The sequence below is a fragment of the Macaca mulatta genome, chromosome 12, assembly GCF_049350105.2.
Source record: "Macaca mulatta isolate MMU2019108-1 chromosome 12, T2T-MMU8v2.0, whole genome shotgun sequence".
Classification (NCBI taxonomy): Eukaryota; Metazoa; Chordata; class Mammalia; order Primates; family Cercopithecidae; genus Macaca; species Macaca mulatta.
The window spans coordinates 70015438-70137333 of record NC_133417.1 but is presented as its reverse complement, the minus strand read 5'-3'; the positions used below and the strand labels follow the sequence as shown (position 1 = coordinate 70137333).

Here is a 121896-nt window from a genome sequence, read left to right as displayed (position 1 = left end):
CCTCAGCCTCCCAAGTAGCTGAGATTACAGGCACGTGCCACCATGCCTGGCTAATTTTTATATATTTAGTAGAGACGGTGTTTCACCATGTTGGCTAGGCTTGTCTCTAACTCCTGACCTCAGGTGATCTGCCCGCCTTGGCTTCCCAAAGTGCTATGATTACAGGTGTGAGCCACCATGCCTGGCCTTATAAAAGTATTTTATAGACATAATATAAATAACTGATTTGCATGACCTCATTTGAGATGAATTTCCACTGTTCCTGGTGTCATACACGTGCACCAAAATAATCCAAAGGTCTACACTCGCTAGGTTCACTGATGTATAGAATATTTTTCTACATTTAGATATTTCTTGCAAATATTTTACCAGAAAGCAACACAAAAATACTATCAGTGAGTATGTGTTACACTGTTCTCTAAGGAGTCAAATTACTCACCTTGGAAATAATTCATCCCAGGAAGAGAAAAGGTTTTCAAAAGACCAGAGCAGGCCACAAGGGAGCTTTTACAAAACTCCATACATAAAGGGTAATGTAAACTTAAAACCTAATTTTCCAATAGCAATTTTTATATCTTTTAATTTTAGTAGTTTATGTGTGAAACAATCACGTGAAACAACAAAATGATAAAATTTAGAAAAAATATTAGTAAAATGCAAATAACTGAATATGTAAAAGGATCCCATACATATTTATATGTAGTAGATAAGTTACATTTTTTTAGTGTGTTGGGAAATTTTAGCTCACATCAACTCTCTGCTGTCATCTTGGGGCACTTTCACGACTACCATGCTTCATACAGGTTTCCTTTCCTCCCCATGATAGAGGATAATGGGAATGTACTTTCTTTGGTTCAATTTTATGTGTGTCCGCCAGTAGATGGCGGTACCACTTTGAGTGCTATCCGCCTTTTTTTCTTTCTTTCTTTCTTTTTTTTTTTTCTCAAAGCTGTTTTCTGATATATGTTGGGTACCATAGAGTGAATCTCAGAACAGGAAGCGGAGGCATAAGCAGAGAGGATTCTGGAAAGGTCTCTTTGTTTTCTTGTCCACAGAGAAAGAAAGAAAAAAAGATTGTAATTAATTTGTAAACCTCTGTGGTCACAAAAAAAAAAAAAAAGCTGAACAGCTGCAGAGGAAGACACGTTATACCCTAACCATCTTGGATGCTGGGCTTTGTTATGCTGTAATTCATAAGGCTCTGTTTTATCAGGTAAGCTGACAAAACATTTCATTATCTGCACCATAGAATCTAGCTACCAGGTCATTTTTCTTACTTTAAAATCATCTTCATGCTGCTATTTTTAACCCAGTATTGTTTAAATGTAAATTACAGGAACCAAAGGCATCATTTGATGTGTAAACTGCTTACTATTTCTTTATCTTTCAAAGAAAACAGAGTCTGTCTGGAAATGGTGATTTATGGTGCATACTAGGCATCAATGGTCTTGTGTTTTTGTAGATGCTTATGATTTATTGTATTCAGAAAAAATATTTTTTATTATACTTAAAACTAGTCTAATGAGTTTCCTGTCTGTATGTCATCTATTTAAATGCCCAGTGTGTCCAGTATTTTTAAAACATTAATGTATAGTGAAATTGGAACTATCATTCTTGTGCTTTAGTCTTTTATTTAACAGCTTTAGAGAGGCCATGCATATAGGGAGTGATAACAATATAGAGGTGCTTGGCTTTGTGAAGCACACTATCATTTTTCTCTAAAATCTGTTTTCATAGAGAAAAGAACACCAATACTAACCATTTAAAAGAGGTTGAACCTTCGAAAAATAAAATAATCTCTATATGTTCCATAATATGCTACTTCTTTATCCTTTAATATATTCATTTTATATTAAATGTTTACCTTTTAATTTATTGATTTAAAGATTATTATATCTTCTTGATTAATTGTTCTATGAGCTTGATAGATTATTTTTTCTGTATGTATTTAATAACTGATTATTTTTATTAATTACCAGGAAGAACTACTGGAGCCATAAAACAATAATTTACTTTATCTATGATCCATATTTTCTGTAGTTGTATTTAGAATATTCTACATCATAACCATAAATGTTTCATTCAGTTCGCCACCACATAATTAGAATAAGAAATTATTGACAGAAATCTATAGGTATAAATTGAAAGATAAGTTTTAAAAATCATACATGGCTTTAAAATACACAACAGGTAGTGTAATGTGGCTTATGAGGACAAAGATAAAGGCATAAGTGCTTGTAGGAATTTGCATGGAAACATTTCATCACATTCACTCCAACTAGAGTGTACCGTATATTAAATGAAGACCTCTGATTTCAACAGGGCTTCCAGTCAGTACTGGCTAAAAGGGCTTCAAAAATAGAACTTGAGGCCTCCAAACTGTAATTTCTAATGATATGTTAAAAAATATTGATATCTTTCTTAACATTTTACATTGAGTAGCAATAATTGTCCCCCTGAAAACATTTCAAAAGAGTGATTGCCTAAGAGGAGAGTCCTGGGTCTTGTCTATTTCAGAGTAATTCCTACCATAGGATATAAAGAAAACTATTTTTTTTGGACAGTGTTCCCAGAAATGGCTGTTAATTAACTTGATTGTATTGTACACACCATGCTTCTCTACAGGTGACTAAATGTGAGTAACTTTGCTCTGTGCAAGCACCAGAGCTGGTCTTGATTGAACTGGTTTACATTTATGAATGAATGCTTAATTTTGTCCCCAAATGTTAACTTTTATTTTTCTTGGTATACTTGCAACAATCTCTTAGTTATTCATCTATACATGTGGTCACCATGTGAAAAGCAGATACACACAGAGTTCTTCACTTCACAAAATGCACTCTTTCAAAAATTTCGGAAATTAAACCTCTTTTGATTAAATGGTATATCAAACAAGTTTGAATAACTTACTCTTTAAAAGAATGTAGTGGTGATTGCATTTGTAAAGTTGAGAAAAATGCTATGATTTGAGTACTGAAGATAAAAAGGTTGAACCCTGAGCTGAAAGTCTTGGGATCTGGTTCAAGTTCTGCTACTAATGAGTTTTGTTGCCTCAGAAAAGACACTAAGGATCACTGAAGAGCATTTTCCTTGCCTATAAAGGAAGGAAATTAGAACCAAAGCTATATAAGAACACTTTGTTTTTAAAGTTTTCTGATCCTCATTTATTTGGATTTTTCTTCAGTTGGTTTCTCAGCTTAAGATACAACTTTGACTCTCACTGAGTTGTAAATTATGATTGATGTGCTAAACATGAAAGTGGGAAAATAGAGAAATAGGGGCATTTCTTGGCCAGTTCCTTCTGTGTTGGAAACTAGTAGGGAGCAATATGGAGAAGTGGTTAAGAGCAAGAGCTTGGCAGGTTACATTTTATGGCCACTATTACCTGACAAGTCATCTAAACTCTCTGAGCCTTTGTTATATCATCTATAAAACAGGAATAATAACGACTGTGTTGCAGGATTGTGTAACTAAAATAATGTCTGTTCAGTGCTTGGTATAGATCCTGGAACATGATTACGAACCTCCTTCCTCTCTCCCCCGCCAACCTAACTCACATCAAAAGGAACAGGATAAACATAAAGGCATAAATTTTCATCATTGTTATTATTGTTATCGTTAGTGCTGGTGATATAATACCTTCCACCACAACAGGAAGGATGGAATAAAACTGCCAAATAATTATGTACCTGAAAAGTGAATGATTCTCATCTTGGAAGGGTGCCATTTACAACAACAATTGTGTACCTATAATAATATCACTTAGTGTTAACATTCCAGGCAATTCCTGGAGAGTTTATACAACTCATAATACCTTCCATAAGACAGTTATTTATGCCCAATATGCTATCATGGACTTCAAAACTTTCTTCTTCTTATGAAAATAGAGGCAAAGGGCCTTATTTCACGTTCCCTTAAGAGGATATACCTGTTAGATGAAAAGTCTCTGTAAAGATTCACAAAGGGAATCTATGTTTCACCAAAACCACATTTAAATGCCAAGTAATTTCTACTAAGACCACCAGACAACAACCAAAATCTCAGGAAAGTCTTTGCTATGTGATCAACTCACAAACTCTCTAATGCTTCAGTTCTATTAACGGTACAATAAGATGTGGAAAGGCAAATTGTGCTTGATGAATGGTTGATGGACTGCAAAATCCCTGCTTTCCTCCAAAGGTTGTTTCTAAGTGTAGCTTCGTGCTCCTGACAGCTGTGTGCTACTGGGGTCTTCGGGAGCTAGAACTGGGATGACCTTTCAGCACCCCAGGCCTCCTAATCCTTCCCTTCAACCACCCTGAGCCTCTTTAAACTGACTCAAGTAACTGTGCTGTCAGTTTCATCTTCATGGCAGTCAAGATGACTTAACGGACTCTTGATTAGGTAGATCTGAGAGGGCTAAGAGCTTGGGAGCCTTAAAAATATGAGGGTAGTGTTTCTCCACAAGATAAATATGGTGCTTGGAATTTGTTGCTCATCTGTCTCTCAGTTCTAGGTCACTTCCAGCTCTTACGAGTTCTTATTTTTAAGGTTGAAGTTAACTAAAAGCATCCATAAGAATAAGCATTTAAAGATTTTTTTTTCACCAAGAAATGAACATGTGATTATATAGTGATATTTCTTTACATAGGTAGCTGTGAAGATTACTTTTTTCTCATTTTCAGTTATGTATAGAAACATGAACTCACTGAAGTTTGGGAATTCATGTTTCATTTGTCACCTAAAAATATATTATTCATTCACACCTTAATATTAATGGTTGTTTTACCAGTTTTCCAAAACTGTGAGGATTAATTACTAACCTACCAATGAAATATAATTACTTAACAATCTATTTTTGTATTTTTAGATTCTATTTTACATTTTCGATTAATTTTAATTCTAACTGCTCTCATTTTCAAAATTTCATGCTTACGTTTTACCTCATAAACAACTTTCCTGGCAAATCCATATAGAACCTGACATCTGAATTACTTCTTGAGGTAGATTGAACAATTCTAACTTGAGGTAGTTAGAAAATTTGGAAGAAAGAAAATCATATTCTTGCTTTATATTGCCAGTTCACACATGTATCTTTGATTGAGAAGCTACTTTTTTAGTTCAGCTTTACCTGAAAATATTTTTCACTCTAGGATGAAATTAACACATTCTTTGTTTATATTTTAATGGGAAATAACAAGTGCAGGCACCTATTTCGGAGCAGAATAGTGTTTCCTCTTAATAATACAGCAATAAATAAAATCTTGCTCTTTTGCTAAGCACAGACATACTTCGTTTTATTAACTTCCTGATAGGCACCAGCTCTTTGGATACCTAAAATTTGAATCTACATCAGACATATAATTTGTTAAAGTAGATGAATTCTTTAAAATTTATATGAATACCTACTTAACTGGATACCACAAGTTTCAATGTGCCAAGTATTTTTTTTTGGTTACTTTTTTAAATATCCTACTTCTTTCCTGTAAGGATTTGAAATGATAAAGGACATTGTGGAAATAATTTTAAAGAAAGTTTTACCCAAGATCTAGGATTGCCTGAGAGGAGAGCCCTGGGTCTTGTCTATTTCAGAATAATTCCTACATAGGATATAAAGAAAACTATAGGATATAAAGAATAATTCCTACATAGGATATAAAGAAAACTATAGGATATAAAGAATAATTCCTACATAGGATATAAAGAACAACTGAAAGGTAACTTACAAGCAAGTTTACAATATTAAAATACAGCACATATAAAAATATGCTGGGTGTAGTTGTATAAATGAATTTTCAGGAATTTTAGTTCAGAGAAAACTTATGAAATCTGGAGTTATTTCTGTAAGAATTGAATTAGGTTTTCATTTTTTTGGAGACTGCATATAGGGAGCCCTTCATGTGATTAAACTCTGTGCTGGAGCAAAGTTAGAGAAATGATGGTCCCTTAATTATTAAATAGTGGTTTAATATTGTTTTATTCAATGGGTGAATTCAAAGTCACTCTTTAAATAACTTTGACCATTTTCTGCCAAGAAGCTCCCTTTTGGGAATTTTAATCTCCTGATTTTCAGAATATACTTTATTCTTACTTTGGTTGTACAGAACATTTTGTCCTTTTGCTTTCCCAAGAAAGAGCTTGAACTGGAATAATTCACTAAATTCCAATTCATATTTCTAAGGAGTGACATTGCACTTCTGGTCTAGAGTCCAATATATTCTTGCATAAGATTTAATAGGACACATTTTGTAGGTTTAAGCCTCTATTTGAGGACTAGTCACCTGTTTGTCAGTTTCTCTGTCTCCTTGGTGTTTCTGCTTGTGACATTTATTTTTCACCATATAAGTTGTTTTCATTATGCCTAACTAAACATGTTCCGAAGTACTCTGAGCATTTTCATGGAAAATATATCATGGAACTTATATCATGGTTGGTCATGACCTTAAATAATAAATTCTAGAAGAAACGAACATAAATTCCTACATGGGCAAAGTAGGTAAGAGAAAGCAGTGAAGCCATTCCGGTTGGGCCTAAAGAACTAGAAAGTGCATGCATGCCCTTTTTAAAAATGGAAAACGCCTTCTCACTGCTAGGAGACTGTTACATCAAATGACTTCTCTGAAGAAGCTGAAAAATCCAAATTGTTAGTAAAGATTTCCCTCTGTTGTTAAACGGAGTCATCTATTTCAAAGTATTTATAATACCAGATAGATTCAATAAAACACATGTATAGGCAGGATCTTGCCAAGGAATTGCAAAGTTTCTTTTTCTCCTTTTGCCAATCAAACCAGTACTTTTGTCAGTGAGGGAAAACAAACCTCATGGAGAGGAAACCACTTGACCATATTTAGAAGCACAGCCACATTGGTACTCAGATCTCTTTTCTCCCAGTCTAGGCTCAGTCTGTTTCATTTCAAGTCCTTGAATCTATGCATTACCTTCTTGATTTCTAGTTTTCTTCCCAATATTAACATCACCACAATACTTAGCATCATTGATTTTTTTTTCTTTTTTTCTATTGCTATTTTCTGTTGCTAGTGATATCTTGTTTCTGCTATGCTATTTGTTGCAATATGTAATATTCCCACTTCCACTCTGTTCTTTAAACACTGTTGAAACTTGTTTTTAAAGTTTAAAATTTAGGACAAACACATTGTGATCCTTTACCTCTGAAAGGGAAAAATATTATTGATATGATATATACATGTCCTTGAGACCTGTATGGTCTCAAAATTCTAAAATGTTTTGTCTTTTGTCATAGCCAATAATAATTACATTTAAAATAAATACTTCCTTAATATCAGCTTTTTTACAATAGCCTTAGGTTCTATTATTGATCTTTTTATATTTATACCAAAAATTAATGTAAACTATTAAATTAGCATTGGAAAAAACAGGCAAAAATATAATTCACAATCATATTGTGTTCTCTTACACTGACATAAAGCCTGAATAGTATTGGATAAGAATACAAATCAAAGATATATACCTGGAATGAGAACTTCTTGGCCAGGAAATAGGAAGTAAAAGAAGAAAAAAGCAAAATGAGAGAAGCAAAAAACAGATTTATAGGCCCTCACCAATAAAAATGTCAGGAGAAAAAAAAAAAAAACACAGCTAAAGAGAAAGATATGTGCAAACATACTGAGAGAAAACAAAAAGAGGTAGAACATTATGAGCTGATTCAGAGAGTGGCCCACAGCTGTGGATGCACATTAGACTCACATGAGAAACTTTAAAAAAGAGCAATGCTTGGCTCCACCTTCAACCGATTCAGTCAGATTCTCTGAGGTGGAATCTGGGTATCAATATTTGTTTAAAAGCCCTGCAATTGTAGTTCAAATGTGTAGCCAGGTTTAAAAACCAATTGACTAGAGAAAGAGAAAAATAACCAAAGCCAATGAAAACTTGGCTAGGGAAGTGAATGATAGTTGACAAATGCTTTTCAAAATAATTTCAGAGTGCTATCCAGCGGGCATGTGTTAAGTAAAGATATTATGCAAATTCTTAAGGAAGCAACAAAAAATATGCTTTTGTCCATTTCTCCCTTAGTTGAACACACTGGCATTTATTGACGTGTTTAAATAATTTTACATTTGAAATTGTTAATTTATTATCCCAAGTATATTTGAAAGTTGATTCAGCTGCTGGTTATGGAATATTTTGCAAGCTAACCATGCAAACAATGTACACATTTGGAGCTGAGCATCCACAACTTCAGATTTGTGCAACCATAGATTCACTCACTGATTTATTTCTTACCTATAAATTGCTACCTGGAGAACTAAGTCTTGAAGAATCAAATAAGAGTAGGTCTGCTGAAAGATATTCTTTGAATCTCCAAATCATCAGTTGAAAGCAAAACACTTTGATTTTTAAATTTTTTAAACTGCAATTTAGGCAGATTTGGAGGAAAGACAGATTCTGTAAATGAACATATTTTTTAAAACCAAAATGCATTTTAAAAGATAGTTTTCAGAAAATGGTATATCTGCGAAAGAAGTGAATTAATCTAATAGTGGAGCGAAATTAATAATTAATTGCATTTCTTAAAAAGAATCTCATTCCTAAGATGAGTCAGCTTTTAAGGAGACATTTCCTGGGTTAACACCCCAGTTGCTGTTCCGGATTGGTTTCCCACAGCTGAGTAGGAGACATAGAGGACAATCCTCTACAGGTCCTTCAGAGAAGATTATATCCTAAAGTCTTTTCTCTAGAGGATCATCATTTAATATTAATAGTTAGCTATGTTTTCTTCACCCATCTCTAACATTCTGCCAAAGTGGTCAGTAAAATGATTCTCATTACAGAAAATGTCTGTTAAATCTCAAGATGAGAATATCCACATTTTGAGGCAGGTCGCTGGTGCTTCTGTGATAAACAGAAGAAATACAATATCATGTTCGAGGCCAGGGTTGTGATGGATGTGTGTGACACAGTGCTTGTGTCCTCCCACTGGGATTGGATCATTTACTTAAAAACAAAAAAACAAAAAAAAAAAACCAACCTTTATACACAAAGTTTTTGGGAAGTCTGCAATGAAAATATAAATAAGAAACCAATAAGCTATTGATAAGAATGAAAACCTGAACCAGGGAAGGAATGCTTTTATGAAGAAGGGTCACCTTAAATAACATGATCTGTGTAGAGGGTGAATAATTTATGGTTGACATAACCATTCCCCTCTACCAACAGATGACAATTGTAAGAACTAACTAGATTCTTTTGAGGAAACATTCCAACTCCTTATTCAGAAGCACTTTGTACATTTTGAAAAGGAAAGGGTAATGCATGAAGGTAAATGAAAAGTGGCAGAGTACATCCAAATCAAGATGCAGATTTTCATGCAAATAGACACTAGAGGTAAGATACACCATGAAAACAATAGTCAGCTCCCTCTTATGCATTTGTAAGGTATGGTTTTCTACTCAGTATCTTAAAATTATCCTGAGTCATTGTAAGACACCTTTCTTTTAAATATCCCATTAAATCTATAGTGGTGCCAGTTCAGAAAACACTTTATGAGATCAATTTAATCAGAAAATAATACACTTCCTCCTCTCCCCCAACAATCCATATCCCTCAAGAAAGCTAGATTTGGGAAGTTTCACACTTAACAAAATCGTTTCTATTTATTCTCTCAATTTATTTCTGAATAAAAATTTTGAAGACAGATATTTAAGACATTAAAAAAGGCACTTGATGTGGGAACTCAATACTTTCCGATCGACTTTTCTGTAAACCTAAAATTGTTCTAAAAAAATAAAGTCTGTTAATTTTTAAAGAGGAGTGGCACTTGAAGAATGAATGAACTCAATGTCTGATTTTGCACTGGCAATTTTATCAGGATCCTGAATCCTCCATGTCCTTGAGGGGACAGTTCAGGCACACGGCAGGGCATCTCTCCCTCCTGGCATCTTCCATCTCACCTCTTCTTAGGTTTTTCCTCAGGATTACTGCCCTCACTAGTCAGTTTCTTATTTATCAGATCCTCTATCCTCTGGAGGGTGAAGACAGACAGACCATGCTAGTCTTCAGCAGTTTGGTTGCTACAATCCCTGTTTAAAACAAAATTTTTTATCATATGTAATTTTCTCTTACCTGTGGCATTCTGGATCTCCTGTAGCCTCAAAAGAATTGAGCACTGAACAGCATCCCCTTCCTGTCCTTATGTGCAGAGACCTTTTACTCTGCATTCCCCACTGCAGTGAGTGGCATCATCCACACCTCAATCAGGGCAGTGCACACAGTCCTTTGCTCTATTTTGGTGCCAATGATGTGCTTAGAGGCTGAAGGAAAAACACAGATTCTCTGGGTCCTGAATTCAGATCCCAGGAAAGACTTTTTTTTTTTTTTTTTCATCTTTTCTTTATTTCAAAGGGCCCTTTCTGGGGGAGATGTGGCCAAGTGACTGGTCATATTTCACTGAAAACCAGACTTGAAGGTTTCTAGGTTTTTTGTTAACTACAATTTGTACGGAATTTATCAGTAGGAGATTTTTTATATTACCATTTCATGGAGATGTCATGTGTACAAAATTGAATATCTACAGTTAGAAAGGATTCAAGAGATAGTTCTTTTCAGCAGCTGATCTTCAAGTCATATTCTACTCAAGGCATTATATTATTTATTCATCAAGAAACAGTTTAAATTGGGGCTGGAGAGGACCTATGCAAGCATCTAGTTCACTAAAGTCTTCTAAAAATGAATATATCCTATAATAGATGTGACACACCTACCTCAGGAACATGATTTATAGAAGGTTTAGTGACCCACATTCAGGGTATAAGGGTATTGCTATACCCTCAGAAGTTTCTCTCAGAAGGGAGAAACATTTGGAGTAAGTCTAGTACAGAGTACCAAAGTCTGGACACTGAACTAGAGTTTTAGTGATAAAAGAGGTGCTACAAATTAACTGGTCAATTTCCCACCTCTCCCTTCTTTTTTACACATATAGACACTAAACATCTGAGATCGTGAGTGTTCAATATATCACACAAGTGATAGCAGAGACAAGTCTAGAATACAGGTTGTCTGATTTGCAACTCGTATATCTCTCCTTCTGCTTTCCTCTTTCTTATCTTTTCATTAAATCTCATTTCTAAGAAAGAAAGGGCAGGGCATGTTTTTCTAGTATATTGCATTATCTTCTGTGGCACCATCTTAGAGTCATCCACTCTGTAACACTATAACCGTGTATCTAAGGGGCCTGCTTAGTGAGGAAGTCCTCTTTATGTGATTGGATTTTTGCTGATGAAGAATCAAATGGCAGCTGAACTTCAGACACACCTAAATCATCCTGTGCTCCGGTGTGGTTTACCATTTGCACCCATCTGAAGCAGTGATTAAAACCTTTTTGCTCTGAGCTGGACAAATCCCAATCCTCTGTATTTTAAATCTCAACAGAGCACAGATAACATGTGGAGTAGTCAAAACTGCCATCTTAAAGTAATGTAAGTCATACCTCAAGTTCCCAGTTCTCAATTTTCCTCAGGTTGCCAAGTGAAAAAGGCAGTCGACTCTCAACACTCAGTTGTGAAAACAGTGCGCTGTCATTTTGATTACAGTCAGTAAACAGTCTGTGTTTGCCTGGAAAGAAGCTGCCTAAAGCACATGGTACCAGCAAGCAGTAGGAGACATGTGGCTGAGGGCAACATAGGGCTCTCTATTATGGCTGATGTTGAGGTAGGAAAAGGATCAAGGATTGTTCGGAGAATGCTGTTTGCTTTATATTTGTCATGTTGCCAGTGTACTTCAAAATAGAAAGCTTCCTGTAATTCTGTTATATTCCGATTTGCATGTGGTTTCTGCTCCTCTGCGCACACACACAGAGAATGTTCACTTATGAATAAAGTAGCTTTTTCACTATGGTGTTTCTTAGACCGAAAGACAAAAGCAGCAACCTGACTACATAAAATAGAAAAACTATTGATCCAGAGAGAGCCCCCTCCCCCTTGTAGGACATCTCAGAATAGGGGATTCTCCTTTTGCTTAATGCATGCATTTGTTCATGGGTTTGATCCCTTCGAGGAGAGTGATGGAATAGGGAACAAGTATATCTGAAAAAAGCACTGTGCATTAGAAATATAATGAGTCCCATGTATGTACTTTTAAATGTTCTAGATTCTAATATCAAAAAAGAGGAAACAATAAGATTACTTTTATTAATGATATATTTTATTTAAGATGATATGTCCTAAATATCATCATTTCGAAATTTGGCACCTACCCACATTTCAAATGCTCAGTTCCTCATGTGGTCAGTGGCTACCATATTGGACAGAATGTTTGTAAGATTTGTTTTGGGCAGTTGTATTCAACATATATCAAATAATGTCCTGCTTACTGTGGTGGGTAGCTAATACACCCTTATCCTCAAGGAATTTAATAATAAATGGAGAAGCAATAAGGCACATCTTCAATAACAACAGAAGATAGAATATATATAATTACTGTAAAAATTTTAGACAACATGTGTGTGCTCTGGGAGTTCAGAGGAAGGCAAAACGACTTCTGACTTGGAATTGGGGTATGATGAGCCTAGGAGTGCAAGTAGGATTTTAACAGGTGACAGTTGGTGGTCAATGATATTTCAGACAGCGTGAACATTTTTGAACGCCAGGTGTCAGAGGCTGGAGTCTTTTAGGGAATGAAAATATACAGAGTATGTAAGATGTAGCTGGAGAAGTTCATTGGTAAGATCATTGTAGAGAGGCTTTGACTAACTTTTCCAAAGAAAAAATTATAGAATTTGATGGCAACATTTACTAGTCATGTGACCTTGGGCAAGTTACTTGTTCCCTCTGAACCTTATTGTTTTCTTATCTAAAAAATACAAACAAAAATCATATTTATCTTACATATTTGTTGTGAATATTAAATGAAGTAATCAGTCCCTGATAAGTGACAAGTGCTTAATCCCTGTTCTCTGTTATCATTCTTACTTCTCTAAGATGTTTTGCAGTGGGAAATACTTTAGGAAAAGTATTCAGTCTTCAATTTGCTTTGTTTTAAAGAGAGTTTAGTAATCTTGGCATAGTTATGTAATTATATTTGAGGTAAAGAGGACTTTAATGTATGTATTTTGTTCTAGGTTAAATAAGGCTACATAATTAGTAAATATGGTGCCTACAGAGTTTGGCTTTGTTTTTCCTGCATTGAGTCTTTTTATGTTTTATCATCTTAATATCTATATAATATAAAACAAAGTTATCTGATTTACTTAATCAATACCCCATTAGTGGACAGTTTCATTTTTTCTAGACATTGCTATTATAAAATATGTTGCCATAGATAGAATATGTGAGTTTCTAAAGATTGGGCTGAATTTCCAAATAATACATCTAAAAAAAATTTATTAAATTTTTCAGAAACCAAAATTAAATAATTCATTGATTTTAAAAAAGTATTCATTGAGCACTACTATGTGGGTGTACTGTTCTAGACACATGAGATTCAATGGGGAAAATAGACCCCAAAAAGTCAAATATTCCAGCCCCTGTGTTGTTTCTGTGCTACCCAGGAGAGACATAAAATGAATAATAAACATTATAAGTAAGTTATATAGTACCTAACAAAATGATAAGTGACTTGGAAACATCAGAACAAGATAAGAGATTAGAGGAGAAGTGTGAGCAGTTCTCTTTAAAAAGGTAAACTTTTGGCCAAGACTTGCAGGAGATAAATGAGTTAGCCATTCAGCTTTCTAGAGGAAGAGCATACTGGAATGGGGGAATAGTCTGCGTGTGCTTCCAGGTACAGAAGACAGCTGGAAGCCAGTTTGGTTACAGAGAACTGAGGGAGGAAGAGAATAGAAGGAGGTGCCTTCCCCTAGATAACCAAAAGGTCAGACAGATTATAAGGCCTTTTAGGCAATTGCAAGGATTTGGGACTTTTTTTCTGGGTAGCTTCTGGGGGCTTCTGAGCAGAGGAATAAGATATGATTTGATTTTTATATTCTCAAATCACTCTGACTGGCGAGGTGAAAACAGGCTGTACGGGAGTCAGGCTGGCAGCAGGGAGACTGAAAGTGATTGCAGGCTTCTGTGTAATACTGCTGTAAATCATTTCAAGGTTCCAGGTGCAGGGAAATTACACCATAGGGCATCAAATGAATAAATAAATGAAACTGAAGAATCTATTACTGTCATCTTTAAGAAACCACAAAAATATAAGTGATATGCCCAGTATACATATTTCTTTTTTTTTTTTTACATACTTTAAGTTCTAGGGTACATGTGCACAACCTGCAGGTTTGTTACATATGTATACATGTGCCATGTTGGTGTACTACACCCATTAACTCGTCGTTTACCTTAGGTATATCTCCTAATGCTATCCCTCCTCCATCTCCCCACCCCATGACAGGCCCCGGTATGTCATGTTCCCCTTCCTGTGTCCAAGTAATCTCATTGTTCAGTTCCCAACTATAAGTGAGAACATGTAGTGTTTGGTTTTCTGTCCTTGCAATAGTTTGCTGAGGATGGTTTCCAGCTTCATCCATGTCCCTATAAAGGACATGAACTCATCCTTTTTTATGGCTGCATGTATTTCATGGTGTATATGTGCCACATTTTCTTAATCCAGTCTGTCACTGATGGACATTTGGGTTGGTTCCAAGTCTTTGCTATTGTGAATAGTGCCGCAGTAAACATACATGTGCATGTGTCTTTATAGCAGCATAATTTATAATCCTTTGGATATATACACAGTAATGGGATGGCTGAGTCAAATGGTATTTCTAGTTCTAGATCCTTGAGGAATCACCACACTGTCTTCCACAATGGTTGAACTAGTTTAGAGTCCCACCAACAGTGTAAAAGTGTTCCTATTTCTCCACATCCTCTCCAGCACCTGTTGTTTCCTGACTTTGTAATGATTGCCATTCTAACTGGTGTGAGATGGTATCTCATTGTGGTTTTGATTTGCATTTCTCTGATGGCCAGTGATGATGAGTATTTTTTCATGTGTCTTTTGGCTGCATAAATGTCTTCTTTTGAGAAGTGTCTGTTCATATCCTTCGACAACTTTTTGATGGGGTTGTTTTTTTCTTGTAAATTTGTTTGAGTTCTTTGTAGATTCTGGATATTAGCCCTTTGTCAGATGAGTAGATTGCAAAACTTTTCTCCCATTCTGTAGGTTGCCTGTTCACTCTGATGGTAGTTTCTTTTGCTGTGCAGAAGCTCTTTAGTTTAATTAGATCCCATATGTCAATCTTGGCTTTTGTTGCCATTGCTTTTGGTGTTTTAGACATGAAGTCCTTGCCCATGCCTATGTCCTGAATGGTATTGCCTAGGTTTTCTTTTAGGATTTTTATGGTTTTAGGTCTAACATTTAAGTCTCTAATCCATCTTGAATTAATTTTTGTATATGCAGTATACATGTTTCTAACCTTAAAAAAAACAAAAAAAAAACAAACAATGCAGCACACCAACATGGCACAAGTATACATATGTAACAAACCTGCACGTTATGCACATGTACCCTGGAACTTAAAGTATAATAATAATAAATAAATTTAAAAAATAAAAAAAATAAAAATAAAAATAAAAAAATAAAAAATAAAAAATAAAATACACTAATACGAAAAAAAAAATCCATAAAATTCTGGATTCTATAAGCTCGGTATTGTCAAAGTGTGGTTCCTGGGCTGGCAACATCAGCATTATCTGTGCATTTGTTAGAAATGCAAAATTGGGTCCCACCCATATATACCTGGGGTGGAGCCCAGAAATCTGTGTTTTAGCAAGATGTTAGCCTGGTGATTCTGATGCTAAATTTTGAGAACCACTGCTTTAAATTAGGTTGGTGAAACTAGATGGCCTGAAAGATTATTTTCAATGTTAGGATACAGTGCTTCCAAGTTCATTTCTTAATATTTATTTTTATTATAAAATTAAGTATAGTCCTTGAGAAAAAATGGTTTATAAGAAGTATAGAATCATGCTAAAGAATGAAAAAGTCTTAAATCACATAGAAGAATTTTATTTTTATTTATTATATCCCTCCTCTTTTAAAAAGTGATGCTAAGTTTTTTATATATATATAAATATAAAATATATATATATTTATATATATATATATAAAATCTGCATCTTTTACAAGTAGCACAGGTGGGGGGAATGGAGTCTCACTCTGTCACTGAGGCTGGAGTGCAGTGGCGTATTCTCAGCTCACTGCAACCTCTGCCTCCCAGGTTCAAAGATATATAAATATATCTTTGTGCAATAGGCATCTCAAGACAAGGAAAATGGAGAAAATGTATGTGATACATCTGTTAAGGACTGTATGCTAATGAATTTACTGTTTCAAAATGTACACTTAGCTCTGAGTCTCCCGAGCCCAACGTTTTTAAAGGAAGAAATGAATTTTATACAACACAAAGAAAGAAGTCTCAGACTTTAAGTTAACATGGACCACCATGAAGGTGGTCAAAGTTGCTACAAGGAGAATCTCTGGCGCTCCCTAAGAACTGAATAGACAATTTGGTTTCCTAGACAACATTCCAGTATTTCACCCTATGATATCTTGGTGATTTGCCCATTTGAAGTTACCTCTTTAATAGGGACCTGAAGTCTTAAAACCAAGTGAGCAGATCGTAATTGAGGCTGTTACCTCTTCACAGAGGTCGAAGAGCCAACCAGGTTCCCACCCAGATGGAAAGCTGTCCCTTCCTCATGGCAAAGCTTGTGAGTTCCTCCATGACCACCTTTGGATCTGCTTCTGTTCTTGCGCAAAATGCTGAATAGCCAGAATTTTACAGCCTGCTGCATGACACAGATGGTTGTAACCTGGAAAATTCTTAAGCAGGTATATCATGTCATCAGTATAAAGGAAGATAAAAACAATTGAAAGAAAATAAAGTTGCATTCATGGCCAGAAACAAAGGGTAAAGATGCAAAATGATGCTAAAAATAGTGGAGCCATAGTAAAACAAAAAATTTACAAACACTGGGAACTAGAAGATCTTAAAGGATAAATAAATGTTCAGGATAAACTAAAATAACCACAAAAGAGAATACAAACAAACTTACCTCTAGAATATTCAATTGTTGATATTAGCATAAGCATTAATAACAATACTAAGTAGAAACGGCTTAAGAAAAATAAAATTAAAGATTTAAATTGTCTAAGATTCCTCAACTGGTGACATCTAGCATTTTTAGGATAGTGTTTCTATCATGCTGTTTGAGCTATCACTTCCTTATTTGAAAACTGAAGGTTTTCCCCTAAATTACTAAAATGCTGAAATTTTATTAAGATAATTTCAAATGCAGGCTAACCATTTTGGGGGGATCTCCAGATCCAATCAATGTATTAGGTCATCTGAAAGCAAAGTTTCTGGACCATCTTATCTCATCACCTTCTAAATGAAATTCACTGAGTTTAACTAATTGCAGCCATCAGAGAAAGACTTTTTCGACTGAACCTTGTACGCATCTGTGCAAAATTAAACTTAAGATGTCTGCTGAGCGTGTTGCCTCATGTCCTTTATACTATATCCTAAAACTTTCCTCCCTTCAGTTCAGTTCTTGAAAAATGTTTGCTTTTTATACATAGCTTTTAGGAAATGTGTTTTTTTCCTAAAATAGAACAAAATTCATGTGATCCAATATGCTTCCATTTTTTGCTTAGTTACTGGGTACATTAGAGATAAACTCTAGGCTTGATTACCAAAAGCACTCAGATTGTATTCTTTACTCATTCCTTCAGAGCATCCTTTCTCAAATAATCGTCTATATATCGCTTGCACAAAACTGACTTGGAGAGTGTATTAAAAATGCAGATCCCTGTGCGCTACCTCAGATCTACTTTTTCAGAATCTCCAGAAATTGAATCCAGAAATCTGCATTTTTACAAGTAGCACAGATGATTCTTTTTTTTTTTTTTTTTTTTTGAGGGGAGAGGCGATGGAGTCTCGCTGTGTCACCCAGGCTGGAGTGCAGTGGTGTATTCTCAGCTCACTGCAACCTCCACCTCCCAGGTTCAAGCGATTCTCCTGCCTCAGCCTCCTGAGTCGCTGGGATTACAGGCGTTCACCACCACGCCCGGCTAATTTTTGTATTGTTAGTAGAGACGGGGTTTCACCATGTTGGTCAGGCTATCTCGAACTTGTGACCTTGTGATCTGCCCACCTCGGCCTCCCAAAGTGCTGGGATTACAGGCATGAGCCACCGCGCCCTGCCGCACAGGCGATTCTTACGCTCACTGAAGTTCAGAATTGCTTAGAGTCCAATTTTATATAATGGTTAATTTGTAAACCAGGGCTGCTTTTAAACATGAGTGACATGCAACTCTTATTAAGATATAATACAGTTTGAAGTATGTGGCCTAAATTGGAGGATGAATCCACATGAAGGAATCACTGCGATTTCCCATGGATACTTGGGATTAAAAACAAACAAACAAAAATTCTCTCTCCTGTTTGAAGCCAAGGCCATAAAATACATTTTCTCCAATCTGTAAATCAGTAATTTTCACAAGGATAGGAAAAAGAAAGATAATTCAAGCAAATCAGAAACTTCTGGGATGCTTTCTCAAACTCTACCCTCTGCTCCTCCTTACTCGCTCTTCAATATCCAGACTTCCCTACCTCAAGCCCCTCCACATCCCAGCAGAAAGCTCTCAAATGTTTTAAAAAGGTATTTAAATTGATGTTTTGGTTGTTTAACATACTTAACATCATGTTCATTATAGCTCAGGCTGAAGGTCAAAGTATTTAAAACTTAGTTACTTGTGTACTATGAAGACAAGGGAAATAACATTTATTAAGCTTAAGGCTGTGAAGTAGAGGGGACTAACATTTATTGAATGATTATAAATTTATGTAACAATCTATTGCTCAATTTCTGATGCGTGGTGCGTCTGATGGGTATTATCATTAGCATTTGTGTTATTGTTACCACTTACTGAGAGGTAAGAGAGGAGAGGCACAGGCCAGATCATAAAGGCACTTCCATACTTTGCTAAAGTGATTCTGAGTCACTGAGAACCACTGACAGATTTGAACAAGGGTAGGGTATGTGTTTTGAAACCATCACTCTGGTAACAGAATAGAGTAAAAAAAAGCGATGGCTTAGTAGAGAGTTCATCTGGAGACAAAGATTTTATAGACCTTGTATAAAATTGTAAAAGTGAGATTTAATGTTTTTTTTGTTACGGTAAGTGGTCAAGGGAAATTTACTGGTGAGAATTCATGACTAGTTTGGCTTATGAGCATTGTATAAATGAATTGCAGTAAATGTTGTTTTAAATGTTAATTACTGATTGTAGAATTATATATATTGCCCTTTGAAATAATTATTATTGGTTTAACTCTGCTAAGCCATTGCTGTTGGTTATAGCAGAAAGGAGTATGACATCTGGTTATTACATTTAGGTTAATATTTAGCATGCAGGCTTTTTACCTCAGCTTATCTAAAATATACTCTTAGAAGCTCTTGTCTTATTTTAGTAAGCCTATCAAACTGGGTTTTAGGTGGAGAGGAAAAGGAACTAGAAAATGACCTACAACACCAATGTGAACCACATGTTCCACTAGTCTACCTCTTTGGTGTTTGAGGTATTTGAGGAAAAGAAGCAAAGGGGAAGATGTAAGGAGGGAAGAGGAGAGAAGGAAGCAAGAGGGAAGAACAGAAGGATGCTCAGGAGTGCCAGCATGCCTTCAGAAAGAGTAAATGAATCAAGGCTGCCAAAGAAGGAGGAAGCGCCCCTGTCCCCACCCTAGGATCCTGGCAGTGGTTCCTGGTCCCATTCTTCCTAAGTCATGCTAGGGCATGCTTCTAACAGGGTTTAAGTATCCTGCTTTGCATCATCCCTGCTTTCTCGATCTAGGGCTATAAAAAAAAAGGAATAAAACCCAGACACAGAGCCAGAGCACCCCTATGCCAAATGTCAAAGATTATAGGCTAATTTCACCTGTATTCTCTTTCTACACAGATCATGGAGCAAGAAAGCTGAAGCCAAGCCACGTCAAGGTTTGTCAGGGATGAGATATCTGTCAAGGATTCATAGTAGAGTGGCTTACTGGGAAAGGAGCAAAGAATCTCTTCTAGGGATATTGTAAGAATAAATGAGATAATTCACAGAAGGGGCCTGGAGCTTTTCCGGGAAAAGGTGCTGTGACTAAGGTAACTACACAACTTCTGGGTATAAATTTGTTTTTGTGGAAAATAAAGTTTCTACATTTAACCAGAACAGCTGTATCAGGACCAAAAGAAGGCAGAAGGGGGTTTTCTTCCTTCCTCTACCAGTTTGTTCTTCCAATGAGGCAAATATATACAGGGAGACATAGCAGAGATGACATAGGGGATGGAACGATGCCAAAGGCTATTGATGTAAGAAAGAGAGATTAACTCAGTTTTTTATATATTTTTCTTTTAAAAGAGACATTCATCCTGTGTATTTAGTAAATTACTCTGGATTGTATTTACTTTAAATTTTATTATATTTATTTGGTAATTGGATCTACAGCTCACCTGACTGTATGGGGTAAAGGTCATCCAAATATGTGGTGAGTACTTGGTTGTGAGCTGGCTTCTCGATTGGTCAAGTTTTTGAACTGACCAAAGACTATTTATTTATTTGGTGTATCAGCTGCAACTAACTAGAAAAACTGTCTAAAACTGTCTTAGTCAAGAAAGACGTTTATTGAACAGAACAAGCAGTGCAGAGGTTGTTTGGGTCCACAAGCTGAGTGAACCGTCAAAGGCCCAGGGGTAAATATGTCTCTGTGACCTGCCACCCTCAGTGTGTCAGCTTTGCCCTCAGATTGGCATCTCTTCTGGTTTTAATTTGGTTGAAGTAGTGCCATGTATTCTATCCCAATAGAAAAGGGACCAGAGGACAGAAAATGCTATATTCTCTTTGTTCTCTTTCTTGGGAGTGAAGAAACTTTTTACAAACAACCGCTTGACTGAAGACCCCTCACCTTTCCTTGGCCAGAATTAGACCATATACCTTGTCTTTAAACAAAGATTAGCAAGGGGCTTGAAGGAAGCGTCTGGAATGGAATGAATACTGGGGAGTCAAACACACAGTTTACTTTGCAAGCATTTAAAAGAAACATTAAAAAGCTAATAAACCCAACGATGCTGATTTGTCCTTTAAAATGTTGACTTAATTTTTGTTACTAGTTAGCAGTTGTCTCTTCAAGCTAATAACTATCTGATAAGGATGAAGTCACAGAAAATATCAACCCTTAAAAATTAATTAGTTCCAGGATAATTATCTTGAAGATAGAGATGAACTCATGCTTTTTTTACTAAGCTATTTTTTTTCAGAGCCATGACATTGAGTCCGCGTACAGAAAAACAGAAATAGATCATCTTGTTAGTTAGCACATGTTGGCAATCATGTGTTTAGCTAATAGAAACGGAACAATAACATAAAGAGGGTCTAGATTTCATTTGTATTTGGCTATAACATGTGTTACCCTTGCTGTAGAGTTACTTTCTCAAAAGGTTTATTCAGACTAATAGTAATGCTGATTTCCTTGACAATACATTGAGAGCAAGAGGTACTTGACATAGAAGAAGGTAGCCTAGCCTTTTAATTTATCATTAAATAACTCCAAAGTGTGTAGCATACATGTGAATGTAGATGTGGGTTTTATATTTGTTATTAATTCATTCCTGTTTGCTTTATCTTCTATGTGGAAATAAAGATGAGGACTATATTGCTACACTTAGATGATGCCACTCATTCCTGACACAGGGCTTTATACATAGTAACCTCCCAGTAAGGTAGTGATTTATCCTAATTTTCTTTCAGCAAACACCAAGAATCTTCTCATTTTGCAGGCTTAAGTACCCAGGCTTTTTTTTTTTTTTAACTAGACAGGTTTAAATCTTGGCTCTTTGGCTTATCTAGCCTACCTGCACCTAAGTTTCTTGATCTTTAAAGTGGAAATAATAATAGTATCAACCTCATGAAATTGTAATAGTGATTAAATGGGCTAGCATGCATATATTGCATGACAGTGTCTGAGACATAGTAATCATTCAACAGAATTTTGTGTGTTATTGTTCAATCTTCACAGCCACCCGATTAAGGAGACACATCAACCAGGTATTATTTCAAAACTATTGAAATTATAGAAAATAGTATTTAATTCTGCCTTGGAATGTGTCCAGTGGTTATCATTATAATGTGCTGAGTGCTCTATGTATGCCTTTGATAAATCTTATGCTGTTGGGCGCATATGCTGCCTGAGAATATTGGTAACTACCAGACAATCATTAGCCTTAAGTGAAAATTTTACTGGGAAAATTAACTAATTTTCTTCAACAGTTAGGTAGTTAGTTGGTCAATCTGGTCTTTTACATTAGACCCTTACTAGAATAGTCTCTTGTAGATACCGAGAAAATACAGCATCCCTCCTCAGTAATGGACCCAGTCCTTCGCAGCAATTCACACTCTCCTTCTCAAAGACATGAAAATGCATTGCAGATTTTTTTAGTTCTGTCTCAAGTTATATGACACAGAGCAACTTTCCATCCATAAAGATGAAAAATTTACAGCCTTCTGACACAATCTTGTTTCCATGGAAACAGACCAGAACTAATCGATTTTGTCTGCAACATAATCATAAAAATCCCGACAGAGACAGGGAAAGAGAGACGCTACTGATACTACAGGTTGTGGACCAATACAATTTGCCAAACTGTCTGCTGCTCTGGAAAATTAGGCAAGGTGAGAACCCATAGGCCATGACTAATGGAAAAAAATTTTTTCCTTAGTAATGCCACAGCATATCCTAAATGTTTACAATGCCATTTTTCTAGATTCTGATTCATTAACAAATATTAGTTTTGTACTCATTGTATTGGCTGGCTTCAAGTACTTTCATAAGATTTTGTTAGCATCATAGTACACTGGCATGTGAAACCGGAAAACTGAAATGAACTAGTCAAATCTATTTTTCTGTAGTTATTTATATACAGCTTAGATCTTTTAGAGCAAATCATATAATAGTAAGATTCAAGACAAATACATCAACTATAATAGAAAAAGTCATAATTTGTGTTTGTCAGTAAACATTTTGAGGAGATTACTTAACTTCTTTGGGACTGTTCTTCATTTATTTTACAGGCAGAGAGTTGGACTAATTGTTAAATCCCAAGTAGGTGTTTTAATTAGCATCTTGGAAATTCCTCTTTGGCATCTAGGTAATTGTTCTAACTTCATTGCCTATCATCTTCTATGTTCCCATTACTTAAAAATTGGTAGCTGTGTGAGTCTTGTCTCTTCACTCATCACCCTTTCACCATTTTTCCCTAGGCAACGCCATGCATATTCTTAGCTTCAGCTTCAACCAGTGACTGTTCTTTTTTTTTTTTTTTTTTTGAGACAAGATCTTGTTTTGTAGCTTAGGCTGGAGTGCAGTGGCGAGATCATAGCTCACTGCAGCCTTGAATTCCTCGGCTCAAGCAATCCTCCTGCCTCAGCCTCTGAGGTGCTGGGATTACAGTCATGAGCCACCATGCCCAGACTCATCCAGTAACTTCTTAATCAACTTTACCCCAGCCCAGACAGCTTTCTGAGTCTCAAATCCATATTTTAATTGTATACCCAGATATCTCACAGCTATTTCAAACTGAACAGTTTCCAAACAGACTTTATTATCATGCCTTCAAACCTCCATTTCTCTATTGGGTTAATGTCAATTTGTGGCTTAAGCTGGAAACCTGGAAGTGAGCTTAACCCTATAACTTTAATTCAAATCTCCTATCAAATCAGTCACAAAATCTCATTGTTTTTCTGTCTTCTATACTTGTGCATTAAATACACTCCACTGGCTGTGGTTTTCCTCCCTAACTTATTGATGACCTACTATTAATGTATTCCAGGCACTGTGCTCACCTTTTAGGTGTGTTTTCTCATTTAAATGTTATATTAGCTCTATAAAGTATGAACTATGATTATCTCCATTGTACAGCTAGGGAAATTATAAAGAACAAAAAAGCTTCAGGAACACAGCAGCAGAGTCAGGCCTTGAATCCAGTTCTGATTGCCAAGTTCATGCCTTTTGGTACCAGAGTTATTGTCAGATCCTTTACTTCTCTTCTTTTGACTACTTAGTGGTGTCTAACTGCTTTCTTCTTGGGCAGTTGTTCTCAAAGTATAGATTTTAGACAACTGGGGATTCCTCGGGCCCTTTGTGTGGGAGCTTTGAGTTCTAAACTACTTTCATAATAATACCAAAATGGCATTTGTCTTTTTTCAGTTTTGGCACTCACACTGATAGAGCAATAGGCATGTGCTAAAACTGCTAATGCTTTAGCAGGATTCAGTGCAGTAGCATCAAACTATAGGCGTAGTCTGTGTTTTCTTCATTGCTCCACACTCTCAGTAAGAAAAATAATGCCAGTTCACATAATACATCTCTGATGAAGCAGTACATATTAATTTTGCTCAAGCACAGCCCTAAAAATCCCTATTTTTAACGTTCTGTATGATGAAATAGGAGGAATATATAAAGTATTTGACTGCAAACTGAAGTGCCATAGTTGTCTTTAGGAAAAGCACTTGTGTGATTGAGTCAGGAGCTGAATAGGCCACTTTTCTTTTTTTCATGGAACACCATTTTCACTTGAAAGAATAACTGACAAACTATGGTTATTCAGACTTGAGTATTTGGCACACGTTTTCTCAAAAATGAACAAAGGGAAGGCCTGTCACTTCAGGAAAAGCAAATAACAGCATTTGTTGTCAATGTTAAAACTGGAGCTTTCAAGAGGAAATTGGACTTGGGGAAAACTTTTACCTGCCACTGGGAGCTTGACAGCCTACCCATACATTACAACTTTTCTCATGACATTAGTGGTGATAGCAACAAATGTGATTTTTGGATATTATATAAGAAAATTTGCCTAAATTTGGAAGACGTTCATAACAACGTGCCATTTTCCAAATAATCCATGCATGATGACACAAAATCATGCATGATTACTTAAAAGACCTATTCAAAGGACAAGATAGATCAAAAGTTCATTGATATGACTTTTGGTTTCACACAACTAATTTAATAAGCTACCATTTGTAGAGTTTTGGTGTGATATTAAAGAAGGATATTCACAGTTACCTGGAAAGGCAATTAAAGCACTCCCTTTTCCAGCCACACAAATATGTGAAAATTTTCTTCTTATATTTCAATAAAACAACATATTCCATCAGACTGAACACAGAAGCATTCATGAAAATCTAAATGTATTCTCTTAAGTGACATAAACATATTTGACTAAATGTGAAACAAATTCATCCTCATTAAATTTTTTTCTGTTTTGAATAATACAGTTGTTTTCATTAACCATCTGTTGTCTGTATAAACATACAAGTGTTTGTTATTAGTTTAAAAGAATTTTTGCATTTTTTCATTTTAATTTTCAATATGGTAAGTATGGATAGCTAAGACTTCCCATAAACAAAAGCTCTTTGGGTTCACGGATAACTTTAAGAGTAGAAAGAAATCCTGAAGCCACAACATTTGAAAACGACTGCTCTAGGGTCACTCCCTGCCTGTCCACCCTCATACTGCCACCATCTTTCCAGTCTTCACGTTGATCATAACACTCCCTATCCATGGCATACTTTCATGTGTAGTACAGGGTCCTCAGTGGTCTATCCTGCCTAACTTTCGAGTTTTATGTCATACCACTCCCTTCCGTGCAGGGTGATGTCCACCCATAATGAATTTCATGTCGTTGCTCCCAAACTCCCCGCGCTCTTTCTTGTCTCTGCATCTGCACACATGCCGCCCCCACCCCGGCCTGCTCCGTGTGTCTCTACTAATGTGTCTCTATTAATGTGTCTTCCTACCAACCCCTTTCCAACCACCACCACCATAAGCCCCCAGTTGAATTCCAACTAGCCTGCAAAACCTACTCCAATATCACTTCCTCAGGGAAATTTCCCCAAATCTTACCTCTTTCTCCCTTCCCTGGGAAGAACAAATTGATACTTTTTATGAACCTCAGACAATCACCAGCTGTATATAACTGTATTATAATTATTTGTATAAAAATCTGCCTCCCACATTGGACTGTCAGCCCCGAGGAAGTGACCATGGGTTCCTGGTTCAAGCAGAGTACTGATTCATAGAATCCCTCCATAAATATTTTCCAAATAAATGATTTTGAGATCCCTTCCAGATTTGGAATTCTGCAGTTTATTCCTCATATAGGATATACTGAACCGTAATCTTTTTACTGGTTAACAAAGGGATGTATTTGCTTTATTCGCACACATTCACCCACAGGCTTTTTGGTTTTTAGTTAAAGAGATCATCTCCTAAGTTTTTTTCATATCTTTTTTGTCCTTGCAAAGATAGCTCTGAAGAAAATTTGATATATTAAATTTTATGTATTTTAATAAATTATAATGTGCATATAATCATTAATAATATATATATTCCACACCAAGGCATCAGTAAGAATTAATTTTTAAAGTCTGCTCTAATATGAATGTAAAATTATGTAAGAACTCTGTATAATAAGCTCACAGAGAACAAAAAAGGAGAACAAAAATAGTAAAAGAGAACTGCCAAAGAACTATGAGGGGTTTCTTAACCGCAAAATTGTCAGTGAAGTCATGAGAAACTCTAACTCACTAAATTCTTTAATTTCTCAGCCTACCCAAATATTGGGCAAACCCTAATTCCCTTGTAGGGGAAAAGCTGAGTCTGGAACTAGCCTGTCTTCCGAGGACTTAGAGACAACGGTATGGGAATTTCAACGAGACATTTTTACTTTCTTTTGATCAAGATTCAAATTCTTTATTTCAGCCTTTGATAAGTAAATAAGAAGGTAAAAGACTACTTATTTTAAAAAAATTTTTCATGATTTTGTGATGGCACCTTGTTCCATATCATCTCAGATAAATCAGAATAATTTGTGAAAGTTATTCAGTGATTTCCACATTAGATATTTTAAACCTAATTTTATTTCTAAAACAAAAACCAACCAAGAGACGACTCCAATTAAGTAAAATGTATGTATTAATATCAATTAGCTATTCCCATCTGGAAAAGGGCAGCCATCTCTGTGTTGAGGTGCCTCAATGATACTGAGGCTGAGACAGGTTAGATGATACAGGCATACCATTAGCGGCAGACTCAGTACTAACTCAGCTCTCCCATTCCAACCGCAGTGTGTTTTCCATTCGTTGTCAATAAAGACATCAAAATTAGTTGAAAACCAAATCTTCAAATCAACCTTTTTTTTTTTTTTTTTTCTCCTCTAAGAAAGCGACCATGTTTCATAGAATTTCCTTAAGACATGTTTGTCATGCTGTTTCATTTTCATTCAGCACTTGGGAAGAACCACAGCCATTCAATTCATGGCAGGTGATATCAGACAGATGGTTTACACATCTTTGGGTACTTAAGGCTTGCAGAAAATGCTCAAACTCTTTCTGCACTCCAAAGCATCAAAGCTGTGATTATTCCACACAGCTTAGAGTTGGATTGATTATGTGGCCGTCAAAATTGACATAAGATGTCTAAAAATGTTAGTTTTATTTTGTGCTGCCCCTCGTAAATTTAGAAAACACAAAATAAATGATCAACTGACTTTTGAGTGAAATCGAATTTTTCTCAAATCTTTCGATTCGTGTACTATACCACTTGATGGAGAAAACAAAAAGTGTGCTGCCCAACTATAAAACAGAAGTTCTGTTCAAAATTAATGGGGAAAAATGACATAACTTTTGACAGGCCTGATATTTTATTTTATAATTTATTTAGAATATACTTTCATAGTAGCAAAAATATATAATGACAATGTTATATCATTATATTATATCAAAAAAATATAATGACAATGTTATTTCAAAGAAAAAGACATATGGTACATTAAAAACACTTTTTGGGCCCGGCACATTGGCTCACCCCTGTAATCCTAGCACTTCGGGAGGCCGAGGTGGGCGGATGGCTTGAGCCCAAGAGTTTGAGATCAGCCTGGGGAAAATGGCGACTGAAACCTCATCTCTACAAAAGATACAAAAAATGATCCAGGCATGGTGGAGGGCACCTGTAGTCCTAGCTACTCAGGAGGCTGAGGTAGGAGGATCACCTAAGCCCGGGAGATCAAGGCTGCAGTGAGCCGTGATTGTGCCACTGCACTCCAGCCTGAGTGACACAGTGAGACACTGTCTCAAAAAAATCATAATAGTATAAAATAATAAGTAATTTTATAAAAACACTTTTTTTTGTCATTGGAACAGATCAAGGAACTAGTAATTAAGATATAAACTAAACACACACACACACACACACACACACACACACACACAAAATAACCCATATTGTTTTTCTTATGTTACTAAAAGATCCAGAGCATCTGATTGTAAGCTCAAGTACATGTAGTGAGCTGCCAAGAATTAGAGGGCCATTTAGGGATAAAATACTATGTAACCTAGAATAAATGTAGGGACAGAGGGGTATGGTAGGAATGGGGAAAATGTCACAGATAACTTTGATCATGACTTTGGTGTCATAGTGGTAGGTTCTTTTATAAGATGACTGATGTACTTATTTTATTTGGTATTGTCATTGTTTCTATATCTTTAGTTTTTAAATGTGGTTTTTGGCATAATGCAAAATAAAATAACTCATGTTTCAAAATTTATGTAGCTGATTTCTTGTGGTTTTGATAGTTCTATTATGTATCCTACAAATAGATTTTTGTTCCTTTCCCTGAGAAATTGAGCAGGGCCGCTCCATCGGTCGGCCTTCCCTTCTTTCTCAGCCAAGTGATCGGCATGTGTGAGTGTGCCCCTATACGCTGCACTTCTCAGTTCATTCCTTTAATTCCGTGGTCATAGTTGTGGTTCCAGTACAGCAAGAACTGTTTAAAGAGTGGTTTGAATTATGAGGATGCTTGAAACCCTAAAAGGGGAAAATGGCTAGGGAAACTGAAGATAATTTAATTATGATAATTTACAGTAATGTAGTGCTTACTAATTCCAAAAACTATTCTAGACACAACATAATTAACTCATTTATTCCTTATGATAACCCGGGAGATTGGCTTCCCTACTATCCTCATTTTATAGATGAAGTCAAGCAATAAGGCATTACTTTGTCCACGATCACACAGCTCATAAGCGACAGAGCCAGGGTTTAGAACAGACAGAGTCTAGCACCTGAGTCCATGCTTTTAACCACTATACTAAATGGAAGATTCAGGGAAAATGTTAAAATTGTCTTGGAATAATTGAAGGGCAGCAGATTGAAATAAGAAGTAAACATATTCTCCATTGTTTCAGAAGGAAACAGAGTCTGGCTTAATAAAAGAAAGGAAATGCTAAAGATAGATAGATTTTTCTGGAGGTAGTGGCTTCCATGTCCCTGCTGGTTGGTGATCAGATCTTTTCTGAAGCAGCAGTTGTCAATGATGGTAACAATGAGAACAGTGGTTGGGTTTGGCAAAACTTCGTTTTCTATCCTCATTTGTATGAGTCAGGGATGTATCACAATAATTGCATTGTTACCAGTACTTCTTTATTTGGGGAGCTACAAAGTTATGAAAAGGTGGGGGGTATTATGCAGAATAATTAAGCAATTTTATTGACAAACTTTACTGGCATTACTCTTTTGCTGAAAGTATACTATATTTTGGTGGAAAGGTATCAAAACAGAATTTTTTAATGCTCTTAAAAAATGGACAAAATTATATATACTTGAGATAAAATATAATGTTTATATGTATTATATATACTATACATTGTAGAATGGCTAAATCAAACTAATTAACATTAAGTACAGACTTTTGATAGATTTATAAACTTGGCTTATTGAGAATTAGGTTGAATGACAAAGTTTCCAAGTTCAAATGTGTAGTGTGGTGCTAAAAGCATGACTTAATGTTTATAGCTTTAACAATTACTAAAAAATGACATTTTAGTTGATTTTCTTATACCCAATTGCTTGCTTTCCTAACTCTCGGGCAATTTTTCTTTTATTGCAGGCAATTCATATGCAAGAAGCTACACGTAATTAAATGTGCAGGATGAAAAGATGGCACAGGCACTGTTGGTACCCCCGGGACCTGAAAGCTTCCGCCTTTTTACTAGAGAATCTCTTGCTGCTATCGAAAAACGTGCTGCAGAAGAGAAAGCCAAGAAACCCAAAAAGGAACAAGATAATGATGATGAGAACAAACCAAAGCCAAATAGTGACTTGGAAGCTGGAAAGAACCTTCCATTTATTTATGGAGACATTCCTCCAGAGATGGTGTCAGAGCCCCTGGAGGATCTGGACCCCTACTATATCAATAAGAAAGTGAGTATTGGTTTTAGACTTTCAATAAATCTTTAATTAAACTCTTAACTGTAATATACTTTTCTGGGCCTTATATACAGCATCATAATTTTTCTCCTGTTAAAGATTTTATAACACTCTTCACTGTCACTTATTTTTAGTACAATATAATAAAACAAACATTTATAAGAAACGAAGTCAAGAGTTGGTTACAGTGAGGATATATGAATAGATTAATGATTTCTATAATTTCACAGTAATTCAGATAGTTAAAATTAAAATTGATATCAGCAAGGTGAAATATCTGTTATGGCTGATATGTTCAAGCACAGGATAGTCTACAGAACAATACCGATGCAGAAAAGAATTATGAGCGTATGTTGTACTTAATTATTTTTTAGTTCATGATTGACTTGATGTACCTTCACAATAATTTGTATTCCAGAGGACAATAAATAATCTTCTGCTTAGCACCCTCCTATAGGCAGATAATACGTGAAGAAGCATGTTCACTCAGAGATTCCTTTTTCTCCCCAGTCACCTAGAATATGATTAGGATCTTCTCTTAACCTTATATAGTTTGTGGCATGCTAGATTCTGGATCACCTATACTGTTAAAACATCGCCCTGAAGAAAAAAATGTCAAAATTGGAAGACTAAAAAAAAGAACTTTCAAATTTTCTCCATCTATACATGGTTTAAATTAATAGTTATGACTGTGCTTTCCTAATGCTAAAATACATGCATAACTGTATCAGAATTAGTTGGTTTCTATAGTTAAACTAGCTGGGTGGTATCTTATAGAAAATATAAAAAATAGGTGGTACACTCCATTCTTTCTAATTGGATATTAAGGCATTTTATAACCACGATTTATATTTTACACTTATAAGCATAAAACTAGTTCAATGTAGAAACTAAAGATAAATTAATATCACCATGAGTTGATGACATAGATTATGGAAGATATTGAACACCTTTATTAGTCAAAGCACATCCTTTTGAAAGTTTATAATTTAACTTTATAAAATCAGTGATGGCTAAAGGAAATGACAACCATTCAGACATGGAATTAGTCCTGTTGTTCTAAGTAAGTACTTCTCAAACTTGCACATCCATACAGATTACCTCAAGATCTTTTAATTTGCAGATTCTGAATCCATAGGTCTGGAGCAGGGCCAGAGATCCTGAATTTCTTACCAATCATCAGGCTGTTACATGGCCATGCTTTGAATAGCAAGCTTTAATGTTTTATTTAAAGCCATAAAAGTACATGTAAATAGTTACACAGATTCTTCTTTTACCCTTTTTATAGCTAGTTTCATAAAAGGCGACATTTAACACATTCATGTACTTCTAAAAATAACTTATTTCAACAATTTACTATAGAATTGATAAAGAAAAATTTGAAATTTAGTTATGATTATTACAATAAGTCACCACCCCACCGCCCGCAAGAAATTGGAAAAAAAATATTATCCGGTGAAAACTGTTGCTCTGAAGGATATATTTGTAAAGATATCTTTAAGAGAGGAGGCATGATTCACTCTGCTATGATTAAAAATATTTGCTACTTAAAGAAAGGAAGTGTCCTTAAAAAAGTGAATCAATCAGCCTGGTAGGATTAAGGGGGAAACGAAAGGAGAACAATAGAGGCAAGCGTTAGTATTTTCCAAGGGAGACAGAACTTTAGTAGCAGCACTGAAAGCATTTTCTTCCCAAAGGCCAGGCCACCTCATTGTGCAGGGGCTACACTGAACTACCTAACACATGCTCTTAAACATTCCACATCATTCGATTAGGTCAGCTGTCTTGGGTTCCACACTCAGCAAGAAACCTTCTGATTCCAATTTGTTTTCCCCTAAATCTGCTTGAAGAAAAGAACGTGCTGGCTACATCCCTACAATTATCTCAGTCCATATGAAAGTAATGTATCTCATTGTAAATAAATAGATTGGAGGCCAGGCATAATGGCCCACACCTGTAATCCTAGGGCTTTGAGAGGCCAAGGCAGGAGGATTGCTTGAGGTCAGGAGTTCGAGGCTGCAGTGAGCTATGATTGTACCACTGCACTCTAGCCTGGGTGACAGATCAAGGTCCTGTCTAAATAAATAAATAAATAGGTTGGCATTCTTATTTTATATACCAGGTTTTCAAGTTTGGTTAATGTGAGTCTGCCACTAAAAAACAGAATTGTCCTCTGTTGTTGACAAAGTCAATTTTATTGCCTCCGTAGCTGAGAGCCAGACTTAGACCCTCATTTATTCAATGTGGCTGTGAACCATCTTGCGAGACATCTAGACAGTCTTTACTGTTGGCTGCACTGCTTTCGTTTATGAAGTATCCATAAAGATGAAGATTGAGGTGCTATTAAACAAGGAAGTAATTTGTCATTCTTAGCATAGAAGGAGTAATGGAAGAAGCTAATAGAAGAGGTTTTAGAATTTAAAAATATGTTATGAAGCTGTGTTAATTATATGGAAAAATACAGGTAAAAGGCATTTAAAAACTTTAAAGCATTATGTAACTCTTTGCCACCATTAATTAGTGATGCATTTTGAATACCTAATTTAATTAAATGAGTAACATCACAATGTATTTTAATGGCACTGAATTTGACCAGGGTACTATTAATAACAGTGACAGTGATAATCATAACTAACCTTTCTTGTGCTCATACTGTGTCAAACACTGCTGAGTGCTTTAACTCATTTACTATTTAGTGAACCAGTGAGGCAGGTCCTATTGTTAGCTTCAGTTTGTAAATGAGGAAGTGAAGCACAGAGAGGTGAAGTAACTTGCCCAAGACCACACTCCTTAAGTGGTGAATCCAGGATCTGAGCCCAGGCATTCGTCTCCAGAGCCAGAGCTCTTAACCACTAAGTGAAATGATATACTATGCTTATTAATATAATAAAATAAAAGAGAATATTAAAAAATTGGTTGCATCAGTTTTTGAGTTATCTGATTGATGTGGTCCTAATCATTGAGATGTAAATCTTATTCTTGCCACAAAGTAGTAAAACTTTTAGTAAACTTACAAGATATGCGTTTACCTGGGAAAAAGCAACAAGTAACATTCCAGAGTACAAAATAGCTGGTTTAACATACTTCCAGCTGTAGCAATGATGATCAGTATGATGTCAGTAGCAATAAGAAGTATTAATTTTTTAAGTCACATCATTACTTATCATCACTTGGAAACATACCTTTAGAATTGCTACAATTTATCCCTCCCCTATTCATCTGTCATTTTCTCAAGTAATTTTCAGTTTAGGTATATCTCTTCATAACATCAGAGCCCCATCATTTCAAACTTTTTCTTGCAATTCTTTCACTATACAGGACATTAGTATTTTACTCTGCATTTCTCAGAACTCAGGGTTCTCTTTGTGTCAGGTATTGTTCCCGAGAAATAAACTGGAATTGTAGTCTTAAGGCCTGCTCTGTTTTAGAACTTATACATTCAACGAAGATGCTCTTAGCATGTCAGCTTTAATTCCGCTAGTACTACAAAGGCTAATCTTGCAGGAGGAGCAAAGGGTTCCATGTTTAAAGGGATAATTTATGGCTGTTCACTCTGTTTTTGGAGATAGTTCAAAATGAAACCCTCTCCTAATGTTGCAAGCAGAAATTGCTTTTTCAGGGAAATTGTTTCAAAAGAGCATGAGTGCCTGCACGTTAAATTATGGTGAGCTTTTTCAAGTTACTGCTGTTGTTGAAAGCCTAAATGGATCTTGACTGTTCAACTTGTAATATTAAATAATCTAATCTTGTGACTCCAAGGCAACCCTTTAATGCTTCTGTGTTTCAGCAACAGTCTTTCCAAGGTCCACTGTCCCTTACACACAATCCTGCTGCTGGTAAAGAATAGTTTGCTTGCCCGCTTCATAAAACTATTCACATTTGTAGAGTGCATTTTCTGGAATATTGTTAGTTAAGTAATGGTTGGCTCTATGGTCTTAAATACAAAAGGGCAATGAACAGAGAAACTGTATAGTTTCTGAAAAAAAAAATGGTTAGTTAAATAATGGTTGGCTCAATGGTCTTAAATACAAAGGGATAATGAACAGAAAAACTGTTCAGTTTCTGGAAAATGGTTAGTTAAGTAATGGTTGGCACCATGGTCTTAAATACAAAAGAGCAATGAACAGAGAAATTGTTTTCCCTCCCCTTTATACTGACAATATAAATATTTTTGTCTACCTATTTAAACAAAGCACGTTGTCAGTGAACATAAATGTATGGCATATAGCTCCTCGTTAAAGGACAGAAACATATTATTAAGTAAATGGATATACAGAATAGAGGTCTTAAAGGTAAATAGTACCTTTAAGGTAAACCCACATTTTATTAAAACAAGTGTTTATTTGCAAACCAGGCTATTAAATACTGTGAAAAAAATGGAGAAAAAGTAGATTACAAGCTCTTTATGCTCAATGGTTTATAACAATTTCTAACCTAGTTCTCACTGGAATGAACAGTATGTGTAAATTGCTACTTGAGTATAATTACAAGCAACATGTAAAAGACTGCAAATTAATATACTAAGACTTACTGGTAAAGAGAAACAACTAGGGAGTGATCAGGAGGTAGTGTGATTTATTTGGAAAGACATGATTAAGGAGGTGATAGATAGCTGAGAAAATTCCCAGAGAGAAGGGATTTTCAACCTTGATTGCATGTTAGAATCGCCTCAGGAAATTTTTTTTTTTTTTTTTTTTTTTGAGACGGAGTCTCGCTCTGTCGCCCAGGCTGGAGTGGTTCAGTGGCCGGATCTCAGCTCACTGCAAGCTCCGCCTCCCAGGTTTGCGCCATTCTCCTGCCTCAGCCTCCTGAGTAGCTGGGACTACAGGCGCCCGCCACCTCGCCCGGCTATTTTTTTGTATTTTTTTAGTAGAGACGGGGTTTCACTGTGTTAGCCAGGATGGTCTCGATCTCCTGACCTCGTGATCCGCCCGTCTCGGCCTCCCAAAGTGCTGGGATTACAGGCTTGAGCCACCGCGCCCGGCCAGGAAATTTTTTAAAATACCCAAGTCTGCGCCCATCTCTCAGAAATTTTCATTCAATTGGCAATTTTAAAATCTCTACAGGACAGCCTAAAATTCGGGCAGGATTAAGAACCTCTGACATAATAGGGGGCCGTTGTAGGTGGAAGTATATTGTAAGGTGTGTTATGGAGACATTTACCTGAAATGAAGGGAGTTTGCATTAAATGACCTTTTAGTTGCCACCTTCTTCTAGGAGTCTATGACATTCATATTCAGAGCCATAGGGAGAGTTTCATTGGTTGTGAGTGAGGTTGACAACTGAATTGAATTGGCCATAGCAAAGATGACTCTAGTGGAAAAAAGTAAAAGATGATTCTATAGGAACATGGTAGGTAATCACTTGTAGCACAGCTAGTGCTAAGTGGATGATTGTAGCTCTCAGATCATAGAATTTTAATTGTGGAACGCCCTTTGAAATGGTGCGTTTCAGACTAAATTTCAATGCATCCTTCCCTCCTCAGTATTAGCTGAGAAGTTGATCACTTCTCACACATCTATAGTCAGCAAAACCAGGTTATTCAACCTGTTTGAACATTTTAAATCTACAGGGACAATCAGAAGCCATCATAAACTTTGAAGTTAAAAGATTTGATGTAATTAAAATATTTATAAAAGATTATTTTAGTAGCAATGTGTACAGAGTAATCTGAAAACTTACCAAAGCTGAAGACAGATGGTAAGCTTTAAATAGAATTGGAATCTGTAAAGCTACATTACAATTCCGTAAAAAAATTTGTGTAGAATTGTCAGTTAGTATCAGCAAGTTGGAATCTTAGAGACAGATTAGATAATAGTAAATAGTATCCTTATTTGTAACTATATGTTAATTTAAACATCTAACATGTTTGTAGTTATGATATATCAACTGGTTTAAACAAACAAGTTTGAACAAACAAATTCTATTTTGTAAAAAGTTCTTCATGTATGTAAGCTCTTTAAATAAGTCCATGTCTAATTTAGTAATTTCTTTCTCGTATTTTCTTTTTCAGACTTTTATAGTAATGAATAAAGGAAAGGCAATTTTCCGATTCAGTGCCACCTCTGCCTTGTATATTTTAACTCCACTAAACCCTGTTAGGAAAATTGCTATCAAGATTTTGGTACATTCATATCCTTTTAATGTGAATTGCCTAAATGCTATTTCTAATACTTGATTTTAAAGAAAATGGCATTTATATTTTTGAGTATTTGTAAAATTTCTTTGAGATTAATGGTAACATTGTTAGTTTAATTCATTTGTTTGCACTGGTTTTCCACTATTTATAACAAGAGTATTATAGAATGACTACAGCATTACAGAAGAAAATGTGTAACCAACCATGACAGTGAATGTGTAAATGAAATATATTATATAGTAGGAAAAAGAGCAAATCTCCTTACACCTTTATCAGCTTCAATGAGATCATGTATAACCATTGCTAAAGATTAGATTATGGTTAGTACTACTATTTGTATTACAAAGTGTTCAAACTTTATGCCTTCATTGTTTCTATATCTTAGCACCTGGATTTATCCTTCTTTCAGTCCTTCCTTCCTTCTCCCCTTCCTTCATTCTTCCTTTTTCCCTTCCATCTTATTCCCTTCTTTTTTTTCAGTAAATATTTATTAAACTCATACTACGTGCTCATGTACCTGGTTGAGAATATATATCAAAAAGTCGAACTTAAAACTATTTATAATGTTAGTCAAAAAGTATATGTAAAAGGGCAGAATAGGTGTGGATTTCAAGAAAATTCTCAAGTGATGATAAAATAGAATGGTGATTTTCTGAGGCAGTGTTCAAGAATGGGCATTTTGTACAGGCAGATTCAAAGCAGGCTTCTATATAAACTTAAAGACTGATTCACCTAGAGACAGGGCAAATGAGACGGATAACCTTTTGAGGTATGAATTCTCTCATTCTATGGCTTGATGTTGGAAAGTATTTATATTCTAAAATAAAAGATTTATCTCAAAATAATCATAAACTTTCTTACAGGGAAGTCGGGACTTAGAAACCAAGAGAACGTACTACAGCTAATTCTCAGAAGGGCATCAGAATAGTGCTGTCTGTTTAGGTATAATGTGAACTAGACACAGGAGTATAGCCAGGTGCTCTGCTGGGTTCCCCCACAATCTAAAGTATAAACAAAAAGCTAGAAAATAACATTACCTTATCAGGACAAAATTGGATCTCCCTCTTTTGTGCTATAAACCGTAAAGGAGTAAGTTACATCACTACACACCTACTATTTATGGTAGAATTCTCAATCAATGTAATCTTTGATTATACTGGGCTCTACATTCTCACAATTTTTACATTGCATTCGTTAACGTTTTATAAGTCAATGGTGATGAATGTATCTGAAGTACATCTTTTACACTTATGGCATACTATAAACTCACTAAGGGATGATGAGTTATTCTTCCAGGGCAATTTCACACAACTGATTGGAATGCAAAATAATTTGCATTTACTTCAAACAGAGATCATTTTTCTATTAAATTCAGTTTTGCGAGTATGTTATATAAAATGAAAAAGAGAGTGCACCAAGGACATATCACAGGCTTTGAAGTGTCTTATTATTTTATAATTGTTTTAAAACAAATAAGTAATATTAATTTCACAGTTTTTGCATTGATAAACTTTTTTGTGTGTTTTGGATCATTTATAAATGGCCATGGTAACCTACTAACATTTATTCCTTAACTATAATCTACTTTATTCAGCATGCTTATCATGTGCACTATTTTGACCAACTGCGTATTTATGACCTTGAGTAACCCTCCTGACTGGACAAAGAATGTAGAGTAAGTAGGAATAACTTATTGGAATGAGAAATGCACACTCAAATTCTCTAGCAGTCTCCTTGTGGGTATAGTCTGACTTATGGTTTCCATTTCTGTCTAAGAAAAAGTTATTTTCATAATATGAAAGAAGATAAGGGAAGTTCTTTGGGGGAGTTATTCTTCTTTGAGGTAAGTATTTTTCCAACAAACTCATGACAATATCTGTTAAAGAGAGGTTATAAATTAGTATACACTTTCTGGTAAACTAAATCAATCATCTAGCCTAAAATTAAGTCTCAATCATTGTTAATCATTTGAGATAAAATACTATGATCATTTGAGTAATTTGATAAATTAAATTATTTTATTCTAGTATGTAGTTATTATTGTTATATTCGAATAGAGTAGAATAGATTTAGGTTTTTAGCTCTAAATTAAGTAGATGTCTTAATTATACATCTAAGATGTCTAAACTATATTTAGATATGTAAGTTATTTATACACAACATGTGTGCTGAAACAGCTTAGATGTGTTTGTAAAAGAAAGAAAATGTCTTCCATAAAACTGTGCTCATAAAATAACAGGGCTTAGGGAAACATGACTGGGGGAGACTAAAACTTATGGAACTTTGTAACTAGAATACAACATAGAAACAATAATAATCCCAATAAAAAGACACTTGCCCAGTTGAGTCTCATCTGATGTTTGTACCTAAAATCAGAGCCATTGAGTTCTTTGCGGTCTCAGATCCTGAGCCTCATCCTTTCTCCCTTGAAATAGAGACTGGGGATATTTGTATGATTTCATCAAAATAAAATGCTTCATTCTGTATTTTCATACATGGAGAAAGTTCTAAGCACATTAATTGTTCAGGATGTTAAACCAGGCCCTTGCTACACTAAAAGAAAACGATTCTGTGGATTTTCTGTATTAGTATCAAGATCTTTTTATTATTATTATTGCAAGGGATTTTCCATTTAAGTGTGAGAAAAATATGCCCTTCATTGTTTCAAAACATCAGTATGCTGGGAAAAATTGTGCATGAACTAATACAATTTCTGCATCGTAACATTATTTCATTTTCTTATTTTTCAGTCACAGATGAGGTTATTTGCATCAAAGAAACATACTTTCTAGTGAAACAAAGTGGTTGGATTATATAGGCTATTTATATATAGTATAATACAATATTCAGGTATCTGACTGGTTAAGTAAAAATATAATATGTTCTTTTTATTGTCATATTTTTAAAAGCAATGTACAGAGACAAAATAGTGTAACAAATACTGCCGCTTTTAGTTCTGTTTTTTTTTTTTTTTTTTTTTTTTTTGATATGGAGTCTCGCTCTGCCGCCCAGGCTGGAGTGCAGTGGCCGGATCTCAGCTCACTGCAAGCTCTGCCTCCCGGGTTCACGCCATTCTCCTGCCTCAGCCTCCCGAGTAGGATGGTCTCGATCTCCTGACCTCGTGATCCGCCCGTCTCGGCCTCCCAAAGTGCTGGGATTACAGGCTTGAGCCACCGCGCCCGGCCTCGTTCTGTTTTTATAGATTTCTCTGAGGATTTACTGTACCACTCTAAACCATTATTTATCAGTAATTTAACATGCTATTTTTTAAAAACAAGTAGCTTGAAAATGCTCCCTCAGAATTATTGTAATAGAGAATCCAGCCCTTATATTGAGGAAGACCATTTAACTTAGAACTCTCATTTGCTATACATGATTTTGGAATTAACAAAATGGACAGTCCTATGTAAGACTATTCTGTAGGTGGTTTTCACAGCAGAAATTATTGAAGCATTTAAACATGTATCAATTTCATTTATTTGTATAACATTATTAAAGGATAGTTGAAGAAGGTAGTTGGAGTTTGTGACCAGCCTGGACAACATGGTGAAACCCCATCTCTACTCAAAATACAAAAAATGAGCCAGACGTGGTGGCACACACCTGTAGTCCCAGTTACTCAGGAGGCTGAGACAGGAGAATCACTTGAACCCAGGAGGTGGAGGTTGCAGTGAGCCAAGATCGCACCACTGCACTCCAGCCTGGATGACAGAGTGAGACTGTGTTTCAAAAAAAAAAAAAAGGCAATTGAATATATAGACATCTCTTTCTAAAGAAACAGTAATAACTTAGAGATGATTATACCCATTATGAAGGCAGTCTTAGCTTTAGAAAGTTTTTGATTTGCATCATTCAGCTGGAAAACTTTGCACAGGTTTTCTGATCAATTATCTTCAGTATTTGAAAGCAAGCCAGCAGGAAAACAGCAAAGTAGTAGTGGTTACTGCCCCAAACCCTAGGTTCAGTGAAAAAGAAGATAACTTAGTTCTGAGATGAAAACTGAAGTCACTGATAATTGACACAGTCCCTGTACAAAGATATGGCGTACACAAAATGACTTGAGAACCATATTATATAGTGAGGGGAGTGTTATGTAAGACAAGGCACTTCTATAGACTGCATTTTATTTAATTTCATTTATACTGAATTTTATTTAAATCAATATATCTAAAATATGAAAATTCAACAATTAAAATTAGCCAAATTTCAAGGTTCTAAGACACCAAAGTTACAGCAACAAAAACCTGTGACATAGGCAGAATTGAAGGCTTGATTATGAACCTAGTGTGGGCTTAGCCAAGAAAGATAAAGGTCCCCTGACTCCCACTTACCTGTGCAACCTAGTTACTAATAAGCATTTTTGAATACGTATTCTGTGTAGAACTCTGTCTCAGTAGGATCTAGCACTCTCTTCCATAGACAGCCATGAACACTTCCCATACATTCCAAATGTACCCACATATTTTCTTAATTTTCCAAAATCAAGAACAAAAGTAGGGACTTTAATCTTATTCCTAGTAACTCTATAGATAACAAAGAATTGCCTCAGCATAAACCACAGGGTACTAACCACTAATATAATAAACAGAATATACATATGCAGTGTTTCTAGGTCTTTAAAAGGCCAGCTATCTCTACAAACAGAAATATCATGGTGATTATGTGTGTTACACAATGATCCAAACTACAACACAGCAAACATAAGCTTGCTATTGTAAAATATATCTCTTCCAAATAGTCAGCTACTTCATAATAAGTAAAGATAGCAATTATTACTTATGAGATCAATTGAGTTTTGGGGGAGAAGAGGAAGGGAATGTACTTAAGAAAACTAGACTTGGAGATATCTGCATAAATTATCCTTGATATCTTTGTTCCTTCATATGAAAGAAATTTGTACAGAAAACATTTCAAAAATAATGACCCTAATGTTTTTCATATATAAAATACTGGTAGGCTGGAAACTCTAATGAATTTAATATGAGTAAATCAAATCTTTGTGGCTTGGGTGAAGTGCTGTGAAAAATAAACTTAAATTGTGCTTTTAAAGAACACAATGTTGAAAAACAAGTACTCTCAACTATTTTTGGGAAAAAATAGAAAACAGCAATAACTTATATTGTCAAGACTCAAAGAAAAGAGGGCCAGAAATACATGACATTAAACAGCAAATAGAAAAGTCTTCCACCATTTTGGAGGCTGAAAATTGAATTTCAGCAAGGTTTGAATGATTTAGCCCAATTGCATAGAGATAGTAGCTGATGCAAGGTTAGATTTAAGAATTTTGTTTATCCGTATATTTTGGTATTTGCGCAAACACACACATATAGAATACTGGTGAACCGAAACATTTCTTGTGATAATATATACACATACACACATACATATATCTATACAACACACTCATGCGCGTGCACACACACACACCCACACAGGGTGGGAGGGAGGAAGGGAAGGAGAGAGATAAATGGGGGGCAGTTTATAACTCTGCATGATTCTTACAAATTAAAAAAAGAAGTATATTTTCTCTAGTAGACATGTAAAATAGCCCTCAAAATGAGTCTACTCATTAAGAAATTTAAATAAAATATTTTATTATTTAAGTAACTAAATCCAAGCTATGTTGCCTCTAAAGTTGTACTGTCCAATGAGGAAGGCACTAACCACATGTGGCTATGGTACCTTGAAATTTGGCTAATCTTAATTGTTGAATTTTCATATTTTAGATATATTGGTTTAAATAAAATGCAGTATAAAAAATAAGTTTACTTACTTCTTCTCATCTTTTCACTTGCTACTAGGAATTTGAATATTACATTTGTGACTTGCATTACATTTCTATCAGACACTGCTGCACTAGAAGGTGAAACTCGATGATTATCCATAAGATACTTGAAACTATTATTCTAAAACCCAAATAGTTAAACGCAATTAGATTCTTAGAGAATATATTTTCTCTTCAGTTTAACTCTTTGCTCAGACTTGTAAGTCTAATTAAATGAATAGATTATTTGATAAATAGAAGTAAGGAACAATATATTAATGAATTGAAAAACCATGAAAGGATAGGATTTGCTATGATTGAAAACATTTAACAGTTCAAACAAAATTATTAATTTTGGCTTGGATGTTTTTTCTAGGTACACATTCACTGGAATCTATACCTTTGAGTCACTTATAAAAATCTTGGCAAGAGGGTTTTGCTTAGAAGATTTTACGTTTCTTCGTGATCCATGGAACTGGCTGGATTTCAGTGTCATTGTGATGGCGTGAGTAATTTTGAAAATTTGATAAATGCAAAGGAATGAAAATAGTCATAGCACAAACAAGGTTGTGTTATATATTAAATGTAGAGCTTTCTTGTTAGTCAAGTTAATTATATGGATTTGTATTTTAAGAATACATATTAGAATACATATTGCAATGTAAATATATCCAGCAAATGATCAATAAATAGGATTATCTTCATGTCATATAGTCTTTCTCTTCATAAAAATGTATTCATTGACTACAATTTAATAGCAACAACTGTACTTTGATTAGTTTTGCAAACAAATGTGTTCATATTAGTGAAAATTACATTGAAATAAAGCAACACAATTTTGTTTCTTAAAAGCAACTTTCAGCATATGGCACCCTGAGGCCTGTAACAACTCCATTTGTTAAACTCACAGGGCTCTATGTTCCAAACCCAGCATTAAGTCCTTATTTAGTATAAAATTTGCCAAAACTATCAGTAACTCTGATTTAATTCTGCAGGTATGTAACAGAATTTGTAAGCCTAGGCAATGTTTCAGCCCTTCGAACTTTCAGAGTCTTGAGAGCTCTGAAAACTATTTCTGTAATTCCAGGTAAGAAGAAGCTGGTGTAAGGTAGTAGGCCCCTTATATCTCCAACTTTTCTTGTGTGTTATTGTGTTTGTGTGTGAACTCCCCTATTACAGATATGTGACAGAGTTTGTGGACCTGGGCAATGTCTCAGCGTTGAGAACATTCAGAGTTCTCCGAGCATTGAAAACAATTTCAGTCATTCCAGGTGAGAGCTAGGTTAAACACCGAGGCTGACTTTAATTATTAAGTTTGAAATCAATTTATAATGATTTATAGCATTAGCCTTGTTGCTTATTATTATGGTTCATCTCATTCAATAATGCCAATTGATGTTTTGATGTCAGTTTAGCTCCTAAAATTTTATAAATTACATCTTATTTATAAAGTCAGCCTTTGAGTTTAACAGAAAATTGCATGAGATGTCTTCAAAAAATGCTAATTTTGGCCTCTTGCTCTCTCTCTCTCTTTTTCACTACCATGGCTTTACTAACTGATTTGGATTTTACCATTCACTGCAGATGTAGTTCAAAAATGGATCTCCTTTTACAAAGGAGAAAAGATTATTATTGAAGAGCATGCATATGGCATGAGACTTACGTTATCTTAAAATTCTTTTCTCCTCTAAATTACTACTGCTTGGAAGCTAGAGTAAAGAATGGATTGGTGGAAAATAGCTTCATGAAACACAAAATCTGAAATGAAAAATAACTCCAAGTTTTTTTGTACGTTTGTTGAGCATGTAAAACCACACAAACAAAACTTCCTGACTAGATATTTAAACCTTCATATTGAATTTCCAGCAAGCACACTGTTCATGCATAAAATCTGCTGTTCATCTATTTCCCAAATCATCAGGCTATCCATACAGCTTCGGTGTCTAAATAGTCAAGCAACCATTTATGGGGGAAAGAGAATGCGTGTGACTATTGAGAAATCATGGCTTCTGGCACTCTTCCTCAGGTGACCTGTAGTTCTCTCTCTTCAGGTTTAAAGACCATTGTGGGGGCCCTGATCCAGTCGGTGAAGAAGCTTTCTGACGTCATGATCCTGACTGTGTTCTGTCTGAGCGTGTTTGCTCTCATTGGGCTGCAGCTGTTCATGGGCAACCTGAGGAATAAATGTTTGCAGTGGCCCCCAAGCGATTCTGCTTTTGAAACCAACACCACTTCCTACTTTAATGGCACAATGGATTCAAATAGAACATTTGTTAATGTAACAATGAGCACATTTAACTGGAAGGATTACATTGGAGATGACAGTAAGAAGTATTGCCACATTATATTAACCTTAGTGTTGCTGAATGAGTTTTCAACTATAAATAGTTGAGACTGTGGGTGTACAGCCACCTTTAGTCTGAGATAGTCAAACTCTGATGTATTCCTAATGTGAATAGTATTAATATGAAATAAAATGTTTTTGGTTTTGTGTTAACAGGTCACTTTTATGTTTTGGATGGACAAAAAGACCCTTTACTCTGTGGAAATGGCTCAGATGCAGGGTAAGAAACGTAATATAGTTTTTAAGATACAGAACTGTTTGCGAAAAAAAAAGTAAGTAGGAAAACATCTACATGGTTATATGTGTAGCCTTACCATGTATATGATAAAGAGTGGTGCTGCCCACCTAGGAAGTGCCTTGTCTGCCTTACTGGATTGCCACTGGTCTAAACTCACAGCCATTAAAAGTCGCCCCTTTGTGAAGACTTTTCCCCAGAATTTCACAGTTAAGATGCTCTTAAACTGATGCTCCAATGTGTGAAGGCCCAGAGTCTGTCTTTGCTGTGCATCCATCAGAGCTGTTACGAAACACAGGAAGGAACACAAGATGGGTCCCTTTTTATTGGTGTACATATGTATCAATGGGATGAGTTTTGTTGTGACTGGAAAAGATCCAGACTATAATGTGGTCTTCAGGGTGCAAGCACACTTGGGGAAGTGCTTTGAAATATTTAGTATTCTTGAAAGAGCATAAATTTCTGTATACGAAGAAGCCAAGGGTGCATGTGTGCCAAAGGCATGTCCAAGTTTGAGTAGACATAATGAATAGTTATTTTAGGCCACATTTTACAATAAGAGATGTTGTAATATCTTAGTCATGCTGTTAGTCTCTACCCCTTAAATATTTTCCTAAGAGTATTGTAAGTTAATTTTAAATCAAAATAGGGAATTTTTTAAGAGCCGAGAGATAGCAATACTAAGTGACTCTTAGGACATGGAACTTAAATATATTTTGAGTCATCCTTTAAAAATGGAAACTGGTGTAGCCATAAAAATCTAAGAGAGTTAATGAAAATATATACAAGTCATATAAATAGAGCTTTGGGGAATATTTTTTTCTTGGCAGTTTTACTAACCTTTATTATGTGAATGTAGTGGGTAAGAGCATAGGTTCTACAGTTCATGTATACCTGGGTTCAAATCCTAACTCCACCATTTGTAAGCTCTTTGACCTTGGAAAAGTGCCCTAAGCACTCTGTACCTTAGTTACTCATTGATAAAATGGAGAGAGTAATATTCTGTCCCTTTAACAGTTGTGATGATTATTATGCAATACACATAAAGTATTTGAACTAGCACATAGCCAATTGTAAGAATTTATTGTATGTACCAGCCTAAGCAACAAAGCAAGACCCTACCTCTACAAAAAAAAAAAAAAAAAAAAAAAAGAAAAGAAGAAGAAAAGAAAAACCTAGCCAGGCATTGTCATGCACACGTGTAGTCCTAACTTCTCAGGGGGCTAAAGTAGGAGGATTGCTTGAGCCCAGGAATTCCAAGCCACTATGAGCTATGATCACGCCACTGCACTCCAGCCTAGGTGACAGGCTGTCTCTGAAAAACGGCCGGGAGCGGTGGCTCACACCTGTAATCCCAGCATTTTGCGAGGCAGAGGCAGGGGGATTACTTGAGGCCAGGAGATCTAGACCAGCCTGGCCAACATGGCAAAAACCTGTCTCTCCTACAAAACACAAAAATTAGCTGGGTGTGGTGGTGCACACCTGTAATCTCAGCTACTTTGGAGGATGAGGCAAAATAATCTCTTAAACGTGAAAGATGGAGGTAGCAGTGTGCTGAGATGGCACCACTGCACTCCAGCTTGGATGACAAAGTGAGACCCTGTCTCAAAAAAAATTTTTTTTAATAAATAAAAACAAAATAACACACTCTCTCTCTAAAAAAAAAAAAAGAATTTATTGCCTATTGACTATTATTTATGATGATGATGATTAACATAAAAGCCCAGACAAAATTTTGGATAAATTTGGTTAATGCATACTTTATTCCTATTAAACCATAATAATCTATTCCCTTTAATGAATACCTATTATGGCTTAAGTAATTCACATCAGCAGTCCCCAGCCTTTTTGGCACCAGGGACTATTTTGTGGAAGACAATTTTTCCACGGACCAAGGGTGGTGGTGGGGAACGATTTCAGGATGATTCAAGCATGTTACATTTATTGTGTACTTTATTTCTATTATTAGTATATTGTAATATATAATGAAATAATTCTACAACTCACCATAATGTAGAATCAGTGGGAGCCTGATCTCAAATGATTCACCTGCCTCGGCCTCCCGAAGTGCTGGGATTATAGGCATGAGCCACTGCGCCTGGCCATTGGTGATGAGTTTTAAATACAAAATCATTTTGTATTTAAGTGGCACATTCCATTAAAGAAATAAATGATTTGTATTTTATTAAAAGTAAAAGCCTCTGTTCTACAAAGACATTCTTAAGAGAATGAAAAGACAAACCACCAACTGGGAGACAATATTTGCAAAGCACATATCTAATATACAAAAAATGACTGGGGCCAGGTGCAGTAGCTCATGCCTGTAATTCAGCACTTTGGGAAGCTGAGGGGGGAGATCATTTGAGCCCAAGAGTTTGAGACTGGCCTGGGAAGCATAAGGAGTTTCTACAAAAAACAAAAAAATTAGCCAGGCATGGTATAGTGTACCTGTGGTACCAGCTACTCAGGAGGCTGAAGCAGAAGGATTACTTGAGCCTGGGAGGTCGAGGCTGCAGTGAGCCAGGATCAGACCACTGCACTAGAGCCTAGGCAACAGAATTGTACCCTGTCTCAAAACAAAACAAAACAAAACGATGAACCAGTGTCCAGAATATCTAAAGAACTCTTAAAACTCAACAATAAGAAAACAAATGACCCAATTTAAAACTGGCAAAAGATCTGAACAGATACCCTACACGAGTATATAGTACAGGTGGCTATTAAGGAGGTAAAAAGGCGCTCAACATTATTTGTCATTAGAAAATATTGCAAACTAAAACAAAAATGAGTTACCACTGTACATCTGTTAGAATAACTGAAAAATGTATCTGGCGATACCAATGTCTGATGAGGATGCAGAAGAACAGGAACTCTTGCTTATTGCGGATGGGAATGCAAAACTAGACAACCGCCTTGGAAGACAGTTTGGCAGTTTCTTACAAAATAAACATAGTCTTACCATATGATCCAACAGCTGCACTACTAGGTATTTAGCTGACCAATTTGAAAACGTATGTCTTCACAAAAAACCTGCATGTGAATATTTATAGCAGTTGTATTCATAATGACCCCAAACCAGAAGCAACCAAGATGTCCTTCAAGAGTTGTATAGATAAATAAATTGTTGCCGGGCGCGGTGGCTCAAGCCTGTAATCTCAGCACTTTGGGAGGCCGAGGCGGGCGGATCACAAGGTCAGGAGATCGAGACCACAGTGAAACCCCGTCTCTACTAAAAATACAAAAAATTAGCCGGGCGCGGTGGCGGGCGCCTGTAGTCCCAGCTACTCAGGAGGGTGAGGCAGGAGAATGGCGGGAACCCGGGAGGCGGAGCTTGCAGTGAGCCGAGATCGCGCCACTGCACTCCAGCCTGGGCAACAGCGTGAGACTCCGTCTCAAAAAAAAAAAAAAAAAAAAAAAAAAAAAGATAAATAAATTGTTATACCCATACAATAAAATATTATTTAGTAATTAAAAAGAAATGAGCTATCAAGATACAAACAGGTATTAATGAATGTTAAATGCATATTTCTAAGTGAGAAAAAGCCAATCTGAAAAAGCTACATACTGTATGATTTCAATTATCTGACTTTCTAGAAAACACAAAACAATAGAGATGATAAGAAAATAGTGCTTGCCAGGGGTTCATGGTGAGGAATTATCTAGGTAAAGCAAAGGGGATTTTTTTTAGGGTGAGAACCTGTTCTCTAAGATTCTATAATGGTGAATATGAAACATAATGCATTTGTTAAAACTCATAGACCTTTATAACACAAAGAGTGAATCTTAATGTATACAAATTAAAAGAAATCTTTTGTGAAGTTTGGGGATCCCAGGAAGAAATAGAGTATGTGACAAAAATATATAAATGTATTGCAAAATATGAAACAACCTCACTGAAGGTGGTGGGGTAATAACATGCTAACCTAACTAACTTTGGAAATGAGTGGAGTCTGTAAAACTGAAGGTAAAAGGAACAATACTCTAGTTGATAAAGTTGTTTCCAATGGTAGTATAGATTAACAATCCTGAAACCACTGTGCATGTGTATCAGTATTGAGCAATTATAAACATATATATCTCCTTGTTCTGTCAGCTGAGACGGCCTAGAAGCAATGACACCCCAGTAGCAACAAACACAGCTAGCACCCAGATCTTGGTTTCTAATACCATTTTCCAATAAAAAAAAAAAAAAAAAAAAAAAAAAAAAACTAGTGCTCCTTGGAGAAATGGTTGATTCTAGCACTGGGGAAGAAATTATAAAAGATGAGCCTGGAGCATCTGAGAGTGCTTAAAAGTAAGAAAGTGTTAAAAGATAAACAAACAATGCAACCCACAACCATGGGGTATGTCAAACTGTTACAGGTGTCAACTGAAAGAGCTTCCAATGGCCAAAGATGAAGCAATTTGAACAAGTAAATAAATGAAATATCATTGAATTTAATCCAAAATATAAAACGAATCTCCATGACTACATGTTAATTGCAATGATTGAATAATCAAACAAATTATGAATAATGGACAAATATCCTGTGCAGAATAATTTCAAATAATTTTTGTATATACTTAAGATCATAACTGAAGGTTCCTTAAATGTGGTCTGTACACAGTGACTTTATTTCAGAGAGTACATATGGAAAAGGAAGAAAACACTACCTCAAGATAGGTGGTGAAAGTTAACATCAACAGTGATAAGTCATAGTGATAAGTATGTACCCTTGGCATGATGTGATGTGATGATAGTGACGTTTTACCTCTGTAGTCTTCCACCCACAAATCCATAACCTAAATATAATCATGAGACAAACATTAGACAAATCCCAATTGAAGGGCATTCAACAAAGTATCTGACTAGTAATCCTCAAAACTGTTGTGGTCATCAAAAACAAGGGGAGTCTGAGAGATTGTCACAGCCAAGAGGAGCCTTAAAAGACATAACCACTAAATGGAATGTGTATCCTGAATGAGATCCTGGAACGAAAAAAGGACATTAAGAAAAAAACTGAGGGTCGGGCGCGGTGGCTCATGCCTGTAATCCCAGCACTTTGGGAGGCCAAGGCGGTTGGTCACGAGGTCAGGAGATTGAGACCATCCTGGCTAACACTGTGAAACCCTGTCTCTATTAAAAATGCAAAAATTAGCCGCGCATGGTGGTGGTTGCCGGTACTCCCAGCTACTCGGGAGGCTGAGGCAGGAGAATGGCGTGAACCCAGGAGGCAGAGCTTGCAGTGAGCCGAGATCATGCCCCTACACTCCAGCCTGGGTGACAGAGAGAGACTCCGTCTCAAAAAAAAAAAAAAAAAGAAAAGAAAAGAAAAGAAAAGAAAAAAACTGAGGAAATCTGAATAAAATAGTAACTTTAGGTAATAATAATGTATTAAGGCTGAGTGCAGTGGCTCGCACCTGTAATCCCAGTACTTCAGGAGGCCAAGGTGGGAGACTGCTTGAGCCCAGAAGTTTGAGACCAGCCTGGGCAGCATAGCAAGATCCCGTCTCAATTAAATAATAACAATGTATCAATATTGAAAATGGCATGGAATGTATGAGGCCTGTACTATCTTCATACTTTTTCTGTAAATACAAAATTGTTATAAATATTAACTTTATTTTAGAAAATTCTATAAAACCAGCTATTGAAATGGTTGATTCCCCACTCTTTGGCTTTTTTCTGGCTTTTAATTTTTAACTATTGTTTCTTGCCACTTTGTAAAAAGTAGAAATATGGTGATGTCAGAGCCAAAAGTGTGTGGTTGCTAGCTCTCTGCCATTCTGAATGTCTGTAAATATTTCTTTGCATCTAAATTTTCTATTGGTCTTCCTAGTGAATGTCGTCTGGTAAGTTTCATGATGAGCAATCACCTAAAGTGTTCTGGAAATGAAAGCAAGATAATTCGTCACAGATAGCAACTTTGGGTTTTGAAAATTCCTATGAGTCAAATCAATTGAAATTGCTGTAATTTCTATACTGACCCTACCTCCATTTATCTCTCTTATAGCCAGTGTCCAGAAGGATATATCTGCGTGAAGGCTGGTCGAAACCCCAACTATGGCTACACAAGCTTTGACACCTTTAGCTGGGCTTTCCTGTCTCTATTTCGACTCATGACTCAAGACTACTGGGAGAATCTTTACCAGTTGGTAATGTCCAAATGAGCATACATAACATTTACTTTTATAGACATATATGAAATGAAAAGCATAGGCTGGGTGTGGTGGCTCATGCCTGTAATCCCAGCACTTTGGGAGGTAGAGGCAGATGGATCACTTGAGTCCAGGAATTTAAGACCAGCCTGAACAACATGGCAAAACCCCATCTCTACCAAAATACAAAAATTAGCCCGGCATGGTGGTGCGCACCTGTAGTCCCAGCGACATGGGAGGCTGAGGTGGGAAGATCACCCAGGCCCAGGAGGTGGAGGTTGCAATGAGTCGAGATCATATCACTGCACTCCAGCCTGGATGACAGAGTAAGATCCCATCTCAAAAAAAGAAAAGGAAAGGGAAAGGGAAAGGAAAGGGACCTGCTTATAACACCCTGGAATACAGAGAAGGGTCCAGTATAAAGCAAGTGTGCCTGGAATCCTAATTGCTCATTGAGTCAGTACCTATATATGTACACTGAGAACTTTTTTCATGTGAAAGGCATTCTGCTAGGAACTATGGGGATGCAAATAATGTTCATGACTCTGAGGAACTGATAATCCAGTTGTGGGTATATAAACAACACGTTAAAATATTCTTAAAATCAATGATGTTGATGTGAAAATTTCAAATGAAAGCTCTAGCTATTAACTGAGACTAGAAGAGGAGAGGAGCAAAAGTCATCTATCGATAGTATGGAGAACAGACTGCAATGCAAATGGAATCCCAAAGAAAGGATTTAAAGGTTCAGTGCTCTCACTTGTCATATTATTGCTCTGCATATGAACTCTAATAAAAGCATTATAGTGGGGTTCACATATATATCCACTATATATGAATTTAAAATGTATTTATATCAAACGAGACTGCAGTCAAGCCTCAAATAATCTGATTCTTAATTTTGTGTGTTGAGCATACCAATACCAAAAAACTCTTGGTGAAAAGAAACTGGATACTAAAAAGCGAATTAGTCTGCTGACTATCTAACTGTGGTCACCAGATATTTATTTGGGGACATTATACTAAAATACTGATGGAATTATCTCCCATTTCTCCTAGACATTACGTGCTGCTGGGAAAACATACATGATATTTTTTGTCCTCGTCATTTTCTTGGGCTCATTTTATTTGGTGAATTTGATCCTGGCTGTGGTGGCCATGGCCTATGAGGAACAGAATCAGGCCACATTGGAAGAAGCAGAACAAAAAGAGGCTGAATTTCAGCAGATGCTCGAACAGCTTAAAAAGCAACAGGAAGAAGCTCAGGTACTGAGTGATAAAAGCAAAGATTTATCATTATTATTATTATTAGTTTCTAAGTAGAAATAGTGTTATACTCTAGAGGGTAGATTCGTACTGCCTTTTCATTTCATATACAGGCGTTGTCATTAGAAAAAGAAAAATACTCACATATGGACTTGTTTCTGAAGTTAGAGTTGAATAAACTTTTTAGACACTGTATATAAAGAAATCAGCCAGTGGGTAGAAAATACATTAGGGATAAGGTTTACTATGGAATTGTCTCATGGAACTAAGAGGGGAATTTAATTTTTTATTTAATTTTGAAAAGAAATAAAACTGATATTTCCAATTATTAGTGATTCACCCCTAATTATGACATTTGAGATTTTGTTCTGAAGTTAATTGATTTTAAAGGTTGACAAGAAAACTTTATATATACCTATGATTAACAATTCTTTGGGATTTCTGTAACAAAAAATTTTAAAAAGGTGTTTGCTATAGCCCACATCAGGATATCAGGAAGGTGTCTAAAATTAGATGCCAACTTGAGACTTTTATCAATATTAAAGTCTGTGTGAGCTAGGGGTATAGTGAATGGGGTATTAATGTGTTGAGGAGAAGAGATGGAAACACAGTACTGTATTAAAAGACAGAAAAAAAAATCCATATACTGAAAGGTGAAGACTCTTGCAAAGATATAGTAAAAACCCTATTCATGCCAGTTAGAATTATAATTTCTCAATATTTTTGCCAACATTTGCTATGGCCAGTCTTTGTAATTTTAGCCATTCTAATAAGTATCTCATTGCTGTTTTGATTTTCATTTTCCTAATTACTAATGATAAGCATCTTTTTCTGCTCTTATTTTCCATCTGTATAGCTTCTTTTATGAAGCGGTTGTTCAAATCTTTAATCCCCTCCTTTTTTTAGTTAGGTTGTTTGATTTCATATTGTTGAGTTTTGAGTGTTCTTTGACTCTTTGGGATATAAGTCCTTTCACATATATGCTTCTCAAATATTTAAAGTGCAGTTTATCCAGCATACTATTTCTTAGCTTTTTTGTTTAAATCATTCTTTTGGATCGAAGAAACTTTTGCCAAGTCAACACCACAAGTATTTTCTTCTAAATTTTCTTCTAAAGTTATGTTTATGCTTTAAATTTAGGTCAATAACCCATTTTAAATTAACTTTTGTATAACATATGGGTGATATGTTGAGATTGACTTTTTAAAAATATGAGTATCTAATTATTCCAACTGCATATAAACAAAGCATTCATTCTCCACTGCATTGCCTTTGAACTTCTGTCAATTATTAGTTGTCCATAGGTGAGTGTGTCTATTTCTGAACTCTATTCTGTTCAGTTGATTTGTCATTTTTATACCAACACCACACTCTCGTAATTACTGTACCTTTTATGATGAGCCTTGAAATAAGATAGTGTAGGTCCCCAACTTTTTGTTCTTTTTTTTTTTTCAAAGCTGTTTTTTGGCTGTTTTATGTCCTTTGTAGTTCTCTATGAGTTTTAAACCCCATTTGTCAATTGCAATTTTAATGATTTCTATTGTTGTCTTCAAGTCAATTATCTTTTCTTTTGCACATTTAATCTGCCGCTAATTTTATCCAGTATATTTGTCATCTGAAACATTGTAGTTTTCATCTCTACAAGCTTGATCTGGGTCTTTTTTACATTTCATATATCTCTAATTAATATTGTGAGCATACACAATACAGTTACAACAACTGTTGAAGTTTCCTGTCTGCTAATTTGAACATCTGTGTCAGTTCTTGGTCAGTTTTGATTAATTTTTCTCTTTATTATGGGTCATATATTTCTGCAGTTTTCTGTTTCTGACAATCTTCAATTGAATTCCAGACACTGTCAATCTTGGATATAGTTACGTCGTTTATGCACAGTTTGATCCTTTTGTATCTTTAAACCTTTGAAAATAGACAGGACCAGAATACTATTTATTCTCAGACTAATTATTCCTCACTAATGAATCAAGATGCTTCCTAATACTCTACCCAATGCCCATTTAAAACGAAGTGTTTGCCAGTATAGGAACAGACACAGTTCTGGCACAGTGTGATTGCTGGGTGGTGTTCCCTCTAATCCTCGGCCTCAGGTAGTTTTCTAAGACACATGCTTGGTGAATAATCTTCTCAGTACTCAAGGTGAACCTGAGATCCCTAGAATTCTCTCTCTGCTCAACTGTCGCCTCTGTGGTACCCTGTTCTGTGAACTATATAGCCACCCTGACTTTCCTAGATTCAGCTTCATCTCATCCATTCATGGAGTCTGCAGAGATACTTCTTCTCTACATCATAGTCTGGAAGTTCCAGACCATAAGCTAAGAAAAGCATAGAGCTGGCTTGCTTGCTTTTCCGTTTTCCAATATCTTAAAACATTCTGATCTGATGTCCAGTGTCTTCAAAACCACTGTAACATGTATTTTGTCTGTTTTATTGGTTGCTTCAGAAGAGAGTAAATCTGGTCTCTGTTACTCCATTTTGGCCAGAAGCAGAAATCCAATTTTGTTTTCATGCACTGACTTTTTTGAGGATTTTTTTTTTTTCAGATGAATGGCTCCACATATTTGAAGTGTTCTTTGGATGACAGTATATAGTAGAAATTGGTATATTCAAAATTTAAGTTTTTAACAATTCTGAGTTACTTTGAAGATACACAACAAATAGCGTTAGGTCCTTTCTCAAGGCATTTTTTTGGTGAAATGGAGATACAGCAATGAATCGTTTAGTGAATTACTGAGCTCAACCATAGACTTAGCTTTGGGTGAACATGCTGGCTTGGCCACTTTCATCTTACCATTGGGTACAAAGTAGTAATGTGGATATACCTTATTGATTTTATATAGAAAACTCTAAACAAATTTGGTGAAACTTGAAAATATTTAAAAATCTACTTCATGCTTGCCAGAAAGTTCTACATTTGAATTATTGAAGAGTTTTATTCTATATCACTATAAATAAAACACATTTATAAGATAATAAAATAAAATAGCTATTTACAGGGCAAATACTTTATTTCATGGTTTTAAATAAATGTTATAGGAAATAATATTCATAAATTGCTTATGATTGTATTCTAAAGCACTGGGTTTTTCTATTATCATTAATAAAAGCAGACAAATTAATGTGCTTGAAAATGCTACACAGATAATACAGTACGGAAATGAGTTATTCTAAAATTCAGCCATTTTAGGGTAAAATATGGCATCAATTAAAAGAGTATAGTCTTTTTGAACTTAGAAATAAACATGCGCTATGTCTAGTAGAAGTTTCAAGAACCTATGATTATGATGAGTTCAGCTAAAAAACATCAGTTCTATTAACCCTAGTAGTCAGTTACTGAATTTTAGTGACAAAAACATCACAATTTGATTCAGCTATAGCTTCATACCTACAAAATTTAAATTTATCCAAGGTAAAGTATAGTACTGATTGGAGTAGCACAGTGCCAAATCCATTTTGGTTCCTTATTGACAACACAGGTAATGATGACCAGTAAATTATCAATGTTGAACCCGGGAGGAAATTGTAGGCAAAGAGAGAGAATTAGTGCACCTATGAGATCATTTATGCTGCAGTGTAGCTTAAGTCTCACTAACCACCTATGAGTCTTCAAAACTTACTATCTAGCCAATGACTTCATGAAGGCTAACATCACTTCCATCTTTCTTTATTATTGGTTGAGGGGCACCTAGGGCTAGTCATTGTGTAGGCATGAGAAAATAACGTGGAGAAACACAAACCCTGCAAAGAAATCAATGTTTTGTCCTAGTTCATTCTAACTGTGTTTGGCATTTAAATTGTGATATTTAAGTGTCTAATGTTGCCCAGCTTGGTATATCCCATAGCAGTCTATATATAGGAAAAAATTTGGGAGTAAGCTCTAGAACAAAATTCAAAATATTAGCTCTTAAGAAATCTAATATAATTGGAGTAGAACAGAAATAGGTATAATGTCTTGTAGCTTTGAATGGGATTTTAACTGGATTACATGTGTAAAATGAATGAAGTATTAGTTATGTGGTTATATTTTTATGGACACACAGATACAGTGAGTCACAGAGCCTATTTTGAATCACACAAAAATGTTATAAGAAAATGTTATTTCCTGAGTAAATACTAAGTGAAATTTCTTATTTGTTAAAAGAGGAATTCAGTAAGTTGGCTGTGAAAGTAACACTATTATTCTAATACGCAGGACATTGGTAGAATCACAGAGTTGGGTATAAACAGGTACACAGACATGAGAGATGACAGGAAACATCTGCCTTTGAGGGAATTGGCAAATCACTGAAGTGGAACAAGTGACAAATTTGAGTTGATGAGTGACACAGAAAATGTGTCAGAGGTTACCTTTGTTGCCTTAGAAATCTGTTTTGGTTTTGAAATATTTGAACTGTTACCCAGAATACATAGGGAAATAACATCTTATGCAAAACAAAGTTTGGGGCCAGGTGCGGTGGCTCACACCTGTAATCCCAGCACTTTGGGAGGCTGAGGTGGGTGGGTCACTTGAGGCCAGGAGTTTGAGATCAGCCTGGCCAACATGGTGAAACCCTGTCTCTACTAAAAATACAAAAATTAGCCAGGCATGGTGGCTCATGCCTGTAATCCTAGCTGTTCAGGAGGCTGTGGCAGGAGAATTGCTTGAACCCGAGAGATGGAGGTTGCAGTGAGCCAAGATTGTGCCATTGCACTTCAGCCTGGGCAACAGAGTGAGACCCCATCTAAAAAAAAAAAAAATATATATATATATATATATATATGGAAGTGATTTAAATGAATGTAAGTTTTAGGATTATGGTGAGGGACTATGACCACCACTTCTTTTGTTTCCAGGGACAAACAAGTCAATAAATGATTAACACTGCGTGTTGTGTGTTTGTGTCTATATAAAATGGAAAAGAGAATTAAGGACTTTATTTGGATAAGAAGGGGTATGTGTGTGTATATATATATTCACTGTTTCAGCAAATGGTGTATATTAGGTACATCATATGTATCAATCACTATGTAACTATATTTAACTTGCTACAGATAAGTGATTCATTTATTTACTTTATTTTGCATATATAGTCAGAGTTATAAAATGTACTTAATATTTCTCATTTTATGTCATGAATTATATTAAAAGTGATACTGATGATCAATAATTTGATTAAAAACCTGGCTATGTGACTATATAAAATTTTATAAATATCTAAATTCTGAATTAGTGTTTCATTTAAATACTGGGCATTATCTTATATCAAGTTTTATATCTGAGTTTCCATTATGAATATAGTGCTTAATATAAATAAATATCTGTTACATTTTGTGTGTTGCTTGGTCAAACACATAAATTTAAAATCATGTTTAGTACTAAGTTTTCCTCCCTGAGATCATTGTAATCCTAGAGAATTTGCAGCATAGTAATTTTAGATTTAAAATCTTTTTTTAAATTTTAGTTAACATAAAGTTTAAAACTGAAAACTACTTAGCAGGGTTTGCTTCTTCTTAAGAAAGATGAAACATAAAGCACAAAGTGATGTCACAGTATTATAAATAGGTTTTATCTCCATTTCTTCTTAAAATATGTTGTTATACAGACTGTTATGCCAGTCTTTTATGATGTCTTGAAAAGTCAAGGCTAAGTATGTCTTGTTCTTCCCCCACCCCCACACCAGTGTCTGAGAAAATTGATAGCAAAATACATTTTTAAATCTTTATTCACCAATTATTTACTGAGCCCTATTTATGTCAGGTGACATACCAGTCGCTGAGCATACAGTGATACAATTTCTATCCAGCTTATAGTTGGTGGGAAAGATAAACAATATAGTAGATAAGTTAGAGTTGTTTGTATTTAGTGATGACATATGTAAAAAGCTTAACTGATATTGTCATAATTTAATAGTTTCCACTTCTGTGGTTACATTTTCAAATAGTTATATGCTTAATGAGAACTCAGCTTTGATGCTCACCATATTGTTTCATATCCTCTGTATGTCACTGTTAGATCATTTCCAGTCTAAAAATACTATTTTCTATGTTTCACCTCAGAGCTGACTGTGTTTCATTAGTAGGTATAGAAATTCAAAGTGCTTAAGAATACTTAGTGCTGCAATATGGAAAGAAAATATTTGAAGCAGTTCTCATAATCCTTTGAATGAATTTGTGTGTTGCTATGTTAATCATTTGTTATTATTTTTAATATTAAACGATTTATTAACATTTAAAATTTTTAAAGTGATACATAATAAATTTTCTGGGAGTAAGATGACCACAGAGATGTGAACTACAGTCCTAAATGTAATTCAAACGAAGGAAGAGGATAAACTAGCTAATACATTCCCCTACTTCCATCTGGAGGTAAAATAGTAGGCACTTTAAATGTTTTGCGTTCACAAAAAAGAAAAGAAACAGTCTTTTGTACTGGATATAGAGGGGGAAAAAATTACTACTCAGTTGCTCACAAGTGCACACAGGAGGAAACATTTTACAGATGGAATCAGAATAGTAGTTAAATGAGCAACCACCACTAAGAAAACATTTGCTTTTTAAAGTATAGAAGATACTATAGAGAGAACAGTTGTCCCCTCCGCCCCCAAAAAAAGACAATCCAGAAGATAGGCAAAACCATATTTTTCTTGCTTTAATACATACACTAGCATATTGCTTTATATGATTTCAAATGTAAGGGTTGTTGTTAAGTAAACTCTTGTGGTGAGACAAAACAAAAGGACTAGAAGAACAGACTTTTCGCTTATAGTTAATGAGTCTTAAACGGCAACATTTTAACCATACTCCACTGTTTTCAAAGCTCTGTGTTCTAAATAGTGCCTGACTTTGTTTTACGACAGGCAGTTGCGGCAGCATCCGCTGCTTCAAGAGATTTCAGTGGAATCGGTGGGTTAGGAGAGTTGTTGGAAAGTTCCTCAGAAGCATCAAAGTTAAGCTCCAAAAGTGCTAAGGAATGGAGGAACCGAAGGAAGAAAAGAAGACAGAGGGAGCACCATGGAGGAAACAATAAAGGAGAGAAAGACAGCTTTCCGAAATCCGAATCTGAAGACAGTGTCAAAAGAAGCAGCTTCCTTTTCTCCATGGACGGAAACAGACTGACCAGTGACAAGAAATTCTGCTCCCCTCATCAGGTAGGATTTTCTACTAAGTGCTCTGGTTTCTTTGTCATTGCGATTGCTTTTTACTTGTTGTATTTTGTTTTAGTACACTTTTGTGCTATCTGACTTCAGTGAGGGATGGGGAACTAACATTTAATATAGTTGTTTAAATTCTTATCATAGACTGTCTTCAAAGGGATTTTTATTAAACCGTTCATAAAATGTTCACCATTTTGGGACTGATATATATAGATATATTGATATCATATATATAATATATATATTGATATAACCTATATATATCAACCTGTGTGTGTGTATATATACATATATATGTGTGTATGTACACACACAACCTACGCTAACAGACTTTTCAGTGAGAGTTTGGGAATCTCTTGTTTACATTTTCCACTTTGAGACCCCAGATAAACTTATTTTCTTCGAGAATGAGTTTCTGCCTTTGGTATCCAAAGTTGTTATTGTAACACACACATAAATTTTGAAAAGAAATGTTCTTTGGGTTTTATCTTTATCCTTTGATATGAGAACTGGACTATGGTGAGTCTCTATTTTGCTTGCATAGGGTCATGCCATGGTACATTAGAATGAAATTATGACCTAAATGTTCTTGAAGAGAATAGCATCAAAGGTAGTCTATTTTGTGCTCTGATTTAATGCCAACTACCTAGTTCTTCATCATAGTTTTAAGTAAAAGAGTAAAAATTAGTTTCAATTATTTGTTGTTTAGTAAGTTTTATGGATTAGTAAGTTAATATATTGTTTACATATGTCTGGTGTAAAGAATAATTAGTTATAAAATCTGTGATAAGTACAATTATGGCTTTGAACACTATTTGGCACCATTAGAATTTCATGTGCTATGAATTGCAAATGCTTCTAATCATAACAATCTTGAATCAGAATTATACCCTAAAAATAATGCTTCGAGAGATAATATATAAGATTAATTTAATTAAAAACTGCAAATCAACCAAGAGGTATGATATATTTTTCATAAAGAAAGAAACTTCTGGCCGGGCGCGGTGGCTCAAGCCTGTAATCCCAGCACTTTGGGAGGCCGAGACGGGCGGATCACGAGGTCAGGAGATCGAGACCATCCTGGCTAACACGGTGAAACCCCGTCTCTACTAAAAATACAAGAAAATTAGCCGGGCGAGGTGGCGGGCGCCTGTAGTCCCAGCTACTCGGGAGGCTGAGGCAGGAGAATGGCGTGAACCCGGGGGGGCGGAGCTTGCAGTGAGCCGAGATCGGGCCACTGCACTCCAACCTGGGGCACAGAGCAAGACTCCGTCTCAAAAAAAAAAAAAAACAGAAAGAAACTTCTAAAAAAACAGAAGTAATAAACACAAAATTCAACATAGTATTTACTTTTGGTTGGGAGAAAAGGTAATATGCAAGTTCTCAGTGAATTTTTATAATCTAAGTTTAATATGTAAACAAATATTTTTAAAGAAAAAAGTAGACTATATCAATAACTTAAAACTTGTATTCTCATATTAGAACAAAATGGACATGAATACACAAAGAGTTTTAAGATAAAAGCCATTTAAGACAATATCAATATCAAGAAATTCAACTATTACTCTCTTGTGTAATACAAATATAAAATATATTATCAAATCAGTATAACACATTTGGAATTAACTTGAAGCTCTGGAGGGCAACTTGGTTTCTCAGATCAGATTTTTTTTTTCTTAAACAGTCACCCTTGATATTTTGGAATTCTTAAAACTATTAGGAGTTATTAGAATTAAGAGTATATGAAACTATAGCATAATGATGCTATAGTGAACACAAATGTTCGTGTTCATATCTCAACGCCAAACTAGTTCTGTGACCTTGGTCAAGTCAGTTGTACTTTGTAAAATTTCTGTAAAATAAAGTAAGAACACCTACATTAAAGAGTTTTACGGGACTAAGCAATATATCGAAAATCTGTGTGACAAAGAATAAGTCTCTTATTAAGTTAAAATTGATGAATGAATTTCAAATGAGGGAAACAAAACTTTTGAGTAGTTTTAATTACTCACAAATGTATGTACGCAGTTTGATAGCAGTATTATTTCCTTTATCGTTTCATCATTTTGCTCAAATAAAAGTTTGCAGATTAGTTCATTCAGTCCAATCAACAAATATTCATTGATCACCAACTATGTGGCAAGCATAATTCAAGATGCTGAAAATACCTCAAAGAACAAATGAGATTCAATTCACTGACCTCATGGAAATTTATTCCCAAGGAGACGGACAATAAACAACATAAATAAGTTATAGACTGCGTTAGAAGGTAACAAATGTTACGGAAAAAAAAGTAAGGAGGAAAAAAGGAACACGAGCCATAATTGGAAGAAAAATTTTAAATAGGGTGGTTTACAATGACCTCACTACTTAGACATTTTGGGAAAGATTTGGAGGAGGCAAAGGAAGAGGCTATCTTATGGAACAGCGTTCTAAGCTGATGATAGAGGAAGTGCAAAACCCTGACATGGTAGCGTGCCTGGAGTGCTTTAGGAGCAACTGGTAGACTTGGTTTGCCGGAGCTGAGGAAACCCCAGACAGGCAAGAGCAGGGAGGTTAGCTGATGGCCAATGTTTTAATACTAAAAACAGAAACAGTACATACATATGGTAGATGTCGTTCACTTTATATTTGTAAATAGAAGACAGATGGATAGATAGGTAATTTCAAAAATGAAAGAAATAATCTATTAGTTTTAAATTTGCATCTCCCAGTAAAGACAGGCTAAGAGCATTAACACAACTAACAAGCAGAAATATACCATAAACGGTTTACAGTTTCTGATTCTGTAAACAGAAAAGGAATCTGGTAGAAAGAGAATCAGGGAAGGTGGTGGGGACAGGAAACATAAGATAGACAGTAAATACTGCTCAAATCAAATATATCTTCTGAAAATGTCAAAGCAGAGAGGCCATAAATTGTGGACACCCTGTCTTCTATTCACATAAATTACAAATGTTATTTTGTTTATTACATTATTTTATTTTTAAGCAGATTATATATGTTAGTAGTACAAAATAAAGAAGTATTTAAAAGTATAAAATGAAACCTCAAAATGCTAAGTACTTCCAACAAATACTCACTTTCCTTGTTCCCACTAGAACATCTTAAAATTCCCAGCATCTTTTTCCATCTTGACTTTTCCCAACCCACTTTGAATCCAAAGCCTACCTGCATGCTTGTGTCTTACAGACCTAATTTCTTCTATTTCCCCTTTTGTTACTGAAAATTAAGAAACCGTCTACATTTATCTTCTGGGAACAAGATGAAAAAGATACCTGGGAAATATGTTTTGACATGCCTGAGGCAAAGAAAGATAGCCTTTCACTCCTTAAAACATTAAAGCTGGTTTTCCCTAGAGAAAGTGTTGCCACATCTGTGGGTATTCCCTCCACTCTGCTGCATCTTCCAGTGTGTTATTTTTGGTTTATTTTCTCTGAATGCTATTTCTGTTATCTTCTTTTTCTGTCTCTGTTGCCTTGAAAGCTGCGCTCACACCCATTATTATACATTCCGAAGAGTGAATAGAAGTTTCGAATAAACTCAGAGATCAGGAACGCCTTTGAAAATACCTGACATAAAAATATCCAAATTAAAGGCATGTCCCAGATACATAATGGATGCACACACATACCACATACTCCCAACCAATACTGTGTAGGCCAATTTTCAGTTTTCAGAGACAGTTTCAGAACACAGGTGTATTGAGGTGATTACACTCAGCCATCCTAGGGACTAATGTAAGTCCAACTTAGTATTTCTCTGAGTGTAGGATGAGGTCCACCCTGTATTACAGTCACCTGGAATGTGTCAAGAAAATTCAGATTCCAGAGTCCCATCTGCTACTTGCTGAATCCATATTCCAAAAATCTGGGACCTAAAAATATATATTTTTAACTCTCAGAGTGATTCACATACACGCAAATGTTTCAAAACACTAATTCTGGGCTGGGTATGGTGGCTCATGCCTCTAATCTCAGGGCTTTAGAAGGCCAGGGTGGGCAGATCACCTGAGGTCGGGAGTTCGAGGCCAACTTGACCATCATGGTGAAACCCTGTCTCTACTAAAAATACAAAAATTAGCCAGGTGTGGTGGCAGGCACCTCTAGTCCCAACAACTCAGGAGGGTAAGGCAGGAGAATAGCTTGAACCTGAGAGGTGGAGATTGCAGTGAGCCGAGATTACACCACTGTACTTCAGCCTGGGCGACAGAGCGAGACTCTGCCTCAAAACAACGACAACAACAACAATAAAAACACGAGTTCTGGATATAACTGTTATTATATTGATCATTTAAATGGAATCTGAGGAAATGAAAAGCATTAGCATTCTTTATTAATGGGGGGATGAATTGATGTCTTCACATGATCTAATCTCTTGATCACTTTGCTGTAAAATCCCTCTACTGTCTGCCCTTCGGTAGACAAACCTGCTACAGGAATTAAGTATTACATAGACACACCCTCCGATGGACAAGCTGGACAGCCAACAGTTCCTGTGGAGAATCTAACCAAATCCAAAGGAACAGAGCACTTTTTAGTGAATAATATCCTTCCAGAATATCACTGAGACAGAGGACAACAAAGATTATTCTGGTGCTTTGCAGTCTGGGAAAAGCCATAAAAATAAAGCTAAAAATGGGGCCTACGAAAATCAGCATGACCTAATTAGGCAGAGGAACCAAAAATAAGTTTGACAGAGTCTGCCTTTTCTGTTTTTTCCACTAAAATCATTTTATTTGGTTTTACACTAAAGCTTAGAAGAGAGAGAAGATCCAGGAATGTTTGCTGCTGACATATGTATATGTATATGTATGTATGTATATTACCCTGGGTGTGAAGAGAAGTAGGAAAGGGAATGAGAGAGCGAGGAGGAATGCCATTGTTCATGATGAGGGGAGAAAACAAATATTCTGCAGACTGAATAGAGATGTTTTTGAAAACTATCTGCAAGACTAGAATACACACAGAATAATTTGGGGTTGCTAGTTTAAAATCCTTTCAAAATGTGCTAGAGGGAACTTCAAGCTAAATCCTCATTTTCTGGTACTAGGAAACAGTTCGCTTAACTTACTTGGGAATAGCTGTAATAAAAAACGTTTTGAATTGTCTCTTTTCAATACAGTTAAAGTAAAATCAGAAGTATATGCTGTTTTTTACACCACCCGCTGGTGAAGTCATGTTATATGTCTTGCTTTTATAAGCCAGTGTTATATTTTACACAAGAAGAGTAATTTATGTAGCAGTTTAGGAATCCTCTCTGTTGCGTTTGCTATGACATGTAGTCTCTCAAATAAGGTGAATCATTGGTTGCCATTTGGGAAACTGTTAGCAAATTTGGAAGACAACATCGTGGGTAAGTTTTGTGACTTCTATTCCCATGTGGGTAGAGACAAACCATTTCAGACAAAGAGTAAACTAATTTTCTTTCAGAATTCAAAAGAAGGGAATGGAAAAATAGTAGTTTTTTTTTAAAAAAAATAATTATCCTGAAGTGAAATACTGGCTACAATGCAACATTTGAAACAAATATTTTAAATTTGAGCCAACATTCTCACTTGAGCCAAAACTTATTCTCCAGGTTGCATTCCCTTCAGATTACAGCATTAAGAAGTAGAAGCTACTTACTATTTGTTTAACCACCACTCCCATCAAAAGTTATCATTTAGCCTTTTCAGCATCTGGTCCCTAACCTATAGCATTATGATAACCCAATCCACCTGAAGTGAAGACTAAATGAAGTGGTTGCATACTTAGTAAATTGCGAATCAGTATTGTTAGTCAGAAAAACACTCTTTTACTTAAATTTGCTTTAATAAAAGTATTAAAATATATGTGTCCTCTATAAATTTGATAATCCATGTTTAAGAGCAAGACTATACTAACTCAAAAGAAAATAGATCTTTTAATATTAATACTTTTATTTTTATTAAATAATTGTGTTCTCCCCCCACCCCATCCCATTCCGTTTTGCTTTCTCCGCAGTCTCTGTTGAGTATCCGTGGCTCCCTGTTTTCCCCAAGACGCAATAGCAAAACAAGCATTTTCAGTTTCAGAGGTCGGGCAAAGGATGTTGGATCTGAAAATGACTTTGCTGATGACGAACACAGCACATTTGAAGACAGCGAAAGCAGGAGAGACTCACTGTTTGTGCCGCACAGACATGGAGAGCGACGCAACAGTAACGTTAGTCAGGCCAGTATGTCATCCAGGATGGTGCCAGGGCTTCCAGCAAATGGGAAGATGCACAGCACTGTGGATTGCAATGGTGTGGTTTCCTTGGTGGGTGGACCTTCAGCTCTAACGTCACCTACTGGACAACTTCTCCCAGAGGTGATAATAGATGACCTAGCTGCCACTGACATTATTCACTAATTTGAAATAATCAAAGCCTGGACAGTTTAGGCTGTTATACCGTCCTGCTTCCTCAAAATGAAAAGTTGGTAAAAATAATACATGATTAATCAAAGGGAAAACAATAGAATATTGAGAATCAATTGAATTGTACGGGAGCATTAGCTTTTGTTGTATGGGAATTCATTGTAAGGGACCATGGCTTTAGGTTAAAAGGGCCCAGTTTTTAGAGTCTGCTTTGAAACACATATCTGCAAATTTGGTAGACCTACCAAGACAAATAATGGACATTTTCACCATCAAATCTGTAAGATGCATAATCACGAAGAATTGTAAAATTATCTATTCATATTCTGGAAAATTCATATTCTTAAAATTAAATATTATAACCAATTTGTTGATAATGGGCAGTTTCATACAACTGTCAATATTTACAGTGCTATTTTAAAATGACTCTAAAATGTGTTGTTTTTTAATAGGAAGAGATATAGAAATAATTAAAGAAATTTCAGGAAAGCACACACATTTCATTGTACATCTGTGTTTGTGCATGGAAAAAAATTGGCCCACGTATGTCAATATTGTCAATATAGCCTCAAAGAAAATAATTCAGCCTTGAGACTATATAATCATAGTATTTATTGGGGGGGAGATTGATCTGATTAGTAATCATTGATAGAGGATAAAAATAATTTTCACCTAAATGAAATAAAATAATAAATGACTTTAGCATGTTTACAACAAATTTCCTTGAAAATTGTGACAGGTTAATTAAAATATTTCTGTAATATAATTGTGTTATACAACTGCATCCACTGGTGAATTCCTCTTAAATAGTACTACCTGCAATAACTTTTTTTTAAAAACAAAACTGTTTATAACTTAACAATAATTCAACATTTTATTCCTTGAAAATTCTTAACTGGAAAAATTGCATGTGGCATGATTTACCAAAGAAATGCTATGTGGTGTTGTATTACTTATTAGAAAGAGTGGTTTGAGCCATCAGTATTTGGTTTGCAGGGCACCACCACTGAAACGGAAATCAGAAAGAGAAGGTTAAGTTCTTACCAGATTTCAATGGAGATGCTGGAGGATTCGTCTGGAAGGCAAAGAGCCATGAGCATAGCCAGCATTCTGACCAACACAATGGAAGGTAAGAAGCAGGTCATGGAACAGTCAACTTTCTGTGATTATGTGCTTTGTGAACTATTCCTTCTTTTCATAGAATTACTGAAGTCTGTTACCCAGATCAAAACTATATACTAGACCTAAGAATGTGATATATGGAGTATATTATCACATTGATTACAAAAACTAATATTGGCCTTATTTCTTTTTGAGTTGGGTCCTTACCTTGCTTGCAGAGTGATATTTCACCACTTGATATTATATCAATGAGGATTTCTTCTTATGTTATGTTACTCATATGCAAATAGAGTAAACTCTTCCCCCTTTCTAAGTCTTGGTATATAGAAGCATAAGGAAACATTTCTTTCAGGCTTTAGTCTGTTCTTCAGGCATGGAGGTGTTGATAGGGTTGTGGGAGCGCTTGAATGAGTTGGACAAATCAAAACCTGTCCTCCACTCCAAGAGAGATCCTACGAAAGGGTCTCTCTTCCATCTTCTACATACACAACAACCATTACATTCCTCCAAAGGACCATGGACAGATATGTTCATTGATTTTGACATACAGGAATGGGCAGCAACTATTTATACACTAAACTTGTTCATACTTCACACAGTCCTCACTCCGTGAAGTCTGGAGAGAGAATATATTAGTACTGCCCTTTTTAGATCAATTGTATGTCAATTCTAACATATGTTCTTTAAAAAACATCTATTACATTTTGTATCACGTCTTCTTGGTGTATTAGATATACAGTCACATAATAATTATTTTGTAACAGGCCTCATCCATTAAAATTTCAAGTAATATTTTAAATACATGATGCTAAAATTCTAAAAGATATGTACCAGCCACAAAAGTAGATTTGAGTCTGAATGTATACTAAAAAGAAAGGCATACTACATTCTCATTGTGTGCAAGATGAATGTTGATATGGAAACTATGAGAGGAGAGAATAGTTCATAAATATTATCACACACATAAGGGATCACAACTTTAGACAATGTTTTTAAAAAGGTACTTTCAGAAGAAACCATAATTATTTAAAATTTTAATAGTTGTGTAATGCTTATTTAAAATTCTGTTTTGACAAAGAGAATACAGCAATTTAATCAATCATAACCTAGTGATTTTAAAGCAAAATATTAAATTCAAAGTGCTTATTTTCTGTATTTAAAAGAAAAAAGTCAATCTATATGACATTTTAATTAGTATTTTCTGAAAATATTTAATGGGATTGTCTTCTTAAGTTTCTTAAGTAATATGAATTTCTATTTTCAAATATAAGCATCAATTTTGTTAAATGATATAAAATCTACTGGCAATAATAACTCATTTTTGTTGTTATTTACTACTCTCCCTCTTTATTGTCCCTCCAGAACTTGAAGAATCTAGACAGAAATGTCCACCATGCTGGTATAGATTTGCCAATGTGTTCTTGATCTGGGACTGCTGTGATGCATGGTTAAAAGTAAAACATCTTGTGAATTTAATTGTTATGGATCCATTTGTTGATCTTGCCATCACTATTTGCATAGTCTTAAATACCCTCTTTATGGCCATGGAGCACTACCCTATGACCGAGCAATTCAGTAGTGTATTGACTGTAGGAAACCTGGTAAGTACATTTGAAGTTTACTTAATTACTTTGGCAGAGGTGGGAGACATAGACCAAAGGGAAAGATCTGTTCGTGCTGTGCTGAACCCAAAAATTGTATCCTCTTTCCTCATAGAAAGAAATATCTAAGGAATATTACAGGGAATCTCAGCAATAGAGCCTAAAACTCAACTGGTATGAATGCTAATTGTTTAGGCCAATGTCTGTGCTGATTGATCGTGGTGTCTTACCAGTTGTAAACATCTCAAAATCTTTACAGTTGTTCTTTCTGGAAATGCGGGTCCAGATAAACCAGAAGATCTAATCCTGGCTCCACAAACATGTGGTTTTAACCCACACAGCCTCTAAAAAAATCATGTCCATTGAAAGGATGACCCAAAGATTGATGTATATTTTAAAAAAGAACATCATTGTTTCAAGTTAACTACCTAATAAAAAGCTTCAGTGATATTCATACAAGAAAATAAATAGTTGCTAAATGTGCATTTGTGATTTAGCCATACCTCTGGTTTAAATTACTGAGCATGCATCTGTGTCTGTGTGTGCTGATCAAAATGAGTGAACACGTAAGAAAAGGGTTTACATATATTATTAATCAAGACCTTGCCCTGTACTAACTCAAACAAACTTGGGGCAAGGGGTAGTGGGAAAACTGGAATGGAGGGAAAAGGTAGACTAACAAACTAAATAAAGGGCAGTATTGCAGTCTGACTTCAGGAACAGTCTTCATCAAGGGCTTAGATATGGCCTGCAAGTTCACTGCATCATTTGTCTTTAGGTCAGCAAATGTTCAGTAAAAGCTCACTGATTTTACATCTTACAACCTCTACACTGGAAAAAGCCTGAATCTCTTTTTGAGTCTCATTCCAAAGACTCCTGATAGAACTTCGGCATAATTTGGGTCAGATGCTCACCTCTGATTTAATCAGCTTTGGCAGAGGGTGGAATCGTGTTGAAAACATAGCAGTCCTGAGGAATCATGGGTGGAGGAGCAATTGCCAACAGAAGGGGGAAAGGAAATGCTAGTGGACAACTGGATAAATGTGTGCCCTAATAAGCGACCTCAAATTCTCTGCATTACGTGACTCAGTAGAATACTCACATATTCTTAAGATTTTCTTCATCTTTGGCAAAGGCCATGTCCCATTTTTCTGTTGCCTCTCTCAGTGTTTACATGGGAGTCACTCAATGAATAACCCACTGGTTGATACCTAGCCAAAAAGGCTGCTACAGGTAGCATGATTTTGCAAAAGAACACAGGCTTTGCAGTGGAGTGGAACTGAGTTTGACCTTAGTTGCCAGTGCTTACTAGTGATATGGCCTCTGGACAAGTCTGATAAACAATCTGAGTCTTTGTTTTCTACTATTGAAATGAGTGTAGTAATCCCCTTCGTGCGGAATTGTTGTGAAGGTCACATGAGGTAATGTGAAAGCACCTAGACTGTGCCTGGCATCTAGCATGTGCTCAATAAACAGTTTCCTTCCTCATATATATGCTATTACCCTTTCAGACCTTTCTTTGAAATAATGATGGAAAATATTTCTGGTGTAGTTCTTGTATTTTTCCCAGGATATTGGACAGTCAGGGAAGTTGAACAGGTGAAGGAAGATTTTGGAAACTTGCCAGAGTGAAACAGTAAATATAGAATTCCAATGTTGGAGCAGTTGAGTATGGAAACACAGGATAAGAGAGGCTGGATTATAAGATGATTGAATGAAAAAGCACATGACAAAAGCATCAAATCTAGGTCCTGGTCAAAGTGGTCATGGTAAATATCTGTGTGGTTTTGAAAAGTCACTTAGATCCTTGAGTCTATTTTCTCAACACACATATAAACAATGAGTGTGTTGGACTAAATGACTTTTTATGTATGTTCCAGTTCTACAATTCTATTACTTGATGGGTAGTAACTGAAATAATGAGGTGGGAAAGTGGAATGGGAGACTGATGCCTGGTAGATTGTTGGTGATAGAACCATCTATAAGTTCAGTTTAGTGCTGGGGAAACAAAACTTGTCAAGATAGAGAGCATAAATTATAGGGAACGGACCTGAGTTATTTATTTCTAACCATAACAATAGGAGAATATGTAAAGTGACTGACTCTATTGGTTGATACCTCCTTACTATAATGATTAACATATCAATAATGCATTGCATAATTTACAAAGCATTTGTTCATAGAATATCTTATTTCCTACCCATAACAACCTTTATCATAAATATTTATACATATGAAAGTAATACATATATTTAATATATAGGCAGAGAGAGAGCATGTGAGAGAGAAAGACAGAATTTCTATCATGGGTGCTTAGCTGACTTAAGACTATATTATAGATCATAGATGATTACACAGCATGTTTTGTGGAGAGCTTATAATTTGCTCATTAACATATATTTAGAATATCTATGGACTAGTTTATTACGGCTCAAATTATTGCATACTGCCTTATATTATACATGAGGACATTGAATTGTGGAATTTTCCATCTTAACTTAGATCAACCTACCCCATTTTGTATTGTTTCTGCAGTACATAAAAATTAATCACTTCCTTGTTGATGAGATTAATCAAATTTGAATATCAAGAGACCTTGAATCTCAATTAAGTTTTGCTAAGGTGCTCTGTATTTTTGTGGAGTATTTTTCTGTTTGTTTTTTAATCATTATAAAATGCTTGCAACCATCATAGGGATTCAATAAGCAAAAAATAGCCTATCAATCGTAGTAGGTTAGACAACATCTTCATCATAACAAACATTTCCAACCTACCTGAAAATGCTGAAACTAGATTAAAATGTACCAAAAACAATCCCATTGATTTTTAGGGCCTTAACTGAAAACATTTACAGAGATATAGCTGTCATTTTGGATTACTAGCTGTAATAAAAATATTATTTTTAATGAAAAGTTTCATGGTGGGATTACATTTTTAGATAAGCGTAAATTTAGGGTATATGTTTTTAAAGGCATGAGATCTAGTCATTTTAGAAGAGCTGAAAATACCACCTTATGATTTTCTATAGAAAGAGATGTTTGTAGATTATTTCCCTGGATGGTTCTAGCTCACTTTAAATAATATATTTCTATCATCAGAGTGCCTATTTCAAATAATAACTGCTTCTAAAAGTTTTATACAAGAAATAAAATTTGTATAGTTAGAACTTACTTTGTATTTACCAGGCAAAATCACTATTTGAAAAAAAGAATCTTTGATGTGTTATTCTGTAAAATGAAAAATATATTTTTCAATGGGCATTTCACCATATACCTGGATTTTCATGTACTAGGCTTGCTTAAAATACATTTTATTTCTATTTGAGTGAATGGATGACTACCGTCAGGCTGTTTTTCTTTCTGTGATGGGTATTTTTCATCTGTGATTGGAAACAATGAAGTGTTAGCTGAATTTATACATCTGTAAGGGTGGATCAATATTTCTTTTAAGTAATACAATGTTTTAGGAAACCAAATAATTGTTATACTGTTATTTTGACAGAATTCCTTCAAGATAAAGGCTGATTTATCTTGGTAAATGCTAAGCTTGACTTTACAGTCATAAATTGTAATTTTTAACTATAGTGAATTAAGAGAATTGCTTTAAAAGATTTTCTGCAAGAGTGATTTCACAATTCTTCATGTCCTGTGTCTCTCAGCCTATCATTTTGAGTTAAAAAATAAATGTGTTTGTTTCATTGTTTTTCTTTCTATTGTCAAATACACATTTAGCTAGCCACTCAAGTGATTTATTAATCTTATTTACATGTATATGCATACTGAGTATTTTCTCCTGCTGGTTTCAGTTAAATCTGCAGTTTGTTACTCTACTAATCCATTAACCTTAATTCTGAGGCATGCATCCAGAGATCGTTATTATAAACCATTTACGGCAAACTTACTCTTGTTTCAGGAATGTTTATAAAATTATAGAAATAAGATGGTATCCCTTAAAAAACACAAAATCAAAAACAAAATATGGTTTTTATGAAATCAATTTTTAATAACTTTCAATAATATGTGGATTTGTTCCTGATGCAATACTACCCAGAAATGAATTTGGTTGTGATTGTGTTAGACATGTAGTGTACCAACAAGGGCAATAATTCAGGAGCTATTATTCAATACCAGATTTAAAATGTAGACCACGAAATGTTTTAAAATTAGTGTTTTTCTTGGAAATCCAGCAGATTCATTAAATAATATCACTCTGCTTAATAAAATACTCTCCTAGAGGGGAAAAAAAAAATGCTAGACATGACTGGGTGTGGTGGCTCATGCCTGTAATCCCAGTACTTTGGGAGGCTGAGGCGGGCAGATCACTTGAGGTCAGGGGTTCGAGATTGGCCTGGCCAACATGATGTGAAACCCTGTCTCTACTGAAATTACAAAAATTAGCTGGGCATGGTGGCCCACTCCTGTAATCCCAGCTATTTGGGAGGCTGAGGCAGGGGAATCACTTGAACCTGGGAGGCGGAGGTTGCAGTGAGCCGAGATCGTGCCACTGTACTCCAACCTGGGCAACAGAAAGAGACAATGTCTCAAAAATAAATAAATAAAAATGAAAATGAAAACAAAAAAAAAAAAGCTAGACTTGAGTTGATTTGTCACATTTTCTCACTTTAAATTTTAGATATTTTTATTCCTGACTATTAATGTTCTTCTTTATAAATTCATGTAGCATCAGTGTTTTTCAGTGCTCTTGAAGTAGTGCTGATCTCTATTTTTAGGTCTTCACTGGGATTTTCACAGCAGAAATGGTTCTCAAGATCATTGCCATGGATCCTTATTACTACTTCCAAGAGGGCTGGAATATCTTTGATGGAATTATTGTCAGCCTGAGTTTAATGGAGCTTGGTCTATCAAATGTGGAAGGATTGTCTGTACTGCGATCATTCAGACTGGTATCTATTTATATATATTCTTGTCGCTCATTGGCACATTTATTTTGAAATTGAATCAATGTATATTTATATAATTATTAATTTTAATTTTAATTTTACATCAATATATAACATTCTAAAAAATTATAAACATCCTCTTTAAGTATAAACAGTTTCTAAGATTGATGAAAGCGTTTGAAATACTTTATAATGATTAGGTATGTAGGGCACATCTGAAAACCTACGTGTACTTCCCAAAACTGTGTTTTCAGTTTATGAAGTTTTTTTGGCCTTACAGTCTGTAAAGACATGCAAATAAGAATTTTAGGCCCCAATTAATTTTAGCTTTTTATTAACCCTACTTCTATGAATGGGGACTGTTTTAAAGCAACATGCGGGGAAATATTTGATGTTATTAATATCTTAAATAATTGTATAACAAACTTTTTAAATTATAGCACAATTTTATTGAGAAATATATATAATTTTTATTGAAAATTAAGCAAAATGTGTATTCAAATTTTTTCTGTACATTTGTATCATATTATTTAGTTTATTTTACTTTTATTTTATTTGGCCCATAAAAATATATGATTTATACTTTTAATATTTCTTTTTACTCTCTAAAATAGAACCTGAAGATAACATTAGTTTGCTAATTTAAAAATGTCTCTAATCAAAATATCAATTTGTTTACATGGGCATATCTTTTGATGAATCAGAAATGTTTTATTTATTATTTCTGAAATGTTTTATTATTTTTACTTTTGCCCTTAAATGATATTATGACCTGATTTACAATTCTAATATTGTTAACACTGGTTTTTCTGGATTTGAAATTGAATTAGTTCAGCATATTTTGAGTTTTTACATCTACCACATGTGGTTCTATGATACCACATACTAATAAAATAATGTATAAAATTATATTATGATTACTACTAAGAGCATCTTTTCACTTCATTACAGCTTAGAGTTTTCAAGTTGGCAAAATCCTGGCCCACACTAAATATGCTAATTAAGATCATTGGCAATTCAGTGGGGGCTCTAGGAAACCTCACCTTGGTATTGGCCATCATCGTCTTCATTTTTGCTGTGGTCGGCATGCAGCTCTTTGGTAAGAGCTACAAAGAATGTGTCTGCAAGATCAATGATGACTGTACGCTCCCACGGTGGCACATGAACGACTTCTTCCACTCCTTCCTGATTGTGTTCCGCGTGCTGTGTGGAGAGTGGATAGAGACCATGTGGGACTGTATGGAGGTTGCTGGCCAAACCATGTGCCTTATTGTTTTCATGTTGGTCATGGTCATTGGAAACCTTGTGGTACGTATGTATTACAAATGCTCATAAATTAGAACAAGAGCAGACAGTAGCTGGGAAGGTGGCCAGATATGGTAAACATATCTCTGGTTTATAGTAAGTGGCCTAGACTAAAATCCCCCTATTAACACTCTGAGAATAAGCAAGTTATTTAACCTCTCCTGGACTCTGGTTTCCCATTTTTTATGACATTGGGATAACAAAACTGAAATCATATCTTTGATGTAAAGATTAAATCAGGGGTATTTATGAATGCCTGAGGGGCATAACTATTAGATTTTCCTTTCTTCTTCAAAGAAAGTAAATTTTTATCACTAAGACGAATTGTGTCCTAATATTGTTTTGATATGAAAATGACCTCTACTAAATCTAAAAAGACAACTATCTATTCTATAATCAAATTGCTCTTTGCATGTTCATAGTTCATGTAGTTGGCTTACTCAGAGATATAGGTCATATACTACCAAGTTTTGAAGACACATTTCAGTGAAGTAGACCATTATATTTTAGCTATGCATTGTAATTATCCAAGTAACTTGGAGGAGGACAAAATGTTTCCTTCCCTGAATTTGCATTACTAAAGGAAAACCAATTATTACAGTTTAACTTATTCATATGTATGGACATTGTTCAGACTCAAAGGGCTTAGTTTTAACTGTGACTTAAAATCACTAATATAAAAACATAGTTTATATAGTTAGATGTTTAATGCTTAAATTTCTCAATCATGTGTGGGCAAAGCATTTCTTTATGTCATTACATTAGGCCTTTCCTTTGAGGGGGATACATTTCAGATAAACTTGTTCAAAAGAATGCTACTGAGATACCTACAAACACGCAATTTTTTTCTCCAGAATAGTAAATTAGGGAGCTCTAGATTCTGAAAAAAATCTGATACAGAAATAGGGAAACAAACTGGGGCTTTTGCCTTGCATGTCTTCCTATAGTGTAACATATTCTGAAACTCAGTAACTAACTCCATTTCAGGCTAAAAATATTGTTATAAATTTTCTTTTACATCAGAAATAATGAATTATTCCTGCATTAACCATAACTTACCAGTTGGCTGGGTAGCTTTTTCACATATCCTATGATATTCTGAGAGTTAATATTGCCTCATACTTTCTACACACATGCACACACACACAAAGAAAGAAAAAGAAAACTTATGAGTTTAGCCTAAACCCTGGTACACTTTTTGATTTCTCTCCATCTGTTGAGCTATTTGAACACATAAATTTCAAAGTGTATTTGATGGGAAACATGTTAAATCGTATATAATTTGACTTAGAAATTTCTGCTGTTATAAAAGTTTGTGGCCATCGGGCCAAAGGAATTTGTATTTCAAGTGCATCATTTGGTACATATCATCAGGCTATTAAATAAATGAGTTCATTCTTTATATACATGAAGCTAGAAATTCCCTAGGGAAAAAAAAAGGTAAGATGAAGTAAGATAAAATGATTAAGATGAAAGTATCTTTTTTTCTCTCTCATTGGCAAAAACCTTGAGGGCGAGATTTTGTCTTTTCCCTGGCAAACCTGAGTAGACACCATTTAAAATCTTAGAAGCTCTGCTTTCCTATTGTCCCTCCCAACAGGAAAAAAGGAGAGGTGCTTGTTTTATCGTTTTGCCCTTAGAGCAGGATATCAAGTCCTTTAAAGAGTGTGTGACTTAGGCATGGCATCTGAAATATAGTAAGCATTCAATAAACATTTGCTGAAATAATTTTAGCAAAGATCTGAGTTCCCTTTTTAGGCTGTTATTTAAATGCATATTTCAATATTAAAATAGTTTTTTTCGTTTTTTCTTTTAGGTTCTGAACCTCTTTCTGGCCTTATTGTTGAGTTCATTTAGCTCAGACAACCTTGCTGCTACTGATGATGACAATGAAATGAATAATCTGCAGATTGCAGTAGGAAGAATGCAAAAGGGAATCGATTATGTGAAAAATAAGATACGGGAGTGTTTCCGAAAAGCCTTTTTTAGAAAGCCAAAAGTTATAGAAATCCATGAAGGCAATAAGATAGACAGCTGCATGTCCAATAATACTGGAATTGAAATAAGCAAAGAGCTTAATTATCTTAGAGATGGGAATGGAACCACCAGTGGTGTAGGTACCGGAAGCAGTGTTGAAAAATATGTAATCGATGAAAATGATTATATGTCATTCATAAACAACCCCAGCCTCACCGTAACAGTGCCAATTGCTGTTGGAGAGTCTGACTTTGAAAACTTAAATACTGAAGAGTTCAGCAGTGAGTCAGAACTAGAAGAAAGCAAAGAGGTAAGAATGCTTTTAAATTTTTTGTTGTATTTCCTATGATAACCATGTACTACAGTTATTTACTATTTTCATTGTACTTATATGCATTATTAAAAAGTAATATTGAAAGTCATATATATATATATATATATATATATATATAGTGATGCTGGAAAATCACCAGATACTCTTTATGGGGAAATGCATTTCTAAAAATTCCAACTTTTCACAAGAAATTAAACCATTCTGAGTATTTAGTATATTCATTTTCTTGATCGTTTGAAAATGTGGTTTAAAAATGTGGCCTTTTAGGCTGGGCATGGTGGCTCATGCCTATAATCCCAGCACTTTGGGAGGCCAACAAGGCTGATCATTTGAGTCCAGGAGTTCAAGACCAGTCTGGACAAGATGGCGAAATCTCCTCTCTACAAAAAAATATGAAAATTCACTGGGCATGGTGGCACATGCCTGTAGTCCCAGCTACAAAGGAGGCTGAGGTGAGAGGATTGCTTGAGCCCAGGAGGTAGAGGCTGCAGCGAGCCATGATCACATTACCCTACTCAACCCTGAGTGACAAAGCAAGACCCTATCTCAAAAAAAGAAAAGTAGCCTTCCAAAAAAGAGATGTTATTTAATACATTACACTCTCAACTACATTATGTTCTTTAAAAAAATAAATGAACTTATTTTCTTGATCTCCTTACTCTCTATATTAGGTTTTGCTTATTTTTATGTGAAAATTTATGTACTTTTGTTAACCTCTGAAAGTCTGATTCACTATGATAGTGTTTCATTTATGAAAGTGTTATACACATTAGGAAAGTGCAAGTAGGACTGATTATATTTTGCCCAGTCAAGGATGAGCAAATCTATAGTCTTCCAGAGTAACTTGAAAATACTACGAACTACTTTAAAAAGCTTCACTTGAGGGCTATAGTTATTTTGTAGATTAATTAACCTGCTCTTACTAAGGAAGAGAAAAAAGAAGGAAGGGAGGAAGGAAGGAACGAAGGAAGGAAGGAAGGAGAGGAGGGAGGGAGGGATGAAAGAAGGAAGGAAAGAAGGAAGGAAGGAAGGAGAAAGAAGAGGGAAAGAGAGGAAGGAAGGAAGGAAGGAAGGAAGGAAGGAAGGAAGGAAGGAAGGAAGGAAGGAAGGAAGGAAGGAGAGGAGGGAGGGATGAAAGAAGGAAGGAAAGAAGGAAGGAAGGAAGGAGAAAGAAGAGAGAAAGAAAGGAAGGAAGGAAGGAGAGGAGGGAGGGAGGGATGAAAGAAGGAAGGAAGGAGAAAGAAGAGGGAAAGGAAGGAAGGAAAGAAAGAAAGAAAGAAAGAAAAAGAAAGAAAGAAAAGAAAGAAGAAAGAAAGAAAGAGAAAAGAAAGAAAGAAAGAAAGAAAAAGAAAGAAAGAAAGAAAGAAAGAAAGAAAGAAAGAAAGAAAGAAAGAAAGAAAGAAAGAAAAAGAAAGGAAAGAAGGAAGGAAGGAGGGAAGGAAGGAAGGAAGGAAGGAAGGAAGGAAGGAAGGAAGGAAGGAAACTAATCATCCTACTGCATGATTAGTATTCTTAAGTTTCTATCATAGTAGTAATGGTATTAATTCTTCAATTCTGTGTTGTGGAAAAGAGGATTAAAATTCTTTACTATTATTTATACATAGACATTTAATATATGAATACAAAGTAAGTCTAGTACAGATGGAGTTATAAAAGACACGTTTTAGCTTAAGGGTATAATGTTGACACAGTGGGAACCAAACCAACAATGTATGATTTTGTGAGCATATTTTGGAACTCTTTTTTGTAAATAAGCGTATCAACAAAATTTGATCTGAAATCCTTATAATAGGTAACTGACAATCTTACAACTCATAGCTTCCTGAGTTTTTTCAGGTATTTTAGAGTTGCTGAAAGATAGTATGATAATAAATTGGAAAATATTTTGAAAAAGGTAAAATACCTACAAAATTAGGTAGTGATTTTTTTCTCTGAATTCCATTTAAAGTCTGCTTAGTGAGTTCAATTCTAATTTATGTTGCTCATTCTGACAAACTAAGAATTCAACTCTAATTTTATTTCTGATCACTTGGTATGAATTTATGTAAGAAGCAATACCAGTCAATTAACAAGAACTTACTGAGCACTTTTTGTGAATTCAGCAATCTGCTGGATGCTAGGGGTGAAGAAGAGCTCTATAACAAAACTCTCCTTCAAGGAAATCTCAACATGTTTGAGTAAGCTAACATGAACTCATGAAATCATTAAAGACCCATTAAAAAGTTTAATCCTGTCAGGTTGCATATGAGGCTATAGATATTGAGGACAGCAAGAGTCATTGCTAAATGGAAGAGATAAAATTGAAATAGGCCTCAAAGTTTGGGTCAATATAGATTAACAGAAAGCAAAATGCTGAAGCTTACTAAAGGAAAGCTGGAGCTGACAGTGAGCTTGGTATTAAAGAGAGTTTAGGGTTATTATTGCAGATTATCATGCAGTGATAATCTACAGAGGTAAGTATTGGTTGAATATATAGTGGAAAATATGTTTGAATGTGTGAGGTAGTTTCAGATTATAAAGTTTTAAAGTAAGCCACAGAGTTTGGAGTTAATAGGGAGCTATTTTCTGTTCTGAAGTAGGGGAAGGCAATAGGAAAGTGCTGTTTTAAGAACATTAATTTGACATCAAAGAGTAAAACAGTTTAGAGTGAAAGATAAGAAAGATTATCTTGGGGAATGTGGTGATAATCATTCGATAGCAATGAGGTGATAAAATTCTCAGCTAGGGTAATAAGTAATGAGAATTGAGACTCATTGGCAACCTGAGAAACCTACTAAAGAATCTGGGAAAATGGAAAAACAGCAATGCCACTTTCTGAAATGGCCTTTAAAAAGGGCTACCCGGTTTATGTTGGAAAAGGAGTTCAATTGGGATATACTGAATTGGAAGCATCAGTGTTGGGAAACAGTCTGAGTCAGAGGTCAGGGTTTAAAAATAAGGTAAAATGTTTGATAATGCAGATTTTATAATTACCTGATTCCCTGAAAATGAAGGAGCTCATCAAATAAGTAATTATAAAGTGAAAGAAAAAAGAGAAAACTAGAGACAAAGTAGCATAAAAACTTGGGGTCAAAAAGAGGCAGAAAAGCTAAAAGGCAGAAAACTTTTTCTAGATTAATACCACAGAATTTTTTGACATCAGATTTATGGAAAGTAAATATCTTAATTTCCTCCTACCGAACAGTTGGTTTCCAAACTACTTTAAAAATTTCATAATGACCACAGATATTTCAAATGACTGCTCATTATCATGTCTTTTTAATGGTTTAAACATCATAAATTTAGAATAACAAGATATAAATCTCTCCCTTGTTATGTAATCCTGGAAAACATTTCTTACCTGAACAAAAAGGTCTTCTAGGGTGATTGTGATAACTACTTTATCCTCTTCCAAGCTAAATTTTGAATACATAGAATTCAATTACAAAATGTAAAGAAATTATTTAAAATATATAAATATGTTAGTGGGAAAATCATTAAATAAATATAAAGGTATGTATTTTTATAAAGCTAGAATAAAATTTCAAATTATCTTGCACAGTAATATTAAATTCATCCAACAATAAATTTTATGTGAATGATTTAGTCAAATGAATACTTTAAAAACCCACCAAAACAGTAACAGGGCAACTCTCATACATGCTCACACACAAGATAAAAAGCAGACAGTTTTTAAAATAAAAAGCCAATACCAGCATGTTCTAATATTATAGAGCAGATTAGATGAATTCTAGCAAAGTGCATTTTTTATTTGAAATTTCCAAAAGCTGCTAGCACACTTCAGGTGCACACTTACATTGGCTGGGTTATTCCTTTTTAATAGGTATCACACACACACAAACACATTTAAAATAACATATCCATAAAGTGACATTTTGGTTCATGTTTCTTAGGTTTTTGACACAAGTAGCAAGAGAACATTGAACTTTACTTTGCAGAGCACAGAATATCCTTCCTCTTTGCTAATAAAGGAAGCACTCATATAAGTTAAACCCACCAGAGTTATACATTTTTCACTAAAAAAATTTCATGAAATGTCTACTTGAAGAGGAGACAGTAAATTAATCATTAATTTATATGGTATTTGAAAACTCCAGTTACTGTATTTCTTCTGTTCATTTTCCTAATAAAGGATACCTGACTAGTGCAGCTAAAGAGAAATGATCCCTAGAAGATTTTAGAGATAAACATAGGAATTGCTGTTATATATGTGTGTGTATATATCTGTATATATGAATACCACTAACATAAATAGGCTGGTATGGAAGCAAATACAAACTTTTGTATGAAAAAAGGTCAGGAAATTGAAGGCATGGATTTCAAAATAGTGATTTTTTTTTTAATATTGCAAAAACTTGGAATTATACGAATCTTTTTGAGACGCTCTAATGTAGAATTTGTTTTTATTTTTTTAAGTTCTCATAATCACGATTTCTTGAAATATTTCTATAACTATGAATTTTTACAATTTAATTCTTAAAAGATTATTGGTTTGTCTTCCTAAGTGAAAGATATAGAATAAATGCTTTTAACAATCATATTTGAAGTTGAATTCCAAACACAATCTAGCAATATCATACTGTGACCTTCACCGCTTACCATTCTTACTTCTCACAGGAGTAAAATCAAGCTGGAGCCATCAAGAATGCAGCTCTGGTGTTTTTTAACCAGCCAGAGGCTCGTGCCACCACTTTTACCCAGGTTACCCAAGCAAGTTGTACATGTATAATCACGTTCTAAATGAATTTTGACTGGCCTGCATGCTACTCAGCTATGTTCCTTCCCCTGCCATGGCAAGGAAGTGCTAGACTTGCCCAGCTGCTCTCTGCTGAATCGTGTGACACATCACAGCATGGTCAGGCGAGATGGGCAATCCCAACATCATATTTAATTCTGCTAATGGGTTTTCTAATTTAGTCTTTAGCCTTTTAAAATCAATTGCATGCTCTATAGGATCTATAATATCTATTTTAAAACATGATAGGAATGTTTATGGTACAATATAGTCAGGGATGTAGGAGGGCATGCATTTTTTTGTTTCTCTGCTTTTATTTCATTAAAATAAGACCACGACTTTTTGTTGTTGATTCAGCCTTTATAAGTAAATTGTATTACCAAAATAAGCCTCTGGGTTTTTTTTTTCTGATAGTACTGCCATTTTCAGATCATTATATTCAGATCTATGAATATAATTTTCAATCTATCCAATTCATGTGCTCCAGATGAAAATGTTTGCTTTCATGTTTTGGGGAAAAGGTTCTGTAAAAAAAGGAAAAAAAGAAAGAAAGAAAAAAGAAAAAAAAGAATAGGGTGATGGGTGATCTTGAGGTTTGGAGATGAAGGGCCATAGTCTGTATGCATTTGGGCAACACATATCTTGGATTTTCATGTAGGTTAAGAACAGTTATGTCTGCAAAACCATAGTGATCATTGTAAAGTAACTTAAAAAAGAAAGCTTCATGATATATGGGATGAAAATTCATTACATCTTGATCATTAAGTAATTGGCCTAGTGTACCCATTTTTTATTTGAAATTTCCATGATCTATGTTAATTTCTCCCTAAATGTTCTACCCAAAACTGACCAGGCAAAAAAGAGACTTGGAAAATTTACTATTTTCAGTTTTTAATTACTAATTTTAGTTTTGTGAGGGGTAAAGGGCATCTCCCAAGATCATTGTAGATTTGTGGTTTACTGAGCTTTCATTTTATTCTATTGACTCAACTTTCTCCATTGCTTACTGGAATCTCAGCCAGAGTGCGGGTTCTGGGAGGGAAATTTTGAAGCAAAAGTAAAGAGTTTGTAAATATTGGGCAGTTTTCAGGGCTTCTGGTGACAAGGAGTATCTAATTAGTTTGGGGTTGTCTCTGGGTTTAATTTATACATACTCTTATTTTCCCTAGGGATAATTGAGAATTAGTTGCAAAATGCAAAAAAAAAAAAAAAAAAAATCAGACATAAAGTTATCTATGGAAAATAGCAACAAAGATACAGTCCATGGTGATTTATGCAATTTTTATTCAGCACCAAATTTTTAGATTTAGAATAAAACAACATTATTAGTCATTGAAGAAAATCTGATTTCTTTTTCTTTTTTTTTCACAAGCAGAATAGAATTAAATAATACTGGCACATTATTATTTACGCCATGTTTGTAACAGGATTCCCTCTTTTTCAGAGTCTTTATGGAAACTTTGAAAGTAGATGTTTGACTAAGGTCCAGAGCACATGCCCTTCTGGAAAAGGCTTTGTGCTGTTTTTGGAATTTGGAAAGCAATGGAATAATGACTCTAGCTTTCAGTTTCTCTGTTACATGGCCAGTGTCTTCCAAATGTTCTCTGTGAAACTGAATGTGAGGCAGTTCTTTGAGAGGAGCAGATGGGTGTGTGAATAGCCATTTTAAACCCATCTCAACCTTTAAAGATGGTCTTGGAGCTTTAGTGTACTTCTGCTGGAAAAAAAAAAATAAGGCTCATTCAGATGAATACTTTTGTATCCTTTCTGAAAACAAATGGCCTTTTTCTTTTTCCTTTTTGATGCTCTTTTACCCTACTCTTCAACTACAGCATAATGATTTTCAGTTTCACATACCATGTTCTTATTCAGGCTATTTTAAAAATAAAAGGAGCTCCGGGGATGTTGTACATTTAATATATGTCCAGGCAAACCAGATGGTGGTGGTTCATATTTTTAATGTTTTGATAAGAGATCGCGAAAAAAAAAAAAAAAGAGCTACTGGCCTTGTTCTTCCCACCTAGGATAAGCAACCTAAGGGCTTCACTGTGTGGCTGTCTGTTTTTCATGTGAAATATCATAAGTCCAGATATGGTTATGCATATCCAAAAGATCAGACTAAGGCCCTGATAGTGTGTATGGCCAAAACTTTCCTCTTCTACTAGCAAGACAAAAATCCACAACTTTTTTAGAGAAATGGCTAGATTTTAAAGGCAATCTGTAATGGCTGAATCTTTTATTTTGCCTCTTGAATCATACAGCAGTTTGTGAGAGTCAAATATTTGATAGCTGACTGAAAATAAATGAAATGTGAGCGCATTTCAGTGGAAGTAGGCCAGTTGCTAACATTCTCTTTCATCTCTGAAAGTTAAATTTCATTATTTAATTGGATAAAAATCAAGAGCAATATTTGTCATATGGGGGAATTTCTATATAAGGTCATGCTATTGAGCAGCGGGGAATGGTCTCATGGCCTTTTTCGGGTGTTAACTCTATTGTTCTTATGTTGAAATAACCCATTCATTCCTGTGAGTGGTATTTGTAGTTAACCTTCTTGAAAACTTCATATTCAGGTACCATGTCTTTGAGGACATGGTTCTTGGATCAGCGTGCGGCTTCCACAGCATTGCGCCAGGCTTCTGCTACAGCCAGGCATGTTTTCTGTGACTGAATTAGGCCTGGAGAATGTTGCATCTTAAAACCTGCTTTCCAGCGTGCATTTGTAGAGCATAAGCCATCATCCCTCTGTAGACCCAGTCGTTTCTACAAGGGATGGAAGAATTTAACCTTTAAGTGCCATAAAATATTGGAGGAGTAGGGAGAAAATAGTACAAGAAAACAAGTTTGAACTTGTACTATGTGGTTTTATATGGAAGCTTTCTATTATTATGCCTATATGCCCAATTATATTTTTCTAACTACTTCAGAACAAGTATGAATTTAGCTATTTAGTATAGTCATCGAGTTCCTTAATATGGTAAATTTAATTTCAGGTTTCTTTGCTTTTTTTATATCATTGTAGTATCACAGCTATGGCAATATAAAGAAAGTAAGTTATTCTTTATATTTATTGGTCACTTGCTTTTCAATCAGTTATATGCTTTTAAACAAATTTGAAGGTCATTTTGGTTATGACTATAATAAGATGTATCACAAACCACCCTTGACTAGAATGTGAATGCCAAAGTGTTGAACTTAATTAGAAAAATGTTTAGATTATTTAGACTACATCAGTGTATAGAATTATGTATATAGTATAGATATGTATTTTATAAATGTATACAATTTAAAATGCTTATATAGTTTTTCAGGGTGTAAATTAATGATTTAAAAATACTGCAGTAAAGTTCTTTATGTATCCAGTGACTAAAGCATATCAGGTAGTAGATCATAATTGGTAAGTTGATGTAATTTAATAAGAATGTGATTCACAATTTAATTTATAAATATAGGTAAATGCATAACTTCAGAAATTTTATATAATTGATGCAATATTTTCATAACTTCATAGAATTAAAACACAGGTACTTTCCTGTGATAAATATGTGACCTAGGGCATTAAAAAATAATGTAGTAGCATTTCTGACTAGTAAGATTAAATTGGCGAGGTGCAGTGACTCACACCTATAATCTCAGTACTTTGGGAGGCTAAGGTGGATGAATCACTTGAGCCCAGGTGTTTGAGACCAGGCTGGGCAATACGGCAAAACCCTATCCCTACAAAAAAATTAAAAATCACCCAGGTCGGCCGGACGCGGTGGCTCATGCCTGTAATCCCAGCACTTTGGGAGGCCGAGGCGGGCGAACCACGGAGTCAGGAGATCAAGATCATCCTGGCTAACATAGTGAAACCCCGTCTCTACTAAAAATACAAAAAATTAGCCCGGCATGATGGCGGGCGCCCGTAGTCCCAGCTACTCGGGAGGCTGAGGCAGGAGAATATCGTGAACCCGGGAGGCGGAGCTTGCAGTGAGCCCAGATTGCGCCACTACACTCCAGCCTGGGTGACAGAGCGAGTCTCCGTCTCAATAAATAAGTAAATAAAATAAAATAAAAATAAAAATCAGCCAGGCACGGTGGCATGCACCTATAGCCCCAGCTACTTGGGAGGCTGTGATGGGAGAATCGATGGAGTCTGGGAGGTTGAGGGTACAGTGAGCCATGATCATGCCACAGCACTCCAGTCTGGGCCACAGAGTGAGACCCTGTCCCAAGGCGGGGAAAAAAAAAGAGAGAGAGAGAGATTAAATCATGACTGAGTCAGATTCTTCAACTTGGGAAAGCTGACTTTATGTCAACCTTCATAGATAAGGAAGCCTCCCATAAAACACTTTTTAGTGAAATGGAAACTAACTTACCATCTTCTAAGCTTTGGTTCATGAGGGTCCTGGGAGCTTGCAAAAGCTTTGCCAAGATTCCCTCTGAGCATTCCTTGAGGGACTTTCCAGAGCCTGAAAGATTATCTTTATAATCAGAAAATCTCTGGAATAACTGTAAAGCAATTCTCCATGAAATGGGTTCTACTCCTTGGACAATCAATAGTAGAATGGTGGCAGGGTTTTTTCCTTGTCCATTGTCAACAGATATGTTGTGCCTCACAATGCCAGGAGAAGAGAGGTGAACTGTGATCACTGTCCCTCTCTACCTTAAGATGTATAAATGCATAACCTTCAGAGCTATTAGAATAGAGATTATTTATATCCAAACAACTTAACCACATTCACAAATATATGTAATCTAATGACCTTCCCAATAACAAAAAATACACCCGGAGGTCCATATGTGTAAACAATTGATTCCATTGTCATTCAGGTTAGTGGCTATTAGGACTTGTGCTGTAAAGGGTTTGTTTTAAATATGTATATATTTGTATTAAACATAAGACACCTACAGAATACATGGAAGAATTATAATGTGAAAAATTAAACATCTCACAATTATATTAGCAGTGGTAACATGGGAAGTGAAGGGTGAGTATATTTTCTAAAGTTTTCAAATGGAAAAGTACGTGTGTGTGTATACATGTATAATTACTTTTTTATTATTAACATATTATTTTTTATTAAATAATTCCTATTTAATAAGAAAATGCATTTTCTAATATAATTAGTTAGACTCTGTTAGGACCAGACTTGAGTTATGGATCAAAATGGAGAGATAGAATTATCTAAAGACTATAATTCACTCTATAAAGTGACATTAAAAGATATTCAAACGTTTATTGATTCACTCTTCGTGAACCCAACATAACTATTCAGTGTCTGTTCTATACTTGGTGATATACTGGATCTTTTGGTATATATATGTGTGTGTGTATGTAGTTGGTATACATGTGTGTATATACATAGATGTATGTAAATATGTTCATATATTTAGGAGAATATTTGGTCAAAGGAAACAAGTATAGTAGATTAAATGCTCTATAAAATTTAGCATGAAGAAAATCATGCAAGAATGGCTTCATAAGAGGAGGTTGAGCTTTACTATGATGAGGCTCAGAAATCATTAAGTTTGGATTAGACAAGAGGACAAAAAAAATGAAACTTTCTATAACTAACCTCAAATACATTGGTTTCTTATTGTTATTACTTGTAAAGTGGATATTATGGCTGCCACTCATCAAAAGCCATAGTAATTAACCCATAAACTACCAGTGAAATTGGAAGAAAAAGTTAGTGGCTGAGACCAAACAGTTATCCAGTATTTTCTCAGAAGCTGCTGCAATTCTACCGAGCAGTAATTTTCCTAGGTCTTTCTTAAATGTATAAAAATATCCTGGCTATAAGAAGCAGAAAAATCCTAGGAGAGGAGAAGATGTCTTGGCTTTCCCACCTCTCCATAATGTAGAAGAAATTAATGGTAAAAAAAAAAAAAAAGTTTGTGCTATCATGACCCTAATAACTATCAGCCAGAAGTGATGGCCTAGCTTCTCTATTTACCATACTCCAGCCTAGGAGGTACTGTACTAAAAAATTGTATTTTTACGTGAAGTAATTTTCATAATATATATATTTGGACATGGCTAATATCAGGTTAATATCACCTTTAAAGTAACACAACAGAAAGTGTCATCTGGATACTACCCTTTAATTAGTTCACATTGTAAAATATTAAACTACATTTGCATTATGTCTTCATTAAGTCAGGAATTTTGAGCCAAATTTCCCCAACGTGAACTGTGTTTATGGCCTTTTTAAAAATAACACAGTAACTCTTTCAGAAGGCTTTGGCAGAGTGACCCTAACACTCAGCTACCAAAGTTAATGGGGGCTTTGAAACCATTAACATGTCCATGCACTATTCTTTCATCATAAAAGCTTTACATTATCTAGGTTGTGCTGTATGTCATGTCTTTGCATCTGTTTTCATAAAACATTGCACAATCCTGTCTTCCCAAGTGATCTCAGAGTACTTATTATTTATTCTTGTAATATTACAGTGGCTCTTCTAGCCATGTGTCATGTCACAATGATTTAGTTAAAGGAAATATTCACAGCCGGATCACACGTTGAATTCAGAATGTGCTCCTAATGAAAGTCTATAGAGATTCTGGACAGTGCCATTTATGAAGAAATTTCCATTTCATTTAGAATTCTTTGGCAAGTACTGAATTCAGTTATGCAGTTCAAAAAAAGAGAGAGATCCATCATTTTTCTTCTAGTAAAATAAGAAGAAAATTATGTAAGCCAGAGAAAAATAGAGTGCAAAGTTGAAATATAATGACTGTGACTCATGTTAATGTGCTGCTCTTCCTTTCTAAAATTATAGAAACATGGACAATACTTAGAAACAACTGGTAATATTCTTTGCCCTCTGAAAATTTCCATCTGAAGAGGTGGAAATTAAAATTTGATTTGATGTATTTTAGTTAATATAATCATTACTAGATGTCAGCATACCACTTTATCCAACTATTCTTGGCTTGGCCTCAATATTAACATATTAAGTTATGTTCATATAGCATTCATATACAAATGCAGATCATAAAACAAGTTAATCAGTATAATCCATCCATTCCAGACCACCCACACTGAATGTTGTCTAAAATTTTTTTGTCTGATTCAGGTCAGTAGTCATATTATTTTGAATAGTATGTCTTGATTTATGTTAAATTATTAGTACATAATGATCAGTAACACTAATAGAGTTAAATGCTATCACTACCTTTTTTTTTTTTTTTTTTCAAAAAATGACACAGTATTTCCCAGTTAGTTAAATAAAAGAGGGGAAAATCACATCTTTGAAATGGGATTTTGTTTCCAGAAATTAAATGCAACCAGCTCATCTGAAGGAAGCACAGTTGATGTTGCTCTACCCCGAGAAGGTGAACAAGCTGAAATTGAACCCGAAGAAGACCTTAAACCAGAAGCTTGTTTTACTGAAGGTAAACAAGCTCTAATGTGATTAAATACAATCTCCCCTTGTTCTTTACAGAGACTGAATATGCCTCATTTTTAAAAAATATATTTATGAAACGAGGTATGGTGGCTCATGCCTGTAACCCCAAAATTTTGGGAGGCTAAGGTAGGAGGATTGCTTGACCCCAGGAGTTTGAGACCACCCTGGGAAATGTAGCAAGGCTTTGCCTCTACAAAAAAAAAATAATAATAATAATAAAGAAAAAATAAATTAGCTGGACATGGTTGTACATGCCTGTGGTCACTGCTACCTCAGCTATAGCTGTATCTCAGAGCTTTTGCAGGGAATCGAGGCTGCAGTGAACCATGATTATGCCACTGCACTTCAGCCTGGGCAACAGAGCAACACCCTGTCTCAAAATAAATACATAAATTGAATTAAATAAGAACAATATTTAAAAGAAATAGTGAAGGCATGTTTATCTTTATTTTCCTTTTTTGTTTTCTTGTAAAAAGTTAATCTCTCTAGATATCTGGATTATACTTACAGCAGTGACTATTCCTGGGCAATTAAAATGATCTGATCGGTCTTTTTGTTTTTTCTCTTTCTCCATAACATGAGGAAGCTGACCCTATGAGATAAATGGCATTCTAGAATGTCATGTCATTGATATTGTAATCCCTGTAGAACTCCTTGGCAATGGTGTGATTTGATTTATAGATGCTACAGTAATTACATTCCCTCCCTTATAGTTCCAATGTGGTTAATGTGCTCTGGCTAGAGCTGTTTTGAGATGTAGCTGTGTTGTGGAGTTTGCCAGGGAAAGCAGTAGCTGTTCTCACAGAAAGCAGCATAGTGTCTTGCACACAAATCAATGAATATCTATTATTCAGTGTGATTGGACTTAATCTGATGAGTAGTAGCTCAGAATCTTACAGCAGAAGAGTGGATGGGAGTTAGAAATAATGTGAAAGCTAGGAGGGGGAGGACAAAGGGAAAGGAAATACTGACTGATGAGCTGAGTCATAGGTGTGACTAAGAAAAGCACTGAGGCTGAAAAATAAATTAGCTTCGGAAAATTGACAGTGGCTGATGCCTGGGAAGACAACGAGATTTTCTGTGCATGAAAAGAAGTAAAAACCCAGAATCACATCAAAATATGAATAAACAACTCGAACATGTAGTTTTGCCTCAAACCTGAGAAATGCACCTGGACTATTTTCATCAATGGCCTTGAGGCAAAATAATCCTGACTGGTGGTGAAGAAGGAAATCATTGTTACTTAAGCAAATCTAGATAAAATATTTCCTTAAATTCTAAGTAGGTGGCTTGGCTGAGTATATAAGTCTAAGAATAATTCAATATACAGGAGGGATGCTGAAGATACCTAGGAAATGAAGGAGATGGCTACTCTATGAAATGATTACCTGGAAGTGGAGTGGGGAAGGAACAAGAAAGTTTGTTTTTTCCTATTTAAGATGAAAATATATTTTTAAATAAACTATATTTGATTTTTAGGATGTATTAAAAAGTTTCCATTCTGTCAAGTAAGTACAGAAGAAGGCAAAGGAAAGATCTGGTGGAATCTTCGGAAAACCTGCTACAGCATTGTTGAGCACAACTGGTTTGAGACTTTCATTGTGTTCATGATCCTTCTCAGTAGTGGTGCTTTGGTAAGTGAAACGCATATTGGCAAGAATCAGATTCTGGTGAAATAGTTTATTCTCCAAAATTACCAGATGCGAACACTGAGCTTCAGAATCAAAAGAAAAGGCATATCTGTGTCTTGCAGAGCTTGGCACCCAAGGTTTAACGATACAAAATTCAGTTCAGAACAAATCAGCACCATGAAACAGCCAGATGGAATTTCTCATCTGGTGTTTATCTAACAGATGTTTTCCTCACTGAGACAACCATTTGCAGAGACATTCTGTAACCACGTTACTTTCCCTGTCAAATACCATCCAGTTTTCCCTAATAATTGTATTAACATTTATGGACTAAAAGTGTATTTTAGGTTTTTTTTTCATATATAATCAACTTATTCTCTCAAAATAAGCCAGATCGTTCAGGAAATTGTAGAAAGTAATGCTTGAATAGGCCAATTCTGTCCCTCATTAACAGAACTTCTAGTTATTTCTGAGTTCATATTACTTCATTAAAAGCATGTCTTCGTAGCAGTAATTGAGATAGAGACTTAGGGGTGAGAAGTAGGAAAGAAAGCACATTCTAAATCACTAAAGGCATGACATTTCCTTGCCAGCATTTTCACACTTAGTTTTAGTCTTTAGATTTTGTCTAATGTGCAATGTTAATGTAAAATATCAATAATCAAATTATTGTTTTGTACTCACTATTATACTAAGCAATTTTTTCAAATATTTAGAATATTTGAAGCAAGCCATTTAAGTAAAATAAAATATTTTTGATTCACAGGCCTTTGAAGATATATACATTGAACAGCGAAAGACTATCAAAACCATGCTAGAATATGCTGACAAAGTCTTTACCTATATATTCATTCTGGAAATGCTTCTCAAATGGGTTGCTTATGGATTTCAAACGTATTTCACTAATGCCTGGTGCTGGCTAGATTTCTTGATCGTTGATGTAAGTATCTTGAATGATTTTTATAAAGCTGTTTTTAAAAGAGGCAAGTTTGACATTTCATATATTTCTGTTATTAAAACTTTCACTAACGATGACATAATTATGCAGTTATTTAAACAAAACTATAATATATGCAATAATGAGGAATATCTCATGGGAAAGAGTAGAGGAGGTCCTAAAAACATGGGCAGTGGTTAAGAGAAAACACAGGGAGAGTTGTTCTATACCACAAACAGACAGCTTTTATTTTTTTGAAAGTTAAGTGCCTCAAGGTGAGTAATAGCTACATAATATGTTGATTGACAGATGTAAGCACTTAGCTTACTAACAGTTCAGTTAAAAAAACAAAGAAACATCTCCAAGAGGCAAAATCAAAAATGACTGAAGGTCAGAAATTGTGTAAACTGCACTTTAATCCCTTCCTACAGTACACGTGACTAAATACTGTTAAATTAACCCATGTACTGAGTTCATTCAGCCACAGCCACATACCCACAGACACAACAAAATGCATTTCCATTTTTAAATCAGTAGTTAGATCCCCATAACTAATCAGATATTTACCATGCAAAGAGTTAGGTGTAGGTCTGTTCTGAATCTGATTACCCTGGGGTGAGTAGTCACAGGAACATTGCCAATTATGGAATTTATCTGACTTGCAGCCTGTTTTTTTTTTTTATTTCAAATGACGGAGAAGCACTGGGACAACATGACAGTCCTGTGATTCCTTGTAGTCTGTGATATTCCGTTGCACAAGGCTTCACAGCCTCCTAATCTTCACAAATCAAGGTGCTTCAAATACTGTCTCTAGCCATTTCCTAGCAATCACAAAGCACTTTATTTTTAGCTCTAACACTTGCCAATAGGAATCAATGATTGCCATATGTGTGCATTCATTCTTTTTCTCATTTTTGACGAGTCTGGGTCTATCCAAATTCTACTCTTCTTCCTCCCACAAATACATATTCACAATTATATAACCAAAATGTGTTTAACCATTTAAGTTGATAAGAAATCTGCTGCCAAGTCACTTTTAATAGACCAGAAATGACTTTCAATTTCCTTGGCTGGCCTTTCATTAATAATAGAGATGAATTTCAACATAACTCTGAAAAGCTATCCACAAACGGAACCTTAATATTTTCACATTTTGCAGCTAGAGTGGACCTTAAGGAATATCTAGGCTTTATTTAAGACATGAGGAAACTAAAGCCTCAGTTTAAATATTTTTTGGAGATAGCACAGCTTCTTAATAATAAAGTTGATATGTGTCCAGATTTACTAATTCTCAATTCAGTGCTCCTTTCCCCCACAGATTTTCTGCCTAACTGATCCATTATAAATGTATTAGTTGTAATAGGCAGATGTGTGTGTGTGTGTGTGTGTGTGTGTCAGACTGGCATCAGACTGGCTTTGAGATTTAGCATTTAAAATCTCTACCTTCCCTGTGAAAGATGGAACACTAAATACATTCAATGATCCTTTCTGGTCCAAAAAGATTTTATCGTGTATGAATATTGTTAGCATTTTTTTTTTTTTTTGAGATGGAGTTTCACTCTTGTTGCCTAGGCTGGAGTGCAATGGTGCGATCTTGGCTCTCTGCAACATTTGTCTCTGGGGTTCAAGCGATTCTCCTGCCTCAGCCTCCCGAGTAGCTGGGATTACAGGTGCCCACACCACACCCGGCTAATTTTTTGTATTTTTAGTGGAGACAGGGTTTCGCCATGTTGGCCAGGCTGGTCTCGAACTCCTGACCTCAGGTGATCCACCCACCTTGGTCTCCCAAAGTGCTGGGATTACAGGCGTAAGCCACCGTGCCTGGCAAGATTATTTTAAAATGCGATAGAAGTTTTCTAGAATATTCTGACTTACATTTACTGAACTACTTCATTGTACTTTGAGTATTTCTGTGTACTTCCCTTATATGGAAAACATGATTACGATGTAAAAATCTCTTGAAGTTGGGGATTTTCCATCATGTTTTTATCCTTGCACACCTAACATAGACATTTAGACATCTTTGAGTAATGTTTCAATGAATGACAAAAGAATAGTGCCCCCAAATTACTTTGCTTTTAGTGAGTCAAAATTAGCAGATTGGAACTGGGTATGGAAAGCCTCCTCCTTTGGGTGAGTTATTGTATCTTAAATGGGTCTCTTTTCTTAGTTTTCCCAAAGCAAGGGTTAAATATATGAATTAATGCAACCTCAGATAACAGCTTGTCCTCAGAGTACTAGGGATTCACTAAGCTAAAGTAAACATAAGGTTAAAACAGTTTTTGAAAGTACAAATAAAATGGACTTAAAGAGTTTAAAGTCCATAGGGTATATCACGGTAACAAAACTAAAGAGTCACAGAAAGGTAAAGAAAGGAAGCAATCAATGAAGCAAGAAAATAAACAGAATAACCAAAAAAACTTCCTTTCAAATGTATCTTTCAAAAAATACATTCACATACTTGAGAAATAGGTCTGTGTAAAAAATGTACCCTCTTCAATTCTCTCTCGAAAAATAAAATTAGATTTATAGTGAGCTATCTTTGTAATATCCTAAAATTCATTCATTTATTCAATAAATATTTTTGAGTACCTTATAAAGGATCATATGCCATTCAAGACAAAGGAGAAATGAACAAAACAGACCTAGCCTTGCTAAAGCTTACACTCTATGGGAGGATAGGAACAGACAGGAAACGTGTAAACAAGTAAAATCTAAAGATAAGATAAAGGCAGATGGTGATCACTGCTATAAAATAAAACAGGGTACTAGGCTGGTAAATGACTGCGTGTTTGGGGAAGTGGAGGGAGGGCAGGAGCAGTGTGTCAGCTAGTGTCCAGGAAGGTGTCTAAGGAGGTGCATGGGGGAGGGTGCCAGTCATTCGGAGACCTGAGAGAAGAGAGGAGTAGAGGCGGAAGCGCCTGAAGTGGGAATGAGCCAAGGAGATTCAAGAGACGGAAAGAAAACTTGTGCACTTGTATGTGATGAAACATGAGTAAGAGTGGTAGAAACTGAACTCAAAAAGTACACTGTGGCCAGGGCAAGAAGTTCGTATTTTACTGTAATTTACTATATATCGTATATATTAATATTATGTAATCTATCACATATTAGTTATAATTACCAAGAGAAGCCCCAGCAGCAGGATAAGCAGGGACCTGGTCTCCTGTTATAAAATGATCATATCTGGCTATGGAGAGGGGGAGGCAAAGAGTAAAAGCAGAAAGATCAATTAGGAGGTTGTTTTAATAATGCAGGAAAGTGGAGATTTTAGACTAAGGTGATGAGACTTACTGATGGGTTTGATATGTGGAGTGAAGAAAAAAGAGGAATTAACAAATGGATTTTCTTTCACCGTGAACAAATGGGTAGAGGACAGAACCATTAACTGGGATGGGGAATATCAGAAAAAAGGTTTGGCAGGGTAGGTAGATGATGGGTGGGAGAGAGATGTATTCATTTGATATATATTCATTTGAGATGCTTATTAGACATTCAAAACAAAGTACTGAACTTTATATAGATCTAGAGCTCAGGAGAGAATCCAGAATCTTATGTACATAAATTTAAGGGTCATCAAGATGTATACGGCATTTGAAGCTACAAACCTGTTTTAGCTCACCTAGGCAGAGAGTGCAAATAAACAAGGGAACCCGGAACCAAACTCTGGAGACACTATAACATTTAGAAGTTGGGCAAAGGAGAACCAGCCAGTAAATTAGACTGAGAAGTAGTAATTAATAGGGAAACAAAATATGCATGGTGTCATAGAAACCCAGAGAAGATAGTTGGGTTTTTCCAAAGGAGAGGTGATCAATTTTATCAAAGGCTACAGTGAAAAAAAGTCAAAGATCAAGCAATACTCGTATATAAGATTGACATTTGGATTTGGCAAAATGAAGGTCATTGGTGTTGTGGATGAGAGAAAATAATGAAGATGAAGAAATGGAGACAGCAAGTATGATACTTCAGGATGGAATCAAGGACAACTCATGCCTCTGTCTTCCAGAATACTGCACTAGAAGGACCACTTTTTCAGATTCTGTACAACTCTTTTCTTCTCAGCTGAAGGTCAAAAAGATAATATGTTCATTTTAAAAAACAAAATATACCTTACTATATATTATACATTCTATAACTACACAAACTATACTATAGATGCTGCTATTGACCACACAATGAACTAAATACATCATTTAATTAATATTTATTTAAAATGTATTGAAAACATCAGATTTCTTGTGGTCCTTATCAATTTTTGCCGTCATCTCTGAGAAAATGCATCTGAGCATCTCTCATAAAAACTTCGTTTGATTCTAAAATATCCTAACATGCTGATGTGTGCAAACAAACTCTAGTAAAAGGTTCAACTATCGTGGAGTATTTATGGCCCACAGGTGATTTTCACTAACAGCACAGGTTAAAAGGAGATGCTTGATATTATGGCCTTGGAATTCTTTTCCTGCTTAATCACAGGCTCCTTAGAATCCCATCAGCTGCTCTGTTGAGGTGAACAAAAGCACCATAGGAACACTTTCTGATCCTAATACGTATTTCCATTTGCCAGCAACCCCTAGGATCTAGTGTTTCCTGCCTTAGTTCTTGACACTTATTATTGACATATTGGCATCCTCAATAATGGAGCTAGATTGTTATTAGTAGTAATAGTAGTAGCAAGATATTACGCCTAGTACCTTGTAAGCACTTATTGTGGGAATGGCACTAATTAAGAGCCTTACATAATAATAGTGAAAATTACTACCCTGATTTAATGCACACTGTGTACAGGTGCCACCGAAAGCACTTTACATGTGTTAACTCATCTAATCTTCAAAATTCTGTGAGTTAGAAACAATTATTCTCAATTTGCAGGTAGGGAAGCTAAGACAAACAGATATTCAGTTACTTTCCCGTGTTAACAGAGCTAATAAGTGGCCAAGCTGGATTTGGTACCCAAGTAATCTGGCTCTAATGACTGTGTTTCTAACCCCTACATTACAAACCTCTTTATAAATATCTCTTTTACTTACAAAGTATTTATTAATCTTTTTTAAAAACTTTTGATTTTTCATATTATTATTTCTATTTTGCTACAGATTTTATCTCTATTTCACAGGTTTAGAAATGTCATACAGCTAGTAGGTGGTAGAGCTACCTTTACCCAACACTGAGTTCTTTGATCCATATTTTACAACAGGGCACAGATCTATTTGGCATATCGCGCTGAACTAGTCAGAGTTCCCACATGACGCTGAAGGTGATTGCGTATAAGTGGTGGTGAATGAAAACAATGAGATGGTGCCTTGCTAATATGCAGACATCTGCCTTGAATTTTATCTAGTGCTCTTGTAGAGAGAATTAGAATAAATAAAAGAGCTTTGGGGTAAAAGAACTAAATAATTATAAATGATTGTCATTTCATATTAATTTCTGATCTGTCTCTAGACATATTTCCATGTAAACAGTCTAGTATGTGATTTAACTTTTTCTATAAATGTCTTCTGATAGAAATGATTCATTTTGCCCATTTCTTGGAAGAATTTAATTCTCCTTTAGCATTATTAGTTAATTAATAAGAAAAAAATTCTCACAGGCCAGTTTAAAAAGATAATCCTACTAATGTAGCTATAAATTTCTATAGCCCATTCTTTGAAAGAGTATGGATTTTAACAGAGACTTTTAATCTCTAATTCTGGTCTTTTGTTAAACTCCAACCCATACTTCTAACTGCTTCCTAAATAATACCTGCGAATACACCTACCATCTGCACACGTTCAACATGTTTCCCCTCTAAGTCACGCATTTCTTCCAAATTCCCTACTTAGTCTGAGGGTAATGTTTGTATAAATCCAGGCCAGATGTCATCTTCAGCCTTTCTGCCTTTCACCAATCAATCAGCAAGTTCTTCTCCATTTTACTAATAAATGAGTGGACAGTCTCGCCCCTCCTCCTCAACATATCAACACCACTGCAATCAACTGGGCCAAGCAATAGCTTACTAAATGTTCCTGCCTCCAGTCATGACCTCTGCAAATATGTATTTTAGGAAGACCTACCGGACCCTTTCTCTTCTTAAAGGCCTTCCCGTAGGATGCAATTCATTAGCCAGTATTCTAAATGGTGACAGTAAAGGCAAACAAGCGTTATCATTTGTAATATTAATAACAACCAACCTTAATTGAGCTATAAATTGTCCTTTGTCTTCAATGCTTAATTTGTTTAATCTTCACAACAACTTATGCAGCATCTACTGTTACTTTCCTAGCGTGTAGATGGGAAAATTGAGGCACAGAGTAGTTATCTAGTTAAGTAACTATATAACATACATTCATTGTGTAAAATGTCAAAAACAATTCATATCTTTCGAAAAAGAAATAATTACACCTGAAGATATAGTCATAATTACACACTTCATAAACAGAAATAATTATGCTCACAGTGAATCAAAGTTGCACTTTAAAATTTTTTCTAGTAGTGTGCTTGATTGAAGATGATGCATCTATTAACAAAGATACTTTGATTTGTTCTTTTTCAACATAAACGACATAGTGGTTATTTTGATTTAATCATCTTGAAATTGTCAAATTAAGAATTCCAGACAAGGAAATAAACAGAGAGATCACCTGATTCACAGTCTTCATTTTAAAGACCCCTTCCCCACTGCACATAGGGTTTGGAATGTTTAAGTGAAATTCCTGTGAAACTCATGGTTTCTCTGTACCATGTTGTAGTCAACAATGATGAGTGCACCAGATTTTACTCATCCTTTCCCCAGGGATGAACGCTTAGATTGTCTGCTTCCTGCTATTATAAACAATACCACAATGACCAAGGTGTTTGCTTTTATATAGCACGTGAGCATTGTGAATTTTCTAATCATGTATAAAGTTAAAGACCAATAAATAAACCGCAAAGATAAAAGCAGAAGAGAAAGCAAAAAGGTGGCCCTTGAATTATAAACTTACAAACTCCCCTTACATAAAAATAAATTATCCTTTTTTTTTTCTTTAGGAGACAAAGTCTCTCTCTGTCACCCAGGATGGAGTGCAGTGGTGCAATCATAGCTTGCTGTAACCTCAAGCTCCTAGGCTCAAGCAACCCTCCTGCTTCAGTCTCCCAAAGTGCTGGGATTACATGCATGAGCCACCTCCCCCAGCCTGGACTCCCATTTCTGACTGAGGTTGCATAGGGACTACACTTCCCACAGCCACTGGAAGGACTTCCCACAGTCTCTGGAAGCCTGCGCTCTATTCCTGCTGTACACCTTACCCACCCCAGCTGGCCAAATCCCTCTGTAACCAGTATCCCCAACCTCTCACCTTCAATAGAGTCCTCTGCTACCATTCCCATGGCACCTTTGTACCTGCCCTTCACCACTACCTGAGCCCTTTTCTAGGAACTACTCAGCAGATAGGAAATAGGGCTCCTTTGTCGTGGAAGCAGGAAGGTGTGCACCTAGCAATCTGAAATTCCAGGTGCCCTTGTCCTAAGAAATATTGAGCTAATCCATATGCTATTTAAGCCCCTCAGTACTATTACTGGGAAAAACTCAACTTCAAGATATACTGAAAGAGAGATCTGTGGTGTTGCAGGGAAACCCAATAACAATGTAGATAACTATTTAAATGTTCTGACCTCTGTAGCAAGTACCTCCAGAAGTTGTGAAGTTGTATTTTATTCTGCTCTCTTGAAGGGTTGGAGAGCGTTGGGTGAAGGGACTCAAGAGTGTCTAGCTTTCCTGTATACAAAATTTTAATCAGTTCTGTTTTCAGCTCCATCCATTGCCCCTCTGTTTTTGAGCAACCAAGGGCCTCCAGGTCCAGAGCCTTCTGAGCATTTGTTGAAACAATTTGTGTTGCTTCTGCAAGGCACCTGCATTTCTGCTGCTCTTTCTCTGATGAGAAAGTAATTATTCCTGTGCTTTCCACAGTCCAGAATGTTTTAAAACTCTTCTTGTTGTCTCTTGTCCTGTTATCTTTGTCTGTATTCCTTTGCTTTTCTTCTAGTTGAACTTCAATGGGGGGTATAAATAAATATGTTGTTCAAACAGATATAGTAAAAGTTTAGAAAGAATCTATGTGCTTTACTATTTGGTTAATGAGCTTTTACTGGATGAGTTGTAGGAGCTCTTTTTATATTAAGGAAATTATTTTGTCACATGTGGTATGAATATTTTCCTAATTTGGGCTTTTGTCTCTTGGATTTTTTGTTATGTATAAATTTTTCATATTGATTTAGTCAAATTTATCAGACTTTTTTTTCTTCTTGATTTTCTCATGTTTATGAAGACCCATTTCAAGACTGTTAAAAATATTCTGTTTTTTTTTTTCCAGTTTTTTTGTTTGAGAATTTTGTTTCTTTCTTTGTCCATTAGTTCATATTTTGTGTTTTAATGTTTGACCAACCGGGAACTTAATTTGGTATAAGGTGTGAGGTAAGGCTCTAGTATTATTTTTTTTCCATGTGGTTTCTCATTTAATGAATAATCAGTTGTTCTATTTCTCCTCTCATTTAAAATTCTCTTCTTATCCATGTGCTAAATCTCAGTATCCACATGCTAATTTGAGCTTTATTTTATTTCATTCCTTCTTTGTCTACTAATATAACAGCTTTAATTACTGTAGATTTATAATTAATATCTCGTGAAATGTGTCCTCTCTGCTTTTCTTCTTCCCAAAATTTTAAGTTATTCTTATACTTTTACTTTTTCTGAATTATATTTTTTAAGTTTTTGTAGTTAAAAAAGACTCCTACACAAACTTTTGTAAAAGTTAAGATGAAAAATGCATTTGTCAACCGTCTAAAATAATTAGGTTATTGTTTATAATATTTTTTCACTTGATTCTCTTATGGGATTTTTTAAGATAACGACAATATATAATGCTTTCTCCCACTTCTCTAATTCTTATAACTCTTCTTTTTCCAGAAGTGTTAAATAATAATGTTGTTGATGGGCATATTCTTTTATTCTGATTTTCATGAGAATGCTTATGGATCTCATCATCAAAAATTATACAAGCTTTTAGATAGAAATATATCATCAGAATGTATGGAGGTTATATAGAGTTTTTATCTTTTATGTTAGTGTTGAACTTTAAACATTGTCTTTAGCCATTTTCAAGGGAAATAAATTCCTATTGCTTGGTTCCTTAACCAATCACAGGATTTCCAGACTCTTCCTTGGAACCATCAACTCCATCCTGCATTATTCTTTTCTTTCTCAGTCTCAGCTGTCATAAGAATGTGGAAAGGTGTGGATGACAACTGAGCCAACCCCTGACACCTCTATCACAGACATTTCCATTTATTTACTGTGTAGTGTGATATGGTACCTAGAGTCATGTAAATTCATATTAAAAATATAGTTTTTGGAAATGGGTATCTCATACTTTGCACACATTGGCAAGAGTGCCTTTTATGTTTAGCACAGAAGAGATAAGATTAAAACACTATGTATTGAAAGGTTGGGAACAAATTTGCTAAGATGAAAAACACATTAGACATAAAAACAGAAGACCTAAATTCTAGTTATATGTTTACTTGTTGCCGTCTTTCCTTGGATTGGTCATTTCACTATTCTGAGACACAAAGATAACGAGTGAAAGAGATCACTGTGAATTGTAAAGCACCCTGCCAATGTAGTCATTATCTTCAAACTTCATGTATGTTGCAAATGTTTAAAATTCTTGCAAGGAGCTACCTCCACTTATAATAGAGATTTAAAAGATCTTATTTCAAAATAGCTTTTAAAGCATATTTTTTCACATCAGTTAAACCACTAAAATAAGGTTTTGCCTTATTCAAAATGACATTGTACTTAAGTCATGCAAACCGGAAAAAAAATTTATGTATACGATTGATCAGATTGTGATAATCTTATCAGAGTGATTTGCATGGAAAAATCATTTTAAGTTACTTGATTAAACCAATCTGCACTGAGTATTCTCAAAGTCCTAAAAATATTTTAAATTCCCTTTATTTTCCTATATAATTCAAATATTCAACAGATCCCAGCACAGATTTGTCAGAAAATCCAATGTCAGGTAGTTTTTGACGATCTCCCCTTGGGAACTTCCAGAAACTCTAGGACATATGTAGCCTAGAAATATGGTGCTAATTTCCTCTGATTCTCACATATTGTGGCTGCAACTCTGGCACTATGTCCTCTGGGCCATAAGGTCCATTAAAATAAGTGCAGCTTCATTAAGCCCAGCTTCTCCAACAACACACAATTCCATGCCATGTAGGGTGGTTAGATGCAGGTGGCGCCTTTCAACCTTTGAACCCATAACTTCCTATCTTTCCAGAACCCACTGTTCTGGATATTACCTTGCTATTTTTTTTTTTAAGAGAAAAGAGGCTCTCACTCTATAGCCCTGGCTGGAGTGCAATGGTATGATCACAGTCACTGTAACCTCGAACTCCTGGGCTTAAGCAATCCTCCTGCCTATGCCTCCCAAATAGCTACAGCTACAAGTGCGTGCCACCATCCCTGGCTAATCATTTTTTAGGTTTTTTTTTTTTTTTTTTTTGAGATAAGGTCTCACTATGTTGCGCAGGCTGGTCTTGAACTCATAGCCTTAAGTGATCCTCCCACCTCCGCCTCCCAAAGCACTGGGATTACTGGCACAGGCCATCACACCCAGTTTTACTTTTCTTTTCAAAGCATGAGCTTCCTTACTTCAAGGTCTTGAGAAATTTGCAGCCACGTCCCTTTAAAATCCCATGTCTCAAATAAAGGACTTTGTTGGGAGGTTGAGAAAAATCTTCAGATAGTAACTCTAGAAACATTAAGAAGCTGTTAATGCCTCCTGAGGAAAAGGAGCATAGAACATAAAACCTGTGTGTTCTCTAATAACCTTTCCAATCTTTCCAGTCTTCTATAACAGCAAACGTAAGACAGAAATGAACAGCTCAATCAATTATCTTGCCACTAATCAACTTTAGAAGTCAAGTCATGTATTATTCTGTTCAATTCTTAAAACGTGTGCTAAATTAAACAATGAGAGGACAGTGGCTTCATATGCTTTTAAAGCCTAGGTTCTGGTTTTGGTGTCACTCTTTATATCCTGTGTTCTTGGGCACATTATTGATTTCATCCCACTTCACAAGATTGTTGGGAGAATTCACTTAAATCCATTTTCAACAGCCTTTTTTCATGGGAAATTATGCCCTAATGCCCTTAAGCCACTGTGGATATAATGAATTAATTTCTCTCTTATGCATTAAGGAAAGCACTAGTTATGTACCATCTTTGAAAGAACTGAGAAGATGGTCATTCAAATCATTTTCTGTGCTCTATGATTCAGATGAAGAACAAACATTTTTAATGGATGCAAAAGGTTAAGATATGCTTTTGAAGTCAGATCATTTGGGTTCAAATCGCCAATTCTACCTCTTATTAGCTGTGCATCCTTTTTTTGGTGTGGGTGGGGGTGGCACTCAAACTTCCTCACACATAAAGAGGCAATGGTAATGGTAGCTATTTCTTTGGATTTATACATGAAGACATGTTATTATATTGAAAGAAAATTAAAGCAAATAAAGTTCCTCCCCCAAAAAGGACATGTCTTCTTTGATCTTTCATATATTTAAGTAAAATTTAGTATAAATACAGGTTGAGTCTTATCAAAAACCAGAAGTGTTTTGGATTCTGAAATATTCATTCTATGTCAGTTGAGCACTCCTAATCCAAAAGTCCAAATCCAAAATGCTCCAATGGGCATTTCTTTTGATTTTCAGTTAGCATTCAAAGCATTTTAGATTTCAGATTTTTAGATTAGGGATGTTCAGCCTGTGTCAGGAAGCTGTACCATCGCTCTGAATGATGAGGACTATATTCTAAATCTTAAGGCCAGTAGTTTGATAAAAATTTTCCCTGGAATAATTATTTATCCAACATATTTTGACTAAAGTATGTCTGCCCAGACAGTGTTAGACATGTTAAGAGAACTTTCATCCCAGCTGATAAAAAACTTACACGATCTGGAAAGGGAGATAAGGTATGTAATCAGTTAACGCTATTATATGGTAAATGCTTCCAGAATGCATAACCAAGATATTACATAAATTCAAGAGAGAAATATTATTTCTAATCAATAATATTAAGCACACATCCATAGAGGATCTGGCATTGAACTCAATCCTGATGCACAGGTTGAAAAGGGGCCCATGGTTGTAAAATATCTAACTGGAGGTATTGACGAGTGTTTATAAATATGGGCAAGTATTCTGGTTTCATTGGTTTAAAAAAAAAAAAAAAAAAAAGCAATAGTATGAGAGCAGACTGGCAATATAAGATGATCCCACTATGTGGAAGATGAAAGTTGCCAAGGTATGTTCAAATTAGTATTTAGTCCACACTAAATAGATACCACACCCTATACCTTCAGTCAACAGTTTATTTCTTGGTCAACTAATTAACATTTTTTCCTTTTGTAGGTTTCTTTGGTTAGCCTGGTAGCCAATGCTCTTGGTTACTCAGAACTCGGTGCCATCAAATCATTACGGACATTAAGAGCTTTAAGACCTCTAAGAGCCTTATCCCGGTTTGAAGGCATGAGGGTAAGAAGAATAGACACTCTAATTATTCATGTCAAAATTACATGTAGGTAATGATTTGGATAGAGAAGGGTGCCATACTCTTCTGATATTTATTTCATAGAATTACAGAATTAGAGCAAAAATCTTAGAGATCACAAAGCCTAGCCTTCTGAAACTGGAGTTTATTTAAACAGGCTCTCCGAATTTGGGGGGACAGAGCTGAGACTAGCATCCAAGTCTTCTTGTCACAGTTCAAATATGTTTCTACAGCACCCAAAAGCCTTCGACTGCCAGTTATTTCTTTTCATTGCTTACACACCTTGAAATGACTACTAACTACTGACATTCATCCGTGGTAGGGAGTTTCTTTCTCTCAATAGTTTGATTCCTTCAAAATTACTGGTAATGAATGAAAGGTAAAATGGGTTTTGTGTGCTTTGCTTCTTGAATTAATATCCGTATTAAAAAATTATTGCATAAGGAAACAACAGTAAATTTTAGCCTCTACAAATTGCTAAATAACATCCAAAATGAAGGGTTAAGGTAATTAACTAAGCATTTCAGGCTACCCCCCAGAATTTGTTTTATAGATCTTTTTTCTAGTTGAGCATTCTGAATGAGGTTCACTTTTTCTATAGCAGTTGTATCTTCCTCCCCAGCTGTCTTCCTTAATGTGTATATTATGCATCTAAACATAAAATCACACTTATTATAGATACCACCCATTTGCCATGACCCTCAGTAGAATTTAGCACAAAGGTCAGTTTTGTTTCATCTGGCTTGTGAGTGCATGTAGATATTTAATTTCTTCTAGGTCTTAGGGCTTTTATGTTAGGAGATGGTTTGTTTGGGGCAATAAAAATATTTCAACCTGGACTTTAAAGTTCACTCATCAGGGAGAACTAAGCCACTCTCCAGAATCATTGTAATCAAAGAAATATTTGGCTTTTACATTGTAATTTATTTCTTTGCTAATGTTAAAGAAAGTTAGATAAGATAAAATTCACAAAGATTACTATATAATGTCAAATTCTTTTCAAACCAAACTTTTACCATTACTCATATTACTTAAGCTCTCATTTGGTTCCATGGTTTCCCATTAACAGTTCATCTTTGAGGGGAGATAGCAATTGAGCAAAATTTAAAACTTATAAATTTTCTCTAATCTGAAAAATATTCAAAGTTTAGAATTTTTAATTCAGTCATATAGCAGAATTAATATTCCAGATGCAAATTACGAGAATGTATTATGCATTTACTTGAAAACAGGAGAACCTCTGGTGGTGTGTACCAAGCTTGTCCAATCCGCCTTATTTTGTTATTTTGTTGTTCTGTATTGTTTTAGGCTATTAACAGCCTGAAGCCGTGGTTTTTAGTTTCTATCTCTAGTGATAAGCGGAAAAGAGGGATGAGGAAGGGACTTTACTGGCCCAACCAGAAAAAGAAACTAAGAACCCAATGAATGTATCCTCTCCCTGGCAAGTAAAATGCATATGGCTTAACTTCCAAAAGAAACAAAATTCAAGTAGCATTGGAACTGTTTACAATTTTGGATTTCTGGTTTTGATGTCAATTTAAGATTTCTTGGTATTGATTTCTAAAATAACATTTGCAGTATTTTTAAAATAAAGCAATACTTTTATTTAATATAAATGCTTAACAGAATAGTCCAACATGAACTAGATTAAATTTAGATAAAAAAATTACTATCAACTTTCATAAAGATTTCAAAATACATCTTAATATCTTGTGAATGTAATGAGAAGTAAAGTGAATGAATTTCCCTTTCATGAAGTAAGTCATGAAATAGGGTTGATGAAGTAGCATGTGCTCCAAAGTGAACATTTAAGAGACTGTGAAGTAATAATAATGGGAACATATCCAGTACTGTTACGTCCAGATATAAATTCCACCTTTCCCCCTAACAATATACCTTTTTATTGAGATTTACTAACAGGGGAAAAAAGGGACCCAGTAAATTCCTAATCCTGTTCTTCATAGTCATAAAAAGTTAACTTGATCTGAGAATATAGATTTAAGGCATTTTTACTACTTTGTTTATTTGTAAAGGGTTTGTTGGTTCGCTTTTTCAAATTATTCATTCATTAACACTCTTGAAAATTAAAATGTATTGCTGAAAGACGATTATTTTTTCTGTTGGCATTTAATGCATCTTTCTTTTCTTTTTTCCCCAGCATACACACATTTTCTGACTCCATCTTACTATACCAGGTTTTTTATGATTTCTTTTCATATTGTAGCATATTTTGCTTTCCTTAAAATCTTAGATCTTTAGTTGTGTCATTGTTTTCCCTCAAATATGTGCTAGAAAATATTAGAAGAAATAACTTGTCCACCTAAATTTTTATTTAACTCTTTTCAAGCACATGTTAGTACGAAACAAATACACTGAAGGAATGGTTTCCATTCTAAAGGTTTGTAAGCTACGTTCTCCTCGTTTTCTCTTCTAGGTGGTTGTGAATGCTCTTGTTGGAGCAATTCCCTCTATCATGAACGTGCTGTTGGTCTGTCTCATCTTCTGGCTGATCTTTAGCATTATGGGTGTGAATTTGTTTGCTGGCAAGTTCTACCACTGTGTTAACATGACAACGGGTAACATGTTTGACGTTAGTGATGTCAACAATTTGAGTGACTGTCAGGCTCTTGGCAAGCAAGCTCGGTGGAAAAACGTGAAAGTAAACTTTGATAATGTTGGCGCTGGCTATCTCGCACTGCTTCAAGTGGTAAGTGGCTACTGTGTGAGTTTTGAAAAAATTTTCAAGATGTTTCAAGTAAGATTATTTCCCTGATGTTCTTCATTTGAATGACTAACATTTGACAGTATGAAAAAAAAGTTAATGATAACATCTATAATATCACCTTGAATTGATCATAAAAAAGATGTTATAGTTATTTTATAATACATTTTCCTCAGTGTTAAGCTTTTAGTATGTTTTAATGTGATTTTATATTTCTGCTTCCTTTTTATTATATTTTTGGGTACTGGTATCGTTTTAGTTTTCTGTATCAATTATTGCCAAAGGAGCAACTTTAGCATAATAACAATATATATAGCAAAATATATATAGCAAATATATATAGCAAAAATAACAATATATATTTGTAGTGATGAATTAAATGTATAAATTATTAGCCAAATACTTTATTATACCAATGTCTAGGAAATATGATTCTACTATGTGTGAAAACGCAAATCATAGAGCATATAAGAGAATTGGGACTGAGATGGCAGTTTCATGAATAAAGTCTTTCACTAAATTTTAGTGCAGGAAGAAAATAGAATACTTTCAAGGAAAAAAAAAGGAAACAAGTTCCAGACTTTAAATACAAATGTTTTTCTATTTCGATTTTATTTCAGTATCTTCATATGAAATTTCACAATATTGTACAAAAAGTTATTTGTTATACTGTCAGATTTTCATCTGGTTAAATGTCATTGTTGGGTGAAATTTTTATGAACAATTCCAATATATGTTATTTGCAGGCCACATTTAAAGGCTGGATGGATATTATGTATGCAGCTGTTGATTCACGAGATGTAAGTATCACTCAAATATTATTTATCGGTACTAGACTTCTTATGGCAAATACTGGTGGTAATTTAAACACTGAAACATCCAAAATTTTATATTAGAACATTTAATATTGCATATAAAAAATGAACACTCTGCTTCAATATACATGATGCTTGATTAATGTGTACCTAATACATAATATGTAGCTAATATGAAAGGATATCTAGCTGCACGGATCCTAAGACATTAGATTGGCCCAGGAAATAAGACTATTCTGAGTGGGCAAGTTGTTCAGTGGGGAAGTAACTTGTCTCTCCCTATCCCTGGAGAGTATGATAAACCAGACTCTGTGAAGCAGCTTCCAAGAATATCATGATACAGAAAAGCAGGCAAGTTTCAGGGACACTCAATTTAGAAAATGAAAATAAAAATAACTCCGCAGAACCTATCTGTGCTGAATTTTCCTCTTAGAAGTTGATGTTCTGCTCTTAAAGCCATATTTCCAAAATTCAGCATTTCCAAAACCAAACTGAAAATATTGCAAAAAAATTATGACATAATAGGCTCAAAATGTTTCCCTGCTTATATCACCATTATTTATGTTAAAGAATATGTTAAAGGTAATGCACAATGGGAAAACAGAATCAAGAACAATCATAAAACTTGCAAACTTTCATTTTACTAGATCATGCTAGTTTTAAAACATTGCTTTTGCAGAACAATATCTCAGGGTAAGGCAAAAGTAGCACTGTATTAAATAACAGCACTCAATAAATTCCTGATTTAGTGTAAGTATTTATAGTATTTGTAACATTATTGAATATTTTCAATGTCATTTAGGTTACGCTTCAGCCTATGTATGAGGAAAATCTGTACATGTATTTATACTTTGTCATCTTTATCATCTTCGGGTCATTCTTCACTCTGAATCTATTCATTGGTGTCATCATAGATAACTTCAACCAGCAGAAAAAGAAGATAAGTATTCTTCACGTTTTACCTTTCTTCATTCTGAGGTTCTGTCTGTTAATACAACCAAATAACCAGGATACTTGTAGTCATGACAGTCTTAAATCATGTTTATATTATTTTCAGTTTCCCATGTGGTTATAAAAGCTGCAGGGATTCCAGCCTCTAGTCAGTGGCTCTTCTCAAAGTTTATCTATTGGATAGCTTTACAACCCAAAACTGTGTCCGCGCCTTCAGACCCATCCAATGGGTCTCCAGTGCTTTAGCCTGGCTTACAGAGCCTTTCAGGAATTACCTCCACCCAGTTTTCCATCTTCATCTTTTCCTACACTTCATTCTATACATGTGTATTTCTCTACTACATAGTCACCACCCATACATCTACATGAGTTTTCTGTCCTTTTCTGAACAAGCATTCCCTTGTACCTCCATGGCTTTCTGTGATTTTTTTTTTTATCCTGGAATGTTCCTAGAAAACCTGTAATCATCTTTTAAGGCCTAGCTTAAGGGTAAGCTATGTAACAGCTTGTCTCTGAGGCTCTGAACTCATTGTTGCCTCTGCAGTACATTTAATTTTTTTTTGTCACATCAACATACACTGTCCACCTATGTTTTCAGTTTCCTGCTCCACTTAGAAGCAGAATACTGTATCTTATATATTTATGTAATTCTGATACCCAGCACATTGTCTGGCACACAGAAAGTGTTCAAAAACTGTTGAACGAAGAAGTAAAATTATCGACAGTGAAATGGACTAAGAAAATGTTTTCTGTTTTACAAAAATATATTTGAGACCCTCGTGCCTACTTTTAAACATAGTATAATCAAATTAGGATCCTGTAGTGATCAAAGTTTTATGTCCGTAAGGATTTTCCATAATATTAAGACAGTCAGAATTTCACATAAATGGGAAAAGCAGGATAAATGTACATGTAGCAGGATAATATCCACTTAAAACTTAGAAAAGATTAAAGGAAAGACAAACATTTTTTGTAAAAGTGCTATTGGAACACATATTAGAATTGTAACCAGTTTTATACTATGTCTTTACTTTGGAGGTCAAGACATCTTTATGACAGAGGAACAGAAAAAATATTACAATGCAATGAAGAAACTTGGATCCAAGAAACCTCAGAAACCCATACCTCGCCCAGCAGTAAGAATTACTTGTCTCCTTTAACGTTCCAAAGCCATGTGTCCATATGGTCAAATTGAACAATGCTCTGGAGCAGAATATATTAGATGATATCACCAATATTGAGCCCTAATTAAAAAGTTCATATTTTGTATCATAATTCACAACTTCTGCACTCATTAGGAGTTACCACATTCCAAAAAGGAGGTAATGTTCTTTATAATTTGTGAACTGAAAACTTCTAGCTCAGGGTTCCCAATAAATGCTTCCAGAGCAAGATTCACTTTCCTGCTACCAACAGCACACCTGGTTCCTCCTCCTTTAGCTTTCCCATCCCACTCTCCATGGCTTCCCTCTATACTCTCTGTTCCCTCCATTCTTAAGACTAGAAAATATTCCAAACCTGTTTAGAAAGGGAAAATATGTCATAAAAATTGTTTGTTTCACCAAATACACCAAAACAGAATAAGGCATATTCAGAATGCATACTCTGTAGAGCCTCATGATAATGGAATGATGTAATAATGATAGATTATGTTCACAGAGTGGGACTCTAACTCAGCTATTATCTGAGATAGGTAAAGAATAAGGAAACTGAGGCCCAAAGAACATATGAATCATGCCCCAAGTCACAAATCTTGTAATTGCCAGAACTGGGACTTGACAAGGCCTCATAAATTCTCTAAGTGACTTGACTTTACCGTATTTATAAGAGTAGTTGGAATGTGAGGGAGCAGGGTAAGAGAGGAAAGTATTGAACCAACTTTACTAGAGTTCTTTGGCTGGGTGCTGTGGCTTACGTCTGTAATCCTAGTACTTTGGGAGGCTAAGGTGGGCAGATTACGAGGTCAGGAGATCAAGACCATCCTGGCTAACACGGTGAAACCCCGTCTCTACTAAAAAAAAAAAAAAACAAACAATTAGCCGGGCATGGTGGCAGGCACCTGTAGTCCCAGCTACTCAAGAGGCTGAGGCAGGAGAATGGCATGAACCTGGGAGGCGGAGCTTGCAGCAAGCAGAGATAGCACCACTGCACTCTAGCCTGGGTGACAGGGCGAGACTCAGTCTCAAAATAAATAAATAAATAAATAAATAAATAAATAAATAAATAAAACATGGTCAGTTCATGACCTTTGATTTTTGGTAAGCCATGAAGTTTTATTTTAAGTTTTTACTCTAAATGATTAATAATATATTTCTTTAATAAAACTATATTTAATAGCCATATTAATATAAGAATCTTTGAAAGCATGTTGTTCCTGAGATGATTGTTAATAAGACAAAGAAAAAAACATTTAAAGTCATGCATTTTTGTTAAAGCATAGGGCATAGGTAAAGAAGGACAGATGGAAAGAAATACAGATAAATTAACAAACCCATACAGAGATTCACAGAGCTAGAGAAGTAGAATTCAACAGAAATGTGACTGATGTATTTTGGGGGAGGGAAATAAGGTATAAACCAAAATTTCTAAAATATTGATAAATGAAGTGGTGTATTCATCTATCTAAATGTCTGTCGATATTAACCTACTTTGTAAATCTTTGTTATTCATTGTCACTATTTTTTAATAAAAATTTTCATATTTATTCAAATCAAGCAAAGACTATACATATTATCAGCCAATTGCCACAAATTTATGTTTGTTTTTGTTTTGTTTTTTAAGAGACAGCACTTCACTCTGTCACCCAGACTAGAGTGCAGTGGCAAGACCATAGTTCACTGCAGGCGCAAACACCTGGGGTCAAGTGATCTACCTCAGCCTCCCTCGTAGCTGGGACTGCAAGCCTGTGCCACCATGCCTGGCTAATTTTTTTTTTTTAATAGAAATGAGGTCTCACTATGTTGCCCAGACTGGTCTGGAACTCTTGGCTTCAAGAAAGCCTTCAATCTCAGCCTTCCAAAGTGCTGGAATTACAGGCATGAGGCGCCACGCCCAGCCCTAATTTATGTCTCATCCAACTTTGTCTTTCCATTGGACCTAAATAAACCAAATATGCTTTGTTTAGCTATATAAATATTTTTTTTCATTTTTTTAACATGAAGAGAAAAAAAGCACACAAAATTGTTTGGGATAATATGAGGAGGGTGCACATTCATCGCCATATGTGGAAGGGCTTTATCTACAATTTTACTGGATTATTCTTTATGAAATATATATAGTAACCTTATCTCTCTTCTCTCACTTTCTAGAACAAATTTCAAGGAATGGTCTTTGATTTTGTAACCAGGCAAGTCTTTGATATCAGCATCATGATCCTCATCTGCCTCAACATGGTCACCATGATGGTGGAAACCGATGACCAGGGCAAATATATGACCCTAGTTTTGTCCCGGATCAACCTAGTGTTCATTGTTCTGTTCACCGGAGAATTTGTGCTGAAGCTGGTCTCCCTCAGACACTACTACTTCACTATAGGCTGGAACATCTTTGATTTTGTGGTGGTGATTCTCTCCATTGTAGGTAAGAACAGCTTAATTACCAAGAGGTACAGTTACAGAGAAACGGTTGCCCCAGGACCTTCCAGCTGATTAACATGGAAATTAGGTCTGAGAATAATAATGCATATAGATCTAAAGTTCAACACTAACATATATGAATAAAAACTCTGAAACCTGGGTTTATTCACAAAGCTAACTGGTTAGAAACCATTTTAGGAATACCAGGTTTGGGAAAGAGGTGAAGAAGACAGGAAATAAACATTATCAGGCACTCTCCTAATCTTAAACAAAGGTCACAGGCTAAAAGAGCCAGATGGCTTAAAAAACGAATCATTATAATGCAATAAAGTTGGTACTATAAGAAGCACTGAAAAGGAAGTAGCTGTCTCTGCTGGAATGCGTTAACACAGGCTTCCAGAGATAAAGGTAATGCATCCTAGGTGGGTTTTTAAAGAAAAGTTGAGATTAAATAGGAGAAAAAGAGAGATAGGGAATTATAGAACCCCAAATTTAGAAACTTCAACTTTAACCTCATGTCAAATATGGCCCATTTTTCTCTAACTGAAAAATATCATTAAAAAATAGAAAACAATACATTCAGAGATTTCAGAAATAATTTTTGTTTGTAATTGCCACAATTCATGTGTAGGGATAACTATTCATAGAAATTGGGTGTATATAATGTTAAATTGCCATGCTACCATTGGAGATTATTTGGATTTTGCAGAAATTCATATTGGTTTATGACATTACAGAATCATTGAATAAATCTCTGTAATCAATAATTGCTAATATCAGGGAGTGGATCCAAATATTTAGTAAAGACTGATACTCATAACAAGTTTGTTGTTTTCATAGACCTTAAAAAAGATAAAGGCATCAGGTAAGTGAAAGATATTCTCTGTTTAGCTGTGTTCTATGTTTTCCATAGGTATGTTTCTGGCTGAGATGATAGAAAAGTATTTTGTGTCCCCTACCCTGTTCCGAGTGATCCGTCTTGCCAGGATTGGCAGAATCCTACGTCTGATCAAAGGAGCAAAGGGGATCCGCACGCTGCTCTTTGCTTTGATGATGTCCCTTCCTGCGTTGTTTAATATCGGCCTCCTGCTCTTCCTGGTCATGTTCATCTACGCCATCTTTGGGATGTCCAACTTTGCCTATGTTAAAAAGGAAGCTGGAATTGATGACATGTTCAACTTTGAGACCTTTGGCAACAGCATGATCTGCTTGTTCCAAATTACAACCTCTGCTGGCTGGGATGGATTGCTAGCACCTATTCTTAATAGTGCACCACCCGACTGTGACCCTGACACAATTCATCCTGGCAGCTCAGTTAAGGGAGATTGTGGGAACCCATCTGTTGGGATTTTCTTTTTTGTCAGTTACATCATCATATCCTTCCTGGTTGTGGTGAACATGTACATCGCGGTCATCCTGGAAAACTTCAGTGTTGCTACTGAAGAAAGTGCAGAGCCCCTGAGTGAGGATGACTTTGAGATGTTCTATGAGGTTTGGGAAAAGTTTGATCCCGATGCGACCCAGTTTATAGAGTTCTCTAAGCTCTCTGACTTTGCAGCTGCCCTGGATCCTCCTCTTCTCATAGCAAAACCCAACAAAGTCCAGCTTATTGCCATGGATCTGCCCATGGTCAGTGGTGACCGGATCCACTGCCTTGATATTTTATTTGCCTTTACAAAACGTGTTTTGGGTGAGAGTGGAGAGATGGATGCCCTTCGAATACAGATGGAAGACCGGTTTATGTCATCAAACCCCTCCAAAGTCTCTTATGAGCCTATTACAACCACTTTGAAACGTAAACAAGAGGAAGTGTCTGCCGCAATCATTCAGCGTAATTTCAGATGTTATCTTTTAAAGCAAAGGTTAAAAAATATATCAAATAACTATAACAAAGAGGCAATTAAAGGGAGGATTGACTTACCTATAAAACAAGACATGATTATTGACAAATTAAATGGGAACTCCACTCCAGAAAAATCAGATGGGAGTTCCTCTACCACCTCTCCTCCTTCCTATGATAGTGTAACAAAACCAGACAAAGAAAAGTTTGAGAAAGACAAACCAGAAAAAGAAAGCAAAGTAAAAGAGGTCAGAGAAAATCAAAAGTAAAAAGAAACAAAGAATTATCTTTGTGATCAATTGTTTACAGCCTATGAAGGTAAAGTATATGTGTCAACTGGACTTCAAGAGGAGGTCCATGCCAAACTGACTGTTTTAACAAATACTCATAGTCAGTGCCTATACAAGACAGTGACCTCTTTGTCACTGCAACTCTGTGAGACAGGGTATCAACATTGACAAGAGGTTGCTGTTTTTATTACCAGCTGACACTGCTGAGGAGAAACCCAATGGCTACCTAGACTATAGGGATAGTTGTGCAAAGTGATCATTGTAACTACACCAAACACCTTTAGTACAGTCCTTGCATCCATTCTATTTTTAACTTCCATGTCTGCCATATTTTTACAAAATTTGTTCTAGTGCATTTCCATGGTCCCCAATTCATAGTTTATTCATAATACTATGTCACTATTTTTGTAAATGAGGTTTACGTTGAAGAAACAGCATACAGGAACCCTGTGGTCCTACTCTACAAGTCTCTCAAATGATCAGACAAAAGTGTTTTGCCAGAGAGATAAATTTTTTGCTCAAAACCAGAAAAAGAATTGTAATGGCTACAGTTTCAGTTACTTCCATTTTCTAGATGGCTTTAATTTTGAAAGTATTTTAGTCTGTTATGTTTGTTTCTGTCTGAACAGTTATGTGCCTGTAAAGTTTCCTCTAATATTTACAGGATTATTTTTATGCAAAGTGTTCTGTTTCAGCAAGTGCAAATTTTATTCTAAGTTTCAGAGCTCTATATTTAATTTTGGTCAAATGCTTTCCAAAAAGGTAATCTAATAAATCCATTCTAGAAAAATATATCTAAAGTATTGCTTTAGAATAGTTGTTCCACTTTCTGCTGCAGTATTGCTTTGCCATCTTCTGCTCTCAGCAAAGCTGATAGTCTATGTCAATTAAATACCCTATGTTATGTAAATAGTTATTTTATCCTGTGGTGCATGTTTGGGCAAATATATATATAGCCTGATAAACAACTTCTATTAAATCAAATATGTACCACAGTGTATGTGTCTTTTGCGAGCTTCCAACAGGGATGTATCCTGTACCATTCATTAAACATAGTTTAAAGGCTATCACTAGTGCATGTTAATATTGCCTATGCTGCTCTATTTTACTCAATCCATTCTTCACAAGTCTTGGTTAAAGATTGTCACATATTGGTGAAAGAATGAATTCAACCTGCTATCTGTCCATTATGTCAAGCAGAATAATTTGAAGCTATTTACAAACACCTTTACTTTTGCACTTTTAATTCAACATGAGTATCATATGGTATCTCTCTAGATTTCAAGGAAACACACTGGATACTGCCTACTGACAAAACCTATTCTTCATAGTTTGCTAAAAATATGTCTAAAACTTGTTTAAATATAAATAATGTAAAAATATAATCAATTTTATTTGTCAGCATTTTGTACATAAGAAAATTATTTTCAGGTTGATGACATCACAATTTATTTTACTTTATGCTTTTGCTTTTTATTTTTAATCACAATTCCAAACTTTTGAATCCATAAGATTTTTCAATGGATAATTTCCTAAAATAAAAGTTAGATAATGGGTTTTATGGATTTCTTTGTTATAATATATTTTCTACCATTCCAATAGGAGATACATTGGTCAAAAACTCAAACTTAGATCATTTTCTACCAGCTGTGGTTGCCTCAATATAACCTTTTATTCATGGAAGTTTTTTTTTATTCAACTTTTGTAGTATTTACGTATGCAGACTAGTCTTATTTTTTTAATTCCTGCTGCACTAAAGCTATTACAGATATAACATGGACTTCGTTCTTTTTAGCCATGAACAAAGTGGCAAAGTTGTGCAATTACCTAACATGATATCAGTTTTTGGTTTTTGCACAAACCAAAAGTTTAATGTTAATTCCTTTTACAAAACTATTTATTGTAGTGTATTGATGAACTGCATGCAGGGAATTGCTATTACTAAAAAGAATGGTGAGCTACATCATTATTGAGCCAAAAGAATAAATTTCATTTTTTATTGCATTTCACTTATTGGCCTCTGGGGTTTTTTGTTTTCGTTTTTTGCTGTTGGCAGTTTAAAATATATATAATTAATAAAACCTCTGCTTGATCTGACATTTGTATACATAAAAGTTTACATGAATTTTACAACAAACTAGTGCATGATTCACCAAGCAGTACTACAGAATAAAGGCAAATTAAAAGCAGCTTTGTGAACTTTTATGTGTGCAAAGGATCAAGTTCACATGTTCCAACTTTCAGGTTTGATAATAATAGTAACCACCTACAATAGCTTTCAATTTCAATTAATTCCCTTGGCTATAAGCATCCAAACTCATCTTCTCTCAATATAATTGATGCTATCTCCTAATTACTTGGTGGCTAATAAATGTTACATTCTTTGTTTCTTAAATGCATTATATAAACTCCTATGTATACATAAGGTATTAATGATATAGTTATTGCGAATTTATATTAACTTTTTTTCAAGAACCCTTGGATTTATGTGAGGTCAAAACCAAACTTTTATTCTCAGTGGAAAACTCCAGTTGTAATGCATATTTTTAAAGACAATTTGGATCTAAATATGTATTTCATAATTCTCCCATAATAAATTATATAAGGTGGCTAATTGGAATTCATTGGCTTCTTTCTGCTCAAGTCAATTTACACATCTCACTGACACCACAGAGATGCCAAATATTGCTTTGCAAAACCTTTATAATCATTACCCAAGTGATCTATAAGCAATATATTAATTGGTATGCATTTTACCTAAATGACCATCTTCCAGAATCATCAGAAGAGACTTTAGTTGAAAGGGAGAATACTTTAAAAAATATACCTACCTAGCTAAAGGATATTCTGAAAATACTGTCCAGAATAGAAAGTTGCTAACATAATTGGACATATCTTTGAAATAACTACTTCCATAATGAGACTTCATTATAAGATTCTATTTTGAAAATGCAGGTAGAATTGGCTGGGTGCAGTGGCTCATGCCTGTAATCCCAGCACTCTGGGAGGCCGAGGCGGGCAGATCACAAGGTTGGGAATTCGAGACCAGCCTGGCCAATAGTGAAACCCCATCTCTAGTAAAAATGCAAAAAAAAATAGCTGGGCATGGTGGTGCATGCCTGTAATCCCAGCTACTTGGGAGGCTGAGGCAGGAGAATTGCTTGAACCTGGGAGGCCAAGGTTACAGTGAGCTGAGATCGCGCTGCTGCACTCCAGCCATCTCAAAAATAAAAAAAGGTAGAATCAATCAAGTCGGCCATAGAAATAACAATACTATGAAATAAAATTTGAATCCACTGGTAAGTGATACTAAATGGCTGCTTTCTAATAAAGAGAAAACATTTGTATGTAGAGAAAAATGGGTGTTCTGGTTTTCAAATATTATAGCCAAAAGATAATGGCTATATAAATTTATGTATCTTAATAATTTTCAAAAAACTTGTATATGGTAAAATAGCACGACAACCATTTTTGTGTATTTCAAACAACTTAATAATCATACAGAAAGTCAGGTGACCATTTTTGCAGAAATGGAAAAGGTAAAAAGAGCTGGACTAATAGTCCTTACACTTGGTTTTTAGTTTCAATTCTGGCATTAAATTAGTTGTGTAATGTAGGCAAATCAAATTCTAACCCTCAGATTTTTCCATCATTAATAGGAATGTTGAATTTAGAATATTATTTCTGGTATGCCTTTCATTCTGAAATGCTATGTTCAAAATCAAAGTGATCACTCATTTTGCCATTCAAAGTGAGAAATTTCCTCTATATGGGCAATATTTAATGAAAAAAATTTATATTGTCAATAGACTTTTAGAAACATTACTAAGATAACATTAAACAGAAACACAACATTTGGCTTTGATTTTAGCCTCATTTAAAAAAAAGAAAGAAAACTCTTCTTATCCCCTATAAGTTTTATACCATAAAGTTGAAGGATGCTTTAAATGATTGAAATTATGGCTATTATTTCTTCTTTGTAATGTTACAGATTTCTAAAAGACAATATGTGATCTATAATAGAAGATACTAAAATCAAGAAATCACTAGTCATTTTGTAAAACTGCCTCAAACCACGAGTGTAGTAAGTTCTTTGTCATTAATTACATTTACCACAACACTTCAACGTACTGGGCTTCAATCTTACATTCTCTACAGTTAAGTTTGTATTACAAAAGGATAAAATATGCATATCATTCTCTTATAATAACATCTGTAACATTTAATTCTGTTGCAGAGAAAATTGATAATTCTTCATCCTTTTCTTCTTCTTCGAGATTGAGCCACTGCACTCCAGCCTGAGTGACAGAGCAAGACTCTGTCTCAAAATAAAAAAAAAATTTTTTTAAAAAGGAAAGAAATTGTTACATGAAAGTAACATAATACTTAAAGGTAAATTTATAGTAAAAACTTATTTTATTAAAAATACATATTGCCAAAATTTAGTGAACTGAGGAATAATTTTAAAAAATGAAATAATCCCTAAGAAACAAGAAGCAGTGAGATGATGAGGAAGAGGATAGATAGATAGGTAGATAGATAGACAGATATAGATAGATAGGTAGTCTATGAAATATAAAAAGTAATAGAATACAGACAAATGTTGGTTCTTAGAAAAAAAACTAATATGTTTTAAACCTCTGGCAAGATTAATCAAAAAGAGTAAACAATAGGAGGAAAGAAAAAGGGAGAAAATTATAGGTAGAATGCTATAAACTTACGTTTCAAAAGCAGTGTGAAATAAACAAAATGAATAAAATCTAATAAAAATAGCACACCAATACTGGAGGAAAAATGACAACTAAAAGTTTTGAAAAATTTATAACCTTTGAAAAATGTGATCAATGGCTAAAATCATGCCCCAACACCAAGAGAGACAAAACAACATATTAGGAAGGGAAGAAACATTTCCAAACCCATCCTAGAAGCTAGAATAAACATTGATACCAAACCTAGGCAAGAAATAATAGAAAGAAAAATTACTGGCAATTTTACTCAACATAAATGGAAGAAAAAATTAATGCAATATAAGAAAACCAAACCCAGCAATATATGAAAAATATAAATTAGATAGGTCTTCTAGAATAGCAGAGTTAGAAACTCAGAGGACACTCTTACCAGCAAAACAACAATTTAAGAGGTAAAAATTGGAGCAATGATTTAAGTTCTCTGGAAATTTTCCTAAGGGTGTACAGCAAATGAAGAAACATTCACTCAAGAAAATCGACTGAATATCAGTAAGAAGAGTGAGAGTCTGTGGCATTTAAGCCACAACTCACTCCCCTAATCCCCATCCTCAGTTCCAACTTACAGAACATTTATGCTGGGTACTCTAATAGTGAGGAACTCCTTCTGACCCTAGCATCCAACCTCAGGAGGAAAAGGATAACCTTCACTTCCCTCCATCATCTCTTCCTTCACCAGCCACATATTACAAGAGTTATATTCCACATAGGCACAGCCAAGAGGACTGGTTGTCCCTTGCCCTATCTGTCCCCTATTTGTAGGGTAAAACTGCTACCCCAAGCATGGCAGACGAAGAATCCTGGGGTTCCAATCACCCCACCATGAGACACTCGTAGGACAGAGTTTTCACACCAGCAATGTCTTGCAAATCTACCCCAGGGCTGCCACCCACCATCTAGTGCCTACACTTAAAGAGAGAGTGTCACCGTGGGAAAAGCAAGATCCTGTCCCCAGTACTGTTGTGGCAGTGTCAGAGTACTGCCCAGGGCAGAAGTCAAGCCATAAAGACAAAGTGCTACACAGAAGTTCTTAAGGAGACTGACTTTATTTGAATAGAAAGTGGAGAATTCCATGCCTAAGGCTGTTTTCAAAAACAATAGAGATCATAATGAACATTAAGTTAGAGGAGGCTGGGAGCTCCATGATACAAGCAAAACTTCAGAGCAGCCAGAAGTTTAATAGAGTGAACCAGGGAAAGAAGCAACTAAAAAGAGCCTTCCTGTGGGTCAGGAAGACAGTATCTATGCAATAGGCTGCATCCACTCAGGAGAAATCAGAAGACATGAAAGCATTCCCCAAGCTGCAAACAAATCCATCAACATAGGATGAAAGGTTCACTTGCACACAGGACTTAAACACAACTTCTGATAAAACACTGACTGAATAATAAACTGTTCTGACCCAGGGGTGACTCCTAGGAGACCAGAATTAAAAATAAATTTAAACTTACCCTTACCAGTCTGAAAGACTGTGTGCTTGTCCAAGGTTGTGCCTCCTCTGGAGCTATCAGAGAGGAAAGTTCCAAGCTACAGTCTGTGAACCCAAAATAGGAAACAAATCTCAACCAATTTAGAAAGTTTATTTTGCCAAGTTTAAGGACGCCACCTCAGGAGGTTTGATGACATATGCCTAAGGAGGTTGCAGCACAACTTGCTTTCATACATTTTTGGGAGACATGAGACACCCATTATTACATGTATGACGTACATTGGTTCAGTCCAACTCGAAGCAGAGCTTCCGGGTCATAGTTAGATAAGAGACAAAGATTGCCTTCTTTTGAGTACTTTATCAGCCTTTCACTGAGCCTTTTTGTGAATTGTGAATACACAATTTAGTCTGGCTCACTGAATCTGTATTTTTACATAAGTAATAAGGCAGATGAAGCGATTAGATATGCATGTGTCTCAGGTGAGCAGAGGAATAACTTTTTGCCCCATACCTGTGAAGATAAGCTATTAGTTTACATTGCCAGGGTAAAATTCAATAGAATGGTTTCAGGGTAAAGATCTTGAGGCCCACAAGGGATTTCTTCATGGGCCAATTGTGAGGGAGGTATGTAACTTCTTAATCTTTGTACCAATCTTTCTTAGGAATAAAATGGGAGGCAGGTTTGCCTGACATAGTTCCCAGCTTTACTTTCCCCTTGGCTTAGTGATTTTGGGTCCTGAGATTTAACTTTCTTGCACAAGTCTCTAGCTGAACATGAGGCCAAAAACCCAACCTTTCTGATCTGATATGGTGTGGCCTCCAAGCCACATGCATATTCAATGGTAAAGGGTAAAAACCTGTCTAAAAGGGCTTATGCACATCTTTTGACCAACAAGTGGCTTATGCTGCTCCAAGGACAACACCAAGGTATTCAAGATAAAAGATACAAACAAGGAAAAGCAATCTGAGCAGGGACATTAGAGGCTCCACACTGTAAGATAAATTAACTTTACGTAATTAGTTCAGTTGAATCACTGAACAACTTTTCCAAAAAAGCAAACAATAACATCCACAATCTTGTGGAGTAGGAGGGTTCAGAAATTCTAGAATTGAAAAGTACAATAACTGAAGTAAAAAGTCTACTAGAAAGTTTCAAATGTGAGACAACAGAAGAAATAATTCACAAACTTGAGGATAGATTAATGTAGATTGTGTGGTCTGAAAAACAGAGAAAAAAAGTTACAAAACAAAAACACAGAGCCTTAGAAAAACATGTGACATCATTAAGCACACCACCATAAGTGTAATGGGAGTGCCAGAAAAAGAGTAG

The 121896-nt window shown here is 35.2% G+C and overlaps 1 protein-coding gene across 1 annotated transcript; it reads left to right on the top strand.

Moving 5' to 3' along the window:
- The first annotated feature begins 989 nt into the window (after window positions 1–989).
- SCN3A (sodium voltage-gated channel alpha subunit 3) lies at window positions 990–117003 on the top strand. Its single transcript, XM_015110270.3, has 28 exons — window positions 990–1213; window positions 19918–20108; window positions 29946–30259; window positions 36279–36397; window positions 37990–38079; window positions 42545–42673; window positions 43348–43439; window positions 44220–44492; window positions 44669–44732; window positions 50741–50882; window positions 51945–52151; window positions 59003–59293; window positions 65284–65631; window positions 66676–66808; window positions 68164–68402; window positions 73132–73305; window positions 74254–74610; window positions 76424–76894; window positions 88917–89037; window positions 90531–90685; window positions 91449–91622; window positions 104061–104183; window positions 106634–106906; window positions 107668–107721; window positions 108539–108676; window positions 109719–109823; window positions 111996–112266; window positions 113176–117003. The coding sequence occupies exons 3-28, from the start codon at window positions 29996–29998 to the stop codon at window positions 114369–114371; spliced, it is 6003 nt and encodes a 2000-aa protein (XP_014965756.2). The 5' UTR covers window positions 990–1213; window positions 19918–20108; window positions 29946–29995; the 3' UTR covers window positions 114372–117003.
- Window positions 117004–121896: the final 4893 nt, after the last annotated feature.

What these genes read in the sequence shown, in the direction of transcription:
- SCN3A (XM_015110270.3), top strand. Translation starts at nt 29,996, where the DNA reads ATGGCACAGGCACTGTTGGTACCCCCGGGACCTGAAAGCTTCCGCCTT. An exon ending in AACAATTTCAGTCATTCCAG is followed by an intron (nt 43,440 to 44,219) that starts GTGAGAGCTAGG and finishes CTCTCTCTTCAG; the next exon opens with GTTTAAAGACCATTGTGGGG. An exon ending in AACTAGAAGAAAGCAAAGAG is followed by an intron (nt 76,895 to 88,916) that starts GTAAGAATGCTT and finishes TTTTGTTTCCAG; the next exon opens with AAATTAAATGCAACCAGCTC.